Genomic DNA, 121,896 nt, shown 5'->3' on the forward strand with positions numbered 1-121,896 from the left:
ACAAGGCGATCATAACGTCAGCGAACACATCTCTATACTATATAAAAGAAAAAGGCAACTTTCCTTTCTTTACACCTTTTTCCTTTTATCCCAAACCAAAGCCTTTCTCTCTTAACACTGCAGAGGACACAAAACTAATTTTCTTTAAATGCCGGTAAGGCACATTACCACAGGCACAAATTTGAACGTTCACATAGAAAATGTAATTTCTATACCACAGCCGTCGTGTAGCGCCTTTCAAAAGGGATCAACTACCGAGAGATGATCCATATACATTTTAGCTGCTGTTAGTTACTTACCTGTTGTGTTACACAGTCTTTAAAATGTAGTTTACCTGAAACCACTCCAGTAGTGCTCAATGTACCTGTACTTCTTAAAACGTTAATGTTTTACTGTTTAATAACTTATAGACTATATTTTATTATTTTTCCCTTGCACTCAGTGACCAAAGCTATACACCTAGATAGGTATGTATATATATATATATATATATATATATATATATATATATATATATATATATATATATATATGTGTGTGTGTGTATGTAGATATGTATATAGATATGTAGATATGAAGATATGTATGTGTATATATATGTATGTATGTGTGTGTGTGTGTGTGTGTGTGTGTGTGTGTGTATATATATATGACAGCAGCAATCCAAGCTGTGAGAAAACACTAAAAAGGAGGCATGTCAGACGTTGTGGTACATTTTCTGATGCAGCTAGACGAAAAAAACTTTGTGACGCTGCCGCCAAATACACAAAACAATTACTTTGACAATCATGTTACATTATTTTTAAAATGTTTCCTTTTCTTTTCATAACTTCTTTAACACATGACATTGCTGCTGCTGGTATTTTGCTATATATATATATATCACAGCGACACTCATAACAGTGACAATACAATTACATTGACAATCATGTTACGTTATTTTCAAAATGTTTCCTTTTCTTTCTCTTTCCTTCTTTAACACACTACTTCTCCGCTGCCAAGCGGTATATATATATATATATATATATATATATATATATATATATATATATATATATATATAGAGATAGATAGATAGAGATATATATATAGATAGATATGAAAACAACATATATATATATATATAGATAGATAGATAGATAGATAGATAGATAGATAGATAGATAGATAGATAGATATGAGAACAACACTCATATCAATGACAAAACAATTACATTAACAATCAAGTTACGTTGTTTTTAAATTTTTCCTTTTCTTTTTCGTACCTTCTTTAACACACTACTTCTCCGCTGCGAAGCGCGGGTATTCTGCTAGTATATATATACACACAACACATACATATATATACACATACATACACACATATATACTTATATATATATATATATATATATATACACACAGACACATATATACATATATATACAGATCTACATATATATACATATCTACATATATACACACATATATATACATATCCACATACTGTATATATACACATATACAGTATATACATATATATACACATACATACATACAGTATATATATATATACATATCTACATATATATATATACTGTATATAGCAAAATCCCAGTGCTTCAGCTTACAAAGTACTGCTTTTAAATTTTTATTAAGAAGAAAAGAAAACCTTTTTAAACTGAGGGAAAATATACCAATAACTATCTGTTAAGGATCTCTTTGTATACCACGTTGTCATTTCAGCACTCCGGTTGTAATATGACCAAGCTGTGCACTGAGATTACTTTTGAGAATGCAACATATAGTTGTCCAATATGGAGGAATATTTCGGACAAAATGAAATAAATAAATAAATGCGTAAATAAATAAAAGTACTGTGAAATGTGAGCATAAATAAATAAATGTGTCATGAAATGAGAGCCTTAATAAATAAATATGTCATGAAATGAAAGCATAAATAAATAAATGTGTCACGAAATATGTTTTTCGTTGCTTATTTATTTATTTAATTTTGTCCGTAACATTCCTGCAAACCGTCATGAAATAAAACTGTCACTTTCACTCGTCAAAGTTGAGAGGGTGGGCTCTAACACGCCCTCTCGTTACTGATTGGTGAATCGATAGCACAAGAATTAATTAGAAAAATGCTTACTACTGCCGATGAAATGGATTCTACCGAAGATATTACGTATTTCAGAGAGAGAATTGGCCCAGGATTGGTTCCTGCCTTGTGCCCTGTGTTGGCTGGGATTGGCTCCAGCAGACCCCCGTGACCCTGTATTCGGATTCAGCGGGTTAGAAAATGGATGGATGGATGGAATTGAAGATTTATCGGAAGAAATTACAATGTTGGCGGCCCTTTTAGAACTGAGTATTTGACCCTTGTTTTACGAGTATAAAGTCAGTTGCATATTCGCAGCTACTTTTTCAAACAACTGTACAGCTCTGATCAGTGGTAAAGTTGTTCAGTTCAAAATATTAGTTGGAGCTGCTTTAGGCATTCAATTTCAAAGTACCTAAACTAATAGAGCCGTTGCAGCTTACCGTATATCAAACTGGCTCATTCGCCTTGTGATCGTCTTCTCCGATACACCATATAGATCTGCAATCTGTCGTACTTTTAAACCGCAGAACAGAAGGTGTTCTATTGACTCAGCTGGAATGTCAAAGGATGGACGTCCAGAGCAGGGAACTGTGTCACCTGAACTGGAGTGTAGTAGAGTCCGTTCCACCTGTTCTTCGATAATTTCAAAAACAGTTTCATCTATATCGGAGTCTAAAAGGGCCGCCAACATTGTAATTTCTTCCGATAAATCTTCAATTCTCTCTCTGAAATACGTAATATCTTCGGTAGAATCCATTTCATCGGCAGTAGTAAGCATTTTTCTAATTAATTCTTGTGCTATCGATTCACCAATCAGTAACTAGAGGGCGTGTTAGAGCCCGCCCTCTCAACTTTGACGAGTGAAAGTGACAGTTTTATTTCAAGCCGTATTTCATGACGGTTTGCAGGAATGTTACGGACAAAATGAAGTAAATAAATAAGCAACGAAAAACATATTTCGCGACACATTTATTTATTTATGCTCTCATTTCATGACATATTTATTTATTAAGGCACTCATTTCATGACACATTTATTTATTTATGCTCACATTTCACAGTACTTTTATTTATTTACGCATTTATTTATTTATTTCATTTTGTCCGAAATATTCCTCCATAGTCCAAGAGAAAAGCAATGTTGCCTCAAATCAATGGCAACCTTTTGTGGGCTGTGTCCCTGAGACTTATTAATTGTCATCGCGAAGCAGAGCCTTACTGGAAATTGGAGGCATTGGAATTGAAATGGGAGATCAGAGGGTATAACGGTGATGCAAGGAATACATTCAGCGTGTGGTGCTCTGCTGTTTTTTTGTGTAGCTGCCTTCACACAGCTTCTCCGCTGCTTTATAAACGAACGCCATATAAGGCCGTCATTTCTCCTTGCTTCAAAGTTCTGTACTGTTTTATTGTTCGTTTATTACGATTGTTATAGTTATTGTGTAGCTATTTGAGACTTACTTTACTGTTCAGGTACCCATTTCCTTTCTTTAATCCGCGGCTTGTATGCTATGTTTTGTTCGTTTATTACTATTATAGATATTTATTGATTCCCTTCTTTAGCTGACTGCCTGCTCATATAAGGCGCTCCGCTGGTTTTTTGTGAAGCAGCCTTTACACAGCTTCTCCGCTGTTTTATAAACGAACAACATATAAGGCCGTCCTTTTTCCTTGCTTCGCCAAGGAAGCTGCCTTTTTATTTAATCCACGAGTTCTCCGCTGTTTTATTGTTCGTTTATTACGATTGTTATAGTTCTCTTTGTATAGCACATTGTCAGTTCAGCACTCCGGTTATAATATGACGAAGCTGCGCGAGCTTACTCTTGAGAATGCAACGTATAGTTGTCCAGGAGAAAAGCAATCTTGCCTGAAATCAATGGCATCATTTTGTAGGGTCTTTCCCTGAGACTTATTACTTGCCATCGCGAAGCAGAGCCTTACTGGAAATTGGAGGCATTTGAATTGAAATGGGAGATCAGAGGGTGTAACGGGGATGCGAGGAATACATTGAGTGTGGAGAAACTCTAGAGACAGCGTGTGTATTAACTTGTGGATTTTTCTGTGAGTATTTGGTGGCAGTGTGACGAAGTGCTTCAACAAGACCACGTTAGCTGTGGAACTCAGATCGGAGCATATTCTTTTCCTACCTTGTCAATTGTGTAATGTGTTTTTTGAACAGGTGTGATGCATGGAAGTGATCACTCGTACTGCGTTCAGTCAGTTCACGTAAGCTGCTCTCTTGTGTGATGTTGCGATGTCCACGGCTTTATTTAATGTTAGTTAAGACCCGGCACTTAAAAGTTTCTCGCTACAGCAATTTTAACTCCGTTACAAAGTGATCCAAAGTTTCGTTTATACCTCGTGTCTTCTCATTAAACTTTTATCTCGCGAATAAATTATTCGACGAAGGCATGACAAACAGCAGCGGGACCGTGTCCATAAACTTAAATTAAACTTACGGTTTACACTGTGCTTTGTTTCCGCAGTAGCTGCACTTATGAATAAACTTGTATGCGTTTTTCTTCAGCGCTCTTTGGGAGCTCTTCCTTGTTTTCTACGTACTGCGTTCATAGTCAGTTCACATGATTACGTGGGAGGCGTGATGATGTGACACGCAGCTCCGCCCCCCATGGTCATCGAGCTAAAGTCCATTACAGTATATGGAGAAAAATAGGTTCCAGTTATGACCATTACGCGTAGAATTTCAAAATGAAACCTGCTTAACTTTTGTAAGTAAGCTGTAAGGAATGAGCCTGCCACATTTCAGCCTTCTACCTACATGGGAAGTTGGAGAATTAGTGATGAGTCAGTGAGTGAGTGAGTGAGTGAGTGAGTGAGTGAGTGAGTGAGTGAGGGCTTTGCCTTTTATTAGTATAGATACAATTAGGTTTGGCTGGTCCAATCAACATATGTACTGTACACTTCAGCAGATAACATTACTTCTATTCATCTATCAAACCCACTTAATACCCTGAATTAAGTGCAAAACAAGATCAACCCATGAATGGCAATGCTGGACCATCTCAGGGGTAATGCTTCCTTAAAAGATAAAAATTTTAAGCTTGAAGCTTATTCATGTTTCTGAACCTTATTCTACTAAAGGTTCAGTTGATGTAGAAGTTTGAGATAATGTTCACTATGAAATCTATTGCACTACAGTACATATTTGATATTCTAACTACATACCTGATTACTTGCTTACCTATACTGTTACTACCGTTACGCAGAAAATACACAGTGATAATTCATAAGTGCATTAGATAAGCACACAATCACTGAGTAATTGTGACATAAGGGCACCGTTATAATGGATACTAAATAAAAGTGTCAACGAAGTTCACATTAAATAAATATTTTCAAATTGCTTTCTTAGGATGGCTGCTGTTCTTACAAATACTGATTTTATAAGCTAATCCAAGGCAGCATCTTGAGCCATTTCAAACCAGGTTTACTGTATAAATATTTGGCATGAAGCTGATCTCTTGGGCAGTTTGATATTGTGATATCTCCTGTTGCCACACAGAAAGCTGTGGAGAATGGGAAAAGGGGTTGGGGTGGATCCTGGGCAAATCAGTTTTTTGTGAGGTCACATGGTATTTCATTAGGAAGAGATGAATAATTGGGTGAGGGTTAAATACCAGAGTATAAAAGCTAACAGTTTACACCAGAGGGAAAAGGAGTGTCTTAAAAAGAAAGCAACATGGAAGTAAAACAGCAGGCAAGAAGTGTCCCTTTGACCCAGGTAATGGGAAGTGCAAATGTATTGCTTCTATCACAGCATCAGAATTAAATAAACGGCAGCCAATGCCTGTGAGCTCACAAGAAGGCTCCTGTGTGGCTTATTTAGCTAGATCCTCACAATATACAGGATTTCTAATTTTTTTTCCTTTATACAATACATTGCCCTCAAGTCTCTGAGCGCTACGTGGCCATGTCGAAAAGTGGTTGTAAATCTTGAGGTGAAACTAAAATTAATTACTCTTTAAGTGTTTGTTTTAATCTTTTTCACAGAGCTCATTATGTGCACACTTAAACTTTATTTAGATATACAAACCTATTTGCACCATAAATTACAACACATCAAAAACTTTACAGATCAGAAAAGGGTGACGGTGAGTTGAACAGATGTTTTTTCAACATGAAAACATCTGGAGTACCCATCATAGCATTGGCAGCTGTACAGATCTCTCTCCACACCCCAACAGCACTTTGGTTTGTTGTCTGATCTTTTCTTTGTCTTTTTTGAAATGGTACTAACCCTCCAAACTCTTACCCCTAAAGACAAATGTGGCAGGGGTTTTATGCAAAACTGTGTGATACTGGATGCTTAGCCTTACTGCAGAATAATATTAGTTCTAATTCTCCACCCTTGAGTCCGAGGTGAGGTAATGCAGAGTTGGCGTCTGTCGCTGCATCCCTTCACAATGACTCTTCAGCATGCCAGAAAATTGTGTTCATGGAAAAAATGTATTTCATTATGGTGCTAGTGTCTCAAAGGACGAGTCTTAAAAAGAGGCTAATAAATGAAATCAGGGAGCGGTGCTGTCACATGTGCATTTCCATAAAATTTTAATTATCTCTTACACGCAGAGTGTGTGCTCACAGTTTAAAAATCTGTTTATTTGGGCACAGCTCTGTATGAAGGATTTGCCAAGCTACATTCAAATACTAGAAGTGACTGAGCTAAATAAAAATGGGATGTTTACAATATACTGAACAGGAATCTCAGATTAAAAGCCATACGAGTTGAGCAGTAGTAACCACCATCCATTAAAAGTTAGATCATTGCTCACACTGAAATACAAACCAAATTTCCTTCAATAAAAAATAGCTCTGGAATGAAATAACCAGTTTTCCTGAATGTAAATTATAATGTAACCTATACTCTAACTCTAATGATGAAAGCATTGCTGGTATTGTGCTTGATTAGATTCAGATAAATAAGGAAGAAGTAAACATAGTCAAAGAGTCCACACCCATGGGAATAGATGCATGTGCTTTTAAATTCAGTGTTAAAATATTGGATACAATCACTGTACAGGGTGGTCCAGATCTAATTATGCTGATCCAGATCGTCTGGATGACTTTCATTTATACGGGGACCATTCCAGTTCGGCGCAAAGACGATTCTTCATGCCGTCAGTTCGCATTCTTCTCGCTGGTCCTGGATTTTTCGGGTGATTTTCTATGTAATAAACTTAATAAGTTATAGCGTAATGAAAATTGCATAATTAGATCTGGACCACCCTATATTCTGCTGAATACCTTTTTAAAACTTGTTTGAAGACCATAAGAGCACAGAGCTCCCAAAAATCTACACATGAGCTTTTATGACTGAAGCCATTTACTGCACTGAGCTAAGATGTAATGAAAAACATTTGTTGCTCACCTCATGCAAATAGACAATATCTTTTGTAGAAGCAAGACAAAAACTATCATGAATACCCAAACTGAACCCAAAGCAATTTTTAATTATTGGTAAGCAAATTATAAAAAATGAATACCACAAAAGTTCTCAGAGGAATTTTATTATTGCTGAAATTCAGGATGTGCTATGTATGAAAAAATGCAAATAAACCATTTATGTTAAAATTAGGTGTTTACGTGGTATTTTTAACAAATAGCAAAAAAAATGTCCACCAATGTATGAGTAAAATATGTTGTATGCTGCAAATAATAAATGCTGGTACCAGCAGCTCAGACTGTACAACCACTGACTTCATAGTCCCTCAGAAAGGTCTTCATTCCTTCACAGAAACTTCGGTAAGACCTCCCTTTGCATTTTGATTCACTGGGAAGCTCCTCAATCCAAGTATTGGCATTCAAAAGATACTGCATGCTGTAAACAAAACAGAAGGAGAAACTGATTTTAAAGAAAAGTAAAAAGCAATAGTTTTCTTTAGACAAACTGGACTTTACATTACTGGCCATAGTATTGGCAGGAATAAAGATATGGCATTTCAAAAATGGACTAACTTTATGAAAGCCTTGTATAATATAATCTAACATTTTATTTACCTTATAAATTGCATCTATACATTGCCTAGACAATGTAGTAATTTTCCTAGACAATGCAAATGTACTATTTTGCAATGGAATACCTTTTCACTTGATGCTTCCTATAGGATAGTGTAATATATTAATACTCTATAATATGTATTCTTTTTGCTTTCATGTAGCACTTTGCAATAATCTACATTAAGCTGCATTTTCTAAGTGTGCATTCAGTTTTTAAGTTTGTCCAGGTCTTTTTGAATTACTTATGCTCCTTCTTTTTCAGTGCTCTTCCATAAAGAATCTGGCTTGTCAAAAGGCAAGTAAAGTGAGGGATGAGCAGGATATAAACAATATTCAAGTCAAAATGTATTTATGGAGCACATTTAAGACCACAACAGTGGTTTCCAAAGTGCTGTAAATGAAAAATCTACTATATATATATATATATATATATATATATATATATATATATATATATACAATCTTAAGCCTAAAAGTGCAACAGTTTTGTGCAATGATTTTATGTGACGTTATTATGTCACACTTTAAATCAGCTTATTTTAAAACCTACATATATATGTTTGGTATCATTCTTTTCAGAATTTATCGAACTTTAATATGCTGTTGTTAGATTTTTAGATTCTTATTCCCTTTTTAAACTATAAACAAAAAAATATCAAGAACTCTCGTCTCACAAGACTTTGTGCCAAGAGATTGAACCACGACTGGGGCCGGAAATAAAAGACAAAGAGTAGGCAAGCTGCTGTACAGGCTTTTAAATGTTTGAAGTGCTGCACAAGATGCAGATCACGCGGTACTGCAGCAGCAGCAAGCCAGCAGCTGATCGAGCAATGAGGAGGTAAAAAAAAAACTATATTTGTTTCCCATTGTATCACCGTTTAAGAGGGGGTTTCGGAGGAGCGGCAGTGTCTACTTGGGGTGCGTTCAGCCCCTCTTTTCACAATGTGAGTGGCAGAGATGCAAAGTGGCTGGCGCGTAGCATAGGCCTGGGGGCTGGCGAGCGAAGCAAGCAGGGGCGAACCCCTTAGTAGATAAATAAAATCAAAGATGGATAGACAAAAATTAATAAAAAGAAGTAAATAAAAATAACAAACAATTAACAAATAATAATTAGCAGCACATAAAAATACACCATGAGTTACTAAAAGCCTAGGAGAAAAAATGTGATTTAAAAATTGAAGTGGCAGGCTGTTCCAGAGCCAAGTAGCAGTCACCACAAAAGAACAATCACCCCATTTCGTTCACCTTGATCATTATAAGGCCAGTAGCAACTGGTCAGACAATCTCAGGGATTGAGAATTGCTATAGGAGACAAGGTGGGAGGACAGATAAGCCAGGTCCATTTAAACATGTCCAATAAAATATTAAAATCAATTTTTAGACTGAAGGGAAGCCAATGAAGTGAAGCCAAAATAAGAGTGATGTGCTCACGCTTACACAACCCAGTTAAGAGCATTGAAGAAGAGTTCTGGACCAACTACAAGCAAGAGAGAAGAGTTTAATTGACACCACTAGTGCAATGAATTACAATAGTCAAGATGTGATGAAACCACTGCATGAAGAACTTTTTCCAAATCAGCAAAACAAAGAAAAGGCTTGATGTTTGAAATGATTCTTAACTGGAAGAAGCAGCTTCTTACAACAGAGTTTATCTGCTTATCCCATTTAAGACACATTTTGCAGATGTCTTGCAATGTTTCACTAATACAGCCTAGGTTAGTGACAAGCATACAAGATGCATTGGATGGACTAAATAGCACAATCTCAGTTTTACTTTATTATAAGTAAAAAAAATGATGACATCCAGCTCTTTACATTATCCAAGTAAGCCAAGAGAGACCCCAGGGAGTTGTTTCTAGGTAGAAGGCATCATCCGCAAAACAGTGGAAAGATACCTTATGCATAGATAGATAGATAGATAGATAGATAGATAGATAGATAGATAGATAGATAGATAGATAGATAGATAGATAGATAGATACTTTATTAATCCCAAGGGGAAATTCACATAATCCAGCAGCAGTATACTGATACAAAGAAACAATATTAAATTAAATAATATTAAAAATGAAAAGAATTAAAATAAAATTAATGTTCGCATTTACTCCCCCGGGTGGAATTGAAGAGTCGCATAGTGTGGGGGAGGAACGATATAAATATATATAAATAGAGCCAAGAGGAAGCATGTATAATAAAAACAGAATTGCACCAAGTATAAAGCCTTGTGGGATCCCATATTTTAGTAGTTTAGAACATTAACCTGATACCAAGCACATGTCGGCAAACAAAGGGCCAGCTGACCCAAATGTCTAAACACAATACACTAAACAGGTACGTAGTCACAGTGTCAAGCAACATTTCAGTAACAACAAGCCAGGAAAACAAGTTAAATGAATTTTTTTTTTACATATCCACAATATGGGATACCACATAGCAAGAGGTGCTTATATTGACAAAGCATTGAATAACTAATGTTGTGGCTTATCAAATCATAGCAGCAAGCAAATGGTGGCATCCTCATAAAAATACAAAACATTACATGGGTAAGTAACAACAGAAAAAAAAACATCTAGGAATCAATAATAACTTTATGTTTGTTTCTTGAGGTTCTAAACCCTAAAGAATTTATTTTGAACCTCAGAAAAAATGTATATACCTAGTAAAATATGTTTAGAGTTCACCCAAACACAACACTCAATATTTGTTGTACTCCTAATTTTAGGGTCTCTTGCAAATTTCACAAGTTTACTAACTATATCATAATCAATATCATTTGGTATATTAGAAAGAGTAACTGTCAACAGATATAACCTGGGGGACTCCACTGATGCCGTCACCCCATATGGAGTATTCTCTTCTTATGTGTTGTCTTTATCTTTGGCCTATCAATGAGAAGCCATAGTAATCTGAATTTAAATACATTTGTGAGATAATATGCAGTAAGTTTAGAATATTTGGATTTAAGGTGATATGCTACTTTCAGTAAGAATATGATGCCCTTGTATTTATACATTTTCCATATCTGCTCTTTATTCAATTATAATGTAGTTTTACACAGTTTGTTTCAAACATAATGACTGCATTAACTTTAATCATAACAATAAGCATGAAATGAGTACAAACACGATAAACTGATTAAGTTTGCAGATGATGCCAAGCTAGGTGGATTGGCAGATACTCTAGAAACCATTGAATCATTACAGAAGGACTGGGACAGCATATAGGCTTGAGCAGATTTGTGGCAGATGAAATTTAATGTAAGTAAATATAAAGTATTACACCCAGGAAGCAAAAATGTTCAGTTTGAATGCACAATGTAAGGTCTGAAAATTGAAAGTACACCATATGAAATGGATTTAGTAATTGTAGTGGACTCATCTCTATCTGCTTCCATTGTTCAGGAGCCATTTAAAAGGCTAACAGAATGGTGTTATATAGCATGATGTGTAGAGTACAAGTCCAAGGAGGTTATGCTCAAGCTTTTTAACACACTGGTTAGACCTCATCTGGAGTACTATGTACAGTTACGTTCTTCAGGCTAAAAAAAAAGGGCATAAAAAAGCTAGAAAAAGTCTAGAGGAGAGTGTCTAGGTTGATTTCAGTATTACATGGGATGAGTTATAAAAAAGCATTAAAAGAGCTGAGCAAAAGAAGATTAAGAGGAGGCATGATTAAAGTGGAGTGCCCTCTCAGGGTTGGGGGAGAGATCCTGCCCCAAGTGGAGGAGTTCAAGTATCTCGGGGTCTTGTTCACGAGTGAGGGAAGAATGGAGCGTGAGATCGACAGGCAGATCGGTGCAGCGTCCGCAGTGATGCGGGCTCTGCATCGGTCTGTCGTGGTGAAAAAGGAGCTGAGCCGTAAGGCAAAGCTCTCAATTTACCATTCGATCTATGCTCCTACCCTCACCTATGGTCATGAGCTATGGGTAGTGACCGAAAGAACGAGATCGCGAATACAAGCGGCTGAAATGAGTTTCCTCCGCAGGGTGTCTGGGTTTTCCCTTAAAGATAGGGTGAGAAGCTCAGTCATCCGGGAGGGGCTCAGAGTAGAGCCGCTGCTCCTCCGCATCGAGAGGAGTCAGATGAAGTGGCTCGGCGTCTGATCAGGATGCCTCCTGGACGCCTCCCTAGTGAGGTGTTCGGCACGCCCAACCGGGAGGAGGCCCCGGGGAAGACCCAGGACACGCTGGAGGGACTATGTCTCCCGGCTGGCCTGGGAACGCCTTGGGATTCTCCCGGAAGAGCTGGAAGAAGTGGCCGGGGAGAGGGAAGTCTGGGCCTCTCTGCTTAAGCTGCTGCCACCTCGACCCAACCTCGGATAAGCGGAAGAGGATGGATGGATGGATGATTAAAGTGTAAATTATGAAGGGAATAAGTACAGTGGATTGAGACTGTTAAGAGTAAATTGTGCACAAACATTACAATGTTTTTCTTCACACAGAAATACATGGAATAAGTTGCCAAGAAGTGTGGTAGACAGTAGGGGACCTTTAAAGCTAGACTTGATGTTATTTTGGAAGAATTAAGTGGATAGGAGTGGCAAGGTTTTTTTGGGCTGAATGGCCTGTTCTCATCCAGATTGCTGTAATGTGTATATATGTATATATCAATTAAATGTTATACTACTCTGCAACATTCCCACTCTGACTGATGTGTTTTTGAGGCCAAAAAAAAAGCCTGAATATTCCCTTGAGGTAAAACTTCATTCCAGCTCTAATCAATTACTGGAGGGTATGGTACTCTGTATCAATATCCACCAATATCTATATGGCTCGGAAGCATTACTTCTATCTGATGATCTCATCAAATTTAGTTTGTATCTGATGTAGGTGATTTTTTTTTATTCATGCATGAAATGAGAGGTAGAACTACAATTTCAATATTGTCTGGTATTTCTTTGTAATTCTAATTTGTTCTTTATTTTATTTATGATGTAGCCATTTTACATGTTTTCTGATTTATGATTTGATAATCACCGGGTTAAATAGAAAAATGATATTTTCTGCATAACCTAAGATATACATATTGGGATGTGGGATTGTGCTTAAAATTATTTGGCACTACAGTCTACCTCTGAAAGGTCAAAAGAAAGAATAAAAAAATTAAAAAGTGAAAACAATTTTGACTTTCGACTATAAAGCGTAAGTAACTGAATGATTAAATAAAAAATCAAGTAGACTCAGCTACCATGAACGCAAATCCTTTCATACATTTTCTGAATGCAATTTTGCTATTATTGAGTTATAGGAATCTACAGCCTCTCCTTACAGTATCAAACACATTACGGGCATTCACTGTATAGATGAGTCAATGTATCCTGTTCTACAGTAAAGAAAGTTTATATAGACATAATTTACTAACTCCACTATTGACTCTGTATTGAAGGGACTAGTGTGTGGATGTGTCATCTTCTATTCATTTAAACAATTCTTTAATAGTATGATAGGCAAATTAACATTTTCTTATAAATTATGGAAATACTTTGTAGTGGTGGACTGTCTGAATTGGCTGAGAGGTGTTGCCGACTAGATAAATAAAGCAAGTAAATCTCATGGTATGCTGACCGACTCCTCAGGCTGACCAGATATTTCGGCTTCATTGTATTTTTTCTGAACAAGTAAATCTTGCTAAATTTCCGTGATTGCTAAGTGAAGAAATAAAAGAAAACTGCAGCTAAAAAGCAAATATGGCTTTTTTTCACTTTAAAAGAAGCTATCCTAGCCTTTATTTAAAAAATATATAATCATTTTTCCACAAACCTAATCATTATGTAAATTAAGTAATGGATGTGAAACTCAGAACAGGTAAAAAAAAAAACTTGTTGATAGTGCTTTCCATGTATTATTATTATAATCAAAACAATAAGATAATAAGGCAAAAATAGATTTCAACGTGGTAGCCAGATTTTTTAGAAGGGATCAGTTCTGGAAAAGTTAAAAATGATCTTTAAAGATGAGCTCCAGGAACTCTACTGAACACTGTAAAAATAAATCCGGGTGTACTGTAGCTATGGCTGTGAGAGTATCAGATATTTTCATAACCCTTCATAACAGGCAAAAACTTTCTGTTCCTTTTTTCCCATTGTTTCTTTTCTTTTCAATCTGTCCCATTTCAACAGCTCATCTACTTAATATTTTCTTAAACCTTTTCTATCATCTTCTCAATTGTTGTCTATGATGTAACCTGTGTAAATGAAAGGAAAAATGACTTGCAAAAGTTTGGTGTTCTAACTTGGAGACCCCATTTAATTGATAGAGCCTTCTAGCAGTAAAGTGGCACCTACTATCATTAAAAGAGTGTTTGAGCTTCTTTGGAGAGTTTTGTCTGTTTATTGTGAAGTTCAACACGTTCAGGTGTTCCTCAAATCTAAAGTGGGAATCAAGAACCGTGTAAATAACTATTCCACTCCCCACATATTTCCCAGTTGCAACTGTGCGAATGATCCCTTCAGAGGCTCTTCTAGCTCTTATATTTGTCACCCTTTTTCTCCTGTCGTTAATTTAAAATTCACTGTCCTTCTTTCTTAGTTTTATAGCTCTAGTCTTCCTTCACCTTACGTGTAAGAAACCTTTACTCTTCCTGTAGATTGGTCACTAAACACCTTATTTACAACATGGCTACCCTTGAACTGATGAAGCTAACCCTTAGTGATTCTATTTTGATTACCTTTCACCAAACCTTTAGTCTTCCTCATCTGTCCAAACTTCTAGAACATATGGTTTCTACTCAACATATTCACTATGTTACTCTACATTCCAGATACCAGCTTGACTCACACTATTCAAACAGTTGTTGCTCAAATGTGTATATCAGCAAGTATTTAAACTCATCCACCTGTGTGTACAGTGCTGAAAACACCTTAATATTCATTTAAAATGACGAGTTTCTTGAAGAGAAGTACATTGTTACTTTACTAAATAATGTAACATCATAGCTTCAAGTGTCTAGATATGATCAATAGCTGCGTCATTCTCTGTTTCTGCATACACTTTGCAGTTTCTTCTTCAGTTGGTGTGGAATTTTTTAGGGCAATATGGCTTCCTCACGTAAACAAATTTTGTCTTTGGGATAATAAAGTCCATAGCAGTCAGATTCAGGAATGATAGTGAGGTTAGTTTAAGTTCACCTACTTTGTCATTTAAGCAGGCCAATAAAAATTCAGTGGACAGTCCATTGAGTCTTTCAAGTGTGTTGCTACAGGATTTTCTCATTTGTCTTTTTTGCCTAGCTATTTACTCTCTATTTCTTCTTGCTGAGTTTCATCTACTCCTGAACAGATTTATGCCATAGTCAGTGACATTTATTTTTCCATTATAACCCTGTCCTCTCCTCCTCTACCTGCTTAATCAAACAAATCTCTTCTTTTATCTTGGTCTCTGTTGCTTTTGATGCTTGCACTATCTAATCATTCTTGTATGTATTAAAAACTTGCTTTGCAAGTCACCATGGATAAAAGTGTATGCTAAATAAATTAATAACATTACTCTTAATGTTTGTATTATGATGTTAGCAGCTGTTTTAGTCCCCCTGCATTCCCCCAATGTCACAAATGGCCTTAACTTCTAAAAAAAGACTTAATCGTAAACAAACACAAAGAGACAGGATACCTGTAAACTTCACAATTACTGTGTCTGGATAGACACAAAGTTATATTTTAGACCTTCCAATATACTCACTTTCCATTCACATCCTTTGTCTTGCCATCATTGCCCATGATAAGATATTCCTTGTTGACAGTGAGTTTTGACTTGCATTGTTGACGTTTAAGGAAATATCTGATAGAGCCAGTCTTCACTTTTACATCCTCATCTAAAAACAACACAGAATAATTATCTTCAATATGGCTTCCAAGGCAATGAGCTTAAGAGGATATGAATGGTCTAACTTGTTTGACTTGCCACATTAAAATAGATCTAATGTAAATCATTAAGACAAAAATTTGAAATGCTCTGGGTATTTTGGAGTGAATTTTAGAATATTGGCTTTAAACCTATTGTAAATGTGGATTTTAATTTTCAAAACATGAATGCATATTTGTCTTCTTCTTATTATTATTATATTAGACAAATTATAGTTGAAAGTCTATTACAATAATTCACTTTATATGAGGAATCAAAATAATAAGGTTACGTTTTTTTGTGTTTTTTAAAAGTTCCAAATTCAAAGTAATCTGTTGTCTTACTGTACTTGAGTTTCTTAACCACTTCACAGCCAAACACCTGAAAATTGTTCTGTTCTGTTACATTGAGCACTCTCACAGTGTAACCTGGGAAATAAGAAAGAGAATGATTGGTATGAATAAAACAGGCTTTGATTTTTGTCCTCTGATTAAAAGAAGGCATTGAGCCACTGCAAATTTACAAATATTTTAAAAGCTAAAAATCCAATTTATTGTCATTGAGTGTCCATCTAGCATTAGCCTGCTCAATCAAATGGCATAGGTAAGGAGCTGTTCAGATGAAGACTCAAAAAGTATAATATTACATACATTAGCTTTCTTATCAAAGTTAAACACCAAGAAAAAGACAATAAGAAAGAAGAAAAAAAGAGGTAAGCAAGCATAATACTACATGTAATTTTCTAACTAACCATACTGTACAATTGGGTCGTAGCAGGCATATTGTAGTCGAACGACTTGTGTGATGCTCGCGTCATATGGTTTTTTCTCTTTGTGGCATGGACCTAAAATCAAAAAAAAAACAAAACAAAAACAGTATACAGTTATACAATTATTCTCCCTGACTGGGAATACCAGAATGTAAGAACGCGTGCTTAGAAATAGTGAAAAGTCAAGCAAAATTACCCCTTTTATTGGCTAACTAAAAAGAATACAATATGCAAGCTTTCAAGGCAACTTAGGCCCCTTCTTCAGGCATGATGTAGTGCTTAGAAATATAAATAGAACAGTTATCATTTCTCTGTACAACTGCCCCAGAATAACAGGTGAGTATAGCATCTTCAATATAATAATTTTGTATTCTATATACCATATATCAATTCTACACACAAAGATAATAGGTATTTACAAAGCTATATAATACATATATACAGTATATATATATAGCAGATATAAATTAATATGATAGCTCAATGTAAGAGGAATTTTGAACGTTAGTATTGAATTTCTAAATCTTATTTTTACATCTAAAAATGCATTGCAGCTGACTTCAGTGATAAGGGCAGTGTAGGGTTGCCAGACGTCCGTTATATAAGGGACATGTCCCACATTTGATCATTTTGTCCCCTGTCCCATACTGACCTTTCAGGGACACCCAAATGTCCCGTATTTAGTTCTTTTTCAAATTTCGTAATAAAAATATATTTTTACTACCTTCTTATGGTACTTAGTTGTAACTTTATAAGTAATTATGCTTTCTTTTCTCAGATTCTCTTGATGAAAATAACCCAATTGTAACGAGTAAACTAGTGTTTGCTGCCTGTCTACAACTTGTTCAGCTGCTATGGTTGGCTGAGGACAGCGACACTGTTACCATTTTGCTCTCCAGCCGCGCTGCTGTGCAGTTCTGTATCAGCATTGCAACATACAGTGTCAACAAAGTGTGTTGTTACTACTTGTCACAGCCCACTTTTTTTCCAACTGCCTGTATTAAATAATAATAATATTTCTCTGTTGTCTGTATTAAATAAATATTTTCAAATGATTTCACTTTTACAGAATTTTTTTTTAGCTTGTATTAAATAATTTTCAAATGATTTACTTTTGTTTTCCTCATAACCCATTAAAATCCTTGCTTTATGTTTTTAACTTACTGTATGTCACTTACTTTTATATAATATATTGGTCTGGATGTGTAGGGGGCATGTATAAATATATATATATATATACTGTATATATATATATACTGTATATATATATATATATATATATATATATATATATATATATATATATAGTAATATAGAGAGAGATTTTAAGAGTCTCCCGTATTTCTAATTTTCTAATCTGGCAACCCTAGGGTAGTGTTTAAAAGCTGTATTTACTGTAGATTCAGCTATGGAACACAGAAAAAAAACATTTTTGGTTTCTATAAGTCTGCTGCTCACAATACACAAAATTAATAAAGTATTCTTTGCATCATAACATAACAAACAAATCTTGAACAATAATTTCAGATATATATCAATCCATATACTCAGACACTGGTGGAAATTAAGGAGAAATACATTCAATATGAAAAGAAGGAGATGCTTCTTTTCTGAAGGCTGATGGAAAACTGGAATCATCTACCAAGTTCTGTAGGTGAATTGGAGAAATTTGACAGCTTTAAAAATATATCTGGTTGCAGAGCCAGTTAAGCAAATGAGAGTAATGGTCTGAATGATCTTCTCAACTGTTTTCTTATAAGCAACATTTCTTATGATTATACCAATTTATTTTATATTCTGTGTTTTAAAACTGATATAAAAGGAAGTATCTTGCCTTCTCTTTTGGAGTGGCACAGTTGCACGGTAACCTCAGAGCACTATAAGACTACTTTGAAATCTTGGCCTGGTCATTGTCTGTGTGAAATTTGCCTGCATTCCCCATTTCTATATGGATGTGTCACCTGATACTCTGCTTTTTATTCCACATCTTAAAAATGTACATGTTGGGTTAATTGGTAACTCTAATTTGGTTTGGTGTGAGTGAATAAGTTGTTCATCAGAAAGAGTATGATTGTTCACTTTTGCTGAATATCTGTATCCCTAGAAAACTTGCTTTTAAAATAAAAGAAACAACATTTAATTTTCCACTAATTTACTTTTGGAAATGCTCAAATTCACATTGGTAAATAGTAGTTAACTGAATAAAATTTGTAGTAGGAGCCCGGCCATTGATATTTGACACCTAGAAATAGTGAGAAGTCAAGCAGATTGACTCTCTAATCATATGTGACTCTTGAGATGGACTGGTGCCCCATCCAGATTTGCTTTCTACCTTCCACTCATTCCTGGAGTTTAGAGAGGGCTTTCCAGGGCTATAGCCAGAGACCTGATCAGTAGGGGTCTCCAAAATTAGATTAAATTGCATGGGTTGCCTGCGACTTATTGAATTAATACCTGAAAATTCACCATACAGCTGGCTTAGATGAACTTTTTTTCCTATGATGAAAAATCCCAATGATGCTTTGCAAGGCTAGTGTGACACACATTGAACATTCCTGGGTGGTTCTGGGATAGACTGTCATGGCAACTGTCGACACGATTGCTCCAAAACAACAAATACTGGTAGCACTCATGAGAAAATATTTTGTACTTTTTTTATTTCACCATGAAAAGAAAAAAACAATGTTACTTGTAGATTCTTTAAATTTCAAACCTTCTAATTGGTCACATTGGTGCGACTCAAACCACTTTCACCTGAACACCAGCAAGACCAAGGAACTGGTGGTAGATTTTAGGAGGCCGAGGCCCCTCATGGACCCCGTGATCATCAGAGGTGACTGTGTGCAGAGGGTACAGACCTATAAATACCTGGGAGTGCAGTTGGATGATAAATTGGACTGGACTGCCAATACTGATGCTCTGTGTAAGAAAGTTCAGAGCTGACTATACTTCCTTAGAAGGTTGGCATCCTTCAACATCTGCAATAAGATGCTGGAGATGTTCTACCAGACAGTTCTAGTGCCCTCTTCTACGCGGTGGTGTACTGGGGAGGCAGCATTAAGAAGAGCGACGCCTCACACCTGGACAAACTGGTGAGGAAGGCAGGCTCTGTTGTAGGAATGAAGCTGGACAGTTTAACATCTGTAGCAAAGCGATGGGCGCTGAGCAGGCTTCTGTCAATCATGGAGAATCCACTGCATCCACTGAACAGGATCTTCTCCAGACAGAGGAGCAGCTTCACTGACAGACTGAGGAGATCGTTCCTCCCCCACACTATGCGACTCTTCAATTCCACCCGGGGGGTAAACGTTAACATTATTCAAAGTTATTGTCTGTTTTTACCTGCATTTTTATTACTCTTTAATTTAATATTGTTTTTTGTATCAGTGTACTGCTGCTGGATTATGTGAATTTCCTCTTGGGATTAATAAAGCATCTATCTATCTATCAATCTAGTGTACTTATTAAAAATCTGTCCAGGAAGCTATGAAAATTAACTACTAATCATATCAATAATGCTGATCCTTTGCTTTATAGCCTGTAACTATTAAAAGGAGCTCAGGAGATGTAGAAAGAGCGATAAAGGAGTTGAAATATTCTGCCATGTGTATATTTCCCATTTATTCCTAGTTTTTGGCCATTTGTTGAATTGTTTTTTGTGGTTATTGCTCCACCAGTATCTTTTGTTGTTTGAGGTATGATGGTACAGTGGTAAAGATTGCTGCCTCAAAGCTGAGGTCATATTTTTCAGAGAATTCATAAGCACTAATGGCATTTCATCCACTCCCAAATGTAGACATTGTTTTCAGGCTTTAACTGACATTGCTTGTCAAACATGCAAGTGGGAAGCAATCATTTTCCAAGCTTAGGATAGTGAAGAATGCGCTCAGATCAAAATTGGGACAGGAAAGACTGAGTCATTTGAATCTGATATCAACTGAAAGAGATTGGGTTTAAAAACTGCATTTTCGTAATCTGATCAAGGATTTTGCAACAAAGAAATCTAGAAAAATGCAAGTGTTTGCCTGTGTTAATATACAAAATGACCTATGCAGTGTTTCATATTCCTGCTTTTGTAGTCATTTGCAATACGACTCAGTAGTTGACTTTTCAGATGGCGGTTTGTAATGGTTACATGGTTACATCTTTGCATAAGTGGCACAGGAATAAGTTTGATACAGTATACTTTGTCTCTGATAATTTCAGAAAGTAAGCCAAGGTTTTTTCTGCTCCTTGGGTTTTTGTTTTTCATTTTAAAGCTAATACCCTTAGTAGTCATTTACGTAACTCTGTGTGACTCTGAGACCATGAAGTTGATGCATGTAGCACTCACAGTACTGTGTGTAGGGCTCCAGAAATGCCTCTTAGTCAGGGGCTCCCACCTTCCTTAATCCAGCCCTATTTTTACCCAATCCTACTAGGATACTTTTGGGCACACTGTGCTGTTTCTGAATTTGAGTTAAACATTTAAGTGCAATTGAAGTGTGTCTAAATTGACCAAATGGTTTATTTTTAAATTTAAATATGGTTCTATGAGGAACAAAAATAAATCCATCATTTATTGAAATTCAAATAAAAAATAAAATTAAGAAATATTTTTGCATTACATAAATATCTTTAAAATTTGATGACATTTCTATCTAGACAGATGTACCACGAAACACATGATTTCTTTTTTGGACACTTTATGAAGAAACACACCTATTTTGTGCAAGCAGGAGTCAGACCTTCCAAACGTTTCTGAGGTAAATCGATTTTACATGAAGGCAGTCTCCATCTAATGTAGCAACTTTAATCGTCAGTCAGTCAGTCATCGTCCAACCCGCTGTATCCTAACACAGGGTCAAGGGGGTCTGCTGGAGCCAATCCCAGGCAGCACAGGGCACAAGGCAGGAAACAAATCCCGGGCAGGGCGCCAGCCCACCACAGGGCACACACACGGGACAATTTACGACTGCCAAATCACCTAACTTGCATGTCTTTGGACTGTGGGAGGACACCGGAGCACTCAGAGGAAACCCACGCAGAAACGGGGAGAACATGCAAATACCACATAGGGAGGACCCGTGAAGTGAACCCAGGTCTCATTACTGCGAAGCAGCAGTGCAACTACTGTGCCACCTTGCCACCCCATCTTTAATTGTACATTTGGTAATTATTTTGACTATATTGAATAAATTATGTCCTTGGAATTTACATTAGAAAGCTAATAGCTGATGTATTTGTATGTCTGGTCATTTGTAGGCACTACGGCAAGTATAGAGGAAAGCACTTTTCATATGATGCTCAAGTATTAGCTAAACACAAAGCTTCTGTATATTGCAACCAAACTATTTTTAATCTTTTTCTGCATGTCTTTATAAAAATGGTTAGACGCTGGAACAAAATTATCGGTATTGTTTTTGGCTTGAAAATTTGAAATAGTTATATTCTTTATTATGTAGAGAAAAGCCAAGCAAAATGACACCTTTTATTGGCTAACTAAAAAGATTACAATATGCAAGCTTTCAAGGCAACTCAGTCCCCTTCTTCAGTCAAGATGTAATCAATTTTTATCAATCTTTATTATGATAATTAAACTGTTTGTACTGCACATGGTGCTGCAGATATCTCCTGGTCATAAGTCAAGCTGGCCTCATGTGGCATATTGCACCAGAGAATAAAAATACCCTACCATAGTAATGTATTATTTGCATTGGTTATTATTCCACAAACCAGCTTAGTTAGCTACTGTATAAGCTAACCAAATGTATTAAGTGAAGCATTTTCATGAAAATTATGCAATACATCTGCATAGTATTTATGAATGTTTAATTACTGATGATCGCCATGAGTATTTATGAACTCAGCAAATTGTAGTAAGCTCAGTCTTACCAGTCTAATTGTATTGGTTGACATGCTTTACTGTATACATTTTTAACAATAATTGTCATAAATAAATTAATGTAGTTTATAATAAATAAAAAGCTGCTTACTTAACCACAAAAACAAACTTAGAATAAGAAAGAAACTTGTTAAAAGAGGAACAAAAAGTGAACTAATTTATATGTACAATAGCTTTGCTTGCTTGATTTGGACCTAAACCTTGCAAATGTTTTCTTTAAATGCTAGTATTCATTTTCTTATTTAGGAACAGAAGCCTTGCTTGTTAGAGGCTGATTCCACCAATTGTCTGATTAGTAAATTACAATTCACATACTTTCAGCACACTCGCATACGTCTCCAGAACACAACTTGGACAAAAAGGCACTTCGCTTGGGTGCGTTGTATGATATGGTGCATCTCCGCCCTGTAAAACATAACAAAGATTTTTAGACTTGTGTGGAGCTTATGTAGACAGTGACACTTATTCATATTTGTTATTTAAACATGTTTACAATTATACAAGTTAAATGTTAAAATCTTTGTCCATGCAAAAAGTAAATCAATGATAGACCTGTAAATCAGTAAGGAAAGGCTCTTATCATTATCTTTGCATAGTGACTTTTCTCCATATACGGAATTTAATATTGTTGGTATAGTACCAATAAGTTATTTAATTTCATAATCAATAAATAATAAATGAACTAAAAGAGAAATAAAATGGTGTCTTAGCTTATTTTTACTTGTTCTGTTGTGCACTAGGGCATGACTCTGTTGATATATTGGCATCATCCACTTACACTGTATAAAATGGCTGACTGTACACAGTTACTGGAACTCAACTATTCCCTTGAGCTGAAGTTTCTGTTTGACATCTTAGGAACCTGCTGGGTCTAGGGCAAGGGTCCTCAATCCCAGTCCTGGAGAGCCGCAGTGGCTGCAGGTTTTTGTTCTGACCTGGTTTCTTAATTAGAAAGCAATTCTTGCCAATAAAGCACTAACAAGCTATGAAATTAAATTAACTCTGCTATGTCAGGTCATTCTCATATCCTAGATTTTCTTTCCCTTTCTATCATGCAAATGATTTGAAGGCTAAAATGGACGAGTAATTCTCAGTCCTTCACTTTTTTCTCTTCATTTTTCTTCCAAGTATTTAATTAAACCCAATAGTGCAGATAAATACACACAGGTGTAAATGTAAATAAGCTAAATGGAGAAATGCTGCTCTCTCTTGTCATTTGCATGTTATTGATAATAAGGAGCAATTAAAATAGCTGTTTAAGACAAAATTAAGCAATAAGGGCTCAAAATCACTAAACTGAAGCAGAAGTGTTACTTTAGCAATAAGTGCTTTTATTAAGCAACTGGGTTGGAGCAAAAACCTGCAGCCACTGCGGCTCTCCAGGACCGTGATTGAGGACCCCTGGTCTAGGGTATGATCCAGTGCAAGGACCACCTTCTATGGTAGAAAGGCATATCAGCCTACATGATCAACAAAGGAAGAGTGCCTTATGTGTATGTGTGTGAGTGTTACAAATACAAATGTAACAATTTTTAAATTTACTTCCAAAAACATTGCAAATGCCTAAGAGGAAATTTCTGTTAGTGCATATCTACACATTACGTACATATATGCAGCCTCACAATATGTGTCAATATTCCCTAGACTGGCTATACATTTGCTATGTTAAGCAGATAATAATGTAAACAACGTTATTATTTAATTTATTTTAATCTTGTAAGATCAACATAAACTGCTAAAATAAATGCAAGAAGTCTGAAAAGGTGAAAATACCATTACTTCAAACAGTAGACAAGAACCAGCCATGTCTTATTTATCGAAGCTGTGTACTTGTCAGACCTACCCCTTGAAGTGTGTTGCATAGTATATGACTCTTTTCTGTTGTTCGTGTAAGCAGTAGAAAAAAAACTGGTTACTCTGAATATGAGTTAAATTTAGCTTCGGGATAAACCTAAAAATATTTCAGACTTTCATTTGTTTATATTTGTTTCAGTTTTGTTACAATTCTTTATAGTAGTTTGTCTATTGCTTTGTTTCAATATAAACACAACAATATTTTGATTTTATGTAATTGAACCTTTGCTTGTATCTCGTTTATCTGATCTGGCTTTTACCAGTGATAGCTGCATATGGTGCTGTCAATTTTTCTTGGGATGAATGAGTTAACGTTTGCTAAGTGCTTTTTTTCAATGAGTGTCAGGCAAAGTGATGGAGCAACAGGGTTGGTTTTACCAATATATATATTGATATCTTTCCAGGTATAGACAGGTCTACCCTTCCACCATTACAGACTCTGTTTATGAAACAAATTCATTCCCAGTTGTTAATTATTTGGAATGAAAAGAATGGAGACTTATAAGCATGTTCCCTCTCTGTATCAGCAATAACAAGCAATAACCCTTATGCTGGTTTGCTTTAGTTAAAGTACATTTGCAATTATTCCTTTATGGCTGACATGCCATTTTAGTGTATCGCTAAAGCTTCAAGTTACTGTAAAAGGTAAGCAATCAACATATTAATATTAGTGCTGTTTTCTTAACATATTAATATTAGTGCTGTTTTCTTGTTCAAACACATTCACGGACTGACTGTTTCTATTTAGTCTGTCATTGCTGACCTGGCTCATAATAGTCATAGAGCGTTGCAGTGGCAGGCTGTAATAGCCCGATTGGGACGGTCTGCTCGGCCTGAAATCCGACACATTGTCTTTCTGAAGGTACCTAGAGAAATGAACAAAAAAAGAAGACATCACCACCACCATCCTTAAGATATTCAATCATGTTTCTTACATACATAGAGTAAACTATCCATTACATAACAAGAAATAATAAGGCACAGCATTGAAATGACCGTGATTTCTTCAATAAAGAAGAGTTGTTTTACTTTGCATGAAACTATATGTAGTATATGCAGAAATACATCGTGTAACAAGACAGCATGAATCCAAATGACTGATATAAGGTTAAAATATAACTAGTCTGCAGAATTAAGTTTGAAGTAAACCTCCAATGAACTAAAACATAATTAGTCTTCAAATTCCACTGTAAGTACAGGTAACCACAAATTAAAACTTGAACTAAATTTTTTCTTACCCTGTTCTCCCACTTTGCTCACTCATTATAGCTATCTATAGAAATATACGGTGACAATACTATAAATATCAGCCTGAAAAATTAAAAAAAGTCTTTTTTTGTCGGCTTTATATCCCTCATTTATTATACTGAATTCCTTCTGTCCTCCAATTTAAATATCTTCCTGTAAAGGTTTTGAGTTTTTTCCATTCTGTGTGTATTTTGCAATGAATTTTCTCATTAAGTATTTGTACACTAAACAAATGCTACACCTGTATTCTAGTGATGTTGTTTTTAGTTTCTGTATTGGTTTTGGAACTCAGCAGTTAATCACTTAGTGTGTTAGACTTACTCCATCAAAATAGAGAACAACTCGTCCATCCATAGTCTCATAGTGACTGATGTATTGGTCCACTTGATTCTTCAACTACAAAATAGATAATAGCAAAAATAAACATATATTATGTATTTATTTAATAATGATTCACTAATACAAGTAACATATCTCTAATACAGTATATCTAATGTAATATAAATGCACATTTTCTATCTAGCTTGGTTTATTGATGTCAGTCATTGTCCAACCCACTATATCCTAACTACAGGGTCACAGGAGCCAATCCCAGCCAACACAGGGCGCAAGGCAGGAACATACCCTGGGCAGGGTGCCAGCCCACCACAGGACACACATACACACCCAGCACACATTAGGGATAATTTAAGATCACCAATGCACCTAATCTGCATGTCTTTGGACTGTGGGAGGAAACCCACGTAGACACGGGGAGAACATGCAAACTCCACGCAGGGAGGACCCGGGAAGCGAACCCAGGTCTCCTTACCGCGAGGCAGCAGTGCTACCACTGCGCCACCGTGCCGACCCTTATTGATGTCTAACATTGAATATAATAACTATTGAACTCATTACTGGACAGGAGTTAAGATTCCTGTTTTAAAGGATAAGATTGGTATTTTCCAAGTCAGTGTTAGAGTATTTCTTCACAATCATGGTATGAGGGACAGTTGCACGTTACTGGACTGATTGTACACCAGCTGGCCTAATTCTTCTACATCAGGGAGTAGTCTGAACCCCTTTTCAGGCTTTGCATCAAATACTTTAAGAGATGTGTGTGCCTGTGTGGTATCTAAAGAGAAATAAATAAAGTAAGCACATAATACATAGTACTAATAAAGTGCATATACAAATGTAAACAATCAAAATGTCGAAACTGAAACACTATAGATTACCAAGAAAGAATAATTACAACCATCAACATGTAAGTTCCTTTAAACTTGAAATTCTGTTCTTTAAGCCAGACAACAGATGGCAATATTACCACAATTTCCGAACACAGGCACTGCATGTGCCCCAGAATGGCGTTCGTATAGAAGAGAAGAAATGCCTTACAATTTAATACATTGCTATAGATTTTGAACATGTCGAAATTAGCATCTTTGAACAAATTAAAGTACAGAGTATCACTCCTTGGATGTTAACAGTGAATTATTTTAGTTATCCGCTTATTCGCAAATAGAAACAAGGTTATCATGGCGCATTTACATATATGTGAACTTTTATTACAAAATGTTTTAAAAAAATGTAAAAGTGTTGGTTATAAACTTAAAGTACACTAACATGTTAATTATTAAAAGAGGCAGATAATGTACTTGGTCAGAAACACACAATACGCAATTAGCATGAGTGGCGGATGGCCGGGGCCCTTACTTGGCTGGGACGCCCTGATTATGGAAGGACAAGGCCTGAGGAGGAGTGGAGACAGAAAGACTGGCGGCAGAGGGACTGTGTTATGCTCTGTGTCTTGTGTGCTGTAGAGGAGAACATTGTGTAAATAAACCGTGTACTGTGTGTCAATTGGTGTCCTGCCTGTTTTTGCTGGGGCTAGGGCAGCTGTAGGTGCTCTGGGCTTCACACGGGTTTGGAACCAGACACTGAATAGAAAGCCCAAGCACGCTGTACGTCAGGAACAAAACTGCTGCACATGTGCAATGGACCTATGGGGCTTGTTTTGCCCAGCCCAAACGTGAAGCAGGGAATTGTGCACACATGGTATATGTTAATTTTCTATTTGAAATTATTTACTAAAGTGAATCATATTTTATTAATTTAATAAAAAGTATCAAGCCTGTTCTTGTACTTTAAGATGGAGCTGAAGGGGCATGAGTCCAAACCGAACGTATGTAATTTGAAGCAGCAAAAGTTTTTGTTTTAAGAAAACATTGCTTCAGCATTTCTGGGTCATGCTTACAAACAAAAATAAATTGGCAGCGATACATTTTATCATCAATTTTTATTACTACTTTCTTGAGGTAAAGATATGATTCGTGTTCACGTGTCCGCAAACAACAGCTGTTGTGGGTGAAGTATTACATTTTGCACAGGTTTACCTCCAATTACTAAGTAGTCTCACAGTAGCTTCAGGTTGAACATTTTTCTCTTTACTTTGTCCAGTTCTTTTTTATTTTTAGTGATGTTCTGCAATGGCTTGTAACAAATGATGCTCTGCACAAAAGTGTGCCATAGTGTCTGACATACCGGAAGAGCAGTCAGTATACCCTGAAATCATCTGATCAAACTATTGTGATGGCACATGATTCAAAACATACACTAGCCACAGCGGCACATGTGTACCAAAATCATATTTTTTCCTATGCCATGTCAAATCATATTTTTTATATATAGTGCTGGCACACATTCTGAATCACATTTAGACAAAGTGGTTTAATGGAAGATGTGCTAACAAATCTTATGATTATTTTTTCCTAAACTTCACCTCATATATAGTCAAGTACCAGATATCAAAATTTATAGCACCTTCAGAGTTTCTTTTGCTGTGGATATAGTAGTATGATAACAGCTGACTAGAAGATTTTTGAGCGAGTAAAAGTAATAAATAACTTTCAATGTTTGTTCTCAGTAGACATTTTCTCAAGGCCAGAATGTTCCTGTGGTCTATAACTGGAGTGCTGACAGGTGTTTTAGATTTGTCTATGACCTTGTTCATCACACATCGTGAAACACTGTGCGTCATTATAAGTGTGACATTTTTTGGTGATTACTGTCTAGATGTCTAGAGAACAAAGACAACAATTAATCCCCAAACCGCAACATTAAGTAATGTCAATTGTAATAGTGGCACAAAAGTCATTTTTAAGATGAAATGGATATGCTGAAGGAAACTGTGCTCATGGGAATGAACATTTGTGAGTAGTGAGGTTAAGCTCACAGCCAGTCTACTTTTGAAATGGCTGGATCTCACAAAAAATGTATTGCTTTTTTCCTTAAAACTATATGGATACACTAATTTATAATATGTGTGTAATCTCTGGACATGAGACAATACTCTGCAACAGTCTTTTTTGAAAAATGTACAGATTCTATAAGGACTAAAGCTTACTTTTTACATTTGCCCCCATGCCCCTTCAGCTCCATTTTAAAAGGTAAGAACAGGCCAAGTATTCTTTAAATGTATAAAAAACTCTTCACTTTAGAACACAGTTTCATGGAGCAAATTAATATAGTATACCCCATGATTGTGAATAAATAAATTCAACTTAAAAAATCAGCACAGTGACGCAGTGGTAGCGCTGCTGCCTCGCAGTTAGGAGACCCGGTTTCGCTTCCCAGGTCCTCCCTGAATAGAGTTTCCATGTTCTCCCCGTGTCTGCGTGGGTTTCCACCCACAGTCCAAAAACATGCAGGTTAGGTGCATTGGCGATCTTAAATTGTCCCTAGTTTACGCTGGGTGTGTGTGTGCCCTGTGGTGGGCTGGCACCCTGCCTGGGGTTTGTTTCCTGCCTTGCGCCCTGTGTTGGCAGGGATTGGCTCCAGCAGACACCCGTGACCCTGTAGTTAGGATATAGCGGGATGGATAATGGATCGATGGAAAATCCAGACATCTTCCAGTAAAACACCAAGTGACTAGGTTCTAATCCATCTGTTTGCCAGTTTGCACATCGTATCCCTAAATCAATTATGTGTGTGAGGCCAAATGTCAATCTACAGTAGTTTGGCCCAGTAAGAATGATTATGAGTGTGCACTAGTGAGCCATGTGATGGTACCTTGTCCGCAGTAAGGTCATGATTTGCACTACATATGTGTCCCCAAGAGCTCCAACCTGAATTAACCAAGTTCAGTAAGTAAAAAAGATGATTAATTTGAGGAAGTAGTTTTTATTAAGACCAGTAACTGCAATTGGTCGTGAGTTATACAGTCTCTTTTTGTTTGATGTGTTAAATAGAAAATATCAACATTGTTATATATAGTAAACATGATAAATTACAGGTTTAAACAGAAGTTACAATTTAAGCAACTAGAGATTTCAGCAATGGTATCACTAATGATATTAATATATGTGTATGTAAGACATTTTTAGAAGTACCTTCTCAAGATCTTCTTCATGGGCTTCAAATCCACTCAACAATGTAATGTCAACGATTGCCATTCCACTCATGTTGGCTGCTAGGTCGTGCCTGTTCCAAAACCAACATATTGGAAATATTTACAAAACAGACAGCAGTAAACGTGGGCACATAAACAAAGGTCTCTGAGTGCTGTTTTTTTTATTATTTGTTTTAACCTCCACTTACCAAATGCACACTTCAAAAGTAACCTCCTTATTTTTTGCATTTTGGTTTCCAGGAACCTCTCTCCTTCTCCTGCTTCTAACATCAAACCACTCAATTTCTGAAGAAGGGGCATCAGACTGAGGCTTGTCATTGTCGTAATCATCATCGTAGTAATAGTCTTCCAATTCTGTTAGGTTAAAGGTCAGTCAGTCAGTCAGTCATTTTCCAACCTGCTACATCCTAACTACTGGGTCACGGGGGTCTGCTGGAGCCAATCCCAGCCAACACAGGGCTCAAGGTAGGAACAAATCCCAGGCAGGGTGCCAGCCCACCGCAGTGAGTTAACAGTGTTTTTTTATTTAAATCAGGGTTGTGTTTAAGGATATAGAAGATGTATAAAGCACGTTTCGTTTGTGATTGGCAGCCTTTAATTAGGGCTCTGTTCCAATGTGTGAACTCAGATTATTCATGGACAAATGAAGGTATTTTGTTTGACTACTTCTTCAATATATTCCTCAGACATTTCTTTCAAAATTGTCTACATTACCTTTTTCATATTTTATACATTTTCAACAGTAAAAAATGCCAATGGTAAAATGTATAGAGGTAAAATAAAATGCCAGCATCACCAAAATCCCATTCTCATCTGTATTGCTACCCTCACTAGCCAACCAAACTCACTGCCCTGCAGTGTAATCGTTGAGTCAAGGGCAGTGAGATAAAGGATTAAAAGTTAGAAACTGAAAAAACGTCAGCCAAAACATTTAGTAGAAAATCAGAAAAGTCACTTGCAAACAGTATTTGTGTAGTCTCTTTATGTTAGTTATTTTATTTTTCAAGACTTCCACAAACTGTCAGAACAGATAATGTTTGTCCCAGATGAAGGCACAGTAGCTCCAAGTGAATATATTGTAGAAGAAAATGTCTGCTTTTCAGGGAACTTCCATATCAAAATCAAAAAGTTCCTAGCAGTAATGTTTCTAAATAAAAGATTTTTTAAGGAAACTAATTAAATAAAAGGATACACTAGAAGTGTCCTTTACAAGGAAAAAAATGCGGAAGGAAAAGTGGGTTAGAATCTTTAGATTCATTTTAAAGCATATTGTTGTATTTGCTATGTTACTCTAATTTGTATGATTTAGTCATATTCAATGTTTTGTTCTCAAATAAAGGGAAAAAAGAACCTAGAAGGTAAGACCAAATGTAACAAATCCCAAAGATGTAAACAGGTAGATGGCTTTAATACATATAAATGGAATTGTCCAGCTAACCTATCATGCAAAAATTATATAAATAATCAGGAAGAGCTTTACGGCAAAAAGTTTCCAAAAACATAAATACGGTCTATGGAGCAACTGAAATTGAGTAAACAAATAACTGAGGTTTACAGAACATAGTAATGCACTTCAGAAGACGTGCTCCATTTGCATTTTTTTTTTTTTTGTTATTTTCAGTCAATCAGTCATTTTCTAACCCACCTAGTCCTTTGCAGGGTCATGGGTGGAGCTGGACCTATCCCAGATAACATACGGTATAAGGCAGGAATAAACCCTGAACCGGGCACCAGTCCATCACAGGGCAAAATCACATACAGTATATGTATAATAAAAAGCATAAAATAACATTAAAATAATGAGCTCTGCCTTTACTGTGATAGACGTGATTGTGATAGATGAAAAGAAAAGCTAAACATTGTGAAGAATCAGGAGAATTCAGTGTAACAGTGTGTACTGTAGTTGCAGAAATATGAACAAGGAAGATTAAGCTATATTGTTAAAAGAGTGAGTAGATTGTAGAATGCACATAAACTATAACATCTGGCAAACAAATTCTCAAACATACAAAAACTGTGTTAGACTAAAGTGGAGGTTTGCTAGATTGACCCAGTAATACCAGTGTTAAAAGTGGGAGAAGCACAGCCAATGCTTGTTTGAGGATTTTGCAAGGTTGAGGATTATGTGACTGGAAACCATTTAGGAATCATTAAGGGCGAGATGAAGCAAGAGCAGACCGTAAATTACATGACAACATGCCTGGCAATGGCATAAACATCTAAAACATCATACATAAACCTAAACATCAGCAACAGAAAAAAAAACAGTTAATATCTACAATGTATGATAAGAAAACAATAAAATAAAAAAGTTCCTAAGAAGCATATTAGTCACAATTAAAAACAATACCATGTGAAACACATTAAACATAATTAGAAACTGACAGACAGATTGCTTATCAATAAATATTTGAAGGAAAGTTGCAAATTATATAAAGTCGGTGAGTAGAAATAACTTAACTTGTGTGGGGTACCTACAATGTTCCTCTTTATTATGAGATTCAACATTACAAAGAACAGATGGACATTCAAGTTATAGCCTTCAATTTTTTTTTTTTTTTGCAATTGTATGTATAAAATATACAATACAGTATACAATTTATATGGCCATATTGCCATATAAATATTTAAAAGGTAAAAATATCAATCTATCTGATTACTAAATAATTTGCCTCAATAACTCCTTTATAAATCGGATTTCTATTTGATTTTTTATGATTTTGCTTTATAGTAAAGTAAATGTGAAAAAAACATTAAAATTTTAAAAAACAGCTATTTAGTGCATGGTTACATAGTCTGGTTACCTCAGCTGGCAGCACTGGAAGCAAAGGTCAAGCACACACACACTCAAACTCAAACCAGGCAAATTCAGAGTCAACTTACCTTGCTTTTTAATTTTCCCTTTTAGATTGACTTCGAGATGAAGGCCGGAACATTTTTTTTCTGGCTCCATTACATGGTAAATTTTCAAAAACTGTATGAGATATGAAAGTACATACATTAATTCCCTAACTTTTGGCATAAATCAGACATTTCTGTTTTAATATATGTGTTATTTGTATTTTTCTTTCAAACTTTTAGGATCATATGTAAAGCTAATAGAGCTGAACTATCAAATTTTAGTGAAGAAAAAGATATACTATTCCTTGTTTAAAAATACATCAGTTATATCTACATACTTATTCATGAATATGGTGGTGTCGATATTCTAGAAATAGCAGTTGAATGCGTTGATTCAGGGGATTACTGTAAACCCCTGGTTTGTAAAGAAAAGGCAGTGCAGGACTTTTATAAACAGAAGATATATTAAAAAAAATGGGAAATATTAGAAAATTCTCTGAAGGTAATCCTGAAGCAAATAAGTCCAAATCCACAATCAGTGACAGAAAACCAATGACAGAAACAAAATATGAGAAAGAAACTATAAAATTCAATAAAAATAATACTCACAGAAAAAAACACCTTCACACACCAAATGCTTAACTGCTGGGTCCTACTACCGGCTAGGAATATGAAGCCAGAAGGAGGACCCAGCAGCAGTGACATCAAGGTGGCCACACCTCCTGGGGCTCCACCCACAAAACACATGTAATGGAGGCATATTTTAAAGGTAGGCACATAATTACAACAGATAATGAATAAAAATATGAAAAATAATACTTCGAAAACTAAAATTAAACATAAAAATGATGTAATTCTATACATGCAACTGTGGCCGCAAATCACATTTTACTTTCTAACAAAAGTTTGTTGTCATATGTCATTAGTAAAATTACTTACAGTGATAGTGGCATTGCCTTTTCCTTGAACGTTCACATTGATTTCATTTCCAACAAAGTTCTGAGAAAAATGCAAAAAAAATATAGCATGCATAAGATGAACCCTATTTGGAAATTGTCGATTCATTCCTTACATTTACTTTTCTTGTTATAACAAAAATATCATCAAGCATTACTTTACCATCAGCTTATTTTGTACTCTACTCTTCAGTCTCTCTCTTTATATGGGCATCAGTCTTATTCTCATTATGTTAAAATCCTGAAATGACATTTCTAGAAATGGCAGCTAATCGACATCTCACCTTAAGATCTTCCTCTACACCTTTAGCATTGCTATCCAGGTGCACTTTCTTATCAAAGGTTTTACCAGGAGAGCTCAAACGAACATCTATCTTCATTGGTGGTGGTTTAACCCTTTCAATTTCAAACTGAGCCAGTGCTTCCATGGCCACCACTGTGTCCTAGATTGAAATGAAAAGAGTTGCTTGAAAAGACATTTGCTAAAGGACTATAGAATTGCTTAGGATTTATTATGCAGACCAGACAGTACTTCATACAAGGTTTGATCTATTATTTTACGTAGAAGTCAAATAAACTGTAAAATTTACTTAATCAGAAATGCTCACTCATTAAACAATAAGTATAGAGCAAGTAGTTTCACTCATGTTGGGAAATGTATGCATAAATTATTTTTTTTTATTAAGATTATTGTATTGGTTATGTTACCTGAGTGGAACAGAAGCCTCCCCCGTAGTTCTGCTGTTCACCCAGCCACCTATAGATGGACTCTGCAAACTTCATATCTTTATGGACCAGACTGGTGAGAAGAGCGTATGCAGTTGTTTCTACAGAAACTGCACGAAGATAGGAATCATCTTGTTGAGCTGCTCCCTCTTGTTTCAAAGCTTCCCAACTATACACATTCTTCTCTGAAATTCCAATTAGATGATATGATTATTCATGAATAGTTTGCCATTTTGCAAAAAGAAAAGTAGTTTGTTAACTTTAGAACTATCTTCCATGCTGGCTGTTTAATGCCTTTAATAAATCACTTGTTTAAATCCGAAAGACAATTAAGTGTTGTATTGTGACAAACAGTGGAATGAAGCATGAAACACACAGGATGTTACAGGTAAATGCAAGGTGCATTTTTACCCTTTTTTATTGCTGCTGTTAGGGTCACAAGAAGATGCCACTAAAACATCAAACTTGAATGATTCCCATGATTTTCTTTCCCCTGACCATTCTGGCTGTCACTGTGTTCTGTTGCCACTCTTACAGTTCCCAGCCCTGTTTCAGGTCTTTCCATTTCCCCTTAAATCCTCCTGCCCAGCACCGCACAATCTGACAACTGCTCAGTTTTTCCACACTGACGTTATTAATGGACACTGAGTTTATCCAACTAGTACTGTAAGGCACAAGTAAACATAGATGAGGTAGTGTAGCGGTTAGGGCTTTGAACTTCCAACCCTGAGGTTGTGGGTTCAAATCCCATTATTGACTCTGTGTGACTATGAGCAAGTCACTTGACCTGCCTGCACTCCAATTGGAAAACCAAAAGAAATGTAACCAGTTGTGTCAAAAATGATGTAAGTTGCCTTGGATAAAGGCCTCAAATTAACAAGTCAGTCAGTCATTTTCCAACCAATAATTCCTAACACAGGGTCACGGGGGTCTGCTGGAGTCAATCCCAGCCAGCACAAGGTGCAAGGCAGGAACAAATCCCAAGCAGGGCGCCAGCCCACTGCAGGACACACACACCCCCCAACTAGGGGCAATTTTAGAATTGCCAATGCACCTATCCTGCGTATCTTTGGACTGTGGGAGGAAACCAGAGCACCTGGAGGAAACCCACGCAGAAACAGGGAGAACATGCAAACTCCATGCAGGAAGGAACAGGGAAGTGAACCCAGGTCTCATTACTGTGAGGCAGCAGCACTACCCGCTGCACCACCGTGCCGCTCGTTTTACGGTTATTTCTTATAAAATGTAATGCATTACATGTAGTGAGTTACTTTTCCTTCTAGTAGTGATATGAAACTCATACTTGTAATCAAAATAAATCTATTACCTTCAACAAAGGAAAAAAAACAGAAAAATATTGCAACATTCATTATTACTCAATTCCAGATCAAGATAACATAAAGTAAGATTCAATACTATTCATTTTATTATAACGTACTCCTTAATTTAAGCCTTTGTTATTTCTTAGGTTGTTAATTCTAGCATTGGTTCAGTAGAGTTTAACTCCAATAAAGCTTTTTTTATTCATTTAAATGTAGTGTTCAACTTCTTCTCAATTAAGAAAATACATTTATTCCTTCATGTTCTGTGAAGTGAATAAAATCTATAACTTTTGTTCACTTCTTTAAACTTGATTGCATAATAAAGCACACTTGTGCTTAACCTCTTCCATACTAGCTATCACCAGACAGCCGCACCAGCATGCATGACAGCCCAAGCAGGCAACGTCTTTGGGAAAAAGGCAATACTTTTGCAAAACAATACAGTAATAATAATCTTGCTATTTTTATTATTTTGTGTGGTGAGAATGTTTCCATAGTAACAAAGATCTTTTTTTTTTTTTAATGTAACACAATTTTTTTCTTCAATAAAGTACGTATTGCACTAAATTACTCATTACTTCAAAAAGTATCCCGACTACATAATGCAGGTAACTTTAAACACATTACCCCCAGCACTGCAAGGGACAGTAGTGACTGGGGATGCTAAACATTTTCTAGCTAACTTGGCCAGGACTGGGTATTTATCCCCATGTATCTTCCACCATTGCAATGGGACCAAGTTAATTTCAATTTGTTGCTTAATTCTGCATCACTCAACAACTGATTTTGTAGAGGATGAGTGAGGCATCAGTGGCTCATCTTCGGAGTCTTAGAACAGTTTGTGCAGTCACATTTTCTTCTGGGCTGGTTCCCCTGGTGTATGTTGATTTTTATCAAGAAAGAAATTAGGAAAAGATAAAGTGAAGCTGACCCCGGTGAACCATTGCTATTATTCTTGACTTAGATTCATTTAGCACTGCTTCTTTAAAAACATGTTAAGTGCAGTCAAACTTCCATCCATCCATTTTCTAACCCACTGAATTCGAACACAGGGGTGTGCTGGAGCCAATCCCAGGGCACAAGGCAGGAACCAATCCTGGGCAGGGTGCCAACCCATCACAGGACACACACGGCCAATTTAGAATTGCCAATCCACCTAACCTGCATGTCTTTGGATTGTGGGAGGAAACCCACACAGACACGGGGAGAACATGCAAACTCCACGCAGGGAGGACCCGGGAAGCAAACCCGGGTCTCCTAATTGTGAGGCAGCAGCACTACCACTGCGCCACCGTGCCGCTTGCAGTCAAACTTACCATATTAAATTAATACATTTAGGTTTGTGTTAAAAAATGTAATCATGGAAATTTTTTACGTATTAATCACACACTTTACTGGTGATTAATCAGCAGCCCTTAATACATGTCTCCAAATGCGTAGGAGAGTAACTTTAGAACAATTATTTAAAGGAATTCACAACACCTCATACCTTGTTTTTTCTGGTATCTCATCCAAATATTTTTTTTAATTTCTCAGGGTTCTCACTTCCAATAAATTATCTAGTAGTTTTTTCAATATTTACAAATCACTTTGTGCAAAGAGTACTTCTTAAATTTCCTACTTTTTAATTCCCACCAATGTTCTCAAACACGCAATTAACTGTGAAACATCTTTTCTGTAAGGTAAGTCTCTACCATTTACAGTAATTTGCAGATGTAACATTCTGTAATAAGCTGAATTTGCCGAACCCTACTAAGACCACTGAGATATAGTTCTCTCATGTTTGAACTTACATTTACTATTACATGTACAAAGTACAGTGACATTCTTATTTGCATGTATGACCATTTTCTAAGGCATGATTCTTCTATTAGTAATATGTTTTCTATTCTGTGGATCTCTCGATATCTGTTTGTGAGGCTACCTCAACTATAGCATTTAATTAAAGACTGGGGACCCATGATACATTTTTATGTAAAATTTTTCTTTCAGTATTTGTTACCTAAAGTGGACTCTGGCATATTTTAACATTGATCTCTGATTCCTTTTTCCTCAGAGCACCTCCTTTCTTGATATTCTGTCTTTCCTAACCTCTTCCTAGTTTTTCCCAATACTGCATTTATATCTAACAGAATGTGTGCTCTTTCCATTTGGATACTGCACTTATACAGTATGTTATTAAATTTGACACCACGTTGTAATGTAATTTATCTACTAAACACCTTATGAAAAGGCTATCTGTGAAAGGCAATATTTAAAATTAAGAATTAATGACATTTCATATATTTGCAGTCATTTGCATTTGCTCATTGCCCATTCATTCCCATTAATAGCATTTTTTTCACACTGGGAGCCATTTACCAGAGGATTTACCAGGAAATGTGCACCTTTACTCATAAAGGATGTTGACAGCAACAATGCACATCTGATTCATTAAAGCTAGAAATAAACTAAATCATACCCATACATGATACTCAAAAGGAGAAGAAAGCATATGATTTGCAATGCGTATAAAGCTACATCACACCATAAACTTCATGGAAGGTCACAAACATTTACATCAGCTAAAGTTAAGTAAGACAAAAAAAGGAAGTACTTGCATGTTTAATGTTTTTTTTTAAACCTTTTCAAATAGTTATAAAGTTTAAACTTTCACTAAGATATAAAACTGTCTAATAATTGAGTAAAGATATTTAATGTTTATGATTATTCTGCTTGTTACTCAAGACTGTAGTTTTGACACTCTACTAATCAATTTTGAAGTTTGTTTCTGTCTAATCCCCACTGTCTTCAGTACTTTTGCATTTTCTTGTACAGTTTTTTTCTTTTGACTCCTTTACCTGTTTTGTTTCTGAACCTGCTTTTTCAATTTTCACTTGAGTATATTGTGGAGGTACAGCTTATTCTAACTACACGGAGCACATGGTGGGAAAATAGCTTAGGATGAGCATAAATATGCACACATGAACAAGCCAAGTGCAGATACATGCAGAAATGTCTTGGAGTCCTTTTAGATGATACTTTATATTTAAGGGAAAGATATTTAATCCCCCCAGGGTTTAGCTGTACAGTACCAAAAAAGCACTGTTTCCCTTAAACATTGTATGTCATCTTTAAATTGTTGGTGTAATGTAATTTAAATCACCTTGCAATATATAGCTGATGTAGGGCTCGAAAATCCCTCACCTATTTTAGATCTTCAGTAAATAATTGTGCAAAATATTAAATCACTGTTTTTTTCCTGATAAACTTATACTACAATACAGTCTAAAAGAAAAAAAATTGTAATATTTTTTGTCTATTAGGACAGAAATTAGGTTTAAAATTAGAAATTACTGCATTTCTGACATGAAAAGTTGTCACACAAATATTAATTTGTTTAATTTTGTTCTAGTTTCTTACTGTATTTCTTCGTTTGTTATATAAATTGTTACTATCTAATAATGACAACATTAACTACAAATATCTGATTGAAGATTAAGCCTAACTTAAACAAATACAGAGCAGCTTACAATAATATAAGTGCATTTTGCTGAGAAAGATGCAGTAGTTTCATTGAAATATAAGACAAAACATCCAGCAAGACAAATCTGTAAAGTTCTCATTGAGGGAAGAGATCATGATGAAATCATTGAGTATGGAAAGCATAAGAATAAATTAACTGCAGACGTAAAGTGTCTATTCATAAGCTCCCAACACTTCTCATCATTCTTGTTATGATGCGTTTAGGTCAGCTACACACCCTTGGTCACAGCTACCAGATAGTAATCCTTCAGGCACTAATAAAAAATAGTTTAAACGATTACGTGACATTACCTCAAATTTCTATAAAAACGTACATTGCTTTTGTCAAGATCAGCACTTGGGATGCCAGCATGGATTTGGTAAGACTTTAATCACCTATAATATTCATAACACATACCGCTATCAAATATAGCTTCACTTTTCAGTAGATTATACGCTCTATAGGAAGCAGTGCTCTCCACGTTTGTTAATGCAAGAGCATACGCTGTAATTGCCAAGGCATAGGGTCTCTTCAGGGTTGGTAGTTTACTCTCCAAATAGTTTGAAGCTTTTAGGATGGTCTCCTCCTGAAAAACAAAAGTTAAGCATTTATGGGTATTATGTACAACATAAAGTATAAAGTGGAGGGTGCATGGGAGTTTGCCCGACCGGTCTACATGTGTTTTGTGGACTTGGAAAAGGCATTCGACCGTGTCCCTCGGGGAATCCTGTGGGGGTGCTCCGGGAGTATGGGGTACGGACCCCTGATAAGAGCTGTTCGGTCTCTGTACAACCGGTGTCAGAGCTTGGTCCGCATTGCCGGCAGTAAGTCGAGCCCGTTTCCAGTGAGAGTTGGACTCCGCCAGGGCTGCCCTTTGTCACCGATTCTGTTCATAACTTTTATGGACAGAATTTCTAGGCGCAGCCAGGGTGTTGAAGGGGTCCGGTTTGGTGGACTCAGGATTGGGTCACTGCTTTTTGCAGATGATGTTGTCCTGTTTGCTTCATCAGGCCGTGATCTTCAGCTCTCTCTGGATCGGTTCGCAGCTGAGTGTGAAGCGGCTGGGATGGGAATCAGCACCTCCAAATCCGAGCATGGTCCTCAGCCGGAAAAGGGTGGAGTGCCCTCTCAGGGTTGGGGGAGAGATCCTGCCCCAAGTGGAGGAGTTCAAGTATCTCGGGGTCTTGTTCACGAGTGAGGGAAGAATGGAGTGTGAGATCGACAGGCGGATCGGTGCGGCATCCGCAGTGATGCGGGCTCTGCATCGGTCTGTCGTGGTGAAAAAGGAGCTGAGCCGTAAGGCAAAGCTCTCAATTTACCAGTCGATCTACCTTCCTACCCTCACCTATGGTCATGAGCTATGGGTAGTGACCGAAAGAACGAGATCGCGAATACAAGCGGCTGAAATGAGTTTCCTCCGCAGGGTGTCTGGGCTTTCCCTTAAAGATAGGGTGAGAAGGTCAGTCATCCGGGAGGGGCTCAGAGTAGAGCCGCTGCTCCTCCACATCGAGAGGAGTCAGATGAGGTGGCTCGGGCATCTGATCAGGATGCCTCCTGGACGCCTCCCTGGTGAGATGTTCCGGGCACGTCCAACCGGGAGGAGGCCCCGGGGAAGACCCAGGACACGCTGGAGGGACTATGTCTCCCGGCTGGCCTGGGAACGCCTTGGGATTCTCCCGGAAGAGCTGGAAGAAGTGGCCGGGAGAGGGAAGTCTGGGTCTCTGCTTAAGCTGCTGCCCCCGCGACCCGACCTCGGATAAGCGGAAGAGAATGGATGGATGGATGGATAAAGTATACTGTACATCCATGCACACTCAGTGATGAGGTTGGACAGCCCCTATCAAGACAGGGTGACCTCCAGACCCAAATGTCCCACTCACCAGACTTTCACAAACATATATTTAACTTTTGCAAAATATTTAGTCAGTTATTCAAAAGAAATTAATTAGCAATAAAAACAGGTCACTAATTAAGAAAAGGGTTAGAATGAAAACCTGCAGCCACTATGGGCATCTAGGACCAGAGTTGGGGAATCCTGTCTTAAACATTTAATGGTTTCAGCTTTGTAGATGACATAATTATATTAATTATATTGTCTGATGTGCAGATTAATTCAAAGTCAAATAACAGTGAGAATCTAGAACAAACTACTAAGTTAAAGGAGAAGTCTTGATAACTTTTTAAAAAGTAACTAGAACCACTTAGATAGTTTGTCAAACTACTTATTATTATGCTACTCATAATTTGTAGGTTTCATGACTAGACCATGGATGAACAAACACAGAATTTAACATTTCCCTGAGCATCTCAGCTTATGAGTTGTTTATTAGAAAATTTAATTTGGGTGGACTGAAATTAGAGGAAGCTGAAAGTTTACCCCATTCACTAGTAGCTGTTCTTAGTGAAAAACTCCTGAAAATAAACTCATGACTGATTCAGAGCACACACAGACACAAGGCTTTGAGACATCACCGTGATACCACTTGCTGGGATGTTTATAATATTTTTGACTTGTTTAGAGACTCCCACATGATTGGTACAACTTAAGACAGAACAAATGTACTCTATGCTTCCACTGCTACAATGAATGCCCACCTTTACTATATCTAGCAATGTTTAGTGGAGAGATAGGGCATTCACCACTGAATATGAACACAACCACAAAAATCATACACATCTTGTTGGTAACCAATTCTGATTTTATTTTCAACTCTATGTAGTTATAAAGTTTTTGTGATACTCTTGATTTTATTTAATGGAGAGGATCCGGCCATACGCTGCATAACCCAGGCTAAGGATTCAATTCAAAACATTGTAGTTTCATGGTCCTTTTCAGTATTTTAATCAAAAATTCATTTTACCTTTGTCTGAACCTGACTTTTTTTTAATAAAAATGTTATTAGAATAATGGAAAACAATAAAGTGAATCTTAACAGAGACAAGATGAAATTTACAGTGAAGTATATAAAACCCCAGTCCCCCAACATTAGCCCCCTGTAGCCCGGTAAAATAAACAATGTTATGCTATCCATCTGTCAGCAGTGTGGCCCCTAGAGAGCCCAGATAGGCAGAAGTCCAAGAAAACAGAGAGAAACAGTGAAAAGCAAAAAACTAGTCATTGAGGAATTGCCTGCCTTCCCTCCACCAAATAGTGATGTATGATGACCCATCAACCCAGGATGCAGAAAGTTCTAAGAGAACTAGATTGTAAAAAGTAGATTTCCAATAATTACAAGAAATGATGTTTGGGTCATTTCATCTGGGAGCCACTATGAGCTTGGCAGCATTGTTACTCAGATAGAGAGAAAAACCTTTGTTGGAAAGATGAGAGTGAAAGCACAGGAAGATCCAGAAGAAGAAAGATATGTGAAAGGAGAAGTATTTGCAAGGACAGAATCTTGGAAAAATAGGAAGAGACAAATGTCCCGAAAGAGAAAGAAAGGACAGTCCCAAAACATGTCAATGAACAAGCTGTGAACTTTGAGGAAGCACAGATAACACAAAGACCAGAGAGTCCTACAGCAAAGCATTTCTGAGGTGCAAGATGCAAACTATTTTGAAATGAACTTGAATGTGATGAGGATTCTTAGAGGCTGAGGAGATGTTCATAAATATACAATTCCACAATAGTCGGGGAGCACAAGGAAGGACACTTGACCAAATCGAGAAAATTGGAAGGGATAGATAAGAAGCTTTGGTTGGCATTGTGTAAAGTTTAGAAATTGTTTTTTTGTTTATTTAAAGAGCAAGGACAAAATGCTTCATACAGTGGGTGCAGGAGAAGCGAGGAGGACAATGGGGCACAACACTTTGTCCAAACCTGATTATGCTGATAAAGCCACGGGATCAGCTGCAAAACAATTGTCTTTTTAGCCTATAAGCAGAACCAGAAGGCATGTAATCTAATTATACTTACCACTACTTTAAAAATGGGGCGTTTTTGTTCTATTGTTTTTTGTGCTTATTTTAAGTTTTACCTTCATGTATTATCATATTTTGACCATCTGACTTTCTGTAATGCTTATAGCAAAATTCCTGGTGCAATCGTCTAGATTTGTACAGTCTGTTCTCTTAAAATGTCACTCATAGTATACTTTATATAGTAATTTTTCTTTTTGGCATTACTTAATTAAAAGAAGTATACTCACCACTTGCTGCCTGCTTTGACCAACCGATTCAAGTGTATGATAAAGTGCAATGGTAACAAAGGCGGTGAGAGAGACATCATTTCCAGCTCCTTTCAGTCCACCCTACAGAGCAAATGGCATCATTACAATTTGCATGTACTTTGACTCAGTCATTGGCTCATGCCACATCTCTACTTCATCTGCTAAAACAACATAATAAATAGGCAGTATCACTTAAATAAAAACACCCTTTAATTTTAACAATTTATTGTGTGCTTATTTTACAGCTCAGTGAGAGCTGGGTTAAGGAGTTGGCCTAAGTCATGTAGACCTTTAAAGAGCAGAAAAAAGGGTAACAGGAGGCAGTAGAGAGGCAAAAATGTTTTATTGGGAAATGCTGAATGTAGAAGCATCAGTTTTCTAAGACTATAACATCAATCAATGAAAAAAATCCAAATGAAGACCAAAGGTAAAAAAAAAAGTATGTGATCCTTATAGAAATATTGACCATTTTGATTGCTAAATTGAAAAAACAGATACCGTTTTGTATTCATTTAATTGTTGGAAATTTACCTTGGGGACAGGTTACTTTACATGTTGCTTTGGGCAACCCCTTTTCTTACATTCCCTTGAACAATTTTAATATTTCAATCATAAATTCTAAACCTCTCTTTTGCATGTTATAACATTTTTAAGTTATTGTTACTTCAAACAATTTTTTTTTTTTCATTTTTCTTTTTGTATATATTTAATTTTTATAATAATTTTGCTTTCTTTGAATTAATCCTAAAAGCTACAAAGGACTAGTGCCATGTACAGAGAACTGTTTTCTGTTGTGCACCGGGATAGGCTCCAGTGCTGACTTATAATAACTGGATTTGAAATTGACATAAAATAATTGAGTTAATCAACTAGTTATAATAAAATAGGTGATTAAGGAACCTTTTTTATTTAAATAAACCTGTTTCTGTCTTAACACTTATTTTTCAAAACCTCTGAAATGAAAATGCTGTGCAACTATAAATTTTGGTATTTATCATGAAAGTGAATTGAACATTGCAGGGGAAATGGCTATCTTTGATTACATGATGGAGATCTGTTAGGCCTCTCGATAAACCCTAATACAAGTTCAGTTAGCTTCTGACAATCTGATTGACAAAAATTGCTTGCTGGTATTGTATGCTTTTGATATCAGGTGATGTATTTTGTGGTTCAGGATTCATTAAAGTTACCTTGTTTAGTAAATGAGACTGTACTCTTTGGAGAAGGAAATAGATAATAAGTGTAATAGTTACTTAAGATGTCACTTTTTGGTCAAATCCAATGTATACTGCTCATATAAATACAAAAATATAAGAGTAAAAAAGTAGAATTTCAGCTATACCTGCATTTCCCTATGAATAACAGGTTTGGGATCTACAAATTGGCCTTCGTTTTGCATTTTGATGAGATATTTGGCAGCATCTTCAATGTGCTCAGGTCTGACATCAGTATATATCCTGATTTGTGAAAGAACTTTTGCAACAAAGGCGGTGAGCCTAAATGGGTAAAACAAAGAAAAAAATCGAAAGGTTAGCGGCATTTAATGTACAAACTAAAAAAATGGAAAATGCTGTTTTATTAATATCTGCTTTGGTCTTCTTTAATAAAATTCAGTTTCTGGATTTGTCTTTACTTGCATATATTATCAGTGTGAAAAACAGCATTTTTTGAGTTCCATAAATCTTTAAATGAATTTCTTTTTTTCTTTTCTGATAAGGGCAATATACAGAGGGATCAATAAATTGCAAGATAGTGCCATTCTCTTACAGTGCTTGAATTAATTTGACTTTGCATTTCTGTATGCATTTGTTCTGATTGTAGTCTGGAATTGTTATGACATTTTCAGCAATAAATGCTACTCATGGTTCACATTCGTAATAAGGAACAGTATTTAAACAAGCTCCCAATGCATACCCTGTGCTAAGGTTTAGGGTTCTGTTTTTTGTTCTCTCTGTATACAGAACAACTTTGCATATCCTAAATATTGGGGCATGGAACAAAATTTAAAGTGACTCAACTGAATTTTTACTTCTGTATTCTGGTCATACAAATGAACCTTAGCACCACATTGAACACTGAGACTCATGCACTGTAGACAGTAATGTGTCTGAGGTAGAATGTTGTGAGTAATAATGGTGAGCAAAAGATGCATAGTAGTCCTCTTCAGTTTCCCACAGCTTTAACCTAATAATCCAAGCAAAGCAAATATTAGGGAAGCACGAGACAGAGTGGAGAGGAAAGAAAATATCTTAAAAACTGGAAAGGATGGAGCTGAAAAAAAAGGGACAACATTAAAACACCCCAAAGGGAGCCAACAACATTTAAGAAAATTGGAAATTTATTTGGACATCCTTAGAATAAGGACTGCAGCAAGATCAGAGTGTAGAAGTCAGTGGTCAGCTCAGTAGTCCATTTATTATTACATAGAATTCCACACAGACCAAGAAGGATCATGAGACCACACAAATGAAATTGTAAGTGATTTATAATGTAGTGACTGCACTGGTGAATAGTAATTTAGGACCATGATGTTAATACCCAGCTTTAAACAAGATGGCGTCAAAGTTGTGTGATGCCCAGGGGTCATTCCAGCCACCCTACCCAACACAGACAGGCAGACACAAATACTGTCCAACCCACACCTTTTATTCCAAGTGGGGCAGTGCTTTCTCTTCACTCCCCACTACAGAGCAAAGTACAAGAAAGCAGAAGAAAACCAAACACAGTCCTTTCTTCTCTCTCTCTTTCTCTCTTCTTCTGCTGCCTCCACTCCTATCCCAGCAAGCTTTGTCCACCTCCTCCCAACTCTTGCTCCTCAAACAGAGTGAGGCAGCCTATTTTACAGTGCCCCAGGTGCTCTCAAATCCCCTTCCGGCATCACTTCCGGTTGTGGTGGAAGTGCTGAAGTCCAGGGCTCTGGAACTGTCCAGGTGCGCCCTGGCAGTGGCCTCAGGCCCCAGTTCTAAGCTCCAAACCTCCAGGGGGATTGCCCTTTCGTGTATCCGAGGGTTTGCCCTGGATATGTCCTCTCCCCCATCTTTCCATCATAGGGGCGTCCCGGCCGCCCACCACAGTTGGCAGACTATACTTTGATTTAATTTCCACTAATTTAAAGCAGCAAATAATATCAGTTTCATGCATTATTTTACAAGAAAACCAACTTGCAAACACATAGAGTAAAATTAATTTATTAAAATTTAGTTAGGAGTAAAACTATTTAGTACTAAAAAGGAACTTTTTTTAGAGTTTCACATGTTTTATTTTTATTAAAGTTCAGCATAGAGCAGCATAGCACAGCTTGTGAAAAGTGGGAGGACAAAACAGCTGCCGGAGTATCAGAGCATCAGAGGACAGCGCAGCATTTGAACAGCATGTGCCTTTAGGACAGTCAGATTACTACTGTATAGCAGTGGTACACAAATTAAGACCTAGAGGGCCCTCCACTGGCAGTCAAGTGCTGCTTCAATCACAGCTATTTTTACTTTTTATTGATCTCATTGTTTAATTAACTGACCATTTTCCTTCTGTAATTTTGTATTCACAAAAGTGAAGTGCTGTGACAGTTACATTCATAAGAAATTAATCAATATTTGTATTTTTACCGTACCTTTAAAAGTTTGTTTGTTTAGTCAATTTCTTTTTAATGCAATTTTCTGTGGATTTTCCTGTGTTAATTGATTTCAAATATGAACAGAGTAGAAATTAAGGCAAATAACACTGAATGCCGTAGGATTTTTTTATGATTAATAATCAATAAAACACCCACCAGGGAGGATGCCATAATAATGTGGTTTTGAAAAAGAAATTTTAAGTTGGTTAACTAATTATCAGTTTAGCCTTCATGAGTACCGGTAATTAATCAAATAATTCAGTAAAGCTCCTACTTATTTACCTTACAGTTCTCTGTTTTGGGAGGTGGGTCTCCAGCCTTTAGACTTATACAGTATCAAGGTAACTGAGACACACTTGTTTTAAGAAACAGAATGATGCAATTTATTGTAAAACATAAGGATTATAGAATGATGATAAATCCATATATATATATATATATATATATATATATATATATATATATATATATATATATATATATATATATATATATATATACTGACATATAAAACTGGATGCAGACAGACTAGACAGACAAACATATAACATATACTGTACACGGGCAACCTACTGGTATTAAGAGTTGTACTTATTTATTTATTTATTTATTTATTATTTTTTCTCCAGCCGTCTGGAGTTTTTTTGTTTTTTCTGTCCCCCCTGGCCATTGAACCTTACTCTTATTCGATGTTAATGTTGATTTATTTTTTATAATTATGTCTTTCATTTTTCTATTCTTTAATATGTAAAGCACTTTGAGCTACTGTTTGTATGAAAATGTGCTATATAAATAAATGTTGTTGTTGTTGTACTTTATCTTTTTACAGGTAAATAGTTTTGTGATGCTAAGTCTTTAAAGATGATGTCCAAAGTTGTGTGGTTCTGTTGTTGTTGCATTGGGTTCAAGTGTAAGATTCTTCATGCGCTAGAATGCACATTTTATCTTTGCTGTTTGATCCTTGTCAGTGCTGTACTGTCCATTTTAGGACATCCTCCTCTCTCAGAGAAAACTCCATCATTCCTACTACCTTCAACAAAATTCCCTGCGAGGAATCCCCCGTCACCCCTCCTCCCTCCTTCCATCACCGTCCGCTCTCAGTTCTCCGATGTCCGTTCTCCGTCATCCACCCTCCTATCTCCGTCATCCGCCGTCAGCTCTCCGTCAACCCCCACAACACACCCGCCCCCCGTCACGGCATTTACGTCAATGAAGTGACGTAATACTCCAGCTTCACCCTCTTCACAAGTTCGTTCGCCGAATTATTTGTCAGTTATATCTACAGTAAGAATTTACAGCACGACTCAAACACGGGAACGAAGGTAAATGATGTTGTTGAGTTACTTTTAATGCTGTGTAAGCATACATATTAACACGTGTGCATTTATGGGGTGATTTCTCAGGCTTAAAAGCTCACCTTTTATTAAAAAGTTAAACGCAAACTTTTTTCATTCTGAAGGGCACTATGGCGTTATTTCAGTGCCACTATTCTGAGCGCACGTAAAAAAATATTGCAAGTGCAAGTGTTGCATTTTGAGGAGAAATTTATTTTGAGCGTACAAAAGCTGAATTTGAGTGAACAAAATTCATTGCTGCGTGCAAAAAATGTATTTCAGTGTTTGCACTTATCCATATACACACACACAATAGCACCCCTCTTGCTCAGTTTTTCATTTGCGCTTGCTACTGTGTGTTGCTTGCGCTCACAACATTCTCTGCTGCAAGCGCTCAACTCTCTGTACACCGTTATAAGTGTGCCACAAAACCAACCAATCACAGACTTGGTTTCAAAAATTCTGATTGGCTCTTACGGTCTCCAATCAGCTCGCTAGCTGCTGCATTCCGGAAACAGTCCGAAATGTAGCTAAATCCAGCTAAACTCAATTAAACCCCAATTTGCGGATAATATCTTTAATTATTTTATTTTAAAATATATTATTTGTTAAGACTATCGTTGGTGTAGTATAATGTAGTTGCATTATACAACCATGCCAACTGACTGTTTCCGGAATGCAGCAGCTAGCGAGCTGATTGGAGACCGTAAGAGCCAATCAGAATTTTTGAAACCAAGTCTGTGATTGGTTGGTTTTGTGGCACACTTATAACGGTGTACAGAGAGTTGAGCGCTCGCAGCAGAGAATGTTGTGAGCGCAAGCAACACATTGCGAGCAAGCGCAAATGAAAAACCTGAGCGAGAGGGGGTGCTATTGTGTGTGTGTATATGGATAAGCGCAAACACTGAAATACATTTTTTGCACGCAGCAATGAATTTTGTTCACTCAAATTCAGCTTTTGTACGCTCAAAATAAATTTCTCTTCAAAATGCAACACTTGCACTTGCAATCTTTTTTTACGTGCGCTCAATATTTTTTACGTGTGCTCAGAATAGTGGCACTGAAATAACGCCATAGGGCACAAACCACGTCGGATTTCAGCCGTTAAATGCGCGAAAATTTCGGTGCAAGACATAAATAAGCGCAACATATTATTAGTTGTATTGTATACTTACAATACATATAGAAACGTGTTAATCGTTAACTAATAGTATGGGGTGGTGTTTTTTGACTCAGCTACAGATGCCGATGGAGACCAGAACTGCTTTGGAAAAATACGAACGCCTTAAGGCCGATCTGGAAGAAGGTATAGCGCAGCGCCTTGATTTAAACGATTCCATGTCTTGGTGGGTTTGCGTTGCTTGTTGTCAATATCTTTATACCTGTTTTTAAGGCTTATTGACTGAAAGCATAGAATTGTAGAGGGTAAATAATATATCAACATTTGGAATAAAATACATTTCATGTGTGCTCCGTGTCTACAACGATCTGTGTAGATGTTGGATGGCAAGAATTGTTGAACACATAACTAAAAAGAAATGTTTTTCATATTTTAGTAATAATTGACAAAATGTAGACATAAAGTGTATAATATGTGAAGACTGAAGTCCAAATAACAAATAAACACTTTCACAAAGAGTACAAGTATAACAAAACAAGTGTGCTTTTATTTAATAATATAATCGTAGAAAAAGAAACAGAAGCTCTCCCCGTAAGATATGTCTACTCACACATAAGAACAATGCAGCTGCACCAGGCATAAAGGCGAAAGATGGCACTGTTTGGATGCAGCAACAGGTCAGGTGTCATCCTGCCAGTCAATATGCCACATGCATGTCCTTCAAAGAAAAAGCAGAGCTTAAAGAGCTCACCTATGTATCAGGCTGTGTAATTATGTTTGTAATTATGTTTTGTGATGATCTTTATATGAAAAACTTTTATGTGTTACTTATATAAAAGCCAGATCGAATGTTATTTACTTATATACCTTAATTTATTCACTTATCTTCGGGAGTTCGGTTACGTAATTTGGAATGCAAGTGGGGGAAGGCATAGCTTGATGCCTACATCCCTGTTAAATCTGCTTTCTCAACAAGCCTGGTATACCATGAAAGCCTAGTAAAATGGGTAATGTCTACTTTGCCCTACAATGCCAAAGTACAGCAGACATTTCAGGGTGATAATATCTTGTGTGCTTATCAGAGCATTAAAAATGTTTTCTGCATAGATTAAAAATTTAGCATGGCCAGTTTGTGATTTCTGGAAAGATACAAAAGAAAGTACTTTACTTTACTTAATTAAGGTGAGAGTCCAGTTAAGATAAGTAATTGGATGGGACAAAACTTGTTGCCACAGTCAGCCTGAGAACTTAAGCACCACTGTATTATAGTACTAAACTTACAGTAGGTAATGCGAGGATGTCTGGTGTTTGGTCGATTATGATGGGCTAGTGGGAACAAAAGTCCAAGACCAATTTTTGATTCCAGTCCATCCCTGACTGCACCTGTTGTCAGTAGATCGTGCCAAGAAGCAAGAAAATATCATTTCCGGAGCACTTATGCATGTCTCAAGCTTAATTATCTGGTTAGGATACACAATAAAGAAAGATTGAAAAATAAGGTTTTATCTTTTATTGATAACTAGCAAAATACCCGCTCTTCACAGCGGAGAAATAGTGTGTTAAAGAAGTTATGAAAAAGAAAAGGAAACATTTTAAAAATAACGTAACATGATTGTCAATGTAATTGTTTTGTGACTGTTATGAGTGTTGCTGTCATCAAGGATTTGAATATCATTATTTCTTTCAATCAGGTTCGTATTTGGAGGATGTGTTGTGTTCAAGCTACATTCCGTGTTTGTCAACCGTTGTAAAGATAACAGGTTTCATTCATCGAAGTGTTCACTACCCAAATCAGTACTCGTGAATCTAAGATGTTTAACAGTCATTCCCGGTATTAAGTTGTGGATTTGTCTGCGTATATTTAGTGGCAGCATGTCTATGAACTTCTGGATTTTTCTGCGAATATTTGACGGCAGTGTCACAAAGTTGTTTTCGTCTAGCTGTATCAGAAAATGTAGCACGATGTCTGACACGCCACATTTTTACTGTTTTCTCACAGCTTGGATTGCTGCTGTCATAATCGGTTTGAGTTTCATGGTTTGTTTCAATTACGTTAGTATTTGCAGGACTTGTGTTGAAATGACATTCGGCATCTGTCAAGCGTTGTAAGCAAGCTTCATCGATAACCTCGCATCCAGCTTTTGAGAGTTGAAATATTCTTAAATATCAAAGTGTCCACTACTCAAATTGTCACGTGTGAATCTTAGATGTTTAAGAGGCATTGGCGATTCTCCAAAGGTGTAAAATATTTGGCCATTTCGGTACAGTTGAAAGCGACAACCGAACAATTCAGCGGCAGCCATCAATTCACATGTAGAAGCATAGGTGAAGGGCTTAAGCATTTCACTCTTATAGTGCCTCTATGTAGTATAATTATCTCCTGTACCGTCATCAGTCCACACCTTGAACCTGTCCCAGTCATTCAATACATAAGACACAATGTTCCTCTGGATATCAAGATTGAGCCTGATATATCAGTGCAATATGTAACACAGAGAATGGAAAAGGCAGGCGGCATCTCCGGGCATGGAAACTACTCGGTAAGTGACAGTTCTTTGATCAATGGTGATCACCTCGATAGACATCTCACCACCCAAATCTCTACTCATGAATCTAAGATGTTTAACAGGCATTCCCAGTATAAACTTGTGGATTAGCCTGCAAGTATTTAGAGACAGCGTCTCTACGAACTTGTGGATTTGCTTGCGAGTATTTAGCGACAAAGTGTCTATTAACTTGTGGACTTTTCTGCGAGTATTTGGTGGCCGTGTCACGAAGTTGTTTCCGTCTAGCTGCATCAGAAAATGTACCATGACGTCTGACATGCCTCCTTTTTACTGTTTTCTCACAGCTTGGATTGCTGCTGACGGATGGCCTTATATGGGCAGGCAGTCAATTACGTGGGAGGCGTGGGGATGGGTGACACAATATAGGCAGGCAGCTAACTACGTGGGAGGCGTGGTGATAGGGGACGCAACTCCGCCTCAAAAGGCGACCGAGCTGCAGGCTATGGATGTATATATGCACGTAAGTAGGATTCTGTTATGACCGTTATGCATAGAATTTCAAAATGAAACCTGCTTAACATTTGTAAGTAAACTGTAAGGAATGAGCCTGCCAAAATTCAGCCTTCTACCTACACGGGAAGTTGGAGTATTAGTGATGAGTGAGTCAGTGAGTCAGTCAGTCATGGCTTTGCCTTTTATTAGTATAAATAATGTAACCAAGCAGGAGAGTTGAGTGTTTTCAATGCAGGGTTCACATTACACACCTACATAGCACCCACCCCATACCCAACAAACACCCTGAGCTACCTTAGAAATGTAATTGTCTTGCCAAATGACACTGCATCTCTGTTAAAATATAAAGGACTGGAGATAATTATGATGAAAAATTGAACAAATATTCTACAGCTCTGCAATGGTCACTGCTATTTTCTGCAATGTAAAGTGTTGGGCTGGTAATACTACTTTAAGAAGGGCTCATCGAATCAAAACGCTAAAAGGGTATTCTCATTTAATTTACAATCCCATTTCCAAAAAAATTGAGACATTATATAAAATGCAAATTTAATTAGAAAGCAGTACTTTGTAAGTATTCTTTTCCCCGTATTTAATTAAAAACAGTACAAAGACATGATATATGATGTTTAGCCTCATAAATAAATTTGTTAATATAAACTAACTCAAATTTTGATGCAACAAGATGGTCCAAAAAAAGTAGGGACAGGCACCTGTTTAACTGTGGAATGTGTCAAACAACCACTTTGAAACTTTCCACATGTAAGTAGGTTACAGGTGATTAGGTTACAGGGGACTCTATCATGATTGAGTATAAAACAGGCATCCTCAAAAGGCTCTGTCATTTACAAGCAAGATGGGTCAAGGCTTACCACGTTTTCCTAAACTGTGTGTGGAAACAGCTGAACAGTTTAGAAACAATATATCTCAAAATATGATAGCAAAGAATTTTGGTATTTCACCATCTGCAGTCCATAACAAAGATTCAGAAAATCGGGGGTAATGGGTGTGCATGAAGGGCAAGGGCAATGCCCGTGATGTTCCAGCCCTCAGACTAAAATTAATGAACTTGATTAATTTTATTTATTACATATCTTGTATTTGTACTGCTTTCAAATAATATGGATAAAAGAGCATTTACAAATCACTGCTGTTTGAAATGGGGTGGTATTCGTTTTTTTGAGCTTCTGTAAAAGCTAGCTTTCTTCCTTGGGACAATAAAATTACTATCTACCTCTCATGAGGTGAGATTTGTGGCTTAGCAAAAAGAGAAAAAAAAAAACAAAAAAACAGTGCAGTAAGCTCGGGGGTGGTGTGTTGGCATTTTGTAGCATGGTGGGGTAGCTGAGGGGTGTTAATGGGGTGATCAGCTTATCATGCATTCAAGTGCAGATGAGCATGGTCGAGATTTTTGTTTAATTAAACACCTGTATTTGCCAATATTTAAAAGGAGGGACTGAGCAGTGAGGAAAAAAGACAGGAGACTTTACTTAGGACTGATTTTGGTCTTGTTTGAGTGATTGGAAAGGAAAGCGGCAAGCTTATTTTGATTGGTTTTAGAAAAAATACAAATGCGTTTTTTTTTTTTCAAATATAATCTCTTGTTTCAGTCTGAGAAGTGACATCACATTTAATTTAGATTGTAATTTTTCAAAAAGTACAATAAGGCTTCTAGGTTTTGAGGCATTTGATCCATGTATGCGGTAAGCTGCTGATATCTCGGCATCTGATTTATAAGTCTTCTCCAATTACTTAAAGAATAGTTGGGTGTGAATTTCACTGGATTTGGACTTTCAAGGTTTTCAGGAAGAACTTTGAATCTGATATTATTCCTTCTGTATCCATCTTCCAATGCAGTTAGTCTGTCTCCAAGCACTTTGCATTCGGAATTTGCAGCTGTTGCTTTTTCCTCAGCAGTAGATGCCAATTCTTCAACTATTTTAACATGAGTCATGAGCATTTGCTTAATGTCTTCAAGCTGAGCACCAAGTGCTCTAAAATTATTCTCAAACATATTCGCATTTTCCTCAATTTTTCTAGCATGCCCTTAAAGGTTGCCTCAAAGAAATTACTTAAACATTCATCCTGATCTTTAATATGCTGAAGCAGCTTCTTGTTTGTCTTGTTTATGTCCTTTATATCTTTACTCATATCCTTTATGTCCCCCCCACCCCCCTCACCCCCTGAGAGCAGTAGTTATTGCGGTAATCATCGTGGTGATCATTACCTTTAGCTCAGACTGTTTGTTTCGGTCTTCTCCATGCTCCACAAGTGGAATAGCAAGCCTAGTTAAAGTCAGTACTGGTGACTCATGGGGGGAAGTTGACAGCGGGGATAGTAAGGCCATGCTCAGTTACAATGAACCTTCTGGAATTGATGAGTTCTACTGGCCTGACTCACTTGCAGTTTCACTTTTGCTCTCAGCTGGAGCTGATGCTACAGCATAAAGTCCCCAGAGATCTACTGGGAGTTAGTGCATTTGAAAGAGACAGTACTGCTGCAATAAATTATTTCATCGAAGTTCGCACACGGCACAGCAAGCATCTTGCGTGAGGCAGGTACAATCTCTGGACAGGGCGCCAGCTCGTCGCTATCACTACGCCACCATGTTCTCATGTTTAATAACATGCTTTAACTCCTATCATCATGAAAATTACCGTAGATCCTGTTATATAAGCCGAGAATTTCGTCCTAGATTTTTGGCTTGGAGTTTGGGGGTCGGTTTATACAACGAGTATCGTTTCAGATTCAAGATTTCCAGCACAATGCCGGTTTTGCCGATGAATACGGAAGTAAATAATGACGAAACCACAGAGCCATCTTTCAGATGAAGAAGTAACTTTGCATGCCGGTACTTTAAATTAAATAAAGAATTTATTCAAAAAAGTGTTTTAGTTGTTGATTTTATTAATAAAATTTATAATAAATTACCCTAATTTTTTGTTTTGATTTACGACCAACATCTTGCGTTATGAAACGGATGTGGTCACGTGTATCCGCTTGCGCGATTGTAAACAAACAACCGAGAGCATTAGTAGCGTCAGTCGGAGCCCAGATATATGTGTTTGTGGATGTAATTTCAGTCATTGCAGTGATTTACCTATATATATAATTCATTAAGACCATGCAAGCAAGACACATAATTGCTAAGGAAGGAAGAGAAGGTAAAAAAAGCGATCATAATCAAAACGAAGATGGACATTGTGTGGAAATATCTCCTCCTCCTCCCTTCCTGCAGCCCAAAGATGTCAAATTAAATGGTGAGTACAGTATGAAATTGTTTCTAGAATAGAATGCCTTTTATTGTCACTATACACATCTACAATGAGATTAAAAGCAGCTCCTTCAGTGCAGAAAAAAGTTCTGTATAGGGATTGTATGGTTGTTTTTTAGCCTTTGCATAACGCCGGATCTGCGGCCCCGCTTCTGCTTTCTTTCCCTCCTCCGTCTGTGTTGTCTCCTAGACCCGACAACAATCCACGGAGAGCCCGCTGGTCTCGTTATGTTGTCTGGGATGTTGTGCGTGTGATGAAAAACACTCGAAACAGATGTCTGGCTCTGGACACCGATGTCTTTAAGATTCTGACGGGTGTAGCGGATGTTCGCCGAACCGATCATGCACAAACAAGGACAAAAAATAGTACAAAAACAACAAAAAAGTGCACTGAAAAGGAGAGCCCTGAGCCACTGCGACCATGTGCGCCGCCATGCTTCTAACTTAATCTAGTCTACTTCTGGTAGGCTAGGCACTTTTTATAACTTTTTGGTTAGTACATTAGAAAAATTATTGGTGTTTTGGTAAATTATGCACATTATACAACCCTTTTTTATTATGAAAAGGTTAAGTAAGTGTTGTAGTGGGAGGTTCGGAACGCATTATGGGTTAGCCTTTGCGAACGAATTAAGTTCGTAAGTCAAGGGTCCACTGCATTGCGTATTTAAGTTAATCAAATTTATAGCGAGTCTCCGGAAATCCACCCGCCGATGTACCGTATTTGCGTATATAGTTTCAACACAAAGGTTTCATTTTACCAAACTTCTCCGCAATCACTTCCTGGTTTCCATCAATAATGCAGCCAGTCTCAAATTCTCGCCGATAAACATTATAAATATATCCGAAGAGACACTTTTAAGGAAATTTAGAAAATTTTGCTTGGAGAAGGGGGTCGGCTTAAATACCGGTCATCGGCAAATACATGTAATTTAGTAGGTAGAGAAGGGGGTCGGCTAATATACTGAGTCGGCTTGTATTCCGGGATCTACGGTATATCAAGTATACATCTCAGTATTTTAATTATTCAGAGAGCTGTAATATCATGAAGGTAATGGATTCTGTGTCCTGTCAGAGGAAGAGAAAGCCCGTTTAAGAAGCACATAGTGAGTCACACACATAGAGAACATACAAATCAAACACAAAACAAAGCATTTAATGTGGTACTTTAGTTACGATGGGATTTGAGAAACTAGTAAATTAAATGATATAAAGATGAAGTTTATGATGTTCTACTTTAATGACAAAATAAACTACATAATTAAAGTGGAAATTTCGAGATTTTTTTTTTGCGTACACACATTTACGCTTTTGTCCGTATCCCATGTTTCAGTGTGAATACTACACACGGCTTTATGCATGAGGCCCCAGGTCAGTATCTACAGAGTCTGTATTTGGTCTAGTTAGCAGGCCTTCACCACTAGGTATATAAGGAACATAGATGACATTAGCTAAAGCAATACTAATAAGAAATCAAATGAGATGTTATAATGACTTTCTGAACACATTTTAGTCAGAAGTTGTGAATCAGGAGAGCTACGGAACTGAAATTTTCAAAAAGGAGGGGGAAAGAGAGATGACAAAACAGATTAAATAGAAAGAAAGAGGAAAAGACAGAGAAATAACTTGGTTTGGGTGACTTTGTAAGATGCTATGTCTGACAAAGTAAGAGATTATTTTTAGTTTTTTTTTAAAGATTTCAATATTTCAAAGGACATTTTAAAAAATATACAGTAAATAGTTGATGTATGTGAAGTACTTACCATGTACTGCTATCATAATTCAGCCAGGCTCCATAAGATCCATCAGGTTTCTTAAAAGTCAGAATCCTGGTATAGCCTTAAATGAAAAATATTATTCCTTATCTTCATAATATATCTGTGCTATAATTAAATTACTAACTCAAACTAAAAAGTTCCTTGTTTATTTGATTAAAATGCTTTCATCTTTATAATCAGAGTAGTGACCATACATGAAACCTTTTCAGATGGGATTGAGCTTTTGAGATTAATACTGCACTCATTAACAGTGAATGAGGTGAGGGGCAGGTCTTCAGTGCAAAAGCTCCATACCATTTGAACTGACTTTCCTCTTTGCTCTACTTTGATATTTTGGAAGTATTTATTTAACAATACTTTAACAAAAATGCATGCATTTTTAGCATTGTGAGTGTATGACTGGTTACCTGGCATGTAAATTATGGGCCACAAGTAGCTTGAGATTTGCATCTTGGATGTTTTATTATTGATTATTGTTGTTTAGTATTAGTTCCCTACATGCCCCCATTGAAGTCCATTGTGTCATGATCTTTGTTATCTCCATTGTCCATGAAAATGTGAAACTAAACATTTTTCTCTGTTTTTGCTACTAACACTAGGTAAGTAATAGATAAAAAATATCAGTTGAGTGCAGTGAACACCTACTGTTCCTTAAATTATAGATCTGCCACAAGTATGCAATTACTATTATATATGTTTTAAAATTCTATCTGCAGTTGTTTCCTTGAATGGGAAAGGTTACTGAGAAATGCTAAGAAAAGGGAAGGAGTATTAGGTACAATTAAGCTACCAAAATGAAACATAATGCATGAAAAAGAGTGTGTTCACAAATGCCACAGTTTTTTAGGGTCTTAAGTCTTTCATCATGGCATAGCATTTACAGGACTGCTGATGGTGCTCTGCTTGAATGGCTGAGCAGCTTGGTGCACCTCAGAATAGACTTGGTATTGCCTCAGATTGAGAGGAGCCTGTTGAGGTGGTTAGACATATAGTTAAAGATGTCCTTGGGTGACTTCTTTGTGATATGTAAAATGTGACCCCCAGTACAAAAATCTGTGGTTGACCCTGAACACTGCGGAAGAATTATATCTCTCCACTGTATTGGGAATGCCTGGATATTTCCCAGAAAAGGCTGAATAAAGCTGAAGGGGAATAGGCAGGCTTGGTCAGCCTAGAACAGGGGTTAAAATAAGCTATTAAGCCTTCAAAAACTTAATAAAGTGACAACTAAAATAAACCTGAAAAATGTCACTTCAGCAATAAGTGCTTCATCAGCAATGAATGATTTCTCATGAAGCAATTGGGTTGGAACAAAAACCTGAAGCCTCTGCACCCCTTTTAGACCGTCATTGCTCAGCCCTGATTTAAAGGGTCTGAGTTTAAAATAGCAAATGAATTAAATGAAGTTAATTAGTAGCAAAAACTAATCGCTAATTAAGAAAATGGTAAGAATGAAAACCTGTAGCCACTGTGGCTTCCAAGGATTGGAGTTAGCCACCCCTGATCCAAATTATTGTTTTCTACCACAACACTCACCAGGAAAAATGAAATAAAAATAATATATGAAAATAAGTTAATGCTCAGAATATGTTCAATTTATTTTGCAATCCCTGTACTAATACATTGACAGCAATAACATATTAAAGAACTTTGAAGTGCAATGCATCTGTCGAGGGCTGTTTGTCTGTCAGCGAGGCAAGCACAGGTTCGCAGCGCCACAGAAACAACTGCAAGCTCGCCGCTGCCACTCATCCGATGGGTGATGCAGGGAACATTATAACTTGGCCACTGACCTGGCCCGGACCCTGCCCGTTTGTGGGAGATCCCGCTACAATAAATAATCTTGCTGTTTCTGTTTCAAGTTGAATAAAGCTGGTTTTGCTAAAGTACTGAGACTCAGTCTTGTCTTTGGGGTGCAAAACAGTGACTCACGCATCACAACAGCAATAATATATTAAAACAATTTGAAGTGCAATGTACAAAATGCATACATATTTTCCGGCTCTGCATTGCTCCATTCCTTTTCATATTCTGTCATAGAGTGTTTACTTTGAGCTTTATCTCTGCTGGAATTTTGTAGAGCATTATGTTATAAAAGAATGCTTGTGTTGAATCCATGATTTAATATAAATAGAAAGAAAAGACATTAACACAGTTAGAGGAAACTTACAATTAAAAATTAGACTAATGGAGAAGTAAACTGATAAAAGTATGCAGCTATGGTTGGACGGATTTAAACCAATTGCATTCAAACTGGTGATTACTCCTCCAAATGGGGTTACCAAAAATTCTTACTGTAAGTACTGATTTTTAGCTTATTTTGTTAGTAACTTTGTATGTAATATATAGTAAAGCAGATCGACAGATTCATAAAAAGCTTCAAAAACCCAATGAAGGTCTAATATGATGCCAGGGGTTGTGAATTCACTCAGCAGCAGTTGTTTAGAGCCTTTCATTTGTGAGCTTGACAGCTAATTAAAAGGATTATAACAGATGTTAAATATGTTAATGTTAAAATGGTAAAAGATTAAAGAGACAGCAAAGTGATGATTAAGATTTTCACTGCTGATCTGGTTCAGGACTAGCTATGGAACACGTCTTCCTGTCAGGAGTCTGCAGAAGTGTGGTGAAATTTGTAAATAAACGTTAAAACACAATTTTGTTGTTTTTTCTATTTTATACTGGTATATCTCTTCATTTTTAACATGAAAATGCTATTCAAACTTCAAGAACTTTTGTTGCATATTGTGTTGAACAGGGTGTGCTATTCATTTGACAATATTCATGCTTAACATGTATTTTCTGCATATACTTTGTCATAATCATGTACTCCAGGTTTTTCTGCGTTCTCATTTCAATTAATGCTATTGACATCCTACAGTAACATAAGGAGATGTTAAGTTGTAATAGTGAGGTCTTTTTATCATTCATAATTGAATGTGGATACGGTCCAACCCCCTTTCTGTTACAAGTTTATGTTTTTCTTACATTACACTTAGGTTGAATGTGTACAATAATTGTAAATATTTGTAAGGTTTGCATTGCATAATCTGAAAAAAATACAATTATGAGCCTGTAGGAGAAAATAACCAGAAGCAGGAAATTCAATTTATTTTTTTTTTATCAAAAATTGGGTCAAAGTATAAAAATGTTGAAGAACAATTGCTTTAAAAGAGCATGAATACTACAGTTTGCTTAATATGCATGTGCATTATTGGATGATACCTGCTCGTATAAATTCCAAGGCTTGATCTCGAAGGCCGGGTTTCAGTTGTACCCATTGCTGGCTGTCATCAAGATATCGAGTTGCATAGGCAGAGGGGGCCATACGAATCATGGTTTGTTCACCACAGCCAGTTGGCATTTGAAGCAAATGTTTGATACCATTGGGAGAAAGGAAGTTTTCTACACGATCTTCAGTGAATGCCTGTCCTGAAAAAGCAAAAAGCATGCTCAGGAAGGGAACGGCTTCTTTTATTTATATAGCATGTTTTATACAATATTGTAGATCAAAGTATTTTACAAAAAGTAAAAAAAGAAAATTACAAAAAAGTAGAAATTTAAACTTACTGATAAAGGTGAACAAAAATTAGGATATACCTGAGTTCAGGTAGTTTTTAAGTTTCAAACATCTTTAATGACTTGGTTCTTGGAAAGTTTTTGTAGATTACAATATATGATATGCTTTTGTGTGAGCAATATGGATCCTCTAAACAGAGAAAAGGAATATAGTCTTGGCCTTCAGTCATATGAAGGACCTAGACACCCAAGTATCATGTTTGTACCTCTGATCTTCATATGTATACCGCTTGGACATTCTGGAACAGTTGAGTGTGGTAGTTTTCCGTCAAAGTCAATTCTTCCTGTATTTTCTGGCAAAAAGAAAGGAAATAATTTATACAGATCTTTGTCAAAAATGCCTAATCAAGAATAGTAATTTGATTTCTTTGGAGCCCATTGACACTTGAGTGCTGTAAATGTCCAGTGTTTGTTTACCATTTTCCAAGCTTTTTAGTGGAGGTCTGCAAGTTTTTCAAGCATTTTCCAGCATTTTCACAGCATATTCAAAAACCACAAATAAAGTGACCATGCATGATCACAAACCATTAACCACAAACAACTTCATAATGGACCATGAGTGACAAGTAACAGCAAAATGTATGCTCACATAATAAAAAATAAATAATCACACATAGTTGTCACAAAACAAAGCACACATAGTTACCCTTTGTTGTTTTTGTGATGCAGACAGAGCCTGCCAATTTTCTATTACGCCTGTTACATTATGTTTCCAAGCTGGATTTCTTTTAGTTCTGTTGTTAAAAACAAAATTACAGCTTGGGTCATACAGCTCAGTGATTTGCTTGACCAGATCAATGAAGACATCTGTCTCCATGATATCCAACGGGCATGACATGTTAAAAAGGGGGACCGGAGGGTGTGTTCCAACTACAGAGGGATCACACTCCTCAGCCTCCCTGGAAAAGTCTATTCGGGGGTTCTGGAGAGGAGGGTCCATTGGATAGTCGAACCTCGGATTCAGGAGGAACAGTGTGGTTTTCGTCCTGGTCGCGGAACAGTGGACCAGCTCTACACCCTTACCAGAATCCTGGAGGGTACATGGGAGTTTGCCCAACCAGTCTACATGTGTTTTGTGGACTTGGAAAAGGCATTCGACCGTGTCCCTCGGGGAATCCTGTGGGGGGTGCTCTGGGAGTATGGGGTACCGGACCCCCTGATAAGAGCTGTTCGATCTCTGTACAACCGGTGTCAGAGCCTGGTCCGCATTGCCGGCAGTAAGTCGAGCCCGTTTCCATTGAGAGTTGGACTCCGCCAGGGCTGCCCTTTGTCACCGATTCTGTTCATAACTTTTATGGATAGAATTTCTAGGCGCAGCCAGGGTTTTGAAGGGGTCCGGTTTGGTGGACTCAGGATTGGGTCACTGCTTTTTGCAGATGATGTTGTCCTGTTTGCTTCATCAGGCTGTGATCTTCAGCTCTCTCTGGATCGGTTCGCAGCTAAGTGTGAAGCGGCTGGGATGAGAATCAGCACCTCCAAATCCGAGAGCATGGTCCTCAGCCGGAAAAGGGTGGAGTGCCCTCTCAGGGTTGGGGGAGAGATCCTGCCCCAAGTGGAGGAGTTCAAGTATCTCAGGGTCTTGTTCACGAGTGAGGGAAGAATGGAGCGTGAGATCGACAGGCGGATCGGTGCGGCATCCGCAGTGATGCGGGCTCTGCATCGGTCTGTCGTAGTGAAAAAGGAGCTGAGCAATAAGACATAGCTCTCAATTTACCAGTCGATCTACGCTCCTACCCTCACCTATGGTCATGAGCTGTGGGTAGTGACCGAAAGAACGAGATCGCGAATACAAGCGGCTGAAATGAGTTTCCTTCGCAGGGTGTCTGGGCTTTCCCTTAAAGATAGGGTGAGAAGCTCAGTCATCCGGGAGGGGCTCAGAGTAGAGCCGCTGCTCCTCCGCATCGAGAGGAGTCAGATGAGGTGGCTCGGGCATCTGATCAGAATGCCTCCTGGACGCCTCCCTGGTGAGGTGTTCCGGGCACATCCAACCGAGAGGAGGCCCCGGGGAAGACCCAGGACACGCTGGAGGGACTATGTCTCCCGGTTGGCCTGGGAACGCCTTGGGATTCTCCCGGAAGAGCTGGAAGAAGTGGCCGGGGAGAGGGAAGTCTGGGCCTCTCTGCTTAAGCTGCTGCCCCCGCGACCCGACCTCGGATAAGCAGAAGAGGATGGATGGATGGATGGATGACATGTTAAAAAGATGCTCCTGTCTCATCCCACAGCAAGAAGCAGTAACTTCTTGTACAAATACTGCAAAAATGCAGTTTTTCATTTTTATTTATTTTTTTAAACCAGCTTGCTATGAGCTTTACCATTCATTTCAATTTGACTGAAAATGGCAAAAAAACCTGCTGATGACTGTATTACCTACTAAAAGGGTTAGATGTGAAAACTTAAAATTTTTTTGTGGTATACTTTTTACAAGTTTAGAAGTGTTCTAGTCTAGCATTAAAATGTTTAGGTATGAATTAGTCTTTCTGTGATGTCAAAATGAAACCCTGAATTGTTCCATCTGTATTATCTGTTTCTTCTAGTTTAGCATTAAAATGTACTCCCTTATCTAAATACATTATAAAAATCAATGAAATTTAATTTTAAATGTTGTACCATTTACATCCACATGATATGTCTTCGTCTCACTTTGCATATTGCCTTCTGCCTGTCAAGAGGAATAAAGGTAATGAAAATTGAGATCTGTTATCTGTCAAGAAAAAACATTAAAAAATTACCTGTTGGCTAAGTATGGTTACATTACTAGTAAAACAATGGTATTTTACTTTTAAATTTACATTGATCTTTATACATTATAAACAAAGATTACATTTAGTCAATTACATTTTTTGTACTTATATTCTTGCATATTGTGCAACGTGTGTCTTGTGTTCAGCCAGTTTACTGTTCCATATGTAATGCCCACTGGAATTAAGTAATCACATTAAAACATCCCATAGCATTTTCTGTTACTACTATAATTAGCATAAATTATATATATGCAGAGATATTGATATCCTGAGGTACTGGTAGTTGGGGCAAAGCTTTCAAAATACCAAGTGAACAGAAGGCATAGTGTAGTCCATACTGTTAAAATGAAGGGAAGCCTAGCCCACTACTAACGTCAAGCACCAGTTATGTTCTTCAGATCAGTCCAACATGGCTGTAAACCATGCCAAAAGGATATTCCAACCCAAGTATCAGGTAGTACATTTCACTTAAGCAAATAAAAGTACACAGTATGTGGAAATGTGAGTGACAGCTACATTTTTTCATTTTGTAGTGTTGCTTTCTCTTTTGAAAATGTGTATCTTTTGTAGAGTGACCTAATTAAAAATCAGAAAAGCTAAGTAGAGTAATATTGTCACAATTATTTCAACCCTCATTTTTTTCATCTAAATGTAGTTGTCATACCTCTACATTCAGATTTTTCACTATAGAGTCCAAATATATTTTATGTTCATTGTGATAGAGGAATATCTGGATTGGGATCTTCTCCACAACCATGGGAACAACAGAAAAGGGCACTTCTGTGGACGAGTAGGGCTTTACTTTTATATTAACTCTCTTATTGAGGCCGCTAGAAGAGCTGCAAAGGTCTGGTTCCTCTTTCATGTAGACAGACATCTGAATAAAATAGAGAGTAAAAGAAAACAGAATACCAGGTAAGTATAAGTGTATGCATAGCATTTAAAATGTTTTATTGTATTATTGAGAATGTTTAAATACAAGTAGATGCAAGATATATAGCTGGGGAGATATTTATAACAATCTCAAACCTACTTAATCATATTCCTGTCCTACACTTACAAAAAACATATACCAGAAACCTTGGGCACAATGCAGGAAACAGCCCTGGTCAGGGCTCCAGTCCACTATAGGGCCCAAAGGATTGGATCAAAAATATTTATATGCAAGAGGAAAATAAAGATTTAACATCCTTGAAGTTAACCCTGACCCTTTCCTGGGTTTGGTATTCTATGTAAACACAGTTATCCCTACAATGTCTCTCAGGATTAGCTTTTATGGTCCATTGAATGTTAAGCCCAAATAACATTCAGGATGGTATTGTACTGCCATCTGTGGATGAAATAACATTATGATGCAAAAATCATGAATATGTTTATGTGTTTTGCCACTGGGTGGTGACTCATCAATATTCATGAGAGGGGCAGATCCTTCAACCAAAACACAACAGCATGTAAACCAGAAGGTGTAAAGCCAGTTTTAGAACAAACTGAAATTGAATCAAGTGACAGTAATGAATATGTGAATTGGTTATCAGATGTTGACATGGATAGTGAAACTGCATACAGCACTGTATGACCAAACTACTGCTATATGCTTGGTGAAATTGGTTGCTTGAAGGGTCACTGTGGTGCAAGAAAGTGTGTGGCAAAAAGGCAAAATGATTGTGGTAAGACAAGAAAGACGATAGACTCCCTAAGCACTATTCACAATACAGCAATAATCAATGTTTATGTCAAGGGAAATGTAGAAGTCACTATGCCTTGTGCTATGGTAGTTTACAATAAATCAACAATCTACCCTTGCAAACGCAAACAACACAAAAAAATATTATAAGAAAAGTGGGAAAAAACATGTTTCTACTGTAATAACTGCAACATCAGACTGTGCATTGGTGACTGTTTTAAAACATATCACATGAAGAACGTGTAGTATCTCTGCATCAGTACATCAATTTACACTAGACATGCATTTCCTATTCTATTTATGTTGACTTTTTGGTATTTACGTGTTTCTCTTACACATAATAACATTTTTCCAGGGGTAAACATAACACTACGGAGGTTAACTGATACTGAAGTGAACACAGAGAATGTAAGAGAATTCATGAATTCATCCAGTTCAATGTGCAGTAACTTGATAATTTATTTAGTCCTTTATTTTAATTTTATATTTCTATATCTTAACTATTTTTATCTATCAAGCTCTGAGTTATGAGTCTTTACAAGACCAGTCCAGTACAAATGATTTTTTGATTTTGCACTTCACTGAGAATAGTTTAAGGGCACTGTAACAAATTACATTTATAAAGCTTTTACATCATATACACATATATAACTACATTACTCCATAACCAACCCTAAAACTCAAATACAGTAATGCCAAGCAGCACAAAATAAACACAAAACATATATTTTTCAAGTAATAATAATAATAACTGGAGACACCAGGTGCAAGAATAAACTAAATAAATCCTTTAGCCATATTGGGTTCAGTGTTAAACCTGTCTTTATTACCTTCCCTCACTCACTGTTTATTCTGTAAATCAATACTCCAGGAGTGCTTAATTCCAGGGCTTTTTCCTCTCTAATGTCTATAATAATGAACCATCTCCTAGTGCCACTTTCTACCATACTTGAACTTGCTTCATGGATTAAGAATGTGTCTACCATGTCTGTAGGCCACTAGGCCACAGTGCCATCTAGAAGCCCCATTGTGACATCCATAGCCTTTAAAAGTACAGTCTACAATGGTAAATATGTCCCTTTCTAGACTCTTTCCTGACCAGGAGGTGTTGCCTCTTCTTGTATTTCTTCTCTGGTCTCATTCACTTTTTCAGAAGATGGTAGAGCATACCTACTAGATGTTGTCATCTAGCCTATTTATGGTGAATAGCATGTTTCCATCTAGGTCTCCTCTCTTTTCTGTTTTGCTGGTGCTCCAGGATGTGGCACACCTGCATGGTATAGTGCCCTTTGGCAATACCCTTCTTCTTCAAGTGGCTTGTGGTTAGTGCCCAGGCCGGAGTTTCTCTGTTTAGCACTTTCTGCCTAAATCTGCCATTTCTTGCATGAGTGTCATGTTTTTACTGAGCCTCTCTTCATAAGCACACAGGGAGACAGAAGAACAGAATAGGGACATTGTGTGTAGTTGTTACATGGTTAAACATGGGTTTCCCATTTATTGCAAATAAAGCATCTTATGAAAATAGTAAATCCTTGCTTTTTCTGTGATAACATAAAAGTGTAGCCTAGTACATATATATTAAATCCATCTACTTATCCAGTTTCAGGTTTCAGGAAGCCATTACCTTTCCAGGCAGCATTGAGAGCAAAGCAAGAAGCAAATATGGATGAGGTGAGACTTCCTCATAGGACAGTTGTCAATTAGCCTAACACAAACTGTTTTTGGGATGAAAAACAGAACATCTAATTGATATTGGAAGAACATGTAAATTCCATACAGATTGTGGCCAGGCCAGAATTCATACCCAGTTCTGCCAATTATGGGGCAGTTTACCAACTACTGAAGCAAATAATTGTATGACTACAAACTACTGTAAATGCAAATAGGAAGTGAAACATTTACTAAATTAACAATCTCAAAGAATTAGAAATTACAGTTATGAAAGAGCAAGGTTGACAGTGGAATCAGAAAAACTTACATCTTCCTCATTCGAGCCATAGTTGAAAATAACAGCGCGTATTTCCAGTTGCTCATAGCGCTTCACAGAGTAAGGAAGGCGAAGCGAGATGAAAATCTTTTTGAATACTCTGATTTCTTTAGGATTGGCTATGCAAAATCCTGTTAGATAAGCAGGTTATACAATAACATTATTATTAGTTGATCTAGGATGCATACATACTGATATAGTTAAAAAGATGAATGTTATTTTTAAGACAACACAAAATAAACATCATTTAGACTCATGGCAAATAGTTTTAACTGTCTCAGGCTTCTTGTAGGTTCAGTAGAATTTAGCAGCACAAGCCAACAAAAGAGGAATATTCATAACTCATACTATGTAAAGAAATTATACAGATTTTACCTGGCCTTGGGATTAATAAAGTATCTATCTATCTATCTATCTATCTATCTATCTATCTATCTATCTATCTATCTATCTATCTATCTATCTATCTATCTATCCTATGGAGCAATTTTAACATTACTAGCTAATGTTTGTAAATGCTCATTTTACTCAAATGCTTACTTAATTATATTTTTCCATATATTATTTTTAAGAAATTAAAAGAAAGCACTTTCTGTAAAAGTGAAAGCATAGAACCATTTTCTAAAACTTCTTTTTCCTTTACAGAATTGTGAAAGCCAGCATATTACAAGATTATATTGAGGCAGCATTACTGGCAACAGAAGGCACTAGAAAGAGCAAAGATAATTTATGGTTTAGTTATTAAAATTATTTCAGTTCATACAGTATATAAATCTACGTATGTGGAAAAATACTGTATTTTAAATCTTTTACTACAAAATGCTACTGCGTATGACCATTTACATGAAGTGGAAACAGTGACAATTTTTGGTGTGACCAAATGCAAAGAAGAATGCTGACAGAATTAATAAAATCCAGAATAAAACTATCCATTTAAAAAAAGAATCTGAAATGTATATTTTAAAAAAGCACATTTCTATTATACAAGTTTTTTTCACTAAATTCTATATTTCTGTAAGTAATGGAGACAAGTAATGCATTAAAAATGAAAATAAATTCAATATAGAAAAGACTGAGAGAAGAATGTAGTTGAAGCAAAAATGCACAGTAACTAGAAACCGAAAAATAAGCAACACATACAAGCAAGAGAACAAATACAAAGAAAACAAAAAAAATAAATAAACACAAAACAATATCAAGCACAAAAAGATCATGGTGTTTAAGACATCAGTCATTCTTAACAGTACATACACTCTAGACCGAGATGCTGCTTCAGTAATAGACTTCCAACATGGTACACACAAATTCACAACCTCCTTCATTGTTCAGTTAACTATAACTATTCAGTTGACTATAGATTTAGTGCACTTCTTGAGGTGTCTAGACTCCTGACAGTATTTGTCTGTGACTCTGCCTGTTTCAATTAATTTCTTCCCTGAGTCCAATGAATCCACAGAAGCCCCGCCCCTTCCGGTCTGGCCAATATAAAGGGGAGACTTCCCTGCAAGGTGCCATCTCTTTTGAACCTGACTAGTTTCATATTAAGATCTTTTTGACTATGACTTTTACCTAGCATTTTGGCTGCTGTATATCAAGCTCAAAATCTGTATAGTAAAAGGACGTTTGGCTTTGCTATGTTGTAATTTGTAGTGTGGTAATAGAGTCAAAATAAAAAGTATGTGAACCCCTAGGAATTATCTGGTTCACTGCATGAATTGGTCATAAAATGTGATCTGATCTTCATCTAAGTCCCAGGTACTGATATAAATAATGTGCTTAAAACAATGACACACAAAAAATTCTACTCTTTCATGTCTTTATTTTACAAACACATTCAACGTTCACAGTGGTAGTGGAAAAAGTAAGTGAATCTTAGGATATAATAACTGGTTGACCCTCATTTGGCAGCAATAACCTCAACCAGGCGCTTCCTGTAACTGCAGATCAGACCTGCACATCGTGCAGGGGGAACTTGAGCCCATTCTTCCCTGCAGAACTGCCTTAACTCTTCCATATTCTTTAGTTGTCTTCTGTGTATGGCTCTCTTCAAGTCATTCCACAGCATCTCAATAGGATTGAGATCTGGGCTCTGACTGGACCACTCCAAAAGGCAGAGTTTGTTCTTCTGAAGCCATTGTGCTGTGGATTTGCTGTGATGTTTGGGGTCATTGTCCTGTTGCATCACCCAGCCTCTTCTGAGCTGAAGTTGACGGACAGACACTCTGACATTATCCTGGAGAATTTGTTGATGAACTTGTAAATTAATTTTCCTCTCAATGATGGAAAGCTGTCCAGGCCCTGATGCAACAAAGCAGGCCCACATCATGATGTTCCCTCCACCATACTTTACTGTAGGGATGATGTTTTGATGTTGATATGCAGTGACCTTTTTATATCAAATGAAGTTCTGCTTGTTCCTCCCAAATAGTTCAATTTTGGTTTCATCACTCCACAAAACATTTTCCCAGTACCGTTGTGGAGTGTCCAAGTGCTCTTTCACAAACTTCAGGCATTCAGTAATGTTCTTTTTTGATAGCAGTGGCTTTCTTCTTGGGGTCCTGCCTTGGACTACTTTCTTGTTTGATGTTTTGCATACAGTTGACTCATGAACAGAGATGTTAGCCAGTTCTAATGACTCCTTCAAGTCCTTTGCTGTTACTCTAGGGTTCTTCTTTACCTCATTGCAGACTTTCCATTGTGCTCTTGGGGTCATCTTGTCAGGTCGTCCACTTCTAGGCAGACTAGCCACAATCCCAAATTGTCTCCATTTATAGACAGCTTGCCTAACAGTAGACTGAATATCTAAAATCTTTGAGATGACTTTGTAACCCTTTCCAGCCTTATGTAGATTAACAATTCTCCATCGTTGTTCTTCAGGCAGCTCTTTTGTGCGAGGCGTGATTCCCATCTAGATATGCTTCTTGTCAAAAGGTCACACTCAAACTTTATAGTGTTTTTGATCAATCAAAGTAATTCTGGACCACACCTCTGAACTTGTTTCATTAAATGGACTCCAGGTGTGCTAAATTCGGACTGCAATGAGCTTTTTAAAAAGCCATTAGCTTAGGTTTCACTTACTTTTTCCAACCTTCAGTTTTACAGTTTGAATGATTTATTCAATATGGTCAAAACATCTTTGAAAATCTGTGTATCTTTAGTTATAGAAGACTGTGTTTGTTCATTATTGTGACTGACATGAAGATACGAACATGTTTAATAGGAGAATTAGACATAAATAGAGAGAATTCCTAAGGGTTCACATACTTTTCACTTTGACTGTATGTGCAAATGTTTTTCATATCATTTCTAATTTTTAAATATGCTTTGGATGTTAGTTACCTAAGGAAATGATCTTACAGCAGTTAGAAACTTTTGTCTAGGAATGCTTGACTTTCAAGTTTCATTTTGCATTTTGACGATTGAGAATTCAGATTTCTTTGTTCTGACCTACTGTATGCCCATTTTTCTAACCATTCTTTATTTTTATCCAGTTTTTGTTTAATTTATTTTGACCTTGTGCTAAAACAGCTTGACTCTGAGCTCACAGCATGAACTTCAGATTCATTTGCTATATTATTTAAGCCTGTTCCACCTCGATTTTTACAATTCTAGAGTGTGAGGGTGACCTTGCTTCCACACAGTGCAATATGGCAATTCATAACACGTACTGTACCACAGAGCTATACTTACCTTTATCTGGAGAAAAGCTAATGGCTTGGACCTCCCAGTCTGTAATAGAGTCAGGAACATACCCATTAAAGCTGAAACAAAATAATTTCAAATTTAAGGTATAAGATTACTTCATTACTATTTAAAAAACTAACCAGGCACCACTCTCTTACTAGACATAAAATGAGACTGAGCACATAACAAAATTAAATACTGAGTGTGAGAATCTGCAAATATATAGGAGTCTGCTTCTCCACCTGCTAATAAACAGTAATGGTGAAATAAGGACAACATACTCATTTTGTTAGTCACACATAGTAGAGTAATGGCATACTGCAAGAAGACACTTACAGTTTTCGATTTGGATCACTGAGGATTGTCCACAACCAGCTGGGAGGAAAAAAGCGCCTTACTCTAACAGAGGTTTCATCAAAGTAATCTTCATCATCTTCATCTAAAGCTGACAAATGATAGAAAAAAAGCAGGGCTATTATCGCAGAACATTTTACAAGGTACAAATGTATTAATTTTTATTTTTCTGGAAAATAATTGAGCACCATATTTTGGATTTTACCCATGAATCTTTAGACCTGTCTTAAAGACTGCACTCATATATACTGTAGCAGGTTGGAGTCTTCAGTAATGTTCAGAAAAAGAATTTGAATTTCATGATGTCTTGGGTTCAGGTTTTATCCAACTATTTCCTATTCTAGCCACAGCTAGATGACATATTAGCCCACCATGATATATATTTAAATTGGTCGATCAAAACCACCTTCCAGGCCTCCTCATTAGTGTCATGTCTCTGGCTGGGGCTCAAATTCTTGATTTTGTCTATGTATATAAGCTGCCTTTTGTTATGTTCCATGTGTTTTGTGGGTGGTCTCACAAAAGACGGAGCCACCTGCCGACCACCAGAAGGAACTGTCATCAGCCCTAAAAATTTGAAGGGTCTACCTCAGTTCCTGGTAGTTCATTTCAAATGCACTAGGAAGTTGGTGAGTTTTCTTGTGTTTTCAGCTGTATTTTGTTATTTATTGATTTTTTTTACCTTATTGTTCTATCTTTTCACCAATCTTTGGATGCTGTATTGGAGCTTTGCTGTTGGATTTACCTTTAACAGGCAAACCTTTTGTCCTTTTTGGAACTGCACAGCATTACAGAGCACTTTTCTTGTGAAGAATATTTTTTTTGCATAGAATGAATTTATGTTTGCACTTGCTACTAGCCAGGTTTGATGGTTCCCCCTCTAGTGGGTATTTTCAGGACTGCATGCTTTGGAACACAAGCACTGAGACTCTCAGTTAACAATTAGAATGTGTTATAAGGAATTTTAGTAGGATTATTTAAGAGGAACTTTGTTATTTAGAATGACACAATAGTTAACTTTGCATTATTTATGACTTGTTTTTATTTGGACTTACTTCGGGCCACACTACTAAGTCTCCTCAATGCTCTTTGCTTCCGACGTAGGGTCTCTCCCAGTTCACAACAGCTGAAGAAAACGTTCTTACACTCTGGATCTAGATCTTTGACTTTCGCTTTCCTCTGTTCGCAAGTAATCTTCATGTTGATTAATGTAAAACCATCTTTGCAACACCGTTTGAGTATGTCACTAGAGAATGTGTTAACTGTCAAAAAAGAGTGGAGTAATGCATGAATAACAGCAGACAGGAGAGAGAGGATGCCAGCCATGCAACGGGTGACACCTCAGCACCACACTAGTTTAGATGGATTGGAACGATGTGAGTTTTTTTTTTATGGTGGTGGAGTGCCAATTCTGCCACCAACCCCCAAGTTTTTCCCTGCAGGTTGAAGGGCCTACATGTAGGGATGGATGCAGATTAACGTCATACCCAGGACGGAAACAACAGCAGGAAGGAAGATTAACACTAAAACAATAGAAATAAATAACATCAAATACTTAGTATAGAATACTGCTGAACAAAAAGGTAAATGATGTCTTGGTTTAGTCATCAAAGACCATGTTGATTTAAATTTTTGAAGCTAAAAATAAATTATAAAATTACATTGACAGAGTAAAGGTAATATATAAAGTAAAAGTATAAAATTTCCAAACACCAAGCAAACAGGAAATGCATGTTCACATCACTAAATACAGTATATCAACAGAGAGCTGGAGCTGCCAATCCATTTCTGGAATCCATTTTTTCAAACACACGGTTGTGGAGATCTTAGCATCTATTATAGATGTAAAAAGTACAAGACACGGTTCACATGGCCACTGGAGTAAATACATAAAGCAACAACTGCTTTTAATAAAATTTTTAAATTTGGAGTCACTAAATAAGTTGACACTGTGGAAGAACACATGGAAGGCACACCAGAAGAAAAGTCAAAAGGGAATTCAGTCATTATAAGCTGGGACAGCAACTTGTACTGACTGCATTAAATGACATGAGAATGGAATCAGAAAACAAAAGTTGGTAGTACAAATTAGCCAAGATCAAAACAGGAAGTAGAATCAAGGAAACAATCATAGAATGAGAAGCCATAATCATTGTTAAGGGTATTAATAGAATCAAAAACTGGTAAAGATTTTGGAAACATGGACAAGACATAAATTAAAGGATGTAGTCAAGATACAGGAAAAAGTTAGTAACAACAAATCAAAACTCAAAGAAATCAAGCAAAAGTTTTAATTTCTATTGACAAACCTGGACAACTAGGAAATGCATGATACTGATCTGTTTTACCTTTGACCTGTTGATGTCATAACGCGCATCCTCCTAGTTGAGCTTAACTAGCAGTAGCTTAGCAACCGTGAACACAAACATCTCAAAATGAAGGTCGCTCATAAGAAAAATAAGATGTCACCACAGGAAAACACATTTAATTTTTAACATTGTTAAAAACATGTTGAAAGGAGAAATCTGAAATATACCTAGAAACTATTTAAAAACAGTAGGCAGATTGTGACACCCTTGCAGCTAGCCACTGATTGCATATGTATTTATACAAGTATAATGTTTCTTTCTCACAAGTAACCAGGAAGCATCCTAAGCATAGCTAAAACCGAATCAGTTTAAGTCTGGCTTCAAATGCATTTCCAGCAAATGTTCCAGAACCAGTAAATAAATATCTCAAAATGGTTGGCCTATGTTGAATATGTAAAGCCCATGTTAGCCTGGCAATATGTGTAGGAAAAGAATGAAAGCAGTAATCAATATAAAGAAAGCTAGGGGAAAAAATGTCTGCTTATACTTTTGGATTGCATCTCCTGCTGCATATTGAAGCTTCTCTTCTGCCGTCTGAATCCAGCCTGACAGCTGTAATCTGTAAATGAGTCATAGTATGAGTTACAGGCCAGGTTTTCATTAACTTACACATAATAAAGTGTTCACAAGAATAAATTTGTATATGGCACCTCACCTTTTCTCATGTTTGAAACTACAGAGTCTGATATAAATGTGAGCCCAGCATCATTAAATACAACAGCGTTGTCTGATCCACCCCCAAAGGAACACCCCAAATCATAAGAATTCATTGCTGCAAAAACCTGTAGAGTATGAAAGATTTTTGATATTCAGTCATTGAAATTAAGTCCAAATATTGACTAACCGCATTCGATTATCCAATTCTTTGTCATGGAGACTGTCCTTATTCCTATTAAACTGGACTCAAGCTCCATTATGTCACAAACATATCCAAACCTTCTTTATGTTCAAATTTATGTTGCCAAATTAACTTAATACTCAGATCTTTGAGATAATGAAGATTATGGATTTTTGCACAGGAAAAGCATGCACATTTCACACAGGCAGCGCCAGATCAAAGTGTGAAGCAGAGGTGCTATCTACTGAGCCATCATGCCACCCTGGGCACTTAATGTACTGTTAAAATTTGTATATTATTTATGTAAAGGATACTGTATGTAATAATTTAATAGATCTTCAGCATGTTGGCATAATCACTAGTATGTCAAGTGATATTTTCCATGACCTAAACTCTATTTGATATTTGTCCTATAGCTGCATCAGTTCCTTACATTAATTTTTTTTCTTACAAAATCTCAAAGACATTGAACTGGCTCAGTATAAGTGATTTTGGTCAAGTTCATGAGTGTGTCTGACAATGAACAAATACCATCTTATCCAGTGTTTGTTCCTGATTTAAATAACCTCTACTTCCCCAGTCTAGTCGTGTCACTCTTAAGATCAAACAAATTAAAATAAAATGTAAAAAAATAATAATTATGGCAAATGTATATCACAAAATATCTCACCTGCTTCAGTGTCACTTTGTTGTCTTTTTTAAATGCATACATTGCCTTATCCACAGCCAACAAGGCTACTTTAGGGTTATCACTGCCTGTGTCAAGCGAAACACTTATTTTGGTTCCTGGTGAATATTCATTTTTATCTGTTTTAATCTCCAGCTGCAGAATTAAGAGGACAACAGATTTGTTGAAAGAACTGGCTATACTTTTAGTTTTGTGCTAAAAGTCACATCACACTTTGTTCTGAACTAATAGTTTGTTAGATTACACAAACTGGCCTCATCCCTTGGACCTTCAAAAAGAAAGAAACTTACTTGACCGTCACACCTATCCTGTATATCCACCCAGACAGAATCCGCCACAATCTCTTTATTCTGAGTGTAGTAGTAGGCAATAATCCTAAATGAAGGGACCAAATTTGCGGTCACCGGTTGACTGATTTGTGTCAAGGCGGTCTTCTCCACTTTGCCCACAAGTTGAATTTGTCCTTTGCTGATGAACTGCAGAGAAAACAAACTCAAGTCAAAGATATATATAAATCAAAACAAAAACATTTAATGAAACATAATTATGTGATCACCTTAGCCTTCTATACAATAATATCTCTATATATAATCTTCATTTGGATCTTGATCTTTGTTTGTCCGCGAATGAATTAGAAGAAGAAGCAGTAGATGGCAGTAGAGAGACAGCTAAAACATAGGCATTGTATTAAGAATCTCCTCCAGGCTTATACTACTGAAGACTGTAGTACTCCAGTCACACCTCAAAACACAGACATTCAAACTAAACAAATTGTTGTGCTTTAAATTAACTAAGGAGATCTTCATTTAGATCTTGATCTTTGTTTGTCCGCGAATTCCACGCATGAGTAAACCACCTTCCAGTTTAGTACGTTGTTGTTACTCACGGATGTCAACAATGTACCTTAATGACGAAAGGGGTGGTGGACAGTGTTACGCTGGTTAGCTCCTGAGCCCTGGTTAGAGAATGAGATGGCCAAAGATAAAAGGTACGTGGCTACGTAACATATGAATGAAAGAAAGACAGTGGGTAAAATGAATGACAACATAACAGCACGTTCCAGAAATTGTTATTGTTACGTTGTAGCCGGCAAGTACTGCGCGTCTCACAGTTGTACCGTGGCTTGCTCACATGTCAGTGAAGTGATCCCTATTTATGCTTTAAAGAGCCTGGATACCTATGTGTCCCCCTTTTATAACCATTGCTCCGTGTATATTGCCTTACTCTTTGGATTGCCACAAAGCAACCTGCGAGATTGGAGAAAGGTTGAGAAGACATCGTGAGAGGAAACGATAGTGTTGTGAAAACGAGACGGACTGTGAACGGACAGAAGCAGAAATGCTCCTACAACACTACATAATTACAATTCGGACAGTGATTCCGAGTAGGCCGTTCCTATCGAATCAATGTCCAAGGGATTTCTTTTGTAATTTTGTTTCCCTTATAAAAAATCATAATGCTGTGCGACGAAGGGCCCAGTTCACGACTGGCAGCCGCATTTAAACTGGGAGCCCTTCACAGACAACTTTAACACGCGCAACGTAGTTGGGTACACATGGCTAGTGATTCAATAATTTAAAAAAAAAGAGCTGAGTAGCTTGTAACATCAGTGACGGAACTTCAATAAGACATACAGATGATATGGCTGTTCTGGATCTTACAAACCGACTGAATCAGCTGCCTTCCTTCAATTAAATTTATAAAAGCAGAGTCAATGTTATAGCCATGTTAAGCATGGAGGAAGTTTGACATTTAAGCTGGGGGATCTACAAACCAACATCTATAATTGTGTTTTTTAGAGCTATAATCATACTGCCAAGTGAAAAATTATAAATTGCTCATAATTTAAAGTAACTATATGAAGTAAATCACCCTTACCTTAAGACATTTAAAACTTTGAAATTATCAAAAGTACACAAGTAACTCTGCTTTTTTGTTTTTAGTTTGTTTCCTTACTTATTGTAACTGTTGACAAAATAAGGTTTTCTTATTTTTTTTAATCAATTAGAAAAGGTATAATCTGCCTGTTATTAGGGTGCATTCAGGGATTATGTTAAGGTTTTAAAAGTATTGATCAACAATCTACATTAGCAACTTTGCACGTACGCACAAGCTCCCACTTACCATAATGCTGAGTGAATGTCAAAGACAAATAACCAAAATGGGCAATAAACATAATTATGGATCAAAAACAAATCTGTTTAATTCTTATAATTTGTATATTAAATGTTATTTTTTTAATTACAAAAACAGTATTTTCACCCATAAAACATCATTAATAGATGGCTCTATCAGCCTGATAGGGTGGGAACTGCACCCTTAGGCCTACCCAGAATGACAGGTTTGCTTTAAGGGTAGGGAACATACAAGTGAAGAGTTGTTTAAATCAGGATGGGTTTAATTATTACATTTGTTGATTGTTAACATATCTACATTAGCAGTGGCCTTAAAAAACTTTATTAAAGAATAACAACTATTTGAGATTTATTTTAGTATCCTAGGAAACGGCCACCCCTTTAACACCACTAATGATTCTAGAAAGTTGATTCTGTTCATCTGGGCATAGTTTTTTTTTCCCGATATGTTTCATTACTCATCCAAGTGACTTCCTCAGTTTCAGTTGACTGCAGGTTTCTCCAACCTTATAAACAGTACCTTGGCCTAATGACCGAACAAGCACCATTGACTAACAATAAGCCGCGTGATCAATGATATGCAAATGCATTCACAGAGAGTTGGGGAATGGCTGCAATCACCGCATTGTAAGATGGTGAGAGATGTACCCTTAGGCCCCCTCTTCAGTTCAGAGATGGTCATTCATTTTTCATGTAAATGGCCTCTTTGACTCCACGCTCAAACCAGCGTTCCTCCCTGTCCAGGATGTGCTGTTGTGAGTGACAGAATCTAGACACTTTCTTACTCTATAATGAGATATAAGCTTGAGGAAAGAGGGTTTGTAGGACTTATCTATGATGTATCAACGAGACAACTGTGCATGAACCTTACTGAGCCATCTTCTTTATTATATCCAACCAGGAAACTACATCTCCCCTTTCTCCAGTTTACAAGTACGTACCTGTAGAACATTTTACTTACACCAAGCAGTTTAATACAGTATTCATATGACCAAACACCATAATAGAATTCCATTGAACATTAAACTTACACTGTCCTTAGACAGGAACCATTTGGTGGCTGTAGTTACATTCGGAAAAACTGACAAAAACTGATGGGGTCATAAATGAAGGCCTTTAAAGTGCACAGTGCCATTTTCCCAGTAAGAAGGGGGATCTGAATAATTTTTTCAAGCTATTGCTGTAATCTGAAATACTTTTACAGCTTTTCATAGGCAAATGGTTCTACATCATAGATGTAGTTTGTGTGGGAATACTGGGATTTTGCTAAGAAATTGATGACAGAACACGAGCCCATGAAACTGCTGCCTTCTAAATTAAAGAGCATTCTGCCTTAAAGATTTCTCATCCCAATACCCAGTACTAAATGCAATCCATATGTCTATAATACTGACTGAACATTCTCTTACATATCTGTTTGATTATTAAGACAATTTACTTCACTCCCTTTCACTAATGCAGCCCTGGGTAAAAATGTAGGTCAGTATGTGATTTACCAACCTAATTTACCCATAACCTATTTCCTCCCTTTCCACTCACTGTCTCTGTATTTCTACGAAATGATCTGTCAAGTGCGAATAAATCCTATGCTTTAGAGCTTGTTCTACATACCCCAGATGACAGTTGGGTGTCCCGCCTAGGATGGAGGTAGAGTTCTTACCCAGCCGGGATGCATAGACATGGAAGGATGGACTAAATGGGGGTAATACCTGGTTGGGATGCCTAATGATTGGGTGATGCCGAAAGAGTACAAGAACTGGCAGGAGAGCATGGCAGGGCGCAGTTCCCCACTTTAATAGATGGCAGTGTAATAGTGCATTAAAATATACAGCATTCGCCCTGCCTACAACATGAATCTCACACTGCATCTGTCTAGAAGACCACACTGGTCAGTGAAGGAAGCATCATATGGTGATATGACCAGGTGACTGGTATGGAAATATACATACATAAATATTTACTAGAAATTTTTATATACAGTATGCACAGAAATTGCATACCATGTTTAAGCACTTATTTTAGTTAAGCACTTGTTTCACTATGTGATTTTGTACCTTATACGATGTTATTATTTTTAAAGTACTAGGGGCTTCACCCGCTACTCGCTTTGTTTGCCAACCCCGTCCTGTGCTACGCACCAGCCACTTTGTGTCTCCACCACTCGCGTATGAGGATTTCACTTTCACCAAACAACAAATCTTTTACTTCTTGGATACGCTTCTTCATTGGGATGAAACAGTACATTTCCCTGATGGCAACACAAATTAGACAACCTACATGTCTCCAACTTAAAGTTTAAATTGAACAATATAATCAATCTGTTCCGTTATTTCACCGAGTAATAATTTCCTTTTGTTTGCGCTAATGCAATCTTTACTATCATTTTTTGAGACTTGAATTTTAGTACTTTCATTATCTCTAACCTGCTCTGCATGTGTATCATGCCAACGTTTTGAAACTCTTTATGACATTCTACTTTGTCATCTGCTCTTTGCCTTTTATTTCCAGCCCCAGGCGTGGTTAAATCACTTGGCATAAAGTCTCATCTTGCAGGATTTGAAAGTATCTCTTTGAAAAAGTCACGTCATTTCCCAAACTAAAAGTCTTGTCTCGTCCCAGGATTTTTTTATAATAGAGACATATATTGTAATCTCACCAATATGGTTTAAGCACTGGAATGCACTGATATACAGTACACTGTCTTACATGTACCCATTCCACCAATGTAAAATGACACCCTGAACGTCAATGCCAAAGACTGGATGATAGATTAGCAATACAAAGCCATGGTTGAAAAATAGACCAGACAAAGGCAGCACAATTCTGAGAGGTGCTAATCATTAGCATAATGAATAAGGGACATGGATGGACATCAACTAATGAGAAGACGGCATAAACATAGGGCAAAATGACCTTAGGTGATGTCCGTTAGAATACCAGGCATGTCAAGGTTTCTTATCTATGTTAAGCTACATATAAAAATATCTTTGTACTCAGAAACAACAGCTCTGTGTGCTGACAGAACGTGGCTTTTGATTATCATTAATAAAAGTCTAAACTGAAACCAGTAGGCTTTTGGACTCTGTGTGATTTCCTGGCTTTGGATATTATTGGTTTGGAATTTTTTTGACACTGACATCAGAGGGGTGTGGTGGTGGGGAGAAGTTTATATCCACCTCCTCCTCACTAATGAACTACTGAAGAGGAACTAACCAGCATTCTTTCTGTGTCAATTTTGTAAATTGTGCTTGTGACAAAACACCGCTGCCTCAGCACTTCTTATGGGTATGAAAGTAACTTTCCTAAGTTTTGCTGCATATTTTGGCATCATATTAATTAATATTAATTACCTTGAATGTGTTCTCTAAACTGCCACGGACATTCATAGAATATTTGTATCCTGCAATCAGTATCAGGAAGCAAACAGTATCAGGAAGCAAGATCTACTTGCCTTAACAGTTTTTCTACTAGTTTGACAATGCACCTCTAAAGTAATTGCTAAGCTTCAAATTAATACATTTTCACATACAAGTGTGGCAAGCGGCTGGGGGTGGCACCCAGCCAGAATGCCAGGAAGGACCAGAAGAGGGATTACACCTCCTCCAGACCATGAGGGGGCGACCGCCCTGGTGGCTTTGGGGACCACGGGAACTGAGCTTGGAAACTCAATCCTATAGGGGCCCGTGGTCACCGCCAGGGGGCACCCCAATGCCTGGAAAGCCCTGGTCCTCAGCACTTCCACCACACCCGGAAGTGCTGGGAGGAAGACGACCAAGGTCACCCGGAGTCCTTCCGGGTGCGCAGCCGGTATTTCCGCTACACTGGGGAGTGCCGGTGGAAGATTATCGGGAGGCATCTGGAGCACATCCGGGTGACTATAAAAGGGATCGCCTCCCTCCATTTGATGGCTGGAGTTTGGTGGAAGAGGACGGAAGTCGGTGGAGAGGAGTAAAGGCGGTCAGAAGAGAAAGTAGCATTGGGTAGAGGCCTGGACTTTTGGGGGAGTTGTTTGGGGTTTTGTAGCACTTTGTAAATTTGGAGCGTGTGTCGGATGAACCATCAGTGTCTGCCTGTCTGTGTCCGGGCTGCTTTCCAAACGAGTTACAAATATTTGCTACAACCCCATTACAAACAATCCATTTGCTTTTCTGAGTTTTGGAATTCATGCCTCAGTTGTTACCCTTGTGTTTATAATCACAAATTCAACAAAGTAACTTTGATCTGCTTCCCAGTCCACCATGTTTTATTAAATTGTCAAGAAGGCTGCCACCACTCCATACCTTAGCGACATTTTGGCATAGTGGAAACTGAATTGAATTCCTTTATTGTCATTGTATGCACTCAGGAATCTTCTATTTGTACAGTAGAGATAAAGGTTTCCTACCAATCTCAATATAAAATCATGTCCAACAAAAATTATTTTTATCATGAATTCACAATGCAAATACTTCACTTATTTAAGGTCTGTTCTTAACTGGTCCAAATAAAGACCTAGTCTTCTCTTAATTTCTTTAAAAACCCCACACTAAAGCACCACAGTTTATTTCAGCGAGACAAGTCCCCTTTTCACCTTTGAACAATACTAGAACAACTGGAGCCCCTTAAAACTTTCATCAAATCACATTTCAAGCCAACTCACTCACCATATAATAGAAGTTGCTTTCTTGGTTGTGATGATTATTTGCATTTGATTTTAAAATTATTTTAATTGGTTGTCCAGGTCCAATCACGGAATTATCTACTCCGATGTATAGGTAGCTGTTGGTGGTGGATTTGTAGCCGCTTACTTGTATTTCATCCTGGGCATCATCATTTGAGACTTTCACCTAAAAAGTCAAAAAAGACAAATTCTTGTCTGAACAATATTTTTTTTTTTGTTTACTTTCTTGAAGTTTTATTTTTAATAGGGTACTATAAAATGAAAGCATAAGATGTGTAAGAACACATCAGCAAAGAAATTACAAGCTAAATACAAATAAGAGGTAAGATACCTTTATTTTCAATGTACAATACAATGAAATATCATCTGGAGCAATTCTATAGATGCCCTAGATAAAGGTATATGTGAGCATACTTTAAACTATAAGAAGCATTTAAAAGTAAACATTAAACTTTGAGAAGCACAGTTACTATTAATAGTTCCAGATATACACAGAGTTAATGTAAGGGTAAATATGTAAACATAAATAAATAAATAATAAATGAATTCACAGCGAAAGTTACGGTCAATGTAATGATCAAGAGTTGTACTTGGAACATGTATAAGAGTGTGACTATGTGTGGTTGATGCAGAAGTTTAATTCAGTCGTGGTTCTGTTATACGAAGGGGCAGTGATCGCTATGCATTCAATAGGCTGATTGCTTTGGGGTAAAAGCTGGTCTTTGGCCTGGTAGTGTGGGCATGCAGTGCTCTACCATCCCCAAACATCAGTAACTCGGTGAATCATTAATTACTTTGTGTTGTGATTATGCCATAATTAATAATATTTTGTTGTATTTTATCATTTTTGATCATTTAAGCATATTAATGTTTTGTTTCTTTCAACTTTAATAATACTTATTGTTATGATAGTGATGTTATAATATTTCCACCTTTTTTCAATTTTCATGACTATAGCAATGATGCTGGACGCTACACGTGATGCCATCAGGATCATTTTACGCTACACGTGATGCCATCAGGATCAGTATTTAAAATGTTGATGAGGAATACTTAGTGTCCAAGTTTATTCATAAAATTAGGGAAAGCAACTTTGGATGTCAGGACTGTAGTATTATTTTTTTCTACTTGATTTATAACTTGTAATTTTGCTTAGATTGATGTTTTTTCAGCTCTTCTGTCACTAGAGTCTAGATGATTCATTCAGATCTTCCTAAAATTAGGTTTAAGTTTCTGGTCTTTTGCCATTTTCTCTCTCTTCAGTTTGAGATACAGAGTGCTCACTATGCTTCAGTGTACCAGCTTACACAGTTTCATCCTCTTTGTGCAAGAACACCAGTCTGTCTTTCCTAAAATATGGCATCTGTCATGAGTTAGCATTGTGGCCTCCCTGGCATCTCCATGTTTCATTTTACATTGTATTTATGATTGTTTATTTTATCATTATTAAGGTGGCATTACCACACTACCATTTAAAGATAGCTGATAACATTTTGTAACTATCTTTTCACACTGATGGCCATGTTGCTTGTGGTGGCTATACACATCACACATTGCATGAGATGGTGGTGTCAGAGCAGTCCTAGCATAAGAACATTCATAGACCTTTAATGACATTTTTTGAATTTTTTTAAATTGCTGTGACAGATGTGTGAGGCTTTAAGATGCCAGTTATGATATTTGTAATGCAAATATTAACATAATGTTTGCTCAAAGCATTGTCTGTTTAACTGTAAAACTGACCTCACTAATTAGCCACTATTGGTGGCTACTGCTCAGAATCGCATTAATCTGGAATACAATGTTTAGTATATGATTCTGAGTTACATAATTTCCTGATATAAAATAATGTCATAAAGGATTTTGACAATTTCTAACAGATTTAATAAAATCTTTTTATGATTTTGTATGATTATGATGACCATTCATTATTCCTAAAATGTGATGTTCAGAAATTACATTTAAAGCATTTTGGTGTCCACCATATTTTACTCTTCATTCCAGTGACATTAAACATCATAAGTTCAAGAAACAATCACTGTTATCATCAAGTAAAAAACTTACTGGAAGACACTCAAACTCAAGAAAAGCAGAGCAATGTGGGCAATCCTGAAGCTACCTGCTAAAGACACAGTAATCCATGCAGACAGACCCAGAAAGGGCATGGGGTTTTCTTTTTACTTTCGTTTTTTATTATATATTAAGCTGCTCTTAGTATTAATTCCTTTTTAATTTTAATAAATACTTTATTTTTGTCCGTTTCAGCCTGGTTAGACCAGACCTTGATAAAGAGCACCTCCAATGGGTTACAGTACATGACCTGCTTCTGCCATATTCAGTTTTTCCTTTGTAAAAACCAAAGGCTGCTTCTTCATTTTTATGGTCAAAAATGTAAATAGTACGTCTTTTGCATGTTTCCCCACTTATGCTGTCTTTGCCACTGGTTATAATTAAAATTTGTAATGATGTCTGAATGCAAAACAGCTCCTAACCTTAATCAGTGAACACCATCTCCAAGTACAAAGTTACAATACAATTCTTCATATCTTGCATTAGGATCACAGTGAGCTTAAGTGACTTGCTGAGTGTTTCACATTAAGTCGGAGAAATGGTGGTTTGAACTTTAAAACCCAATGCTTAAACCACTATAGTCTGTCTATTGAGTGTAACTGCTAGTATTTACTCCTTTTAAAGAAACTGCAGAAAAACATCTGCTTTCACCTTCACATTGAGGGTAGCAATGGTGTTTGGAAAGTTGACGTCCATACTGAATGTCCCTTCTGAATTGGTTACTGTGTTTTTTCTCTCAATCTCATTATTTTTGCTGGAAGCCATAATTTCTACTGGACATGCTGGAGCTGGGGAGCCATCAGGAAATGTGATCAATCCCTTTAAACACCAAAAAGAAATCAAAAATCAGTAACTTAACTTGAGAAATACAGTATGTATTCTCCCATATGATAGATAGATAGATAGATAGATAGATAGATAGATAGATAGATAGATAGATAGATAGATAGATAGATAGATAGATACTTTATTAATCCCAAGGGGAAATTCCCAAATGAATTTAAACTAAGCTAGTTGCTTTTATTAACTTTCATGACTGGTTTGAATTATATTTTATTATTTACTCAAATACTACCTTAGACCATTCAAACTTTTTGCTGTCACTAAACATTAAAATGTACTACTGCACTTTGGAAACATATTTCCAATATGCAAATAATTTGTCACACTTACCGAGACCTTGAATGGGAAGCCTGGGACAAAATATTTCCTTGTCTTTGACAGGTCGACTTTGTAACGGGAACTGGTGAACCTGATGGTGTCCATCTCTGCCTCCTGCAATTCTCCGCCTTATTGTAGAAGAAAGTAACACTATTAGTTGGGGTACAGACCAATTTAAAAAGAACGATAGTTTCTTTTTTTGTTTGCATGCATTTTTGATACCAAAGCTATCTTTAAGAACTTTCTTATTTATCCAATAGCTTGATCAGAATGTAATTAATATGAAATGTGCCTTGAAGAAAATAATTGTACAAGAAGGCAGACATAGATGATTTATTTCATTGTCAAGAAAAATATAATCAATATGCATGTGAGAAGTTGGCAATAAAATCCAAGAAAGAAAATATACAAATTAGTGTAACATTCAGGCTCAATTGGAAACTAAAAAGAATTAGTTACAGTAACAGTTATAATAGAATAGAATTACATGTGTTAATAGAGTACATAAAATATATATTTTTAATACCAATTGAAAATATCATAAGAACAGAGTCCAAATAGGCTAGTAGTGGTTAAAATACTTTTTAACAATATAAGATTCCAAATCGTGTGATAAAAAATCACATTACTTGGGAGAGGTGTCTTTCTTGACTGCACCTGGCATCTTCTGTACTTAGGCTGCCGAGGTAGCAAAACTCCTTTAGTTGCCTAATCTGCTGACCAGATACTGTACTTTGATTTCTAGAGTCTTATTCTCTTGGTTTAGATCATACCACTACCATTGTCTTCTTGATGTTAATTTTCATGCTGTACTTTTCAGATACCTCAGCAAACCAATTTCAAGTAGATTCTCCGGGCTGCTAAATAACATTACCTGGTCACTGGCAAGCCTAGTATTTATATCAGTTGTCCACCTTGTTCTGTACCTTCGAGTGCATCCTTTACTGACTCTGTTATGTGGATGTTAAAAAGCAATGCTGACAGAAACCACCCTTGTTTTATTAATCTCCTGATTTGTCCTAGTTTTGGTTGAACTCCTTCAATTCTTATACTTGCCAACCACTCACATTACAAGTTGTCAAATAAACTTCTGCCTCTCTAACCCATTTAAGTTTTTTTTTCAGCTGTTCATCAGTTTCCTCCAGTCGACTAAAACTCTGATTTTATATTCTACAAAGCCTATCTTGGCATCCATTCCACGTTGCACAGTTCTTTCCCCTAATACTCTCAGTAATCTAATTGGTACACAAAGACCTTACACAGTAAAGTGCAGGCGATGAGACCAGTGCTGACTGGTGTTTTCTGACACATTTATCCAAAACTCGATTTATCCAAGCCCTCCTTCTGAGGGCACACCAATCTAATAATATGAAGTTCTTGACATTTTACCCTGAGCCCAGTAAGCAGTCCATTAATGATAGTTACAACTACATCTTATGTGTTTGTTATGTGTATGCTAACAGTATACACTGTATTTTGAATTTTCACTAATAATATCAGTAAGGTATATTGTAGATAAAAGTAAAGGTTAAAAATTGGATTATAAATTAATACTTAAAATTAATGCTTAATTATGTACATTTAATTTATGAATATCAATGGGGATGTATCCACCTGTAACTCATACATATGGATAGAAAAGGAAATGATTTCTTACTTACTTGTTGTCTCAATGACTGTAACAGCAATGTAAAATCGGAAGCCATTTAGCTCCTCCATTTTCATTTGAGCCTTCTTTGCTAAGTCATCGCTGTTTACCTCAAATCTAGCTATACCGTCACGGACCTGTTTTCCAAACAAAGATGGGGTCCAGAATCAGACAGTGATCAGTCTTTAGCACTATAATGCTGTTGCAGAGAAGTACAGTAAATAATACCAACTTCATGTAAGCAACGAAAGAAATCATTTTCCTAAATAAATTTACAGATAAACAGTACTACATTTATCAAAGGATTCATTTACCAGTTTTGAAGTGAATTGTTGTAATAATGGTTTTTCAAACCTTATGGTCTCAACTTTGAACTTTGTGTTCAATTTTACTTTTTTTGTACTTATGTATACTATTTTAGCTTGTTCTGATAACACCACTTTATGTTCAGTTTGTAAGGTCTACTTCTGTCTGGCTACAGCCAGGTAATTTATAATCACTGTAAAAAGATGACTGGGCACAGTTCCTGGTATCCTTGTATTGGATTGAAGAACACATCTTTTCTCTCTCAACAATAATCATCCATCCATCCATCCATTATGCAACCGGCTATATCCTAACTACAGGGTCACGGGGGTCTGCTGGAGCCAATCCCAGCCAACACTGGGCACAAGAAGGGCACAAGGCAGGAAGCAAACCCCGGGCAGGGCGCCAGCCCAACGCAGATTATAATCATTATTTATTTATTTATTGTTTGCATTTGGAGTCATGGAAATTGATATTAGATCAGCATTTATTGACTTTGATTCTTGGCTAACATTTAATTTGTGGTTTTAGTGCTTTCTCTTCTAGTCTTTTTTGGTTATTAAACCCTGCCTATTATTTGAAAATTCTTTGTCTCCCCCTTTCTGATAATTTAAATTTTCTGGTCAATCAAATCAGCCCATATTTAGCTATTCTTTTTCTAACTGTCATTATTGTTGTGATGTAATGTAACTTATCCCAAAGCTTAAGTGAATATGTATTTAGTTATTGTATTGAAAAAAAATCCTAAAGTAACTGACAATTTCAACCAACTGAAAACTTCTTCTATACCTGTGTGATTCCTTTTCATTCCAGAATATAATTTGAAGGACATATGAATTATGACTTAATTTAATTTAATTATCTTCTTCCTTTCGATCTCAATTTTAATTTTGAGAACAAAAAGTCATAGAGTGTGAGATCTGGTGAATACAGAGGGTGCAAAGCAACAACCACATTATTTTTGATCAAAAACTCTTTGACTGACAATGGGGTGTGTGCAGGTGCTTTTTCATGGTGCAAAATGCAGTTTTGCATGCACCCAAGCTCTGGATATTTTTTTCCTGATGCTTTCCCATAGTCACTTCAGCACTTTAATGTTAATGGCCTGTCCACTTGGAACAAACTCTTTATAAGCAAGTCCATCAGTGTTGGAACATGTAATCATCATTGTCTCTTGAAAGTCTAGTGGCTTGGAGAAAAAAAATTGGGAAAGTCACCTATGCAATTGTAGAATAAATGTCAGAAATGCACGCTCAGTTAGGGAATTCATTCCCGGATGAGTTTATCCATTCCCTGGAATTCGAGAATCCTGCATGGCATTCCCGGGAATGATACAGTGCATGGTTATCTCACATGTGAACGGTTTTAGAACACCGACACTTATTTTTAATAAAACTACTGCAATATGTTGACACCAATAAAAGACTAACCTTATCTACAAGCAGTTCATGCTGTCATGTAAGTACATGTATCTAGTTCAGGGGTGCCCACATTTTTTCGGCTTGCAAGCTACTTTTAAAATGACCAGGTCGAAATGATCTACCTACATTAAAAATGCTTTACATATATACAGTGCATCCGGAAAGTATTCACAGCACATCACTTTTTCCACATTTTGTTATGTTACAGCCTTATTCCAAAATTGATTAAATTCATTTTTTTCCTCAGAATTCTACACACAACACCCCATAATGACAACATGAAAAAAGTTTACTTGAGATTTTTGCAAATTTATTAAAAATAAAAAAACTCAGAAAGCACATGTACATAAGTATTCACAGCCTTTGCCATAAAATTGAAAAATTGAGCTCAGGTGCATCCTGTTTCCCCAGATCATCCTTAAAATGTTTCTGTAGCTTAACTGGAGTCCACCTGTGGTAAATTCAGTTGATTGGACATGATTTGGAAAGGCACACACCTGTCTATAGAAGGTCCCACAGTTGACAGTTCATGTCAGAGCACAAACCAAGCATGAAGTCAAAAGAATTGTCTGTAGACCTCCGAGACAGGATTGTCTCGAGGAACAAATCTGGGTAAGGTTACAAACATTTCTGCTGCTTTGAAGGTCCCAATGAGCACAGTGGCCTCCATCATCCATAAGTGGAAGAAGTTTGAAACCACCAGGACTCTTCCTAGTGCTGGCCGGCCATCTAAACTGAGCAATTGGGGGAGAAGGGCCTTAGTCAGGGAGGTGACCAAGAACCCGATGGTCACCTTCCAGAAGAACAACCATCTCTGCAGCAATCCACAATTCAGGCCTGTATGGTAGAGTGGCCAGACGGAAGCCAGTCCTTAGTTAAAGGCACATGGCAGCCCACCTGGAGTTTGCCAAAAGGCACCTGAAGGACTCTCAGACCATGAGAAACAAAATTCTCTGGTCTGATGAGACAAAGATTGAACTCTTTGGTGTGAATGCCAGGTGTCATGTTTGGAGGAAACCAGGCACCGCTCATCACCAGGCCAATACCATCCCTACAGTGAAGCATGGTGGTGGCAGCCTCATGCTGTGGGGATGTTTTTCAGCAGCAGGAACTGGGAGACTAGACAGGATAAAGGAAAAGATGACTGCAGCAATGTGCAGAGACATCCTGGATGAAAACCTGCTCCAGAGCGCTCTTGACCTCAGACTTGGGCGACAGTTCATTTTTCAGCAGGACAGCGACCCTAAGCACACAGCCAAGAAATCAAAGGAGTGGCTTCAGGACAACTCTGTGAATATCCTTGAGTGGCCCAGCCAGAGCCCAGACTTGAATCTGATTGAACATCTCTGGAGAGATCTTAAAATGGCTGTGCACCAATGCTTCTCATCCAACCTGATGGAGCTTGAGAGGTGCTGCAAAGAGAAGTGGGCAAAACTGGCCAAGGATAGGTGTGCCAAGCTTGTGGCATCATATTCAAAAAGACTTGAGGCTGTAATTGCTGCCAAAGGTGCATCGACAAAGTATTGAGCAAAGGCTGTGAATACTTATGTACATGTGATTTCTCAGTTTTTTTATTTTTAATAAATTTGCAAAAAACTCAAGTAAACTTTTTTCACGTTGTCATTATGGGGTGTTGTGTGTAGAATTCTGAGGAAAAAAATTAATTTAATCCATTTTGGAATAAGGCTGTAACATAACAAAATGTGGAAAAGATGTGCTGTGAATACTTTCCGGATGCACTGTATATTGCATAGTTTTACTGTCAAATAATAAAAAGAGTACATAACATGTGTTTCACCCTAATTCTGGGCTCATCAGGCGTGCACACTCACTGCACCCCCTCTTGTAGATTGAATTTCAGACGTCAGCGTCAAAGCCTCTTTACATTGCGCCACGGTGTGGTTCGTTTATTTGACAGCATGTAGATTGGGGTAATTACATTCATGGCATTCGTAGTCTGAATCACAATCTGATTGTATGGGTGGTTACCTACCAGGTTACGCTTGTGGTTGGTCTGCAAGTCGGCAAACATCCACCATGGTGCCTTCTTCAGTTGCGAGAAGCAGATCATAGAATGTTGCATAGTTTTACTGTCAAATAATGCAACGAGTACACAACACATATTTCACCCTAATTCTGGGCTCATCACGTGTACACACTCACTGCAAACCCTCTTGGGGATCAAACCTCAGACGTCAGCGTCAGAGGCGAAGCCACGGCATGTGGTTCGTTTATTTCACCGCATGTAGATTGGGGTAATTACATTCATGCCATTCATAGTCTGATTCACCATCTGATTGTATGGGTGCATGTGGGATGACCAGTGTGTTAGAAGAAAAGAGATCTCAGACTGGCCGCCCTGTATGTCAATCAAGTGGCAAATGCCATAGGGAGGATATATGATAAACTAACATTTAAAAAAAAAATTTTTTTAATGCAACGCGATCTACCTGCACTACCTTCTGATCTACCAGTTGATCGCAATCGACGTATTGGGCACCCCTGATCTAGTTAGTTGCGGTAATAAGAGCATAGAAAGCACGTGTCCAGCGTGTAGTCATCCAGGCGAGAGCACATCTTTGTGCAGAGTACGCCAGCCACTGAGAAAGCACGCTGTGCATTCACTGAAGTAGGTGGCACAGTCATCAGATACTGATACACTTGTTCTAAACAATGCCCGCGCTTGTCGTTGCTCTAAAACACTGCCATTTCAGCTTTTACTGATGCATCCAGTTTCTTGTCATCATTCTGTGATGGCAAGTTTCTTGGCACAGATAATGCGGATGCAACAGACTGACGCATTGCAATTTCAAGTTGCTGTTTAAAGCTGTTGTCTGACAGACATCAATGAAGTCTGCCCCGTCCCAGCATTCGTGAGCTGCAGAGTGCAGACTCCTACCAGTCCACTGTGCTCAGTCTTAGTGGGAGCCGGGAGACTGACGACTGCTGTTGGTCTGTTGTTGACTGAATTAATCAGCAACACACTACACCATGGGCCAAAAAACCATGCCACTTAATTATTTTCAACTAGAACTCTGCTATTTCTTGATCGATTTTTACACTTTTACACGCTATATATGCGAGCTTGGCTGTTCCCGGTTTCCTGGGAATTACAGCAGTCTCATTCCCGGGAATGCGGGAATGAAAAATGTCTGGGAATCCCAGGCTCCCGGTAATCAGGAGTACGGGAATGGATACCCTACACTCAACCAACTCAGCATGATGCCGTTTCAAAAACTTATTAACCATACTTGAAGGCACATGATAGCGGCATATTCAAAAACTATATCCTGCCCCTGTGTTATTGACTAATTCCGGGAATTTTTTACACTCAAAAATATAACTGAATCGAATTCAATCATCTTTGTAGCTTCTGGGGGTAATGCCTGATTCTGAACAGAACAATGTTAAAGTAATGGGAAATTTAGTCTACAAATGGGAATCAATCATTGACCCGTTCTTCATACTTGTATTTTCATAGTTTGGCTTTTATATTGCTTCGCCTTAACTTCCATTACTGTGTTTTTAGAACTTTGGATTTTTATATTGTTTGCTGTTTTCTTCTTTATTTTATTCCTGATATTCTGAACTTAGTATTTTTCAGCTTTTTTCTTTGCTTGGCTTTGATTGTATTTTTGCCTCTTTTCTACATGAATTTTAAAATTAAAAGATTATTTAAATTAATTGTCAATAAACCACTTAAATACTCATTTTTGGGATTCATGCTTTCTCTTTCTCTTATGGCCAGAATTCATAATGTCTTTGGTCCTACTGTAGGTTGATCCTGTACACCAGCTGATTGTTTCCCTCTGGTTCAATGGAGTGTATCGATATGCATTTCACACCATTGAGTGGGGCACTGAACACATTCATTTTTAGACTCAGTCATGTTCATTTTAGAGTTAAGTGTACAGTTCATTGCAATTATTTTGCATTCAGTATGTATGTTTTGTCCTCTTCCCCCATCTAAAAATCACTTATTTTTTATTATTTTATTTTATTTTTTATTATTTTTATGCCCTCATTTGGAACACTGAAACATTCAAACAGTTCAACTGCTTAATGGTATTGGAGAAGGAAAATATATTAAGCATCAAGATTTTGACGAGCAAGATGATTGAACAGAGTCCTTGCTGTTGCTCAGACTAGACACATAACTACCTTCAGACTCATGCGCTGGATCTCCTCTGCTGCTACAGGGCCAATACCTTAGCAGCCTGTGGAGAATGTCACTCATTTTGACTCTGGTTATTCTTTTGGCTGTAGTGGCGGAGATCTTTAGAAGATCTAGCCTGCTCTTTGACATAAGGAAAGCCAAAGATATTAAACTGAAGAACATCTCAAAAAAGCTTTTTGGTGGACCAGGTGTCTCAAATGTTTAATAATAAAATTAAATTCTCCTTCAATTGATGTGTGATACATAGTCTAATTCAACTCAGAATTGTGCATCCCCAGATTTCTCTTGACTTGACTTGGATTATCTAAAATTTACCTGGTAAATTCGATTGTCTGGCGCATGCCTTATTTGTCACATATTTTAGGAGTGTCCAATGCTGAAATCTTTTTGGAATAATATGTTTTCTGGTTTATCACACAATATTGGGGTCCCTATAATCTCTAACACTTTAACAGCACTATTTGGAGTAACCCTTGATGTAATAACACCCCTTAATGAATAATCTGTCATGCTACATTGCATGCACATTAATTTATTTTACTTAACTGAAAAAAGCTTGCACATTGTAATCTTTTTTAGTTAGCCAATAAAAGGTGTCATTTTGCTTGACTTCTTCCTACATTCATAATGGTGAACACGGTACAACACTCTAGTACTACAATCATCTACAGAGATACTGTTGTTATCTGGGTTTGTAGTAAGTTTTAAGGTTAAAAATTCTGATCTACTTACTGACTGCTGCTGCTCCATCCCTTTCAAGAAAGTTTGTTTCCCAAAGTCATCAATAATGGCAAAGCGAGCATGAGCTGAACCAGTTACTGGTTCTCCATAAGAGTATCTTTGTAAATGACAAAACAGAACAAAATTGTGGTGAAAGAAGAGCACAACAATACTAAATATACCATTGAAACTGTTTGTGCCTTAATTTTCAATGAAGAATCAATACTGTTAGAAATGTCAATTAGTCCCGAAAAACGGAAGAATTTCAGTGATCACAATACAATATAAATAACTAGACAGTAATGGCGCACTGCACAATAACATGCAGTGAATACACTTGACTTGACCATACTCCGTTGACCCTTGACCTTCATTAACCATATATGTGCACAATGATTTAAGATATGAAGAGATGGGGGAAGTGACGGAGAAGGTGGTATGGATTAGAACGGCGCCCGTACACATGCGCCACACGGTCGCCCTGCTGCCTGCTCCCGAGAGTTGATTTTACAATAAAATAAAATAAAAACAGTGATTATTCCAAAGCTCTTCAGTTTTAATATACAGCTGTAGTGCAAAGTTTCAGCGTAGTATATGTGTAGCAAATTTCAGGCTACAGGTTATTTGATTTTTGACCTTGACCTTTCTGGGTTGGCCTTTGACCTTGGAGGTCAATCATCACCCCAAAATCGGACAGTAGACGTCACATAGTATATGTGTACCAAATTTCAGGTCAAAAGGTCAAACTGTTTGTGAGCTACAGGTGATTTAAATTCCTGGACAGACAAACGGACAGCCACAGTAGCGTATTATATAAGAAGAATTACACTGATTTTTAAATTGATTAAAAAGAGCTATTTAAAAAAATTAAAAGTAAACAACTTTTTGTTCTTTGGCATGTTGATTATAATCAAAGTATGTACTCTTGGGATGTGATATTATAAAGCAAGACTGATACGGAAACATTTTTAGAAAGGCTGTCTCCTGCAATTCCTCCATTCAGCATACAGTATTATGGTATGGTATTATCTGAAATTCAGTGTTGTTTCATATATATAAAACATATATATGGCATATAACATATTTTTTTACATACTTGATTACTGCAATGCTTTGTTCGCTATGATAAACTGTTCTTCTCTTTTGCCTCCCTTCAGTTGGTCCAGAGCACTGCAGCAAGATCACTTACAAGATCAAAACTACAAGGTCACATTACTCAAATGTTGGTATATCTCCTCTGGCTTCCAATTCATCCATCCATCCATCCATCCATTTTCTAACCCGCTGAATCCGAATACAGGGTCACGGGGGTCTGATGGAACCAATCCCAGCCAACACAGGTCGCAAGGCAGGAAACAAACCCCAGGCAGGGCGCCAGCCCACCGCAGTAGCTTCTTCATATGTCATTGAATTGGTGTTACCGTGCCAAACAGTGAGACCACTAAGGTTGTCACATCAGGGTCTACTGGCTGTTCCAAAGTTTATATTAAAGATGAAAGGTGACGAAAGTGTTTTCTGTGACGACATCTAGACTTTAGAACAGTTTCCTGCTGGATATTAGCTGATTCGGTAGGCACTTTTACATCTTATTGTACTTTTATTGTTTAGCCTTTTTTAAATATACTTCGTTCTTAAATAAATATCTTTTATGTTTTATTCATTTTTGATGAAGCATTGCTTAAAATCTTGGATCTTATGCGGACATATTTTGTGTTTCTGATATGTACAACATGTTCAATGTGAGGCACTTTGTGCCAGCTATTGTTATTAATTATAATCAATAAATAGTGGGCATATGCACCCAAAATGAAAGCAAAATGCAAAAAGTAAAGCTTACTGAACATCCAGGTTGAAAATGAAGGCTTCACTTTTGATATGGTAATACATCTCAACGGGCTTAATTTTCACTTCAAAGCTGGGTAACACTGTTAAAAATACAAGAAGTGGAGTGTGAACACATTTCCTTTAAATTAAGAAAGGCAGAAGGGATGCAAGACCTGGAGTCTATTACAGGAAATGTTAGCAGGAAAAATGCTGCACCAGTCTATCGTGAGAAACATGCATAGATGTGCATACATACCCACACACACACACACACACACACTACTTAGCTAACATAACTTAAAAGAGAAAAGTGGAGAAGCTGTAGAGAATCCAAGTGGATATGGACTGACCGTGAATTAAACTGTCCCCTGGATTTATGTAACACCAACCCTAAATGCTGCACAATGCTGCTTATAAGAGTTGTAGTGGAGTCGACACTATTAACTGCCAGAAAGTGTTCAGAAGCCATTAAGAAGGCTTACAGAATGTTAAGTTATATAGTATGATGTCTGGAGTACAAGTCCAAGGAAGTAATGCTCAAATTTTATATCACACTGGTGTAGCCTCATCTCAATTACTGTATACAGTTTCGGTCTCCAGGCCACAAAAAGGACATAGCAGCACTAGAAAAGGTCCAGAGAAGAGTGACTAGGCTGATTCCAGGTCTCTAGGGGATGAATTATGAGGAAAGATTAAAAGAGCTGAGCCTATACAGTTTAAGCTAAAGAAGATCAACGGGAGACATGAATGAAGTATTTACAATTATGAAAGGAATTAGTACAGTTGACAACTAACTTTAAAAAGAGTTCATCAAGCACAATGGGACACAGTTGGGAATTTATTAAGGATAAATTTTGTACAGACCTTAGGAAGTTTTTCTTTACATAGAGAACCATAGACTCATGGAATAAGTTACTAAGTAGTGTGGTAGACAGTAAGACTTTATGGAGTTTCAAAACTCGGCTTGATGTTTTTTTAGAAGTGGATAAGGTGGTGAGTTTTGTTGGGTTGAATGGCCTGTTCTCATCTAGACTGTTCTAATGTTCTACTGTAGTTAGCAGTATCCATTAATCCATTGTCCATCCAGAGTCACAACTGACTGAGTCTATGACAGGGCACATTCATACACCAACCAATACTCACTTATATATGGCAAGTTCAGAGTCATCAGTTAATGTAACACTGACATCTATTGTCTGACATAAATTAGATTAACAATTAATCCAGAAAAGCTGTTTTATAAAGTGCAAATTGGTAATATTTGGTAAAAATTATCTTTAAACAATATATGTAAAGAAACATATTGTTCATGAAAAATAATGTAATATTTTTCTTAGTAGAGCAGAGAGTGTACTTACCCATCTTCATCACTTCAAACTGCTGAGTAGATGCTGATTTCTCAGCATCTTCATAATGCGCTTTAATCTTCCATGTGCCAGGCCTGTGAGGGGAACAAGCAAAGGATGGTATTAATTCTTGCTAAAGAAACGATTTATTCCGCTATGTTGCTCTGTCCTATTACTTCTCATTTAGTCATGTACAAAGTGGCAGGTATCCATTATGTACACTGACAGAATTTGTAATGCATTTTCACCAACTAGGCTTACAAAGGGTCGCTAATAAAAATTTTGGCTTGAATGAAATTCAGCCCTCTGGGTACAGTACATGCACTTCTCAATAAGGTGAAATCCACCATAAGTAGTATGCATTATTCAGAATCCATTGACTAACAAGTACAGTTCAATAAATTAAGAAACAAATGTGCAATATTCTCTTTCTTTAGATGCATTCATTTGGTATATCTAAAGAAACAGATTAGAACATAGACCTCACACTTTCTAAAATCAGGTAGGAATAATGAAGTATCACCACTGGATGTATCCTCTATGTAGGTGAGCTGAACAGTACTTGATAACACCGATACCCTCTCTTGTCTTGAATGTTCATGATCTGACATATCGGGATTAATGAAGGAACCCAAAAAAGCTGAAATGTAGTCAGAAGCTTTATTCCTTTTGTCCTAATGGGTAATTCACTTTCACTCAGTATTAAAGCAGTGATGTTTTGTAGACCCTTAAAATATATTTGTGGCAGTCTAGTAGTATGGACAAAAGTTATATAACTGTCATAAATATTAAATGGGTGTGGTTCTGTAGGAATTATTACTGAGTTTGATTTATTGTTAATATAATATATCAAAATACTGGGATTTATCTGGGTTTAAATACAAACACATTGGGGACAGCTTAAAGGCTCAGGTGATGGCGATTTCTCACCCAAACACAAGATGACGCTATTTACTAAAACCTTGTCTCTTCTCTCCTCTGCAGTGCAGACGGTCGATGGCTTTACCACCCTTAAGATCACTTTGGCGTCCATCCACCTGGACCTGCGTCTTCCTGCCGGAATTCCACCACCTTGAGTCAATTGCTCTTCAGACTTGTGTCTGTAAAGACATTGTTTTCTTTCTAATGTGTTTGTAACCCATGTTTTGTTTTCAGATATACAGGGTTTGCTTAAAGCTTTTCCTTTTCTTTTTGATTGTTTGCGGTTTCTCTTACAATACTTAACAGAACTGTTTACCCAATAGACAACTGAAGTATGAAAATGAAATCAAAGTATGTAGTGTGTTAGGAAATAGGTGAATAAAATGTTGCATGATCACATATATTACAAACCTACTGTACATGGCAGACAGAAAAGGAAACCAAGGGCAACCAGGGAGAATATGAATTAAAAAAAAGTCAATGGAAGTTCAATGAAAAGAGATGATATTTGGATATTTGGTTCTGTGATATTTGTAAAGATGTTTCTTTTTTCTTGTACTGTTCACCATATGGTTACTGTTGAGTGAAACATGGCATCACTTCCATATTTGTTTTGTATTACAACTCTATGATATACCACCACACAACCAGACAAATCTGAAACTCACTCTGCAACATCTGGAATAGTAATTTTCATTTCCACGATGCCATCCTTGCTTTTTTTTGTTTCCCTCTGAACTTGGTAGCCTTGTGAATTCTGCAGAAGAAAAGAAAATAACAAAAAGGTGTAAGGTGAAAGCAAACAGTACTTTAATAAAAGAAAGAGAAGAAAACAGGCATACTTACAATCACATAAATGTAAACCAAGGTGTCTACTGCTCTTAAGGCGTAATCAAGGGTGAACACCCGGTAAAGCACTGCACAATAGGAAGGAAATGTTAATGTTCACTAAATAATGGGCAAAACAGAAGCCTAATGTCAGCATTACAATTAAAAGAATTATAGTTTTGTGAAGTCTTGCCTGCTTGTGTTTTTTTCTGGTTGCTTTATTCCATCCATCCATCCATCTATTATCCAACCTGCTATATTCTAACTACAGGGTCATGGAGGTCTGCTGCAGCCATTCCCAGCCAACACAGGGCACAGGGCAGGAAACAAACCCCGGGAAGGATGCCAGCCCACTGCAGGGCACACACACACACCAAGCACACACTAGGGACAATTTAGGATTGGCAATGCACCTAACCTGCATGTCTTTAGACTGTGGGAGGAAACTGGAGCACCTGGAGGAAACCCACGCAGACACAGGGAGAACATGCAAACTCCACGAAGGGAGGACCCAGGATGCGAACTCGGGTTACCTAACTGTGAGGCAGCAGCACTACCCACTGTGCCACCGTGCCGCCCTGCTTTATTCCATTCATGCATTTTCAAACCAATTAAAAGCATACATTCAGTATTTGGTAAGTTAAGTATTTTCCAAATGAAAAAATATTTTTTTCATAATCATGAAATACATGAATTTGCACTATTAAGATGCATTATTTTAACTGAAGGATAATTTTTTAATTATATAAAGAATTCATACATTGTAGCAGGTGTCAAACATTAAGTATTGTGAATGTCTACTGGAGACCAGTTTAACTGTGCATATGGGAAATTGGAAAGAGGGTTACGCTGTATACTGTAACAGCTTCCATTTCCAGTGTCATGGAAGCCCCACTCAAAGACATGTGACTCTGCTCCCGCCTGACACTGTGAATTCCACATCTTCCACAACAAAAGAAGTCGCCAGCAAGAAGTTGTCCTCAGGCAACCAAGAGCAGAGCTGAAGGACACAGACAGTAACAATGGTCTCTGTTCAAGGTGTTATGTCTCTGCAATCCTAAAACACCTCAAGTAAATGGTGGTTCCAACTGTCTAGGACCCCAACATTTTTCATGATTGTCTGTTATCTTTTCTCCAATGCCTTACAATGAGGCTCAATGTAGCACCAACATAAACATGAGAGAAAAGGTGTAAAACATAAAAAATATGTCCTCATTGAATCAACCATAATTCCAGCTTTAGAAAACATTCCCTTCAAATTTCAGAGGCATTTTTATGGCAACAAAGTTACAAGAAACACATTTTTGTCAGAAATTCAATGTAGTGTGCTTCCATAGGGGAAGTATACTGTACATGTCAGTCAGTCAGTCAGTCAGTCAGTCATTATCCAACCCGCTATATCCTAACACAGGGTCATGGGGATTTGCTGGAGCCAATTCCAGCCAGCACAGGGCGTAAAGCTGGAACAAATCCCAGGCAGGGCACCAGCCCACACAAGAAACACACACACACACAACTACCACACACTAGGGACAATTTAGGATCGCCAATGCACCTAACCTGCATGTCTTTGGACTGTGGGAGGAAACTGGAGCACCTGGAGGAAACCCACGCAGACACGGGGAGAACATGCAAACTCCATGCAGGGAGGGCCCGGGAAGCGAATCCAGGTTTCCTTAGTATACATGTTGTCAACACAAATAAAATAGATAGATAGATAGATAGATAGATAGATAGATAGATAGATAGATAGATAGATAGATAGATAGATAGATACTTCATTAATCCCAAGGGGAAATTCACATAATCCAGCAGCCGTATACTGATACAAAAAAACAATATTAAATTAAAGAGTAATAAAAATGCATGTTAAAACGGACAATAACTTTGAAAAATGGTGAAAATGGTGCAAAATGGAAGTGTACAGCACATGTTTGCAGCTGTTTGGAAAAATTCTGCCTTTCAGCTAAAATTGTTCAACAATGTGAGTACCTGAAACGTGAAAAATAAATTAAAAATGGAGGGTGCATTGTTTCCCTATTTCAGCTATCTTTAAAGATATGGCTTGTAGCTGTGAGACATCAGTGCTAGACAATGTACTGCTGTTGCTATTAAGAACATTAAAAAAATCTTACTGTAGTAATAGATGGGTGTTTAAAGATTCTGGCATTGATCTCTTCTTCCAGTTTAATCTTAGAAAATGAATGATTGTGGCTGGAAATTGTCCCCAGTCACTTAAATGAATCACAGCATCAAATGAGAAGTGTTCTAGCAGCAGTAGCAGTAAGGAAATCATTGAATTTCTCTCCCTTCCTCTCATTCACTCCTTCTCTCCCTCTCTGAAACTCTCTCTTTTTCTCTCCCACCATCAATCTGTTGAAAGTCCTCACTGGGGTATGCTGGGGCATTTTTTATTGATTTTATTTGAAGAAAACATTCCATATACTAAAGTTAAACTTAACAAACCAGACTGTACTTTTACAGATTATTTTTATACTTTGTTCCTTACTGGGGCATTCTAACTCATTCAGATTAGGTTTAGCAAAAGGTATAAGAACTTGCCAGTTTAAATCAAATTACTATCAAAGCACAATTACAACTGGATTAATTCTGAAACTATGTACAAGTAACCATGCTTGTTGATGTGAAAGGTTGTAGCACATATTTAGAGAAACAAAATGGAGTGGGCAACCAAACTTCCTTAAAAATGCTTTGTTTGACTATATAATGTAATTCTGTAAGCAATCCAAATCTAGTATGAGCATGTCTAGATCTTCTTCTTCTTTCGGCTGCTCCTGTTAGGGGTTGCCTCAGCAGATCATCTTCTTCCATATCTTTCTGTCCTCTGCATCTTGTTCTGTTACACCCATCACCTGCATGTCCTCTCTCACCACATCCATAAGCCTCCTCTTAGGCCTTCCTCTTTTCCTCTTCCCTGGTAGATCTATCCTTAACATCCTTCTCTCAATATATCCAGCTTCTCTCCTCGGCACATGTCCAAACATGTCTAGATATCTTTCCTAAATGTGCCCCACAGGCACAAAATTAATAAAAACAGATCTGCCAGACAACTGCAACCTAATTGCCTTCTGTGTACACCAACAGCATGCTGACTACTGCACTACTTCACATTATTTTCAGTACAAGTTGCCTGTGAATTCATCAGATCAGGATAGAGAGAAATAGAAAAGAAAAAAGTGTAGCTGTTGCTTTGTGCACAATTATCACTGCCCTATCTGTACACACTAGTGGATATGAGAGAAGAACCAAGGTAGTTGGAGTAAAGATGTGGAGGGCTTTAATGAAAAATAGTGGTTTGGCATTTTTAAAATGTCAAGTGGTATGTCCGATAACTTATGCCAATGTAAGTTTGCAAGAAAATAAATGTTTGAGGCTTACAGTTTCTGTCAGAAAAAGTGTAGCAATCAGACTGTATTGGTTGACAACAGTCGCACGAAGCACTTATTATCTGCCACCTTGCATTGTTTTCATCAGCATGCTGATCTTTCTTGATTTTTAATGCAGAGATATAACTTGTAATGAATGTTTGCATAAACAGTGATGCTGCACTCAGTATGTCTGTTTTAGATTTAGGACAAAATATAAAAGGGAATTAAATGTGAACAATTTTTGATTCCATGTGCTTTCTTACTATTCACATTTCTTCAAAATGAATTGTCATACATGAGTGAAAAATTAGGTAGCATTGTGAACATAGCCTTAGTTTGGCACTTATTTACAGTATTTAATTTTGTTACAAATCACTTTATTGTTGTGTAATACTCTTGTGACTTAAGATTGCTTGTATGAATTTCAGATTATAATGCAATGACATAAATAATTAAACCATTTACCACTTACATACATGAGCACACAAATTAGTTTGAGCAGACACTAAAATAGAGCAATCATGACAAGCCGACTTGAGACACCGTGATATATTGTTCTGTTGTAATCCTACCCTTATAAATATTAGTTTTGTATTATCACAGTTTAGGGTAACACTTTAGGTAGCACAGAGTCATTTACTAATATGTAACAAGAGCTTAACAAAGGTTATTTTCTGGAGTTAGTAAAACAAAGCATCAATAAAGTGGTTATTCGTCTCTCCAATATGACCAACAAAAACAACTGCACTTTGGAATGGCCCAAGATGGCTTAAGAGAGACATATTTCTCTTGATATTGCATACTCAAGTATAAGATCTGTGAATCCTTCATATCTAATTTTACCAGCATATCATCCATCCATCCATCCATCCATTTTCCAACCCGTTGAATCCGAACACAGGGTCACGGGGGTCTGCTGTAGCCAATCCCAGCCAACACAGGGCGCAAGGCAGGAACCAATCCTTATGGGCGCCAACCCACCGCAGGACACACACACCCACACACCAAGGACACACTAGGAAATAATTTAGAATCGCCAATCCACCTAACATGCAATGGTCTTAATATGCCACACTGAACAGAGATATAAAAGTTATCTACTGATGTTTCATAAGTGTACCAAAAGAAGCCTTTCTTAAGGCCTTGTTACATAATAGTAAATGAGTAATAAATGCATTTTTGCAGTACCTAAACTAAAGTGTAACACAAATTTAAAAGAACATAAAAATATCAGTTATATGCAGGGGAAGTAGTTTAGTCAGCCCAGTTATGTCATGATAATTAATAAAGGTGAAAAAGAAGACATTACCATTTTCATTAGGGGTGTAGATAGGCTGATTTGTCTGAATAAAAATGTACCCTCTTTTCCTTGAGAGGAGAACCCGAGTCAGCTTCCTCTCTGCATTGGGGATTTCTGCCACAAGCATTAGATAAGGGACATCATTTTCATATACTTTCAGGTCTTTAACTTTATTATAGTCCACCTGTGAAGAATCACACAAAACAGTAAAATATGAAGTTGTTTGTGACTACTACAGTTAACAAATAGAACAAGACAGAATCAAAAACGTATCTAGAACAATTATGCTAATGTCATCTCTGCATTAAATGAATATGATGTGCACAAGCTCACAGCCTGAAATGGATGATGAAGATCACACCATCTTTTTGTTGTAATAATTTACACTGCACAGGACACATGTTTCTGCCATTTTATTTAATATTTGTCTATAGGCTGTCTTGAAATTAAATCCTCCTTATTCGGCACTGTCAATAAGGGCTTGCAGTACATTTAAGGTCCAATGCAATTTTACACCATTTTTATTAAAAACACAAAACAAAACAAACCCAAACAACAAACGTGTGTGTTTAAAAATCAGAGAAAGTAATGTTCAGGTACAGATTGTCATCTGCATGACAATGTGAGCTGTAACCAGTGTCAACTAAGGGACTCTATGGCACTCACTGAACAAATTATACAACCAGGAGACTTAGGTAAGCAAAAAAGGGTGGTTTTAAAAAACACAGAAGGAGGTAAAACACTCAGGAGTTATAATAACAAAAGCTACAAATATAACAAAAACTTTGCGCTTTTCTTGGCGTAACTAATACAACATGTTTTACTCTTTCTAGCTCTTGTGGTCATGGGATTACTCCCACCATGAAATGCTAATGAAACTCCTGATTTTCTCTCTCTTTTTCTCCATTTTCCTCATATCATCCCAGGAGTTCTTCCAAGTGCTTCAGTGTCAGACGTAGCCCTACAAAAACTAAGGCACTGCCTCCCCAGAGCTCCCTAGTTGTCTCTGCCAGACTGCTTTCCCACTTTTAGTAAAAGATAAGATAGCCCTCCTGGGGCCTTACTTTTAAAGCTTTCGTATGCATAAAAAGAGGCTCAAAATGTACGTATGCAACTTTCCACGCAGAAGTTGGATTTTTAAAACATGTATATATTAATTGCATTCATATTGCAATACGGGCACCTAGCAAGAATGAAACTGCTTTTGTTAACTGGATGCTGCTACATTCCATTAATGCAAAAGTTATCTGTGATGCCATGAGGTGGCTGAGAAACCTTGTCTCTCCCTTGCCTAGGTCAGCCCATAATTAATTTATTTTGTGTCAAAATATCTTTGACAGATATGGTGGCTCGCTTGTTGGTAAGGTAACTGGCTGAACCCTTAGTTTTTCCCATGGCATGTACTATTCATTATTCTTCATTACATGTCAGATGATAGTGGCGACCCTCTTAAATGCTAGCACTTTATGCTCTCAGTTGTGGAGCACAGCCTGATACTCTTGAATGCAGGTGGCAGAGTCTTGAATGGTCAGGAATGAGATTGCTCTCCCAGCCAATGAAGTTCTGTGGTATCGCAATTGCATATATAGGAGATTTTATTAACATGCTCCATATGTGGTTGTTTCAGGATGACATTAGACACACATTTCCATACTCATATTTACAAGATGATTGTGATTTATAAATGGTAAGAATAAGCCACTCCACTCCTCTCATGGAAAGCTTTGTCCATCCTCCACTCCAGACACCAACTCACCTGGGTGAGATGGAGTAGCGTCTTTTATTTTGGACCCAGGAGTACTTCCAGTACTAGGACTTGGCCTAGCAGAAGCACTTCTCGGTCAGGTGGAGGTCTCCTAAAGCAAGGATTATAAAGAAGATTATCAACAAGGCTGCGCTCTGGACTCCAACTCCCAGCATTCCCTGTGGGTACTGTATATGGCTTGATATCCAAGCCTAGGGATGCTCCCATCTAATGTGATGGGTGAGGAAGTACTCTGAAGCCGTTGTCTTCCCCAGTTCTTCCATTGTACTGCCTCTCAGCCAGGTAAGAGCATAGATGGGTGCCATTTATTACAATATTTTTTGAGGGGTCACTTTAAATGAATTTCCACTCATTCAGATCATTTTTTGATGTGTTTTAAAGTAAATTAAAGACAAATGCAGTATTTTGTTTAGAAAATTACAATCTTCAAATCATGGAAAATACTCACAAATAGGTAAATTAATTACTGCTTCTTTTCATACAAAAAGCCTGAAGTGAAGGTCTTCAGTTTAAGCCATATTTGTGTTACTAAACAAAAGCTGCACTTACTGCTATTTTATCTTGAGTTTTAATGAAAACTGCTAACATTTGCAACCAGGGAGACATGTGCAACTTTCACGTGACATCCACGGTCAACACTGAGGCTGAGGCTGTTAAATACTTATCATACCTGTCTGGTTATGGCCAGGCATTCCAGTTTCTTTTCCACTCCCAAATACATGCACGTAAGTATAAACTTTCAATTATAGGTTGGCATTGCATGAGTGGCTCCAGCAGAGGTGAAAAAAAAATTATGCTTCCATAATCGGCTCCGGCTTTGTGCCTGATGCTGCTGGGTTAGCCTCTGACTTGGTATTTGACTTATTCAGAATATAAATTGAGTGATTTTTTGATTGAACAAGCTGCAAACGTATCTTTTTGATTGTTTGAAATTAATTTTAGTTGAATCATTATTTATTCTAAATAGCTAAGATTAGTGAAAATTAATTTGAGCTAAATACTTTTTATTCTCTGAAAATATAATGATGTTACATATATTCTATGAGGGACATTCAAAAAGTTTCCACACTTTTTTTTAACTCTATTTATTAAAAATTTAAACAAACAAATTACAACATTTGTCTATATAGTCACCTTACTTTGTGATACAATTTTCCCAGTGTCGTACCAACTTTTTAATGCCCAATAGCTACTCCCGCATTCACTGTTTTCAACGAAAATACAAAAGTGTGGAAACTTTTTGAATGTCCCTCGTATAAAAGAAAAATCTTTAAAGCAGTTAAAATGTAAATTCTGAACATATTTACATTACATTCCTTTACTTTCTCCGTTTGTCTTTTCTTACAACTCTTCTGGATCATTCATACCTGCAGAGTGACAGTTCCATGGGATTTTGATTTTCCCAGAGTAATTTCTTTAATTTGTGAGCATATTGCCTTGGAGTACTCGTCTTCAAAGTATACTTTGATGGTAGTATCCTGGTAATTGTCTTGGATTTGAATGGCCACAGTCTCATCTACACCAAGGTGCACTACATTTGGGGCTGCTATGAAGAACCTAAAGGAGTAAAGCAGTGATTGGAAAATGTGAAAATCTTTTAATTCCAAAAGCATACAAAGTATGGTATACTATTCAAAGATAACTTTGTTACCCAAAGTTGCTAACTTGTCAGGTAATGCTGGCCTCTCATCTCACTCTATAGGTCTGTAGATTTTTAGAGTCATTAATGTCACAGAGAACATTGAAATTCTTATGTGCATGAGCTAATTAACATGCAGCTTGTCACCACTCTCTGTCATGTTAATTAGTGACTATGACAATCTTATCTTGAAACTTTCCCTAAAAATCTCAGGAAACAGAAGTGCCATTTTCTTGGTGTGTTTACATAAAATGCAAAGCACATATTGGCACTGGCATGTCATTGTCGAATCTGTGGATCAATTTCATTGAAATTTGGTACACTTAAAGTTAGATTTTTACATTGTAAAAATGTTACATTTTTCAAAAACTACCATATAAAAGCCATTGGCAAATTTAGCTGAAAACAGTGAAACATTATTTGCATCTTTAATTACCAAACAATTTACTCTGTAATTTTATCTTGAGAGAGGTTATTTTATGAAACTTATTTATATCTGCCTGTTTGATTAAGCACATAATCAAAAATTAACTGACTTAAAACAGCTAAACAAGTCCCTGAACACATTGGAAATTACACCATGCGCACATTGTCTAACTTGTTTCTTTTGGTCATGTTGTATTTGTAGCAATGCAATAATTAAATAATGGGTTATCATTGCTTTCTGAAAAAAAAATAATTGAACTAATGCTTACTTCATTTGTTTGGATAAATAAGCAAATAGTCATGAACAGATTGACGTGGTGTCAGGGACTAGGAGTCCGGGTTCCAAAGCACGTAGTTCAGAATACTTCTAACAAACCCCAAACTAACTACAAACCCCAGCTACTAATGAGGGCTAGCACAGAATCTTTAGAAAATAAAAGGTTTAGCCTTCACAAATATTATATCAAACATAATGTAGTTCCATGGAGCACAAAGGCAAAAAAAATCAGACATCCAAATAATTCACAGAAATCACATTAAACATTGGTACACTCACTAACTCCCTAGCATATTCACAATGAACTACCAAGAATTGTGGGAGATTCTCTGAATTTATTGGGCATTTCCTGGCAGTGATTGGAAGGTGGCCCTGCCTCTTGGGGTACCACCCACAAAACACATGGAACATAATATGGAATAATGTACATAATCAACAAAAGTAACATTAACACAATCAACATAAATAAAAGAATGAACAAAAGAGACATAAACCATGTATTCTGAGACATAACAAGTGGAAGTCATGATCTGGACTTTGTTTAATATTTTTTCTACCTTTTCATTCCCCCTTAAAATAATGGGGATATAAGTTTGGAGGTTTTAGAGGTCAAGGAATTAAACTATCATTTTTTTTAATTATTTAATAAGATTTTGAAGACATTATTTTTGAAATTTATCATCATGCTGTGCCATAATGTTTTTATTATAGGCACTATCGTTGTGTGCAGTTTGTGCTGCAGGGTTGCCAGGTTGTTTCTAGGCAGGATGATCAGGATTGCGCAATGTGTGACGTCATGACAAAGGTGTAATGGCCATCTGCAGATGCTTCCTAATTCTCCAAGTTTGCGGATAAATCACAAGAAAAAAGAAAAAGAAGTTGTAATAAGAAGAGACACGAGGCATGGCAAGGTTTGGGGCAGCCACCCGTTTAATGCGGTTTCCTGGCTGCAAAAGCAAATGATTCATAATAGTCAAGTTTACACAACAGAGTCCAAAACAGAACTGCCTCCCAGAGAAAAGGCGGGAGGCTTTATAGGACGTTGGGGAAGTGACGTCGTCTTCGGGCCGGACTGGAAGTGACGTCGTCTTCGGGGCCGGGACCGGAAGTGATGTCGTCCTCGGGGCCGGAACCAGAAGTGATGTCGTCCTCGGGGCCGGGACCGGAAGTGATGTGTCCCGAGACGAGGTGATAGCTCCTGGTGGGATTTCCCGGGAAAGACCTGCAGGGAACTTAGAAACAGCGTCAGTGTACCCCGCCCCCCCCGGGCAGATGTATTATCAGTCCTCTCTAAGCATTTCAGCTGCCTCCTATGCACACGTGTGTGACAATGTGTTATTATTGTTAAGGTATCTCTCGTTACAAATTCTTCTCTTTGACTTTGATTTCCATTTTGAAACAAACTGACTCTCTAGTTACATTTCTCGCTCTCTGATTTTTTTCTCACTACCAGGTCCTTGTTTTTTTAATTTCTGTCCTCCAGACCAACCTTATTTTGTTGTTACAATTCAAAATACAATCTTCTGATGCCATTTTAACTTTAAACTGGTGCCGCCCTGTGAAGTCAGTACAAAGTGTGATTTCACAAATAATATCTATGACGATTCCCATTGCACGCGAGCATAGCATGATTCAAAAGCTGTCTGTGTTTTTTATATTGCTAGACAACAGTAAAACTATACAGCAATCATGTGATTAGGAGGAGGATCTGAGCTCAGAATAATAGCTGGTAATGGAACTTTTCAGATTACAGACAAAGCAATGATTAGGAATACTTTGCTTTGCTCTTTTGATTATGCGTGTGTGGCTCACCTTAGTAGGCTAAACCACTCAAATAAACTTTATTACAGCTGGGCACAATACTCTTACTCACTGAAATTATTATTGAAATGATCTGTTTCTCTGTAATGTACCATTTCTTTCAAGTGAATATGATTTTAACTGTATAAATATTTATATATATATGTGCTGCTTTGGCTGCATTGTTAGAATTGCAAAATAGAAATGATCTTATCAGCTCAAAATATTAGTGGTATGAAACAATATGAAACACTAGGGAAAGAATGTTTTTTTATTATGATAGGCTTATCTGCTAATATTTTTGGGTGAAGTCTTTTCAAAGTACTCTGCATTTTTCCTCATTTAAAATAATTGCTTTGTGTGCTTTCACTGTTTGTTAACCAGTAAACTGTGCGAGGCCACACAATGTATTCTTTTCAATCTCTCCCAGCAGGTAATGGATATGAAATTCTGTATTCTGTTTTTTTTTGTATTACTCTTCATGATAGTTTAATTCATTTTTAAAATGATCAGTTGTGCGTGGGGTGCCCCTATGATACAGTATTCATTTCTTCACTTCCAGCTGATTCAAGGCCTTGTAACTGTCTGGATGTAATTTGCTCACATCAGTCCAGGTTTTATCAAGGTACTTTAGCTTCCTTCCACATTCTTGTTGTATTGCCTGATGGCTATAAGTCTAGTGAGGTTTGCTATGTGCTTGATTTTGTCCTGTGAAGAACTTTCCATCTGTTGTTGGATCCCAGTAATGGCAGTGAGATTTTGCCTACCGCCATCTCTGAAATGGAATAAGCAACTTTAGGAGTGCTACATGTGTGCTCTTGGGAGGCAGCTCCAGGGATCTGGTGATAGTAATTACCAGCCAAACTAGAGGTTGATTGTGTGTGCTAATATCATTCTCTCTTTCTCCTTCTGCAGAACGGAAGATTGACAACTCTTCTGATGTCTGCCAAAGTCACTTCTGATGTCTGCCCTCCCGAACTGGCCTGCCACTTCCTTCTTGGAACTCATATGACCAGAAGTTTGGTCATTTTTAATCAGTTCTGTATTGGACTCTGTGGTGTTATGGGTCCACAGCTCGTGGAGAAAAGGCCATTGATTTTAAATAAATAATCACCGCACCGAGGCGGCTTCGTGAGGGGGCGTTGTTAGCGAGCGCGGGCAGTCGTCGATGTGGGCGTTTCTCACCGTGTGCACAGGTGAGGAACTGCCCACATTCGTGATTGCTCCGTGGCTAATGCTGCAGCTGTGATGGCCCCTCACGTTTTTAAAAGAAGCGCAAGTCGGTTGGGGGGAAAGAGAGAGAATCGATTAGAGAGAAAGAAACGATCGGAGAGAAAGGAAAGGAAAGGAGAGGACGGAGGTTACCGGAGCAGGAGCGGAAGCAGGTCGGTGAGAGGGAGAGAGCCGAAGAGCTAGCGACGTGCGGCGAATGAGCGCCGTGGACAGCTGCATGGAAGCTGGGTGTTAGGCCGACACCCACGTGTTTGTGTTGATGTCGCTCCCGCTGAGCGAGCAGGTAGCGGGAGTGACCAAGGTGAAAGCGACGAGCCGCAGAAGGCCGCAGAAAGGCAGCGGAAGTCGGGAGGCTTGGAGTGGCAGTCCTTGGTGTGAGCGTCCTGGAGACCAAGGAGTCCAAGTCTCGAGGCTGGGATGAGAGCCAAACCGAAGCCAGGGATCGGGAGGTCTCCAGTCTTGCGTGTGTTTGAGGAGGGCAGCTGTAGAGAGCGTCTTGCCTGCTGCTTGGCCCATACGGGATAAGCAGGTGAGACGCATACAGAAAAGCACCGGATTTGTTTTTTTGTTTTAAAGACTGCTTCCAGGAGAAGATTTTAACCTTCGTTTTTAAAGGATTGTTGTGTTTATTTATTGGTTTTACCCCACGTTCGTTTTATGGATTATTTATATAATGAATTTGAAGAACTGTACTATTTATTTGAACACTGTTTTTGTTGACTGTTTTAATAAAAGCACTTTTGTACTTTCAACCATCCCCTTGCTCAGATGCTCAATTTGCCTCCATTGACTGGCTCACTCGGTTTCATTATCGACGGTGTTGGGTTCAAGGGTTCCCAAACAGCCATGGGAGCGTGGAGCCAGAACCCACATCGTCACATTTGGTGGCAGCGGTGGGATGAGCTAGCAGTGGAGGCCAGAAGAGGAGACAGAGCAGCAAGTGGGATTGGTAACTGACTTTGAAGAACCCACGTACCCAAGCCGGAGGAGGACATTTTTAAGGACTGAGCTTTTTAAGGACATTTATTTATTGCTGTCGTTTTTATTTGTCTTTTAAGGTTCTTATTCTTTTAATGTCCTGTTTTATGAAGGGGGCTTGGGTTGGTTTGTTTTAGTGGGGTTTCGGTTTAGTGGTTTTATTGGTTTTAGTGCAGTGTAGAGTGGCCGAGCTGTGGACCTGAGCTCCAGTTGCATTGGGTTGGCAGTGGTGTGGAGCCTTCCCATGCAACTGGAGTTTTATGGGGGGTGGAATGTGGTGTTATGGGTCCACAGCTCGTGGAGAAAAGGCCATTGATTTTAAATAAATAATCACCGCACCCGGCGGCTTCGTGAGGGGGCGTTGTTGTAGAGCGCGGGGCAGTCGTCGATGTGGGCGTTTCTCACCGTGTGCACAGGTGAGGAACTGCCCACATTCGTGATTGCTCCCGTGGCTAATGCTGCAGCTGTGATGGCCCCTCACGTTTTTTAAAAGAAGCGCAAGTCGGTTGGGGAGAGAGAGAATCGATTAGAGAGAAAGAAACGATCGGAGAGAGAAAGGAAAGGAGAGGACGGAGGTTACCGGGGGCAGGAGCGAAGCAGGTCGGTGAGAGGGAGAGCCGCAAGAGCTAGCGGACGTGCGAGCGAATGAGCGTGGACAGCTGCATGGAAGCTGGGTGTTAGGCCGACACCCACGTGTTTGTGTTGATGTCGCCCGCTGAGCGAGCAGGTAGCGGAGTGACCAAGGTGAAAGCGACGAGCCGCAGAAGGCCGCATAAATGCAGCGAAGTCGGGAGGCTTGGAGTGGCAGTCCTTGGTGTGAGCGTCCTGGAGACCAAGGAGTCCAAGTCTCGAGGCTGGGATGAGAGCCAAACCGAAGCCAGGGATCGGGAGGTCTCCAGTCTTGCGTGTGTTTGAGGAGGGCAGCTGTAGAGAGCGTCTTGCCTGCTGCTTGGCCCATACGGGATAAGCAGGTGAGACGATACAGAAAAGCACCGGATTTGTTTTTGTTTTAAAGACTGCTTCCAGGAGAAGATTTTAACCTTCGTTTTTAAAGGATTGTTGTGTTTATTTATTGGTTTTACCCCACGTTCGTTTTATGGATTATTTATTTAATGAATTTGAAGAACTGTACTATTTATTTGAACACTGTTTTTGTTGACTGTTTTAATAAAAGCACTTTTGTACTTTCAACCATCCCCTTGCTCAGATGCTCAATTTGCCTCCATTGACTGGCTCACTCGGTTTCATTATCGACGGTGTTGGGTTCAAGGGTTCCCAAACAGCCATGGGAGCATGGAGCCAGAACCCACATCGTCACAGACTCCCATCTGAAAGACGTCATTTTCATCTTTGTTAAGAGATCAATATCTTTTCATTTATTTTCACGGACGTGTCCTAAACCTTTTTTATGTTTGCTTCCTGTCTTTCAAGAAGCACATGAATGGAAATGTTTGTATGCCTGCTACATGCTGTTACATGATAAGTCTTGTAGGTAAAGGTCCTGCCTCTGTAGGAGTGTAGGAGTTTATTAGTTACAAAAAGGCCTCCTTAGCTTTTTTCCTGTGAAAATACAGATTACTAATGTCATGAAGCTTATGCCTAAGAAAAATTAACCTGTGTCCTTGAGAGGGGAAGAAACAGTAAAGTGAGTGAGCTGACCACTTTTATCATCGAATTCTGGGGAGAACATCTTCTATATACACTCCCTTCAAGTATACAGTGAACTTTTTCCTGGTCTAGTCTGTTGTATTGTGCACAGTGATACAAAGATCAGGGAAGTGATTTTTCTCGTAACACAAATTTGGTAATCACAGTTCATGCTTTATTACTGTTAAGCTGCATTCATATGGTATCATACAGACAGGTAATCTGGGTTTCCCAGTTGCAAATTTCACATGAATGCCCAACAAAAGCAGACAATTCAGATGAAAACAATAGCGCGGTAGTTGCGATGTAACAAATCACATCAACAAATATGCAGCTGCAGAAAAAAAAACATGTAAACACAAAAGTCTGAACAAAGCCCTAAGGAGCAACATTCTTTACTTTCCATACCAAAAAAACTTTTAGTGATTTTCACATTTCAAATTCCAAAATTGCATGCTGAACAGATTTTAGTAGCAATTTTCCAAAATTGAAAATCAAAGGTTTTGATTTAGGAAAAGATGCCTTTTGCATTTCTGAGGAATGCTTGCGACAGGTACTTATTTTCTTGAGGTAAGGATACATTTCCCAGAGTGTGTGGGAGTGAATGTGTGTGTGTGTTTGTGTCTGTGCACCATGAAATGATCTCCAGTTCCACTGAGGACTAGTTCTGTCTTATTGGCGTTACTGTCTAGGAAAATATACTACATGGGTTGTTCTCTCCGTTTGCCATTATCCAGCAACCTGTTCTTGACAGCTGCAGATGAGAATTTGTATATGTATACTGCCAGATCCATCATGGAGTGTGACGGGTTTTGTTTTTTATCTCTAATGCACCTATAGGATTGTGCTTGCAAAGATTGTGGCAAAGTGGGCATTGTGCGATCAGAATATATATCTCATGGCACAACAAAATACACATGGATGGTCTTGACACTAGTGATTTTTTTCTTTATTAAATATTATTTTTAAACTAAATGACAGGGAAATTCATGCAGAATTATGACATGAAAATGCTCCCAAACAGGAACTTAATAGTTTCCATCCAGTGTCAATGGCACATTATTATTATTATTTACTTATGTGGCTGACCCCTTTATACAAGATGACTTACAACATTTCATATACAATTGGTTACATTTCTTTTGTTTATCTAGTTGAAGCACAGGCATGTGAAGTGACCTGCTCATGGACACATTGTGCCAGTAGCGTGATCTGAAGCCACAACCTCAGCGTCTGAAGTCCAAAGCCTTAACCACTACCCCAGTCTATCTGTAGATTTATCTGGTAGGTTTAGCAATATTTTTTTGTGATGTGAAAGTCTAAGTTTTGTTGCAAATTCAATTTCACACCATATCATTAGGTTGTGGTAAAGGGAGTGTGTGCCAAATACGAAAAGCACACAGCTCAATATATATATAATCATAATGTAATGTAATTTAATAAACATTAGACAATAAAGGACATTGCTGAATAGTAAGAGGGTTGTGTCATTGTTTAGTGGTGATTGTAGTGAAAGGTGTCAGGACCAAATGTATATGAATGGAAATCTTAGCTCGTTGCCTACAGACTTAGTTATTTCTTATGAATAATTTCTTTTGTAAACACCTTGGTGTAATTGATTGGGATAGCCTATTCATTTATTTAGTGTAAGATCATAAAAATTGTACCCGCCCAACACAGTATATTGTTTAAAAAATTATATTAAAGCAAGATTTGGATGGATGGATGGATGGATGGAATGTGGAAGCAAGCCCTTTTCCTTCGATTAATAAAAAAACAAAGGTGATCATAAACATATTAAAACATTCTATTTATTTTCACACACGTGTGTCTGGGAGACCATTTTGGGGCTTGATGAATTCAACTCCGAACCACTGGTTGGCACCACCTTATAATGCTTCTCCTCTCCTCCCTCCTTTAGAACTGTAAACCAAAAACAGATTACATCATTTCCAGGTCCATGGTTCCTACCAACACCACCACCATCTTTCTTCAGTCTAAAGATAGACTCGCGTTTGGAAAGATGTTTTTCACATTAAATGTGTACTTATTATTTTATCTTATAGTACACAGGATTTGGCTGGCTGCCCCAAACCTTTATCTTTTTCCTCTATTTCATTTACACCATCCATTTTCTGTTCCTGATTTAGACATTTCACTATCATCAGGTTCCAAAGCCTATCCCAGAAGTATTGCTCACAAGGCAGAAATAAACCCCTGAGCTTTGACACCAAGCCAATAAAACAGTCAGTTTTCCTGCTAGCCATGCACTGAGCATGTATATTCTCCCGACAGAATCTGATTATTAGGTGATTCCAAATAGATCCTGCGTATGTGTGAGTGTGGGTATACATTTGAGTGTGACCGGCAACAGACTGATGCCCCATTTAGAGTTGCTTCCTGCCTTGTGTCCATTTTAGCTAACATAGACTCTGACCCTGAATTGGATTAAGTGGGTTTGAGAATGTTATATTATGCTGTCTATGGTTAAATTGCTGACATATTGCCCTGCTTCGAGAATTCTGAAACCTTGTCCACATCCTAATTGACCCCTGTCCCTCTGGCCTTTACTCAGACTTCCTTCCAATAAGTTTGTTTCACCAAACCCTTTGAAACTCCGGAAAAATTTGGCTGTGTTCTTGTTCTGTGATCTCTTACTGCCATCTACAGGCTGTCTTGCCAACTGCCACCTCAAAGCCCAGGCATGTTTCATAAATGAAGGTGAGTTGATTGTTCCACCCCAGGACTTGAGGTATAAACATGAACAGAGAAGTTTGATTCCATCTTTTGTAAATTAAAGCTACATTTCATTTTTAAAGTAGACATTTTTAGAACCACATAACCAACCATATTGAATATCTCACTAAAAGCACAGTGAAAGCACAGTGGAAATGCATTGTTCATCATTGCTGGCTCACACTTCTAGAGACATAGGTTCAAATCTCAGGCTGATCACTGTCTGCACACAATTCACATGTTCTGCCAAGTCCAGGTGGAATTTGACCAGATTGTCTGATGTGCTCCCATATTCTAAATACATGCAGTTAAGTTGATTGGTTCATCAAAACTGGCCCAGTGTGTATGAGTTTGAGATTGCTTGTGTGGCCATACTCTGTGATGGACTGGCACTCTGCCCAGGACTAAGATAGGCTCTCTAGCATGACTGAAAGCATAAATTTATATATATGCGGCCAAGCAGGAAATAAATTATTCATTTTTAAAATTCTATAGAGCTGTACTACAAGATCCCGTTAAAATGTAAGAGCACGACCTGCTATAAGAATGCAGAGGACCTTAAGAGTGTGTTAAAATGATACCCAAATACGCTGGGTGCACCAGGCTGCTCCTAACAATTAGATGGTCTCAGAGACTTTCATCTTTAATTGTTTGGTTTTCATATATCTACATATTTTCATTCTTTAGTTAAATTTTTTTTTTTGGTTTCATTATATCCTTTTGTAATTCTATTACAGGGGTCCTCGGGTTACAACGTCTCGACATAAGACATTTCGAGTTTACAATTCCCATTCCCATAAAAACTAAAAAAAATTGAGACTTGAGTGTTTTGGCTTATGCTGTTAGCGTCATACTTACAGACTACGTGAGCAAACTAGTTTAGTTGTGCGCAGCGGACGAATACGTAGTAACGCGGCATATGAGTGAGGGAGTTGGCAAAAAAGTTTGGTTACGTGCAGAGGAAATGTTCCGTTTCTGTTGCTTTGTTTGGTGACTTTTTGGCCCTTATCATGGCTCCTAAACGAAAGTCAGAGTCTTTAGATGGTAGTGCTTCAAAGAAGAGGAAAGCCATCACAATGGAAATGAAATCAGACATTGTAAAGAGATCAGAAGGAATAAAGGCAAGGAATCATTTTTTGTCATTTCTTCTGTTACTACAGTACAGCGCACAGTACAGTATATTTATGTCCTTTTCCTTTTTCTGTGGCTTAGTTGTGTTTTCATGTTCTAGATTATGATTTTGCAAATGTGTTAGGATAGGTAAGTGACTTAGGCTAGGGTGTGTTTCGACTTACGCCAAAATTCGGGTTACATCACTGCTGTAGGAACAGAACTGTGTTGTAACCCAGATACCCCCTGTATATTGTTAATCTGGGCAGCATGGTGGTGCAGTGGTAACACTGCTGTCTCGTAATAAGGGAACTAAGGTTCACGTCTCAGGTGCTCCCTGCCTGGAGTTTCCATGTTCTCCCCATGTTCTTGTGGGTTCTCCAGTTTCCTTCCACAGTCCAAGATATGCAAGTTAGGTGAAGTGGCATTTCTGAATTGGCCCTAATTTTGTTTAACCTGTGATGGACTGGCATCCAGTCCAGCTGCTGTTCTTGCCTTCTGCCTGATGGTTGCTGGGATAGGCTCTAGATGCCCCACCACCATGTCCTGGATCAAAGGATTAAGAAGATGGTGGATAATTCATTATTGCCCCCTAGATTATGATGATATTGGAATAGAAGTTTTTGCAGGTGGATGCTCCTGCGTTTATGAAGAGGGATGGAGACTTTATTCTAACCCAAGATCACAGAGCAGTGTTATATTATTATTATTATATATTCTAATTATATTTCTAACATAATGTTATTTTTTCCATTTTTGGGTTTCAGTGTAATTGTTACTGTTGTTTGAAATTGCAGACCTGAAAGCTGTTACCACAGTTGTCTGCATCTTCAGTTTATTTCCCATAAACTACGGCAGCTTGATCTGTTGACACCATAAGTATTGTTTTTCTTCCTTACAATTCTGCTTTCTTCTCTCGTTATTCTTCACTTATTTTTGCATTACTATAATTGGTATTACAGTAGTTTCCTTTTGTTTCTTTATACAATTTGTATGTATTTATTAGAGTAACTTCTTTTATTATATATTTTCGTACATATTGTAATATAAAGGGGAGTCATCTCCTGACCCTGGATCACTGCTAGGTGAGACCAGAACTCAGTTAAATAAAGGACTCATTAAGGTAATGTCAGGTGTGCTCTGGAGGATATCATGGATAGTGTGGAACAGAGTAACACATAAGATAAAAGAACAATGACCTCACTATAGAGCAGTGTCCCCACAGCCGGCTAGGTCAGCCTTCACCTTCCCTAAATAGCACCTTGTGTTCCCTCGCTTACACTGCCAACCTTCTTTTCTTCTCTCTGGCCTCTTCTTCTGTTTTGCCTAACAGGCTCTTACTTCTGCTCAGTCTGCTTGATAATGGTACACTTGGGGAGCATTTCAGGATATGGCAGATTGTCATAATGGTATCATAAAGCTCCCTCCTGTCTCTCAAACTTCACCTGCCATCCTGAAGTCTAAACTAGAGCATCTAGCAGAGATCTAGGAGAATTCAAAAACCTTGATGTTACTGTCCAGTTGTCCTTCTAAATTATTGACACCTCATCAAAGGAATGTTCTAATAGACGTACTGGCATCCATGGACTCATTACAGTACATAATACAAATGTTGCTTCGTTTACTATTCTTTTTCCTTTTGTTTAGTAAAATGTAACTTTTCCTCATTGTGCTTTTTGTGATGTTGCCTGACTTTACATACATACACATTTTGAGGGTGAGGGTTCAGCATAACTGTGACAGTGTTGTCCATTCACCCTGAGTCATAGCAGATTTCCTTTTTCTTTTTATTTCCAAAGCACATCAAAAGTGTTCCATCAAAAAACAATAATACCTGCTAGCTTACATTATTCAGGTTTATGTTACAATGCTGAGCTGGAATGTATTTTTTATGGCACCTGTCCATTAAAGAATGCTGCAGCCTCAAGTGCTGAAGGCTGATGTCACAAAAAACAACATTAGTATTTCAACAGAAGCAATAAAAGCATTATAGAAACATTTATACTCACAGTGGTTGCCCAAAAACTGCAGAAACAGAGATCCATAAAGTCAACACTCCAATCAATGGGGGTCCCATAACGGCAGAGCAGCACACCACAAGTGAGGCACACTGCAGAAGGCTGGTCTGTCCGGTTGTGGAGCAAATTGCCTAATGAAAGATGTCTTCTCCTACAGTCAATATTAATTCTGTTGTTAACCAGTAACTGCTGAACCCAAGGACTGCCAAACCACTCCCTAGAGTCCTGCCAGGGTTCTCTGTGTAAAGAGTGCAGGTTACAAGAATAATTAGGTGTTTACTGGCACCAGTTAAAAAGTCTGTGTTGTAACTGGCTTGTGAAATAATTCCTCCCTCTCGTGTCTGCAGACTACATTGAGGTCAGGGGAAGCAAAACATCTTAACATCTTTCTGTAAAATCCTAGTCTTGAGTAACCAGTAACAGAAGTATACCTTTTAAGTTTTTAGAGCTATTCAACTGTAATATTTAGCCTGAAATACTATAATAACCATAGAGATGTAGTGTGGTCTCCCCTATGACTTTCTTGTATACTCAGATATGGGGAGTAAAAAACCCAAGTAAACTGCAAGACAATGATTATATTTTTATATTATGTACATTAAAGAACCATCAGCAACAAATCAAATGAATAATATATTGAACAATTATAAAAAAGTAAAGTTGAATAATTCAGACTTTGCAGCTGCATGAATAAAAGGTAGCAGAAATACCTAAAAAGTTGATAGAAATCTACATTTGTACCTAATACTTGTATGCAAAATTTGGTTGATCTAAGTGAAAGCGTCCTCAAGTTATTGTGTTTACCACCCACACACATACACACACACACAGACAGACACACAGACATATTCCAAAAATGGTATTTTCGGACTCAGGGAGGTCGAAAACATTGACATTCATCCAAATTTCAAAATCGAATTTATGGACGATTACAATAATTTCCCTACAAGAAAGTAAATGGGACTCAGGGAGGTCTAAAATGTCGAAATTCATCAAAATCTCAAGGTCGTATTTTAGACAAATACAATTCTTTCCCTATACTTCATATACAAGAAAGTAAAAATGCACTATATAGAAGTATGGTGGCACCATTTCCTTAAACCACCAGAATGTGGTGTAATACCCAGCTGGGGGGTTTTCTGTATCAAGTCGGCAAGTTCCAAAAGCATTTGCTTTCCTAGTTTTCTTCCTAACATTTTCTTTTTTTCCCTACCAGCTCATTCTGTTTGTGTTATGATATGTTCAAATTTCATTGTCAACTCCAGTCGAAGTATGACCCCTCTACACAGGACTGGTCTTTCATCCAGGAATGGCTCCTTCCATGATTTATTGCAAATGCAACTGGGAAAAAAAAAGAGAATGGAAAGAGGTGTTTACCAGATACGTTTTATAATATCACAAATAATGGCATGCTGTATTCCATGTATCCACATTTATGTTCCTTCACATTCACGAAAAAGCTAGCACATTCAGTATAATTCATGATGAAGAAAAGAAAACTTTAGTTTTAATAATCATTATTTAGCAATTCTTAAAAACACTCCTAGAGTTTACTGGCAAAGCCCCAGTGCTGGTCATCTTTGGGAATTAATCATGTGATTTCCCCACATTCTTCAAAAAGTAAAGCTCAGAGTCCAGTTGAGTTTTGTTTATTCAAATGGTACACTCTTGCTGACTAACCCCTGATTAGGGGGTCAAGTGATGTGTTTTGGGAATGCCAAGTAGATAAGTATATTTGTGAGAATTAGCTGGCTGATTTAAAGTGTTCCTCCTCCTCCTCCTCTTCACTGGAATGGAGCCGTGGAAGTCCTGTCCCCCGCTTTGTATCACATTCAATGATAACACAGGGACTGAAACTGAAAGTGATCTCCTCCAAAACTCTTAGGCAACAGCCAGGCTTTAGTAACACAAACAACAACGCCTCAAAAAACACCTGAGAACTTGTAAAAGCAAAGAAATGAAAGCAGGGTGCAAAAAATATGAAGTGTTACAGAGTAAAATTAAACAAACTGATTGTCAAAATAATTTCATTTTGTTCTTTACAATGGTCACATATTTTACACTGTTATACTAAGAGGGCAAAATCTTTACCTTAATTAAGTGTGCAGATACAGAAACTGCAAGGTTATCCTTGCTGTAAATATAGTACGATAGTCGATCAACCAATATACAGTAAGCAGGAAGGATAGACTGATAAAGAGATAAAGAAGGAATGAAAAAATAGAAAGAGAAACAGAGCGCATTTTGTGGTCTTACAGAAGGTGGGCAAGAGGATAAGCTACCCCACCTAAATCGACAGGAGTGAAACTTTGTATAGTTACACCCAGTGAGATAGTCTTTTGCTTAAGCCAGCTTAACTATTCTTGTCTTTTATATCTTTTTGCTTTATTTTACACAGTTTAAATTCTACTTTAGATAAATGTGTAGGTGACACACTCTGATTGCACTATATACAAAAATATCATATAAAGTGTGTTTGTGTGTGTGTGTGTTTTGTCACAAATGCACATCAAAGGATCTGTTTACAGGCTGTGTTATTCATCCATCCATTTTCCAACATGTTGAATCCGAACACAGGGTCATGGGGGTCTGCTGGAGCCAATCCCAGCCAACACAGGGCACAAAGCAGGAACCAATCCTGGGCAGGACGCCAACCCACCACAGCAGGCTCTATCAAGGTTTGTAATAACCTGCCGGGAT

General features: G+C 37.4%; 1 protein-coding gene across 1 annotated transcript; it reads right to left on the reverse strand.

Moving 5' to 3' along the window:
- Window positions 1–7,597: 7,597 nt before the first annotated feature.
- Window positions 7,598–119,331, reverse strand: c4b (complement 4B (Chido blood group)). Its single transcript, XM_039768726.1, has 41 exons — window positions 119,188–119,331; window positions 106,700–106,889; window positions 103,577–103,751; window positions 98,897–98,967; window positions 98,719–98,807; window positions 97,142–97,224; window positions 95,797–95,884; window positions 93,972–94,077; window positions 87,349–87,472; window positions 85,700–85,815; window positions 85,178–85,345; window positions 82,440–82,622; window positions 75,952–76,137; window positions 75,644–75,796; window positions 74,791–74,917; window positions 74,623–74,694; window positions 72,822–73,028; window positions 71,749–71,857; window positions 71,419–71,489; window positions 67,720–67,859; window positions 64,722–64,934; window positions 63,924–63,975; window positions 61,523–61,609; window positions 60,963–61,169; window positions 57,723–57,798; window positions 44,947–45,100; window positions 43,584–43,685; window positions 39,853–40,021; window positions 34,591–34,793; window positions 34,167–34,325; window positions 33,866–33,925; window positions 32,969–33,059; window positions 30,274–30,439; window positions 30,066–30,156; window positions 26,017–26,091; window positions 25,211–25,313; window positions 22,909–22,998; window positions 16,692–16,784; window positions 16,285–16,368; window positions 15,779–15,911; window positions 7,598–7,924 (listed from the first exon to the last, which is right to left on the reverse strand). The coding sequence occupies exons 1-41, from the start codon at window positions 119,253–119,255 to the stop codon at window positions 7,783–7,785; spliced, it is 5,076 nt and encodes a 1,691-aa protein (XP_039624660.1). The 5' UTR covers window positions 119,256–119,331; the 3' UTR covers window positions 7,598–7,782.
- Window positions 119,332–121,896: the final 2,565 nt, after the last annotated feature.

This window comes from Polypterus senegalus, chromosome 11, assembly GCF_016835505.1.
Source record: "Polypterus senegalus isolate Bchr_013 chromosome 11, ASM1683550v1, whole genome shotgun sequence".
NCBI lineage: Eukaryota > Metazoa > Chordata > Cladistia > Polypteriformes > Polypteridae > Polypterus > Polypterus senegalus.

Bases quoted from the DNA above. Each gene is read 5' to 3' on its own strand.
- c4b (XM_039768726.1), bottom strand. From the start codon at position 119,255: ATGGGACCCCCATTGATTGGAGTGTTGACTTTATGGATCTCTGTTTCT. The intron at 74,695-74,790 runs GTGAGGTGCCAT...ACTCATTTACAG, and splicing joins AGTTTCAAACATGAGAAAAG to ATTACAGCTGTCAGGCTGGA. The intron at 15,912-16,284 runs GTAAGACAACAG...TGTTGTTTTTAG, and splicing joins GGTTAAGAAACTCAAGTACA to ATGAGGATGTAAAAGTGAAG.